The 112586-nt window shown below is 37.7% G+C and overlaps 2 protein-coding genes and 2 long non-coding RNA genes across 4 annotated transcripts; 3 read left to right on the forward strand and 1 right to left on the reverse strand.

Annotated features, from left to right (window-relative positions):
* Positions 1 to 20541: 20541 nt before the first annotated feature.
* On the forward strand, positions 20542 to 23778 carry LOC133516321 (uncharacterized). Its single transcript, XR_009799202.1, has 2 exons — positions 20542 to 20624; positions 21473 to 23778. It is a non-coding gene; the product is annotated as an uncharacterized LOC133516321 (long non-coding RNA).
* Positions 23779 to 31051: 7273 nt separating this feature from the next.
* Positions 31052 to 33465, forward strand: LOC133516316 (ras-related protein Rap-1b). The gene has a single exon (XM_061849193.1). The coding sequence runs from the start codon at positions 31237 to 31239 to the stop codon at positions 31795 to 31797; it is 561 nt and encodes a 186-aa protein (XP_061705177.1). The 5' UTR covers positions 31052 to 31236; the 3' UTR covers positions 31798 to 33465.
* A 145-nt stretch (positions 33466 to 33610) lies between these two features.
* LOC133516318 (rootletin) lies at positions 33611 to 102594 on the reverse strand. Its single transcript, XM_061849196.1, has 39 exons — positions 100455 to 102594; positions 70607 to 70702; positions 69741 to 69926; positions 68685 to 68896; positions 67867 to 68032; positions 66418 to 66624; positions 64853 to 65026; positions 64180 to 64316; positions 63442 to 63556; positions 62487 to 62592; positions 61197 to 61327; positions 60701 to 60852; positions 59932 to 60077; positions 57822 to 57952; positions 57336 to 57532; positions 56280 to 56445; positions 55309 to 55498; positions 53763 to 53932; positions 53479 to 53671; positions 53030 to 53213; positions 52093 to 52268; positions 51349 to 51534; positions 50862 to 51042; positions 50333 to 50498; positions 49759 to 49872; positions 49441 to 49648; positions 49128 to 49237; positions 48325 to 48501; positions 47726 to 47833; positions 46615 to 46699; positions 46265 to 46359; positions 44515 to 44743; positions 43574 to 43718; positions 43050 to 43167; positions 42113 to 42239; positions 41688 to 41845; positions 40572 to 40742; positions 38986 to 39120; positions 33611 to 38002 (listed from the first exon to the last, which is right to left on the reverse strand). Exons 1-39 carry the CDS (start codon positions 100458 to 100460, stop codon positions 37895 to 37897), a joined length of 5862 nt encoding a protein of 1953 aa, XP_061705180.1. The 5' UTR covers positions 100461 to 102594; the 3' UTR covers positions 33611 to 37894.
* On the forward strand, positions 71223 to 72937 carry LOC133516320 (uncharacterized). Its single transcript, XR_009799201.1, has 2 exons — positions 71223 to 72615; positions 72695 to 72937. It is a non-coding gene; the product is annotated as an uncharacterized LOC133516320 (long non-coding RNA).
* Positions 102595 to 112586: the final 9992 nt, after the last annotated feature.

The following is a 112586-nucleotide window of genomic DNA, read 5'->3' on the forward strand; positions in this document are numbered from 1 at the left end:
ATGTATAAACAAGCCCCAATGAAAAGCCACACTAACCCCTATGCCACACTTACCCGTATTGACCTTAATCGTTCGTCTTATTCTATGATTTCGACTTGGGTATTTGTAAGAAAGGGTAAATCATACATTAACTAATTGAGATTTTTTTTTTCAAATCATAGCCCATCGGTATGTACCTACTATTCGATCCAATAATGTTATTAATGTTACCTATTTTATTACACTCCACATAGGTACGGGTCACAACCTTTGTTGTTGGGTATGAGTTAGAAGAAACAAACAAACAGAATCAGGAGGCTGAAAGTTTTCCCCTCATCTCGAAAGACAAGTCAGGCGGAAACTGCCACCATTCGAAACTAATCCGCTTCTATGGCGCGCCCAACTTTTTTCAACAACGAAACATTTTAAAAAACTTCTCTCTGCGATAGGCCAAAATATTGCACACATTATGTAGGTATTTAAGTCACGTTTAGTTTACATTAGATATTTAGAAATGATTGTGGTTATTTCCTCACCTTAGCTCATACGTATTGTTAAAAGTGGAAAAATGTGTCTGGTCTCGTTTTTTTACATGTATCTTTCCACAACTTAAATTCGCTGTTGATACAACTGTAAATAATTCTATAGGAAACAACGCTATTGTGTTACCTCAACTTAAAAAAATACCTACTTTGTTTGCTAATTTTTGCCTGGAAAATGGACAAGGTAATATGAAATAGCCACTGGTTGTTAAACTCGATACTTTAAAATTTACCTTCCTAAACTCTTTTAGTCTTAAATACATGAAAAACCAATTATACGGTGCGGGGTTGAGGTGAGTTTACGTACCTCGCCGCGGAACTTTTAATGGCAAAGTTTGATTCAATTTGAAGAGCATATCTTGCACAGGACAATGGACGGCCCGCGATGAATAGGTTCGTTATACTGCGGGCGGCGAGGAGCACGCCCGTCGCGCCGCGGTCGCGGTGTATGGACGAGGTACACAGACACCGATGTTTCTTGATAATTGCAAATTTCAGCCACTCACTTGCTATTGGTCTTTACCAGCCGTGACCCTTATTATATATAAAGTTCACTGAATAATTCGCAAATAGATTTTGAAGAGTATGGAAAAGAAAAAGAATAGAAAAGAAAGACGTCAGACAGGACGCTGCACATTCTGACGCCATTGAATTGATAGAAGACGGACACGCAGTTTTTCTTTACATACTTCACGAAGAAGATGCTGCTCAATTCGTCGGAACCTTCGTTCTTTACTTATGTCATCTATGTTAAGTACCCTATTTGTCGAAGACTGCTTGTTATTTAGTCAGAACCCGATGATAGATTCCAAAAGCAATGGGAACAATGTGATCCGTTTTTATTGCTAGATACTTTACTATTTTATACATAATTAAACATTAAACTTTTGCCTGTAACTTGTCATTTCTATTGGTACTCGATGCCGCGTTTATTCTTTCTTATGCTTTGGCTCGAGTTCTTTCTCCCATCGGGCCAACTTAAATTGATCATTCAAAACTCATATAATAGCCACTAGAAATGTTTCCAGCAGACATTGGCTAAAAAGATCGATTTATTTTTTCCTTTCAAGCCTTTTTCATTTGAATTGCTGCTGCCCTGACAAAAAGGGTTAGGAATTCCGAAACCCCCATTTGGCTATAAAGTCATAATTCTTTTTAACCATTTTGAAGATGTTTGTATTGGTTGTGTATTATTAGTTAATTTTCGTAAAACTAATGGCCCGATTCGAACTTTAAGCGGTATCTTAATAACATGCTTGCCTCCTACTGCAACATAAAAGAAGTAGAACGAAGTTTTGCACTTCTATAGTGATTTTGTCAATGTCATGCAGCGAAAACCTATTTATCATAATAATGTTTCTTAGATGACTATCAACCCGATTGACGGTATTTTCCTTCCTTCTTATGCCTTTACGGTTTTTGGCCAAATCCCAACTACAAGCAAAGTTGGATTACTGACCACGCAGGTGCAATATCGTAGTCTCCTTTACTGCACATTGTATCTTACACAACTGCGCCTCTACGGGAGGTAGAAGGAATTATCGGAGGTCTCAATTCAATATTGTTTGAACGCTTTACTATTGTATCGGCGGAAATTTTACTGAATAATTAGAATTAATTATTAATTCACTAATAATTTATTTCACAATTAATTTCGGCGAGCCGTCAAATATATTTCACTAATTATTGTATGGTAGATAGTACTGCTTTGAAATACTGGACTGGATGTCGATCTCGATACCTCCCTCGCGGGAGGTATGAGTGGACGCTTCCGCCTTTCAGCTGTGGGGAGGTCTATTGTCCGTCATTTGGGGGACGGTGTGTGCTGCTGGTGTGTGGGCCAGCTCTTCGCTACCGATCATTACTCAACCCCACGACCCCTATCCTGGTGATACCGTTTGAGCGGAGCCAGGTTTCGGGGCCGCGGTGAAGGCGACCGGTAGCTTAGCTGGCGTGTGCGGTGTGCTGGTGACGCTGTGTCCGATGTGTTGTGCTTACTTTGATACTGGTGTAGGAGGGATCGGGGCAAGTCCCGAGCCCACTTCTCCGGTGATCTGGTCGTGTGATGCGACGCGATGTCCCGAAGATGGTCGTGGCCGGCTTTGTCCGCGCGGTCGAACATGGACCGCGCAAGACGCTCGACGAACTCTTCCAGGCCGCGCTGCTTTGAAATAAAATTTCAATTTCGTTAATAAAAGCTTTCAGTACAACAGTTACAATAACAATAGTAAATACCCAATACACTTACGCGGTAAAAATTAATGACAACAGTTACCTATAAAAAAAGGAACAAGTTTAATATATATTCAAATATTTTAAATATCATTATGAGCAACATGCGCAACCACATTTTGAAAACAATATATTTTTATGCCACTATTGTTAGTAGCACTACGTGAAATAAGCAAATATATTATATCAAACACTTTACAAATGAATCTCGATTGAATCAAATAATTTGAGAAGTTAAAAGTAATGCCGCTCCTGCTCTAGGTTGGGGTGCAGCGCAAAACTTGTATGGTATATTTGTATCCAGCAAGACGGCTTTACTGCTCTCACAGTTCCAAAACAATTACTGTCTTCTCTTCAATTGAAATACGTTGGTTTTGAGTTGTTAGAATCTAATTAATAAAATACATTTGGCTGTAGCCGTATTTCTATGCAAAATTAGCCTTTCTATCAAATGTTCTAGTTATTTTATTTTTAGATACTCCTTTTAGGCAAAGCTCTGTTCCCAAAAGAAGAACCATATACACTTGTCAGTTATCGTAATATGGCGGTTTGTTTTTTTTTCACTTTTTAATTATTTTCTTGAATTTGGTCTTTGCGATTTAGGTAGGCTACTACATATTAAAACTCATCACTACAAAAAATATTGTCTGAAACTTTAGTTCAAATATATGTCAAAATAATGGAAACTATAATTCGTCATTTTTTTTTTGTGTATTGGTATAGCGGCACCTACAGTTTTTATTTCATGAATTGCCTATCTATAGACCTACTACATAATATTAAATTCAAAATATTAGCTTTGGTACTTCATGTCAAAAACTAACTACAAATAAAATTATTCCTTTCTTGTTTCAATGTTTTTACAGGATTACTTTAATTACTTGTATGAACGAAATTAAATGTCCCCAAATAGCTAAAAAACATATTTATTTCATCACTCATTATAAATAATAAGGAATAATTTTATTTGTAGTTTTATTTTGGCATGAAGTACCAAAGCTAATATTTTGAATTTAATATATGTACAGTAGTAGGTCTAAAAAGTCTAGAAACACGGCTACAGCTTTTAAATGACGTAGTCACCTAATCGGTCGGGAGCCGACGGCCCACCACTTGAAGGTGCTCGTATGAACTTTCAATAAAAGCGGCGAAGTGCGAGTCGGACTCGCCCATGAAGGGTTCCGTACCATTTATGACGTATTAAAAAAAACTACTTACTAGATCTCGTTCAAACCAATTTTCGGTGGAAGTTTGCATGGTAATGTATATCATATATTTTTTTTAGTTTTATAATTCTGTTATTTTAGAAGTTACGGGGGGCGGACACACATTTTACCACTTTGGAAAAGTGTCTCTAGCGTAAACTATTCAGCTTAGAAAAAAGTGATATTAGAAACGTAAGGGTTTGATGAAAAAAAAATTTGAGTTTCAGTTCTAAATATGGGGAACCCCCAAAATTTATTGTTTTTTTTTTTCTATTTTTGTGTGAAAATCTTAATGCGGTTCATAGAATACATCTACTTACCAAGTTTGAACAGTATAGTTCTTATAGTTTCGGAAAAAAGTGGCTGTGACATAAACGGACAGACAGACGGACATGACGAATCTATAAGGGTTCCGTTTTTTAGGGTTCCGTTTTTACCATTTGGCTACGGAACCCTAAAAATTACCTATAACCTTTAATTCTTAAACAATTCAGTGCGTGCACGTAATACGTATCTTATTCGTTACTTTGAACGAAATTCAATAATTTAACAAAGCTTAGTTTTACAGCCCAATGAACGAAAAATCCAATCGAATGGCTTCAGTATAAAGTTTAACCAAAAACATAAACTGCGACTGAATTTCCTTTGATCGCCAATGTTTAATGTGAGTTAAAATCCAACGAGATTTGGAAATGCATCGTTTAATACCTACTATAAGAAATTTAATATAGACTAACCCAGTTTTTATAGTTCCATAGTTAATAGTACTTATAATTTGGCAATTTCTATGCTAGTCCGCTGTCCGTCTGTCTGTCGTCTTTCGAGGCTTAACTCAAGCTGGATATCCCGTCTAGGTCAAATAAATCAAATTATTTAAAAGCTGAAATCAAAAACACGTAATATTTTTGCAGTATGTGTGTCTTTAAGTAGATACATAATATGCATTTTTTTCCCTCGGACTTCGCACCGCTGACATGGGAAAAAAGTAGCTAACGTGGAACAGACCTGTAGATCCAGTGGGATCTAATAAACGGAAGCGAGCACAAGCTTCATTGTTTGTAGTAACTCCATGTGTGTGTGTTTATTCCTAACTGCCACTTTGTTGGTATTTTTCCGATAAAGTGGATCGAGCCCAAATGCATTTTTATTTATAAAAGTTGAACTATTTCAAAAGGTTGAAAGTTATTATTTATGAGTGTGCCAATAGGAGAAACAATAAATCTGCCTGCTCGTATAAAAGCCAAAAAAGGCAAAAAGTTCATTCGCGTCAACGTCGGATTTAAAAGTATGTACAGTTCGGCCCGCCATTTTATCTGTTACAAGCTCAACAAAGCTCTTATTATTTTTGTATTATTTTCCAGAATAACATTCTTTTGTAATTATAACTATACTTTCCAGATTTAGAAATCATATACAATTTAATATTTAATGATAAAAATATATTTTTGAAATTATTTATTTTTTAAATATATTTTAAAAATTTTTGAAAAAGCAATGATAAATAGAGTATATCGTTTTTTTGAAAAATTTAACGTACTGAACAAAAATCAATTCGGCTTCAGAAAACGCCGCTCTACTATACATGCAGTCTATAATTACGTCCAAGAAATCCTTGGTGCCATAGATCGAAAACAGTATGGCGTAGGTCTACTGCTCGATATGACAAAGGCTTACGATCGTGTTTCTCATAAAATCCTGTTGTCAAAGTTGAATGGCATGGGTATTCGCGGAAACGCCTATCTATGGTTTAAGTCGTACCTTGAAAACCGCAGTCAGTACGTACAAATTAACCACTATTGCAAAGACTCTAAGGAAATTAAGGACATAGTATCAGAAATGCGACACACTTCATACTCAATACCCCAAGGAAGCGTGGTCGGATGTTTATTATTTTTAGCATATGTTAACGACTTGCCTAAAATATTAGACACAACATGTATAATGTTTGCGGATGACGTTTCTTTATTATTTAGTTGTACGAGTAATGAAAATTGCAATGAACAATTACAAGGCATATTTACAACAACTCAGAAATGGCTCGATGACCATAACCTTGAAATCAATTTAACGAAAACTAAAATTATCCAGTTCAAACCGGTACAGAAGCAATCACTCCAAATGACACTAAAAATTGACAATGCGACTATAGAGGAAGTAACGGAATTTAATTTACTAGGAATAAATATAGATTCAAATTTAAATTGGAAATCCCATATCCAAAAAATTAACACAAAGCTGTCCCGATTTATATACGCTCTTAGTGTACTTAAAATAAATACAAACTTTGAAACGGCTCTGTCAGCATATTACTCGTACGCGAATTCCTGGCTTAGATACGGTATAATACTGTGGGGCGCCAGCACAGAGGTACACCAACTTTTCGTTTCACAGAAACAATGTATACGCATCCTTACCAACACGCGAATACCTAACAGCTGCCGTCCTCACTTTATAAGGCATAAAATTCTAACGTTAGCATGTATATACATTATGGAAGCGGCGATGTTTGTCAGGAATAATATAAACTTATTCCCCTTACAAAAAATCACCTCAACCAGACGGAACAAAATCCAGTACCATTTACCAATTTCAAGATTAGCTATGTACAGAAACGGCCCCTATTGTAGATGCGCAACCATAGCAAACAAGCTACCCCAACAACTTTTACAGGAAACAAATGACAAAGTATTTAAAAGTAATTTAAATAAACTGCTCCAAGAAAAATGTTATTATACCATTGAAGAATATTTGAATGATGACACTTTGCAAAACTAAAATCAAAAGAACATCACAATTATTTCATTTAATTTTAAATTATATTTTTTATCTTTTGTTCATTTTATTATTGACTATTATTAAGCTTTTATGATAATTAATTATACAAATCAATTAATTAAGACGTCTACTATTATAATGAATTTACAATGTATTTTAAAATTATGTAATGACAAGTTTAGTTTAGTTTATTATTTGTAAATAGTCACCACTAGTATTAAGATTATTGCCATGCCCTAACAGGGTGTCATGTACCGACTATGTTATGTTTTAATACCATCCTATGTACAAATGAACATGGACGCAATAAAATATATGAAATATATATTTCCAAAACTGAATAGTACACCTATACAACAAGTACCTAACCAGGAGTCAAACACAGTCATTTGATTTGTGGGGTAGGGTAAGCTGTTCTAAGAGCACGCATCCGATAATAGTACGCAACACCAAAAGCCAAGAAGCTGTTTATGTAACTCGACTAATTTATGTCGTATTTTGAAGTGAATTGAGGTTAGAGGTACTGTAAGTAATACAAATTTAAAACTCAATAAAAATACAGAATCTATGTAAGTTTAAGAAAAAATCATACAACTTTAATTATTTTTAGAAATTACGTATACTGTTAAATCTCCAAGGACGCTTATCACGTGCAGCGGAAGCAGTTCTGGTCAATGCACATAAAAGGTGTTGCTATCCGCACGTTTACGACATGGTCACTCTGTGCATGACTCCGGAGTGATGCATCGTGTAAGAGATCGCGCGTACTCTTACACGCTAGCTGCTGATCTATCACAGATTCTTCTTCCAAAGGTAGATATTTGGTAGAAGAATCTCTAATTTCTCATAAGGCGTCAATTCTCAATCGACCACAACCTGTAGCAAGATCTTGCAAAAAAATGCACAATCAGCTGACAACCTAGTAGAAAATCTGCATATAGTACCTATCTGGTACTTAATTAAGACATATCATATATATACTCAAAGCTTGATGTTATATATTATATTTCCAACATTTGATACAAAATATTGCCGGTGATAACAAAGCACTTGGCAATATTTCTTAGCCCGCATACTCAAAATCTGATCAGTTGCTGGCTTTGATAAACAGACCGCGTACATCACCTACTTGTCTCCACATTCGAAGCATTTAGTTACCTTTTGTACTGCTATGATATGTAGTCCCTCCACCAGGCACTGAATTTATTGTACAATTCAGGAGCTCGAGTCTTTCTTATGCCTCAAAGAAAGTGCCAATAAACTACCAAAAATTGTGTCCAAAGCTCCTTTTTGGAGTAATGCTGGCACTTAAATTAAGTGACTTAATGACGGGTACTATTGTGGAGGGGTATTCTGTGATCTTACCAAAGCATTTGATTGCGTTGATCACGAAATACTCCTCACAAAAGCACATGGTGTACGTGGTATGTACAGCTTGAAACCTGTTGAATTCCTACTTCACTAAACATTCCCAGTATGTTGAGATTAGAAAAGCCCAGCGTATATTTCAATCGGATAAAACTATCATAAGATACGGCGTTCCACAAGGATCTGGGTTAGGTCCTCTACTTTTTATTATTTTCATGAATGATGTACCTCAATGCATCACCACTGGAACACCGTATCTTTATGCTAACGATACCAGTATCATCATTAAAGCTCGTAGTAAGCATGAATTAAATATGAAAATGCAAAAATGCTGGTCAGAGTTGTTTAAATGGTTTTCGGCTAATTCTTTAAAAATGAATTGTGACAAATGCTTTTATATGATAAAAAGTTTCTAACCGGTTGTCTAGTGCTTCCTATCCAGTTTTGCATATCGACAGACTAAAAATGGTTCTTTATGCATATTTTGAAAGCATTACGAGGTACTGCACAGAAGTCTGGGTTAATGGCACAAACATACAAAATATGCTCTTAAAACAGAAAAAAGCTCTACGGTTTCTCGTAGGATATTCAGTTGTACCTGACACGCACCGATGTATATTTATAGCGCATATAATTTTAACAGCTGTTTCGCTTTATCTTTACTCTATATGCCTATATGTTTTTTAAAACAAAGACCAGTTCAAAACAGCCAGACAGAATGTACGCAGTGATTTTGGAAATAAGGATGACATGTTAGTAATTAAGAGTAATTTTAGGTATTTTGACAAGAGTTTAAACAACACCGCAGTAAGGGCCTTTAATAAATTCGATAAAGATATAAAGGAATGCCAGGATCTTAAGACATTTGAAACGAAACTTAAACAATGTTTTATTAGTAATTCCTATTATTCCATCAAAGAATACTTTGCTAGAACCTTATATTAAATCAATATTCGACATTTATATATGCACTCTGTTAACCTTTTTTTTTCTTGTATTTCTTCTGTCTTGACATTCTTTCTTAGTTTCATATCCAATCTCTAATTAATTAATATTTAAATACATACAATTTAATTTCTTTTATACTTCATTTTTTGATTGTAATGGATTTTTATTCTTAATTTATTATTCTTACTTATAGACTATAATTCTTAATTATTAATTTTGACATTACCAGTGGTTTAATGTTCGATAAAAATTATATTTGCATGCATTGTATAATGTTTTAATCTACAAATAAATATTTATTGATTGATTGACTGATTGAAAGGGTATGCGGCTTGTACACGCTATGAGGGTCGAGAAAAATTGATTTGTAAGTAAAATTATAAAGCGTCCGATCCGCGTACTCTTATCAACCTTGACGCTTACTTTTACTCAATAGGGTTTGTAAGAGTAAGCAATTCCCATTTTTGTTAATTTTTATTATTTTAAGAAAAGTATCTTAATATTGCTACTTTGTGTAAGTAACACAGAATAATGGCAAAGTTGTTTTCCTACTTATCATATTTATTTTTTAAGTAGTAGTTTTAGATGAAGTACCTAGACCGGCTTACCCTATTACAAACCCCAGGCTTTAGTTTAGATTCAAGATTGAAATATAAATAGCAATTTCTTACCAAAAATTCTTTTTTAAACAAACAAAAATAAGAAAACAATATTATAAAAACAAAATTATTACACATTAATATTGATTCACAATAATAGATTCATTTACAATAATATTTTCCACCCGGTATGCGGAGGGTTAAGTAGGTATTCAAGGTAGGTAAGGATTACTTCAAGAATGTATCTATTTGCAGATAAATTATTAATACTACTCGTACTCGTACTTTGCTTTCATATTTACAGAAAAGGGACCCGGGGCGCGGTAGCCGAAATATTTGCCTACAGCAGCTGTTGTCCATTTTTCCTGAATATGAGTTAGTTTTTCTTATCCCCGAAATCGGTATATCACGTATCCTTTAGAATAAATTCGGACTACTTACTATTAAGCGAGCCATTTGTTAGTAGGTAAGTAAATATTTTTTTTTATACTACGTCGGTGGTAAACAAGCATACGGCCCGCCTAATGGTAAGCAGTCTCCGTAACCTATGTAACCTATGTAACCTCCAGAGGAGTCACATGCGCGTTGCCGACACTAAACCCCTCCCGCCGCTCGTTGAGCTCTGACAACCTTACTCACCAGCAGGAACACAACACTATGAGTATATAAAGTGCTTGCCTGTGCAAATACATTTGACTAAAACTACACAAAATAACGTTCAAATAACTTTATTTTTGTGTAGTATTAGCCGTTGATTTTTACCCTACTATGGGAAGGGTTAATGGTTGTAGCAGTATATGTATATACTTTATGTGCATAAGGCGGCGTCCATCAATTACGCGAAGGGTTTCTGAGGATTTTTTTACCCTCCCCTCTTCCCTTGATGAGAAGTCGTGTGATTTGTCTTACCCAAAAATCTCAAGTGAGATCTTTAAAATTTTATATTTTGGGATTTTAACCTAAGTACGGTCGACGATATTATATTTCCAGCGGCAGTAGCATGGTCACGTTTTTATCGCTTGTAATGTCACACGTCATTTTCGCACTTACATATATGGAAGGTGGAGGTAAGGAATGAAATCTCCATATACCAAAAAGTGTCATCAAAAAACCTTAAATAGGTGGCGCTACAATACCTAGAATACTTGAAAAAAAAAATCAAATCATAGACAGCGCACTTCACTCCGTCAATAACACCTAGGTTCTTAGTTACTCGAGCACTACTCTGAAGAGATTTGGAACTATTATTTATAACTGACAACTGGACACTTGTGCATCAGTTCTGCCTATGGAGATTGCATACCTTACCTCTACCTTCCATACTTACATACTTGTCAGAACATGACAGGCATGGTGACAAATGATAAAATCGCGACCATGCTACCGCCGCAGGAAGTTTCGATTATCAAGCTAATCTCTAATCGTGTAGTCACCGCCATATGTAGGGATTTTAGATAAGCATGACGACTCCAATTTCAACTTTCGTGCGAAATACTTATACAATATCCTCTAACCAGTCCGGAAATAGTTTACAGTCAGGGGTATCAACACGGAATCTCTTTGATCCAACTCATATTTCCAAAGATAGGCGGATTTCACATTTCGGCGTTTTAACAAGAACAGAATGAATGAATGAACTGACTAATGGCGTACCTACTTATACACCTATTTACAATAGGATTTATAAAGAAAATGTCCGAATATAAAAATGCTGGCTCCTCACATGACATGTTTAATCCGTCAAAAAGAGCTGGAGGGCATGTCAATGTAATTTATATAGCTAGCCTAACCGACGGGCGTGGGCGGGGTAGACCCAGACAGAGACGGCGGAATGACCTAGACATCTTCCTTAAGACTAAAGTGGAGGACCCGCGCGAAATCGCATTTTCATACAAACGTAGTCCTCATTTTCCTCTGGACATTAACATTATTGCAAATATATTGACACAATTTGTTGTATATCGACTACAGCTATTTTGCTACAGCGTTTGATTTATATCGAATTTTTAATGAAAGATTTAAAACTTTGTATGAAAACTGTTGTTCGCTCTTAATTATTACAATAATAATAAAAATCTAAAAAAATCAAACGCAGCGGCGTAGTTTTTGTTAATATACATTAAATTATGTAAAAATATCCTCCAGATGGGAAAGTGGGGACTACGTTTGTATGGAGAAGCGACCGACTCCTTTCCTCTTAACAACTGGCAGGAGGAAGCACTAAACCGAGGGTCATGTTAATCAAGGATAGTGCCCTTCGCCTTGCCCCGCAGTGATATAGATAATTATAGATAATTTACCGTTACTTCATTAGATTCAAAAAGCTATTTACCCGCTTAACAAAGTTCTTATATTTCGTGAAACGGATAAAACGACACTTGCAAGAGTCATCAGGCCCGACGTCGGTTTCCACGGACCTTATTTTTGGATTTAAGATCAATTCCTTTCATGCGTTATTTAAAATATAACCTGCAGCTTCAGCAGACTCCAGAACTTGCTTACCTGAATCAAAGTAACGAAACTGCACAACGAGACGATGCTGGGTCACAATTCAATGTCATACAAACAATGAAATTGAAATTAGAAGGTTTTAATTAAAGTCTTGGCTAATGACATAACTTCGGAGGTGCGGTGTAAAATAAGCCCCATAAGCGAAGGCCTGGGAAAGTTGTGTTTTCTACAAGCCCGTGTAAGAAGCACTTGAGAAGTTTGCAGAGCCTTTCATTTTTACTTTGCGTTTTGAGTGATTGAGGAGCCGTTGAGAATTTCTATTGGCATTTTGTTTCATAATCAGAAATTCTTGAAGTACACACACATAGTAGTATTTATGTTTTTAATTAGGTAACGGCTAATGAGTATGAGAGCTGTTGTACGCAGGTTATGGAATGCATTAACTAGTTACATTTTACACCAGTACCTAAAGGATACCCACGTGAGGGAACGTAACTACTCACTGTGATTATGGTATCATATTTAACATTTCTAAATAGGCCCTCGAAATCATCAAATATTTCTTTACAGTTGCCTGAAAAGGCCCATAGATATACATAGATACCTTACATAATAAATATCCCAATATACAATATACCATATATTCGCGCAGACGATACCAAGAGTTATACGGTAGATATCTGGGGGCACTACCATGCCCCCGCCAAGACGAGCAAAGCGGTGCGTAAGGGCACTGGGTACCCACCTTTTCTCGAAGCGCTTCGTCGTTTTTTAGAAACCCTCATAACTTGGGTTTGGATTATACCACATAAATAAAATTCTCGGGATATTTCGTTACTACAAGAAGTATTGTATAACAAAACATAATGAATCCGCTATGTGCACGACTGTCACGCAACCTAACACCAGTAAATCTAGGGGATAACGTCAATTCACTACATCTTATAAAACTACTCCTAATCTAAAAACTACTAAACGGACTTTCATACAACTTTCATCTATCAATAGAGTGATTCTTGAGGAAGGGCTACCAGGCCAAATTTGCTGTTTTTACGTCGCTATAGCATGCTTGAACGTTGTAAAAACAATTAAATTATGTACACAATGTTTTAGCTTGATAATTGTTCTTTAATTATGTCTACTGAAATTTCATAAAACATACTGTTACACAAGTAAATATTTTTTACTTGTGATACGGTATGCTTTTCTCGTGTTAAAATCCGTATAAACTCCCTTATTATGCAACGTTTTGACATAAAACTTTAACCAATAGTGAATAATGATCTACACTTCAATTACGTCTACCGATTTTTCAAGTATATAAAAAGTTTTTGAAAAATCGATACTTTTCATCTTCGTGCATTGCCGCGGCACACGGGTGTCTGCGCGGGCGACAAGGGGCAGTCGCTGCTTGACCGTTGGACGGGACCAGTGTCCCTCGACGCGACGCGCGCGCAATTATTAGCTATGAATTTAAAAGTGAATGACGCAATAATTTGTTTGCTTGTGCAAATTCAAGTTGTCAAGGTGAAGAACGAGGAATGGGGTCGAGGGAGTTGGAATGCGCGAGGTCATTCGGATAGGGTTATGTGTAAATTAGTTGAAATATGACAATGTTGTCAACGCTACCTAATGCGTTTGAGCTAAACAACACAATGTATGGTGGGGTTGTCTTTGTTTCACAGGTCTACAAAAAAGCCAATATATTTGAAGGATAACTTACTATACCCGTTCTTAACTTCTAAAAAATATTACAATGTAGGTCATAATATGTGGCATTTGCAAAGCTATTTACGCGGATACAGTATTAATAATTATCAAATTAAATACGTTAGTTGTATTAAACATTTCATACAGAATAAAAAGGTCGCTACACCATACAGTTTAAATTAAGATTTCAGGAGTAATCGTAAATTATAGTTCCATTTCGAGCCGAGAGAGAAATGGTAAAGACGCTATCCATGGTTAGTTCCAATTTTCACCACCGCAAGCGCTGCGATCCCTTTACTTACTCCCACCATACACTTCGCACGTAGCCTGTAGCCAATACACTTTTTCACCTTACGGTCGTGTGGCGGTAGCAAAACGGTCAAGCCATATATTTTGACTTAAACATTAAGGTAACTAAGAGCATTTTATGATTCAGTGAATATTTTTTTTTAAATAAACGCGCCAAATTCATAAATATTCTGTCCCCCCGTTCCCCCTTACTTTTAAGACTAGGCATTCAAAATATTGGATTTAAAAAAAACAGTACTTAAATAAAGCTTAAGAAATTGTTTCCACGAACATTATTTTAAGTATGATCGGTTGAAAGAATTATGAGAAAACTCATCTTCTTATGAAAACGACGTAAGTGCCGCGAAGATACGCCCTTTTCTTCGTTTCGCTTTTTGAATTGTATGAAGGTACGAAACCCATTATGCGCGGTTCAGTTCAACACGCACTTGGACTATATAAATAACAATATCTGTCATATGGTTTTCTTTACCGAAGAGCAACTGGTAGATTGTCCCAAAACACAAATTGGTAGGAGCTGTGGTTTTCGCTAGAGTTGCGCCGAACATTCGGTATGCGGCATATTCGGTAAATGTTCCCTCTAGTTTACACCGACCACCCTGGGCTCTAAAACTGATTAACCCTTACAGCCACATCCATTATGTAGTATGTCTTTAATTAGACAGCAAATGTGATACTTGCGTGCCTCACGAACGGCGGTGACAAATAGGCGGGAAAATAGCAGGTCGTGGCTGTAACCGACACCACTGTTACTGCGCAAAGTCACACACGGTTTTTTTTAATCAAAGACCATTTTAGTGAGAAAGTTAAGAATGGAATGGCTTGGACGCAGACCTCTCCGGAAAATCCAATCCCAGCCTTCGTTTATTCGCAAAAACTTTGGAATGAGCCGCTCTGCAGAACCACTTTAAAAGCACTCATTTATAATGCCTAAAGCCCTGCAAAGCATGCTCGTCTCCTAGCCGTATCAGAGCCAGAGTCGGGGCTCTGGCTCCATGCATTGCCACCCCTCAATATACGCACCCTCCTAGATAGAACGACCCTCACACTTGCTACCAGTCTGCGACTGGGGGTTTAAACTAATGAGCCCCATTGCTGCCGCTGTGGCGCCAATGTTGACGAGCTGGGCCACCACGAACTCTTGTGCCGGCACGGCCGCATCTCGCACCACGCCTCCCTGAATTATGTCATCCGTAGGGCGCTTGCATCCGTTAATGTGCCGGCCATCCTTAAGCCGAACGGTATCGCACGCGACGACAGCAAGCGCCCCGGTACTCATTCCGTGGAAGCTGGGGAGGATGCTTGTGCAGGATAGCGCAAGCGTGTCAACGCAGGTGGCCTCCATCAAGGCGAGAGGTGCGGCTACAACCGCAGAACAGAAAAAGCGGCGCAAATATGCTCTCCTCGGCGAGGGCTATATATTTGCGCCGTTTGGCTTAGAAACTTAAGGACCGTTGGGGCCCAGAGACAGACGCACGAGTGATCCTAAGTATAAGGGTTTCGTAGCCACCTAGAAACCCTTATAGTTTCGCCATGTCCGTCTGCTCGTCCGTCCTCGGCTTTGCTCCGAGAGCGTTAGTGCTAGAAAGCTGCAATTTAGCATGGATACACAAATCTTGCATAAAGACAAAATGGTAAAATAAAAACTATAAACCAATAATTTTTTTGGATGGATTGGAGGTCCCATACAAAAAGGTTTTTTTTTTAATTTTCGCTTTAAACCAATGGTGTGGCGTATCGTTAGATATATCTTTCAAACGAATAAGGGTCTCCAAAAACCATTTTTTGATAAATATAATATTTTCCCGGAAATAATCGCTCCGAAAAAAATATGTGTAGCTGTAACATTTGATCCATGGTTCTAAAATAATGAAAATGAAACGTGAAACAAAAGCTTAATAAATACTTTCAATTAAAACTATAACGAACATGATCGGTCCAGCCGCTTTTGAATTATTGCAAGCGCTGCGAAGGTACTCCCTTAGTCCGTTATGCTTGTAATGTATGTACTTATACTTAATAATAGCTCCCGCTTGGCCTGTTCTGACAGAATGGTAACTACGAAGGCCTACACTGAGCATGGCCCGACATGCTCTTGGCTGATTTTTCCTTTTGAGGTATAGTCTGAAGGAAACAGACCTTATTTGAGAAAAGTCGTCAACATCTCTTCTAAATACCTAAGACTGACCTATATAATGTGTTCCTTCTTGTTTCCAGAATACGAATCGACCGATTTTAGTTTATGGAGGGGGGAGGGGGACATGATGAGAAAAAGAGGGGGAAAGATGGCCGCCGAATATCATTGATATTTATAGATATTTATTCACATCTTGAGTGCTATAGGACCGATCGGTTCGTATAGATGTCATTTGAAAGAATATTAAACGTACTATTTTTGTGTCTCAATACTCTCAATAACCGTAGTCATAACTGTAGTCGTTTACAAAATATATGATTTTACCGTGCATGGATGGCATAAGTACTGATAAAACATGATTCTAACTCAATAAATTATAACATTACCGCAAGTAATGTTATTACAAAATATACGGGACATTTTATTAGCTTTCCAAAAATATAAGTTTTGATGCTGTATGATATTATACAACCAAGTAATGACGAATTTTGTTCAGCATGGGTCACTACGCTAATTAAGAATTGCAATTACAAAATGTAACAAATAATTTCAATTTCACGTAGAAAGCAATTCAATTAACAATTACAATTTCAAAATGTAATTATAATTAAAAAAAAACCGTTTTGAAATTAATTACTTTACTCAATTACAATTACTTTTATTGAATGAAAGTTTTCGATCATCTTTATTTCCAAAATCATATGAAATTTTTTAATGTGTTACTTACAACTTTGTAAATGTTTTGACTATTTATATTTAAAAAAAATACAAATGTGTATCAAGATTTTGTACAAAGGAAAATAATGTAATGCGAAATCCAAGCATTAAAATGTTAGATTTATTGCCATGGTGTTTCAATGTATGAAAAAAATAACAGTAAAGGTGAATACAGTCATGATTATTCAAATACCTATTTCTTTCGCCTGTTGGTTGGAAGATAGATAAAGCGTTTATTTGTTTGCTGCAAATACACACGATTTAGAAACACATAGGCAAACAGAGGAATACACAATTAACAAAATACACAATCAATTAAAACAAAATACAGACTCTAATGAATATTTTTTGCATATTTGTAAAATATAATTTTTAAGAAAAAAAACCGACTTCAATGACGGAGACCGGTGAAAGAAAGATTATTGTTGATTTTGGATTTCATACAATGAAATTAAAAAGACTGGTAAAATATCCGCAATAGGGTATTCGACTATATTTAAAATAAATTATTTCACACCATGCATGAAATAATATTAAAAATGGCTATTAGCTTGCTTAAAAGAGTTGAGAAGTACCCTCAACTCAATTCCTCATGGAATCCATCATCAAAACTCAAGCTTGACAAAAATGTCAAACCTAACTGCTTCACAAACATGCGAAGAGAACAAATTGCCAAACATGAACTATGCGGCGTTGAAGAGTTCACGTTCCATTCTGTTCATCATCAGCAGTTCCGCTTCATTAAATGTCACTTCTACAAATGTAAATGCTTGATTTGATGATGAAAATACTAAGATCACTATATATATATATATATATATATTTATATATTTATATGCCTTTAACATTTGAGGAGTTCCCTCGATGCCTCATGGACCCCATCGTCAGAACTCAAACTTGAAAAAAAATTGTCTTAAAAATCTAATTTGCTTCACAAACACAGCGAAGAGGACAAATCGCCAAACGTGAAATATGCGTCGTTGAAGAGTTCCATTCTGATCATCATCAGCAGTTCCACTTCATCAAATGTCACTTTTTAAATGTGCCTTATGTGGTTCGGAACTCAAAACAAATAGCACAATCGGATTAGGACCAACCTCAAAATTTCAGAACAGTCATTAAATTTGTATGTATATAAATACTAAAGGCCCCTTTTTCATGCCCACGCTATTGGACATTTAGGGACCTCGAGGAATCGCAGCTAAGAAAAATTAAACCAACCGTCTTGAGAGGACTCCGAATATGAAATCATATTTTTTCTTCTGGCACCTAAACTATTAAGCGGATTTCAATAAAATAGAGATCAATAGAACCATAATTAGTACACAAGTGCTATGCAATACAAAGTTACTAAAATTAACGAAGGAATTTTTTTAGGGCTAAATAATGTGTTGACATAGTGTTGTTAATATTTTTTGTGTGGAATTTCATAAGCTTTCACTTCGCTTTACACAATATTCATATTTAATATGCTAGCTACAGAGATAAAAGAAAAAACAAAAACTCGCATACTTTTTCCTGTGCCATCTAATCCTCGTGGTCCCCAAAGCTCAAATTTTAAGACACGCAAACGGGGATGTCAGAAAGTGTAGGTGTCAAATGTGATTACTCTCACTATTGTTTGAATCCCATTTAATACTAATTGTGGATCTACTAATGTCTATTTTATTGACATCCGCTCAATAGTTTAGGTGTTAGAAAAAAAAAATTCGGAGTCTTCTCAAGGCGGCTGTATTGATGTTTCTTAAATAAAATAAGTGAAAATAGGTTTTGAAGGGCAAGAGGAATCTATCGATACGTCATTTTAAAAAATCGGTCCAGTATTCTAAGCTACAGGGTGTACTGAATCATCAGTACTTAAACTCATAACCCTACCTTCTGGTTAAGTCGCAGTCAAGTAAAATATTGATATTGGGGTAGATCATGTACAAATGTATAGTTAAAAGTGGAATTCATATTCTTCCAAGTTTCCTATTAAGAGAATATCCCCTGAAAGGGTATAAGCGCTAAATCTGGGTTCAGCAAGTAATTTTAATAGCAAGATATATGTTTCCGCAAAGATATCACGGACTTTTTAGTGTATAATTTAATAAGCTTGAATGTTGCCTTACACGATATTTTCGAAAAGGACGTAGATTTTGAGTAAAATGCGAATTTCTCCTGGATGGTACACATTTTCCAAGATGGCTGCGATTCCTCGAGGTCCCCAAATGTCAAATGGTGTGGGCATGAAAAAGGGGCCTTCAATTTATATACATACCAAATTTCATGACTGTTCCAGAGATTTCGAGGTTGATCCTAATCCGATTGTGCTAAAAACTGGATCAAAATAAGAAATTTCTAAGTTTAATTCAAATCTTAGCACTGTGTATTACCGAGCTAAGTATATAACAATGGGATGTCAAAAAAGGTACAATACTATTATTAGCGTGATGTAAAAAGAGGTATTTCTCTAAAGTTATAGTCATTCATAAACTAAAGTTCGTACCATTAAAGTACTACCGATTTTTTTATTTTTGAAGAAGGGCTAAGAATCTGGTAATTTGACGTTTTACGAGTATAAACATAGATGACTTGACTGCTTGTACTCTTGTACATCCACTTTATCAGTAGAAAAAGGTGCGAAATCCAAATGTTCTATGGAAAGCTAGCCCTTCACGCCTACATTTTTTTTAATTTGCCTCCTTTTTTATCGACAAAGTAATTGTGCCAGAATACAGTATACTATTCTTACCAACCCATTTCTTCACCAGCACACCAGCAGCCGTTTCAAAACAAGCAAACAATCACCATAACATTTAAGCCACCATAGCGATGCATACGGACGGAGCTCTGAACGCCATTGCATGACTCGCGCTTGGCCAATTTTTTTTATTACTATTAATTATTTTTGACATTCTATGATTTATATCGTCCTATTACTGCAAATACCTATTAAGTGACTTTATGACAAAAGTGGTTTTTTTAGACCTTTAGAATTAATTTTTTCAAGCTTTACAATCTAGTAAAACCCATTTTTTGATACGACCTTTCGTTCCAAAAATAACTCACAGCGTAAGGCAACATATTGATGATTTGGTAGCATTATGTACTGGAAGAAATTGAAATGTGTATAATAACACAATGATTCATGTGTTCACCTCCAAGTAAAAACTGTTTCCATGTTTTACCGTGTTTTTGCATACTCATTTTATGAAATTATACCCGCTGTATATTCTAACAGTAGCTTCTATGTATACATATTTGGTATTTGCGTAAATGATTATCCAGCAAATTATTTATTTTATCCCAAGCTAAATATACCAAACATCTTTATATGTTATTGTCTGAAGATCTACGTATTCATCAAACTGCAATATCTTTCTGCTAAAAAACTGTACAGTGACTTAGTAGGTTTTGCATGTAACTTTATTCCAATGTTAACATGTAGTTGTACAGGCAGAACCAACTAAGTGCGCTTACAAGCTTCGCACCGTAGCTAACTTCACTCAGTTGCGACTCACGTGCCGATGTAACATTTGATGTTCTTATAATTGTAGTGAATAATTTGTTTACAATCCTAAGTTTATAAGTTAATGACACTGTGTGATACAAATGAGTGCCAGGAGTAGAGGACTCGTTAGTGTGGTCACGGAAGACAAGGATGCAAATCGTAAGTAATATTATTTTGGCCTAAATTTAAATTGGACGTTCGTATGATTGTATTGTATTTTCAAGACGTTTATGGTCCGTAAATGAATATTTTAACTGTTTTATGTATATACTATAGATTTTAATAAAGAAAAGACTTGGATAGTTCTGCAAAGAGGATATACCTCGGATGTAGGCAGGTACAAGGCCAATTAAAATATCCATGGCGCCCGCTGTGTGCCGTGCCGGCCGGTTGACAATGTAAGTAGGTAGGTGCCTACTTCTGTGTTTATCTGCAAAGCCCGAGTGTCTTTACCTAATATTTATATACCCATTTATTTATTTAATTGGCCGTATCTGACTAATTTAATTTACGGTATTTCTTGAGTATTTGGGCATGCCGTACATATTTGTGAATATAAATTCTGTCTCTCACTTATCAGTTTCTCGGAACTTATGTGTTGAAGGAAACTTCGTGAGAAAATGTAAATATATTCTACGACAACACTCAAAATTAATAGTTTTATTGACAGTAGCGTTCGCGTATCTCCGTTTTGACTCGGAATTTTGCTTTCGTGGAGATACGTTCTCCTCTATATGTCGCAATTCTTAACCGATTCTCGTGAAATTTAGTGGCCAGATTTTATGATTCAATAGAATTTTTGAACGATCCAGTTGCTGGATTTTTTCTGAATGCGGAATTTGGCATAAAGGACTTAATCGCCAATAACCCCTTATGACTATTGTGAGTTCACTGTGATAACGACTCAATGAACCAAGTATTTTTTACTTTTACATTTTCTAAGCTTAACGCGCACAGATCCACTAGTACATTTATAATAATAAATTGTCAGGGTATTTTTTTTGCAGATGAACACGAGCAGGAGTGTGAACAACGCCAGGCTTCAGATCTCGGCGAGTCATAAGAACGTATCGCTGATCAGATGCAGCAGATATTTAATGATAATATTTTTCTTGATGATAGCACGTCAGAGTCGGAACAAGAGCTTCCACGGACTAAGATAACATTGCCTGCAAGGCGAATCTCGGAAACTACATCAGAGTCAGAGTAGTCGTTATTCGGCGGCGACTTTTCTGATAACGATCCTACCTACTATCCAGACGAAGAGGACCAGCAGCGAGCTCCTGGCAACGACGGCGATGATGATGGTGATTTAATTACATTGCAGGACTTATTAGGCGCCACTGCTAATGAAAGCATTAAATCTTTTACTATATCACCACAGCCTGGCACCAGTCACCAATATGAAGAGATAAATCGACACAGTCTCTGAGATTGCTACTCTAATATTATCAGATGTGTTAGAGTTGGTTTGGCCTGAAGTGAAAACATTAAGCCGTTGGCAAGCTGCTGATCCGAGCTTGGAAAAAAAAACGTCGCAAAAAAAAAGACGTGCGGAAGGGTTGTCGTATACAACTAATAACCACATAAGAGCCCCAAAAGTCCCTAAGACAGTTGATTGTACAAAATGCTAATTCAAATGTACAGATACATTCACCGAACAAGACCGAGCGAAAATATGTAGAATCTACTGGCATTTGGACTTTGTGAGCAAAAAAACTTTATACTGTCTCGTGTTACAGTCCAGCCACCAAAGAAAGTCCTGGTAGAGAGAAAACGTCCAGCTAGACCTTAGGTACACTACAAAGTGTTTTTTTTTTATTTAGGCGCAGAGGAGCGACAAGTTTGCCAGAAATTCTTTTGCTCTACTTTAGGCATCTCACAGGCAACTCTCGGTGACGCGGTTAAAAACCGAGATGAAATTGGATTTTACTCCGGTGCTGATGGACGAGGACATCATATTCCGCCACATAAAACTCCCCCAGAAAAAGTGCAAGAAGTAGTTGACCACATTTCTTCCATTCCTACAATCCCTCCATTGTAAAATAATTGATAAAATTTCAGTTTATTCATTTCAAATACCAACAAATTATTACTACGTGCTAACAACTAGTTTCTTTAGTGAAAACACTGTAATGAGTAAAATTATGGAGCCTTCAATAAGAAATTCCAATATTGTTTACAGGTAAAACCTCTTATACTTTGGTCGATTTTCAGTTAAATTGAAAAAACACGAAAACCTATAGGTATTTACTATTATCTTGGGGCTAGTAGATACATTCTATGTAAAGTAAAGCTGAATTAAATAGATATACAGGCATAAATGCTTTCCTGAGGGATTTATACCAAAGTATATTTCTACAGGCAAAACCTATTAAGTGCGCGACTATTTAATTTTAATCTTATTTTTATCGTCACTTAGACACAACCTGGATCTTTTGTATGATTAGGTAGTAAACTAGATAAAATTATGCTTAGAAATTTATAAATACAGTGTAAATTTGTTCATATTTTTACATAGAAAAGAACATCCAAACATTCAAATATAGACCAATAGTGGGACCGGATTTTTGCCCTATAAGTTTCGATAATTCTAAAGAGTGAAAAGTGATGTTTATCTGGTATGGGACATATTTTTAAGCATATTTGTAATATATGAAGAAAATTTAGAACGAGCGTTAGATATAAATAAGGTATTTATGTATTTTTATTGATGAATTTTGAATATTGAATTAAAGTACAAAATTTAAGCATCGTCTTTTATAATATGTATGAGGCTTTATGCTATCAAATTTTTAGAAAAAAAATCAACGTGCTACTTTGTCAAACTCAAATTAGCTTATTATTTTGTCAATATTGAATTAAAGTTTGAAAAATCCACAATATCATATCTAAATTCTTAAGTTAATAGGCAAGGCAAAAAATTAGAAGAATAGGATTAGTGCTTTACAATTAATATGCGTTTTTTGTCCTGTAAGATCTAATATTGAATTAAAGTCCGTAGAGATAAGTCTATTACTATAAAATAATATATGCAGCCATTTTATGGAAAGTAAGAATTATCTGTGTGTAGCTTGCATTGTAATAGTAAAATCAACTTAAAAAGGCGCGAAATTCATAACCACGCCGCGCTGGTCCGTCAACATGTCGGCTCGGCGCGCGGGAGTCTATCGTAGCCGACCTAGTGAGCGATAGATACCTCGCCCCGCCCGCGCCCCCCGCTCAGCTTCGCAAGTTTTGTCTTTTCTTTCAAATCATTCATTTGTTTGTTTATCGTGCACATAAATTAGATGCGGACATTACATGAATTTAATTATAGAATAAAAGTTATTATGACTTCAAAATGAGTGAAAAATGTTTGATGTGTGTACTGTACTGACTTAGTAACAGAGAAAAAATGAGGAATTGAGCAGCTAATAACTGCGAGCAAATAATCTTTCTTGGTGATGGGAAAGTTAAATATTTCTACGGGAAGGAGGAACTACGTTTCCATAAAGTGTAGATTATACATTGAGTCGAAGGCTATACCGGCGTACAAAAGACTAATGGAGGTGGCATCAGAGGGCTTACCGCGAACCACGTTCGACGTGTTGCCTCCCTGTCATACTTACGTACGAATTTACAAGTGCGACAGAGAGGTAACACGTCGAACGTGGTTCGCGATAGGCCCTCAAATGTACAGCCAAGTGACGATGATGAAAATTACATTTTCAAAACTTTTGTCTTTTGTTACCATTGTGTTAGCCGCCTGTACTTACTTTCAACATATATTAGTAGTTTATGTTACTGCTACATAATAAAAGGCATTAAAATACACGAGTGTGGGCTTAGGAAACGAACGAAGTGAGTTTCTTAAAAAGATCACACGAGTGTTTTAATGCCTAATTATCTTATACCTTTAAACGAGCAATTCTTGTATATATATATTTCCGGGATCTCGGAAACGGCTCTAACGATTTTGCTGAAATTTGGTTTATGGGGGTTTTTGGGGGGTAAACAATCGATCTAGATTAGTCGTGTTTTCGAGTTTTCATGCGTTTTTCTTTCGACGCAGAATATGGTCGCTAATTTCGTGTTGCCGGCCACTGTCCGTCTGGTCCAGCGGGTTAAGACGCGGACTGCTAAACGAGTGTTACGGGTTCGAATCTCGCCTGGTGACTAACTTTTGTTTTTTTTTTATATGTTCAATTTTATAAATAATTTTTAATTTTTATTGTTTTAGACAAGTTTAATTTAGTAAAAGAATGTAGTTAAGATTATCACCTATACACCACCATATTACAATAAATAGTTAGTTATAACCGAGCAAAGCTCGGTCGCCCAGGTACTGTATAGTTATTGCAGGTAGTTCGCAATCACATTTTTAGCACAGGCATTATAAGAGAGGTATGGGCATTGTAAATGTCATCTGGCTCTGTGTGGTAGGGCACAGCACAGCGGATGTCATTCCAGATCTAGAGCAGAACCCAACTGGGGAAGTACTTCCACCTTACAGAAAAACGCAGCCAAATAACACTAGACCCTACTCATAGTGTTGTGTTCCTGCCGGTGAGTAAGGTTGCCAGAGCTCAACGAGGGGTGGGAGGGTGTTAGGGTCGGCAACGCGCATGTAACTCCTCTGGAGTTGCAGGCGTACATAGGCTACGGATACTGCTTACCATCAGGCAGGCCGTATGCTTGTTTGCCACCGACGTAGTATAAAAAAAATTAAAAAAAACACAATTAAAATATTTCATACGACATGTGCTAATTATTTGTCTCAGTGTAAACAAAAATATATCATAATTATGATATCAATTTTCAAATTCAAAATGACGGACATGTTTTATAACTTATTTTAAGAAATTATGAGTAGTTTAAGACTTTAAAAAGCAAGAAATTGTTTCTTGCTTCTGTTTGTATATGTATCATGTAGTATTTGATGTTTTCATTATTTTTGAAAGTCCTCAGGGTGCCGATTACGAAAATGACATCCATTATGGAACCCAAGATGGCGGACATTCATTTTTCTTAAAAATCGGTATGGGTGTCATCTCCGAGGTTCTTCGAGGTTCCGATTACGAAAATGACGTCCATTTTGCAATCCAAGATGGCGAACATTATTTTTTCTTAAAAATCGATATGGGTGTCATCTCCGAGGTTCCTCGGGGATCCGATTACGAAAATGACGTTCATTTTGAAATCCAAGATGGCGGAAATTATTTTTTCTTAAGTCGATATGGGTGTCATATCCGAGGTTCCTCGGGATCCCGATTACGAAAATGACGTCTATTTTGAAATCCAAGATGGCGGACATTAATTTTTCTTAAAAATCGATATGGGTGTCATCTCCGAGGTTCCTCGGGGTTCCGATTACGAAAATGACGTCTATTTTGAAATCCAAGATGGCGGACATTAATTTTTCTTAAAAATCGATATGGTTGTCATCTCCGAGGTTCCTCGGGGTTCCAATTACAAAAATGACGTCAATTTTGGCGGTTCTTGTTGGTGCAGATTTCAAAAATAGACACCATTTTAGAATTAAAGGTGGTTGATATCACGGCTACACACATCGACACCCATTTCAAAAAGTAGCGTCCGCCATATTTATTTTCAAAATAGATGCCATTTTTGAAATCCACACCCCTAAAAACCCAGAAAACAACACCCATGACGACTTTTTCAAAAAAGTGACGTCCGCCATCTTTATTTCCAAAATGGACGTCATTTGTAAAATTAGTACACATACATCATACAACATGAAAACTAAAAACATTTCCATCCTCTTTTGGGCAGTTGTGTAAGTCTGTGATAACCCTAGGTAGGTACGGAGACCTTGAGCGGTGTCGGCATTTACGCAAACATCAAGGCGTCGGCCCACTGTTACTTTTTACACTGTGCTTTTAGTGTGTAAACGAAAACGTCACATGATATATAAAAAGAAAAATTATTTTATCTTATACCTTTAAACGAGCAATTCTTATATATATATATATATATATATATATATATATATATTTTTTTTTAAATACAATGAAAAAAAAAAACATTAAAATTGACTATAAACTAAACAGGAGTAAAAGTAAACAAAAAGAAAGACACAAATACAAAAATTAATCAAACAACCCGTCCCGAGCCCTCCCAGACGCAAAGGTGCCCATCACGCTCGCCGCGTTGCCACGCTGAATCGCGATAGACAGCCTCTGCATCAGGAATGACCCGGAACGAGGATCATGACCCCTCTCCCTCAACCGCCGCCCCAATTCGCCCAAGAAAATTTTTGGCCTCGGCACACCAACACCCGGACGTCTCTACCGCTAACGGGACAAACATATATCTCGACAGCAGCGCCGAGTACTTATCGCGCTTTCGGAGTGCCGCAAATTCAGCCGCCGCTCCTGCCGTCCGGACAGTCCGGCCAATGTGCGAGGCGGCAAAAGTGCTGACACAAGTGGCATCCCAGAGAAGACACTTACCCCTTTCCCATGGTACAAGAGTCAGCCCGTCAGGTCTTTTGCCATCGGACCGGCTCAGTCCTGGAGGCTCCATCAAGCACGGTACATTTGCTGACAAAAGTGCTCTCCTTACAATATCATTTAGGGCATGGTGCCGTGGAAACCTCCCCACGCCCCGACAACAACTCAACGCATGGTGACCATTACTCTCAACCATAGTGCCGCAGATGCATATGTGAGGTTCGCAAACATCGCAGCCCAGGCGAAGAGCGACAGCCACCCGCATTGAGTTGTTGTCGAGAAGGGTACCCACATGTGGAGAGGGAAGTGCATGTAACCATGCCCCCGCCTCAGGCCTAGAAACAGCCATAAGCCTAGCCTTGTCTGTACCCACAGCGTTTTCCAGCAGGCCATCGAAAATTCGCCTCACGCCTATATCATCCCACATGCGCTGACGGTCCGGTTTATCTGGCATCTCTGCATTCGGATTGAGAGCCCTCCAAGCCTCCAGAGCATCAGACGCAAAAGGGATTGTGGCCCTGTCACCATCCAAAGATAAAATTTTAGTGACAAGGTCCACAACTCCCCCCGACGACGCCAAGAAGGCCGGCAGACTGATATCACGAGCACGCCGTATGCCCAAACCTCCGTTCCGTATGGGCAAAGATGCCAGAGACCACTGATCCGGATTGAGGGAGACATTTAGTAAACGCTCAACCGACTCCTTCAACACACAGTCGAAGGAGTCGATATGAGCGGGGAGCAACCAGACTGGTACGGTGCGCAAAAAGTAAATTATTTTAGGCACGGCAAAACAGACCCGCAAAAGAACCAAAGCTACGTGCGCCGGGAGATCCCTCAATTTCTCTACAGCCAACAGGAGAAGCTGCCTTCTCTCTTCGAAAGCTTCCGGAAACGCTTCTGAACAAATTGGAGAGCCCAATAGAGCGAACGACTGAGCAGACACCTCCTTGAGACCGGGGAGCAAACTACTGAAAATAGAGAAAGAAGCACGGGTCTCAGCACTGCAGGGGAAAAACTCGCATTTTTCAGGATTGACCTCTAGACCTAGAACCTGAAAACGTGGCAGGAGAGTAAGCAGATCCTGTTGCACATCCTCTGGCCTACCCCCGAGGGTACCATCATCCAGGTACCAGATGTTTAACGGGGACTTTAGCTCAGAAATTGCTTTCTGTATAGCAAGGCTGAAAACCAGAGGACCCAGAGGATCCCCCTGCTGCGCGCCTACCTGGCAAAGGACAACGGAGCCGTTGTAAAAAAGATTAGAAGGGGAGGAATAAACTTGAAAAAGGAAGGGATAGAGCGAAGGCACCTTCTCCCTGACCTCCGAGAGCAAAACATCGCGCTCGACCGAGTTAAATGCGTTCTTGATATCGACCTTAACTATAACACATTCCTTATTCCTAGAATCCTGCGTAAAAGCTCGAGTTGCGTGTATAGCAGCCTCACAACCCAATCTAATACCAAACCCTAATTGGAAAGGTCGCAGATAGGCCGCCATCTCTTCACGCACCGCTCGACACCCAAGCTTAGCCACCAATCGGCGAAATGTGCTACCAATTGCGATTGGTCTTAACCCGCCGCCCTTCTTCGAAAGCGCGCACAATGACAATATATATATATATTTCTGTGATCTCGGAAACGGCTCTAACGATTTCGCTGAAATTTGGTATATAGGGGTTTTTGGGGGTATACAATCTATCTAGATTAGTCTTATGTTTGGGAAAACGCGTGTTTTGGAGTTTTCATGCGTTTTTCTTTCGACGCAGAATATGGTCACTAATTTCGTGTTGCCGGCCACTGTCCGTCTGGTCCAGCGGGTTAAGACGCGGACTGCTAAACGAGTGTTACGGGTTCGAATCTCGCCCGGTGACTAACTTTTTTTTTTTTTTATATGTTCAAGTTTATATATAATTTTTCAATTTTTATTGTTTTACACAAGTTTAATTTAGTAAAAAAAATGACCTATGTAATAAGAGAAATCGACAATAGATGGCGTTACTCTGTGACAAGTGCTGTAAGGTTAAAATCGATTGTAAATAATAATAATTGTCAGTTCACATTTTACTTTTTAAGTTTATGTTGATTATCACCACCATATTACAATAAATAGTTATAACCGAGCAAAGCTCGGTCGCCCAGGTACTATATTACTAACTGTACTAGGTTGCCTTTTTAACAAGTTGGTCCAGTCCATGGTTGCCTACATTTTATATAAAAATCGGTTAATCTAGGCGACCATTAACTGGACCAACTTTTTTAATACGGCAACTTTCAAATAAGCTTTCATTTGATATATCATACGATGAAATAACAAACAAAAAAACTATCCGTACGCAATCTTACAAGGCAACCTACTTGAAATGTATCACTGTGAATTTTGTCTTACATTTATTTCATATCAGAAATAAATAACATGAGGGTGCATATACCTTATAACGTATCTCTATATAACTATCGGTTATCAATATTAGCATTAGCGGTTAACAACAACATTCCCCTTAAAACAAGTAACTATCGCGAGGAAAATACCAAGTCCAAACATCTGAAAAAAATCGGGAAAGAAAAGCTGCAACTGGCTTTTAAAATGGTACAAGGAAGGGTGGTCATCTGTATGAGAATGTGTTTTTTTGTTTTATAGTAACAACAAAATAACAATTTTCTATTGCTATTAATTTAAAACACACTTTAGGAATTTTTTTGATGGACCGTAGACGCAGTCGAGGGCACCCCGCTCCCCACTACCGTTGTTCGCTGCCTCCTACCACAGCGCGCGGCGCGCACAAACTTGCCGCGCGTTTGAAACGTAACGTATTTATATACATAAGCAAGGAATGCATACATATCAGTAATGAGTGTCGCCGTGATTTTATATTTCTAAATTTTTGTTTAGTAACTGAGATCATTGTTAATCATCGATTATTATTAACTCTACAAACTTTAATTCAATATTAGCTATACTACTTAACCTGAAATCAATATCTAGACAAGCACATTGTCTACATGTCTAACTTTTTACTAGAATACTAAGTTGATCGATAATATCGTAATTTTGCAATATCAGCAACTCTAATTCTATATTTACAAAATAACTCGTGTTTTTACGTTTACCAGAAAGCAGCTGTTCCAGATTTCTAAAAACTGAAAATTGTACATAAATTGAAGTGTTATTCGATATGCTAAAGTTTTCTGTAACTTTAATTCTATATTTACTTAGTTATTAGCAAAAATTAAAATATTTAAATATAACCGAAAGCTCAACCTTAAAATTTCTAACTTTTACCAAAGTATTATTTAACATACTCCCAATGACATATCAAAAAAGAAAAAACTTTAATATTATCGAAACCCATTTTTGTTCAACCGCTGGTCTAATATCATTATCTGAACACACGATTTTTGCACTTAATAGGTATTTGCAGTAATAGGACGATATATGTATTTAATTATACTTTGACATGGCAAATATTTTATGATAGATTTATATACCATTGTTTAAAACTACCTCTATAACATTAAATTGTATTGTAAATTGAATAATTAGATTTGACATTGTATCCGACGATCACTATACGATAAGTAATTGCTTATGCATCCTTTTACATTAACTATGAAATGTATTGAGAGATAAATAAACTAAACTAAACTATATAAAAGGGATAGTAGACGGTTTTTCTTTTAATAATATTTTTGCTTAGAATCAGTAGGATAATGCCATCTAGGGGTGTAGCACTGAACTTTAATTTGTGAGAACATTACCAGCATAAAAAACACACGTCACATTATATCTCGTTTAAAATTGCTATACATTCTTAAAGATGAACAAAAACACTAATACATATGTTTCACTAATCAACATCGACAATTTAAAATAAGGCATGTACCAATCTAGTACATTGATTGATTAAATAATTTGATGCATCCCATGTAATTAATTGATCCTGCCCCACAAGCCCACGTCCTCTATTAGTTCATATTCAACTAAAGTGACCTGTGGACTGGTTGTTTAGTTAATAAATAATTTCAATTATAAAAAAGGTCAGTGTGAGAACATATAAAAATTATAAATTTCGGGTACTTCTAATAAATTTTGTTTGTAGTCGATGAATGTATGACATATAATTATTTATCTATGGTATACGTTTCGAAGTGGCAACATCGATATAGTGTGTGAGCCATCGCCCTGTTAACGGTGTCATGGCGGTTTGAGTTGTTGAAATCTTTTTTTTTTGCAATAACTTCCAAGTTTATGTGCTTTATAACGAACTGAATATTGATTACGATCAATAAAATCACGCGACCCAAAATAGAAAATAATGCGCGAATACAAAATAGTAGTGTTAGGTAGCGGAGGCGTGGGAAAGTCCGCCCTCACAGTACAGTTCGTACAAGGCATCTTCGTGGAGAAATACGATCCCACAATCGAGGACAGCTATCGGAAACAAGTGGAGGTCGATGGGCAACAGTGCATGCTCGAAATCCTTGACACGGCGGGAACGGAACAGTTCACGGCGATGCGGGATTTGTACATGAAGAACGGGCAGGGATTCGTGTTAGTATACTCTATCACGGCACAATCGACGTTCAACGACCTGCAGGACCTGCGGGAACAGATCCTCCGAGTGAAGGACAAGGACGACGTGCCCATGGTGCTGGTCGGCAACAAGTGCGACCTGGAGGCCGAACGAGTCGTGGGCAAGGAGCAAGGACACAACCTCTCGCGCCAGTTCCAATCATGCGCCTTTATGGAGACCTCCGCGAAAGCCAAGATCAACGTGAACGACGTGTTCTATGACCTAGTACGACAAATCAACAAGAAATCTCCTGGCCCACCGGGGAAGACCACTAAGAAATCTGTTAAGTGTACTCTCTTGTAAGGCTTGGGTCCCTGGAGCCTCCGACGCAACTAGGTATAAAACATTTAATAATTTGAAAGACTTCTCGAACCTAAATTTGGCTCTTGTGGTTCCGAAAGTTAACTAAGCTGGGTGGGTCGAGTGTTGTTACTTGGTTGCCTATAGCATTTTAAATGTGCATTTGTTGAGCTATAACATGACCAGTGCTATAGCGCGAGTGAAAAATGCACAGAATAACGCAAAATTAATACAAACTCCTATCCTGTAAATGTGTAGTTACACTTTTTGATCTATGTAAATTAGGACAAGTATTCAAATAGATTCTGTGTGTTTCACTCTAGAAAATTCCAATCGTAATGTGTGGATGCTGATAGGTTCAGAAGTTAACAAATTTAGTGCTGTTATTCCATTAACCAGTGCGCTGATCAAGCTGCTAGGGAGTGCAGGCTGGTGACAATCTGTTACAATAATATCCCACCACAATTTATACAAGGATTACTGTTAAGGAGGAAGAAGTTCTTAAGCATGATTCCTTTTCAGTAGGTTTATCCATTGAATATTTTGAGTCTTTGTTCTCCTGATTATACATTAATCTTACCATGTACATGGTTTTTATAAAATAATTATTTAACAATAGAATTCAACATGCACTCCTCAGCAATTTGAATGTATAATCTCAATTTGGTCAAGATTCTTTCATAGAATAGAATGAATTTTGTCAAATTTAGTATGCTTTAAACTTGTGAATCATGCTATGTGCAGACAGTCTAGTCTCGTCAATTACAATGAACAGGAAAAGCTACAAAGGCCTGTATTTGCCATAAGATAAACACTCAAGGGCATTCACATTGTAATATAGTACAGGCACATGTTTTGTTATTTAATTATGAGTTTGGTAGACTTGTGGGCATAAGTGTAAATGGATTAACATCTTAATAGCAATAATAAGTGCCACATATTAGTGAAAATTGGTCATAAGTATGCCTCACTGTCTGGACCTAGCATATAGTATAACATAATTTCTAGAATATTGTTCTAATAGTACTGAGTAAAATAACAAATGGAGCCTGACTTCTGAACGGCTAGGTGATGTGAGCCAGGCTATGAGGGGCTGGGACAGCCCACGGGCCTGAACCAGTGTGTAATGTTTAAATAATTAAGGATACATTAAATTTTTCAGATATATTATTGTCTTGTTATATAATTCAAATGTATCGAAGGAAAAGTTGAAGTGACCATGCAGAGTTGGTGACTGGAACAAATATTAGTGAGCCTTAGTGAGCATGTGGCCCCGCCATGCTGCCAGATCTATAACCCCTTGCTCTAGGAAATTGAACTCTAAAATTAATCGTTATGGAAGATGGGATAAAGTTTTATGATTACCAGCTCATTTAAATGTAATTACCGACCTATGTTTTGCTTCTATGGAACTTTGTTAAACATACTAATTATAGGTGTTCAAATATTGTTACGGAATTAGATGTTTCCTCCATTCTCATTTCTTTACATTTAAGGTTACTGCACAAGGATATTGGTAATGACTTCGATCTGAGTTGAATTATATTTTTTATATATATTGTGCAAATTAAGAACTTGTATATTTTTATCTTTTCAATCAATAATCAACTTGTACAATAACTATTAATTTCTTTTTTTGCAAATTTATCAATAAAACCAATTTTAAATTTATGCCTTGGCTTGTTCTCTGTCGGAGGCGAAATCCCCTCGCGCCCCCGCGCCCTCGCCGCGGTGACTCACGCCCGCAGCTCCCGTCACCAATCAAACGACACTTGGCTCGGAATTTTAATGGAATTTAATTGAATGAAACAACCAATTACCATCTACAACTATATTTATTAATCGGTGTAAATTTTTTATAAAACGTGTCCCACATTGTACAACGAAATCAAAATGTAGGTACAAATTGCTGATTAGTAAAAACAATGGCAGTGATGTGGCGGGCATATGTCGACATTCTAGTAACATAAGAATTGACACAGTCCAGTGGAAATGAACACAGTATGCTAACTTAATCTAGGTACCTACTCGATAACTATGCAATCTAATCTATTATGCAAATAAGTGTCAGATTACAAGTTACATTACATGACAGTTCTGTGTGGCGCGCCCCATGGAGTGAAACAAGGTCTAACGCTTAGACCGAGTGCACTCCGGGGCACGCGGCTCTTTCAAAACAAGGTCTTAAATGCAACATTTTGAAGAATAAAATTGGACATCAAAAGCTCGTGGATTCGCCTTAACCTACAATTGCGTTAGTAATATGTATTGCTTTATTTTAATCAAGGCACAGGAGCCGGGTCGCCGGCGTGTCGTGTTTATCTGTCGCTTAGCAGGCAATGGGGTCATCCACATCCTGGCGCGACGCTTTTATTTGTTATTGAAAGTTAACGAGTTCATTAACTGCATTGGTCAGCGAAAAACGGGGCGACGCATAATGGACGTGCGGTTATCAGTGCTGGTAATTTACTGCATGATAATGCTCGTGAATCGTGAAATTACAGAGATAGTGTTGCGCGCTGTGAGTAGGCAGGACGGGGACGTACCTACGGACGAGGAAATTTATTAATATCGCAAATATAATATCACCTATCATACTTGAAGTGAGTGAGATAAAATTTATGGATTCCCTATGTTTGTATGCTTAGATAATCGTAATTTTAATAGGGCGAAAATTTACAGGATTATTCGACTTGGAATCTTCTGACTTTCACAAAAAGTTGTTTTTTAAATGGACACGTCACAGTTACAACTTTCAATAATTTATTTAAATTCTAGGGTTTTTGGATTGGGAGAGGATAAACGTAATAAAAAATTGTAGAATGTGGACGAACCCATTGGTCACAACAAGTATTCAAGGAAAACCGCTACTTTGCCACGCCTACTAAACTGACGCAAAATATTAGTAATAATCAACAAGTATCGTCATTACTTAGTTTATAATAAATCACAAACACGACAAGCAATTTCTATGACCTAAGCCCTCGTCATTGTTCCCTTACAACGAAACATTTTTATTTTCAGATAAATTTATTTATGTTGCGTCTAGACATTTTATTGTGCAATTAGATTAAAACTGATTCCCTAGACACTACAAGTTGTTCACCAAGTCAGGGTGGAAAACATTTCAGGCATACATCATGACTAGATTTTTTTCTAATGTGCATAATAAATATATAGTCAAGATATACTGTAAAATACATAAGAAGGCACTTAGCCCAAGTATTTGGCAATCCTAGCGTAGATAGATGAAGATTAGGTAGGCAAGGAATAGGCTAATGTCCTGTAGCAACTAAAATAATTTCGTACCTAGCATATATTACAATACGCTAAAAAAACGTTTGGAATGCATAGCCCATTTTACAGTTAATCGTTTTGAAGATTCTAAAAATGTTTACTTCGTAATTATAACAGACCCGAACATTTCAAAAATGCGTACCAAATACCATGATTAAACGATGAGTCACTAAGCAAACAAAATGATTTCCGTCTACTTCCGGCTGACCTTCAATGAGTCAGGGGTTCAAGTCATCAGTCGGTCAAGAATTGAATCACACGTTTTATCGCACAATTCGACGTCACTTTACTAACCGTGCAAGTTTCCACTTACAATAGTTTTGTTTTGACCACACAATAAAAAACGAAAAAGGTATTTAAATAATTTTGAATTGAACTTCATATAAGCAATGTCACAAAAATCATATTCACAGAAATCGGCATTAGGTAGGTAGAACGAGGCCGAAGCCGGTCTACTTTATGCGGCAACTTCGTATCTAAAAATGGTCAGAACCACATCATTAAATAGATCGTTTTCCATCATCAGACTAAAGTATATTGAACTACATTAAATCTTTCTACAAGCAGTTTGGGTAGATTAATATACCCAAAGATATTGTCCTATGATATATTTTTAGGGAAACGAAAAATTCGGGCTTCAAATTTCACAGCTGACTAAGATGGCGCTGTACGACTCCGTGCATTATACAGTAACTCTGGCTGTCGAGCTCAATTTTAACAACACAGTTATTACAAACATATGGCGCCTTAAACAGCGCCATCATCTTCAGCTGTCAAATTCTAACTTTACACATCTTATAAAAATCAATAAAAATTTGATATAAAGTTTCTAAATTATACATATTATATACGAGCTTCCTTCTAGATAAAAAAAAATATTTCAGTATAATCTTAAGTACAATTTTAATAAACATTTAGTAAAATAAAATAGTTGTGAACTAAATAACCTTTTAACTTCTAATCACAAGCTAATATATATATATTAGTCATAATAAAGCACGCAGTGTCCAACTTTTGAATAGCTTCTACGTGTATCGATTTAGAATTTAGTTTTCATTTCAATTAGAGTCTTCGTAAGATTCAAAGTAAGTTTTGTACCAACCATAACTGCGAGGGTGAATCAAAGAATTAGAATTGCATATTTACCAATTCTCTACGCATATACTTTTATTTCTGTCCTATTATTTTTAATCTAATGACTCCCGCCATGTCACGCTCATAAACTATTTTGTGCAACAAAAAAAAACTTAGTAAAAAAAAATTGTTAGGTACGTGTCGTGATAAAGTATTATCTAATAAAAAAGTTTACCAGAGATTTATTTTGGGTACTCAGGAGACAGTTGGCACTAATGCTTTACTGTATTCCACGGCTGCTTACTGGATTGCTTAATTTAAGAGGCTGATCTAGCCGTAAAGACGACCCCCGCTCAAGCCGTCCTTCCACCTTGGTTAACGAACAAAACGTTGAAAAATTTTAAACAATGGTTTTAGAAGACAAGTGAATCAGTTTTAAATACTAGCAGACCTATTTCATTTAGTAGTGTGCAAAAAATCTTAACAGTTTTGTGTTTTAAAAGTGTCCGAATAAATAGGTTAAACGAATGTTAATTTTTAATCAAGGTCAACAATTACTTGCGTTTGGGGATTTCAAAGCGAAATCTCAAAATTGTCGATCTGGGCCCTTTTTATCGGCTATCCCTACTCGCCAGACTTAGCTCCGAGTACTTTCCAATTTTTTCCAAAATTATCGGAGCTCATTCATGTAACTAATTTTGATGCGGTCATGCATGTTGTGGAAGCATTTTGCGAGATTAACGAAAAAAAATTGATGAAGAAGACGGAATAATAAAATTATAATAACAGCACATGTAGAGCAAAAACAGGAAATATTTTAGAATAGTAAAAAAAATCCTTTTGATTATGACCCAATTTCGCAAAATTTTGTGATTCATCCTCGTAGGCGTGGAAATGCCGTTTAAGGTACGGCGCTGGCAAATATAGATAGTAAATTATTGGAATTACATCAGAGATTCCTCCAAAAAATTAGTTTATTTTTCTAGACTATTCTACTAGAGCAACAAACCCGTACGTTCGTTACGGTCTCTATATATTATGTGTTAATACTAATGGACCTAATACGCCTCTAGGTACCTATATCTTGGCATTGGCACCAATTTCTTGAGCCAGCAATTATCCCTTTTTCAATGAATCGGTGAGTTACACATCACTCTAATATTAACGTATGCGTCAACAACCTTATTGCACACTTTTATAATGACTAGATAAATCGCTTCATAATACTGTTATTTACTATCTCACTTTCTTATATTTTACATTTGTAAAATATTTGAGTAAATAATTGTTCTTAAATTAAAAGTAAAAACAACTTAATCGTAAACCATGATTATTAACAATGGAAAATATAGGTACGTTTCAATACCGTGTATACATTTTACAAATTAAATTCAAATATAGTAGTAAAGTTCATAATAATACATCCAGTACCACGGAGCATGCGTTATGAAATAAGTATTCGATCGACAGCGTGTCATGAAACTCATGAATCTAAAATCGAAATCGCGATATCGAAACATTTGTTTTCGTACTATAATTTTTTTAAAGGCTTTCTACTGAAAACTTTTATGTAAACTATGTAGTTATTTACCTTGGAACATTCGTCTGTTAGCATAGTGTGTGGACCCCTAGAATCGTTACAACAAATGTTAAGAGATCAGCGAGAGTTGTGGCCAACCTAGAGCAGGATCTCTTAGTGGAATAGGTTGGTGTTAGATTAGCAATGGTCTTATTTGGAGCTGTCGTAACTGTCGTTGAGCGGCGGGAGGCTGTGCGCGAGCGTGCTGTCGAGCTTGCGCGCCTCGTGCTCCAGCGTGTACGAGTCCAGCGCCGGGTCCTGCGGAACAAGTTACAATTGTACAACCCGACCAATGAATTCCTGATACGTAAAACAGTAAGAGTCAGAATGGCGGGTGTACCTAAATAAAAACAAATGAAAAGCATACCATATTTTTGTACCTAATTTGTACTATTTAGTACCTCGTTTAAAAAAATTTGTACCTCACGGTACGTAAAGTTATGATCAAAGAACAGGTCACCCGCCATTACAAATTAGGTACAAAAATATGGTATGGTTTTCATTTAATTTTATTTAGGTACACCCGCGATTCTGACTCTCACGTAAAACATGACCTAGACCTTCCACATATAGTCTGGCAAACCGGCTTTGTCAAAAGAAAAAGCGGTAAATTTGAAAAATGCGTGGAGGACCGATCTACCACACAAATTTCGCGCCTTTTTTTTTATTTACTACGACGGTGGCAATCAAGCATACGGTCCGCCTGATGGTAAGCAGTCTCCGTAGCCTATGTACGCCTGCAACTCCAGAGGAGTTATATGCGCGTTGCCGACCCTGAACCCGCCCCCCTTCGTTGAGTTCTGGCAACCATACTCACCGGCAGGAACACAACACTATGAGTAGGGACTAGTGTTATTTAGCTGCTGTTTTCTGTAAGGTGGAGGTACTTCCCCAGTTGGGCTCTGCTCTAGATCTGGAATGACATCCTCTGGCTGTGCCCTACCACACAAAGCGAGATGACATTCACAATGCCCATACCTCTCTTTTGGACGTAGTTTAAGGCCGTACCCGGGTCCAAAATTTTATTTTAAGGTTATTTCCACTAGTTATTACCAGCGGTAACTACTGGGAAATACATTCCCAGTTCCAGTAGTCTACTGCTAAAGGGTGGGATTTTTTTGTTACCACTAAATCAATACTAAAAATGTATACTTACGTTAATAACCCACAGGGAATACCTTGCCACCGGCTTTATATCCATGACAACAGGGTCGGCATCTGGATATTGGAAAGCAATTTACCTGCGAAACAGTCCGCAGCGAGTCTCCGAGCGCGGAGCGCAGGCGCTGCACGTCGCGCGCGGCGCGGCCGCTGCGCGCCACGTAGCTCTGCCGCCGCCGGATCTCCGCCGACAGCTGGCTGCGCAACTGAGATGCCTGACACAAATAGATTACTAACTTTATTATACAGTATCACTTGAAAGGTCAACGCTTTCACAAGAATTAGGAAGGAATATATTTAAGGTAGTCTTTGAAATTAGTGTGCAAATTAGTACATTACGATATAAATGCGAAAAATATGGAATTAGCGAGTGGGGATAAATTAAAACACGACCGAAGGGAGTGTTTTAAATCGACACGAGTTGCGAATTACCTTTTCGCACATCCCTCCCTTTAAAATTTCGAGATAGTTACGTAATGTGCTAATTATCGCATTTGTGCGGAAAAGCAGCGCGATATGTACTGTAAAGTTTATTATAATTGTTTTAGGCGTCAAACTTGACTGATACAAATTTAAACGTTTTAATTTTGATTAGCTGTGTAATGCATACTAGTATTTTCCTCATCACAGTTAAGCCGAAAACAATAAAATATAAAATTTGTTTGATTATCGGGCCCTGAAACCCTCACAACGCTCAAGATAATATTTTTAGAACATTGGTCAATTTAGAAATGTTTCGCAACCTTCGCTTTTAGTGCACACGCGTATCGAAAACGACGCACAGTATAAGTACCTACGTAACGCGTAGTTTATGGTAGGAAGTATTTAGAACCCTGTTTAAAGGTTTCAGATATTATTTCCTTATTCGAAACAAATATTTTATATTTGTATCGAAGTGTGGCCTATATATTTCCTTAAAATGATGGGCTCCCGTAGGTAACCATAATACGAATTCCTTCGTAAACGCGTCATAGATCAGAGGTGACGTACTTACCCAGTGCATCGGCACTGGGAATTCTATGCCTTATGGTTTTAATGACATAGGTCACGTTTGGATAACTATAAAATAGGCATTATGTTATTTATTAACGTAGCTAGTAGCGTGGTGTGTAAAATCGATAGTAGCTACTTAGGTAAGCTAAACTTCCCGTCGGATCTTCATCACCTCATGGCGTTGGGTATCACCGTTACCGCGAGTCAAACTTTCGTTACCTTATGGATCCATTGGTGCTTGTCTTTTCAAACGCCCGTGCGTTTCTTAATTTCATTTTGGGGCCCCCTTTAAACCAGTAATCCAACTTTAAATTAATTGCGGCGAGCCTCGGCGCTGCAATTGCCATGTTCGCGAAACATTGATTAGACACTCTGTTTCATTTCTGTCCAAAGCGCCCTGTATCTAAGTACAGATGAGAGGGCCTATTCTGGAATAGGACGTCCTTAGAACCAAAGGTCCGCTGCTTTCCAAGGTTTTATCCGCCATCCTCTTCGTAAGTATCTAACGTAAAGATTCCTCTAAATTTACCCCTTCGTCCAAACTTTTTTTTATGCGTTACAAATGACACAGGTTCTAAAGTTTTGCAGACTTTTTCGGAGTAGGACTACGAGTACTACGACGTATTTAAAAGGTAAAATACTCTGGGTGTTGTGCTGGGGTTAGTGAATGTACCTGGTTCTCGAGCCTGATGATCTGCTGCCGGTGACTGGCCTCTCTAGCTTCCAGTAGACGCTCGGCTTGTAGGGCAGCCTGGCGGTAGTGCTCGACATCTTCGCGCCGGCTTGGCGACGCCGTGGACAGGTCACTGAGGTAACGAGTTCGCGCCAGTTTGAGTTCTGCCTCCTAAAACATTATATAAAGTCAAGTAAGTAGTTAAAGCTCAAACCAAGCTCTCGTTTAAGCGCATGTTACGCAAGCACTTTTTCGATAAGCTCTCTGGTTAATTGTCCATCGTAGTCATAGTATTTTTTGCACTGGGTACATAAATTAATATATATGTATGTATATTTGATTATAGTATATTTATGTAAATTTATTACCGTTACTATATATTATTTATCGCTATTTTGCTTGTTTTATGAAGTTTAAATAAAGTCAAGGTTCAGTGGTAAATGTAACTATTAAGACAAGTTTGCAGACTAAAGATTTCTTTGTATTCGGTCACAATAGGTACTAATCATTCAAAGGTTTTTTTAATACTACGTCGGTGGCAATCAGGCATACGGCCCGCCTGATGGTAAGCAGTCTCCGTAGCCTATGTACGCCTGCAACTCCAGAGGAGTTACATGCGCGTTGCCGACCCTAACCCTCCCTCCGCCCCTCGTTAAGCTCTGGCAACCTTACTCAGCGGCAGGAACACAACACTATGAGTAGAGTCTAGTGTTATTTGGCTGCAGTTTTCTGTAAAGTGGAGGTACTTCCCCAGTTGGGCTCTGCTCTAGATCTGGAATGACATCCGCTGTGCTGTGCCCTACCACACAAAGCGAGATAACATTCACAATGCCTATACCTCTCTTTTGGACGTAGTTTAAGGACGTACCCGGGACCAGGATTTAAAACTTGATGGGTATATTACGGCCATCTCACGGCTCTCAGATCAATTCAGGTTTGTCCCATTGCATCATACATACATGTCATTTTGTTATTATTGTAAAATTAAAAGTCGGCTGTATTAAGAGCCGACAAATAGCGTTAAAATATCTAGCGCTTAGATTCGAGTTCTTGTAGCGCATCGAGTCAAGTTGAATCGGGACCTAATTGAAAATATTATTTCTAGCATGGACTCACCTTATCAGCGAGCTCCTTCTCCATGCGCCGAATCTTCATCTTAAGCTCCCTGTTCTCCAGCTCCAACAAGGTTAGGTCGGCACGGAAACTCTTCTCATTGCATCCCGCACTCAGGTTCGAGTCCTTGTAGCGCATCGAGTCTTTAGTAGAATCGGGACCTAAGGTCAGAAAAATATATGGATTTGACACATCCGAAGACTTCAGCTAACCCGTGGCGTACACACGTATGAAATTGTAACAAATATTCCCTTGAAGTTATACAGGAAATTCTCTAGGCTAAAACTCTAAATAAGGTGACAGTGATACGCTACCGTTTTATGGGTTAATCCGACCATGACCTCTAAAACCATTATTAAAACGTCAGAAATAAGGATAAAAATGTGTTTCAAACGCGTAAGTATGAAGTATATGGTACTTATCATTACCGGAGTCCAAATCCGAGTAGTAAACAGTCTTCTCTGTCCTGTCGTGGCTCTTGCTGCGAAGTGCCGAAGTCCTGTTCAGGCGGCGATCTACCTCCACCTTGCGCAGTGTCTCTTGGAGAGCATCGTTCTGAACAGCAAATGATAAGAATAAAGCTTTTTCTATTGCAAGACATTGTAAATGTATTAATAGATTGTAATTTTTATTTAACTACCTATATAAAGCTCAAGAAAAGTAATAAAACCAGGAGAAATAATACGTGTAGTTTTGAATATTGGTATAATTATACATTGTGGTTTCCAAATAAACATACCAAAAGTTCTCGAGGGTGGGGGTTGTGCTGAGGGTGTAGGGGGGGGGGGGGGGTGTTGAAGCCGTTGAAGGTACCTTTTTTCAGGGGATAAGGTATTAAACTACACGAATTATTTCCCCTGATTGCCCATATTCGGGTTAATTTTCTTGACCTAATATGAAAAAGGATATTTCTGAAATCCTATAATTATCATGCATGACGCTGTTATGTTTTACCCTATTAATTGGTTTTCCTGCTATTAAGTGCTAATTATTAGTCGTTTACCACTGCCTACTTTAATTTATGAAATTATTTTAGTTCCATATTCCAGCATATGGACATGATAGAAAAGACATAGCTACTAATGATCATGATGAAATGATCAATGTTTTGTATCTAAATGTAAATCTCGAATTTCAATCTGCCGTATCTCGAAAATTACGTCTTATATTATCTGTTGACAGCCCTGCACAGCCCCATTTGGATTTCTAATCGTGTGAGTGCGCTGCGACAATATCTCGCGCGGGAGACTGCCCTTCCTTTTCTATCCACATTAATTTGAAAGGAATGAGTAGTTTATCTCGCGCGCGGATACTGTCGCGACGCAATTGTGCTAAGCCCACAGTAAACATAAATGTAACGCTTGCCTTAGCCTTCAATTCGTTACGCTCGCGCTGCAGCGCGTGCAGTTCTCGCTCGAGCTCGCTGTCGGCGCTCTCCTTTCCGTCCCAAGTCGTCATACGGAGCTGCGACTCCAAGCCTGACCTGCTCACACAAAATTCACATCATTTTTATTTCGCTGGAGATTGTTAACAAGATTACATTCCCAAAAACTTAAACGACCTTACCTTATCTTAGCCTATGGCGCCTAAACTGCTAAGCGGTCTGGTGCCAACCATAAGGCTGTTGGCGTAGGTAGAATACCGATTAGGGCAGGCTGCGTTACTTCGCTGAATGCTGAGAATTGAGCGAGTCGGCCCTCTAATCACCGATGGTGCAGATGAGCAATTATTTACCATTTATCCTTGTTTATAATACATACCTAATATGGCTTTTATTATACTTGTTTGTAATAGTATACTTTGATGAAAACCAAATGCAAACAAAGCATTTTTAATCGAGAAATACCTGTAAACTCATTTTCTGATAATTTTTCTGATGTGAGTTATACCTTTGCACCTCTACGTTGGCTAGCTGCGTCGTAAGCCTGTGTACTTGATCCTCCAGTGTGCAGTTCAATCTCTTCAGCTCGCCGAGCGCTGACTTCGCGCTTTCCAACTTCTCGCTCAGCACACGTCGCTCGTTCTCGCAATTGGCTGGAACAAATTAAAAAATAAAGTCACGCTAGAATACTGTACTCAGACTGTTACCTGGGTGCTTAGCCAACGTGCCAATCGTTAACTTCACTCTTCCATATTAGTGCGACAGTGACAGTTGCATTTCATTCGCTACGGAGCGTTAACGATTAGCACGATGGCTACGCATCCTGGCTCTATCTTATTTTAAGTTCGGATCACGCTAAATTTTCATACCAAGTGCGACGTGAAGTATGGCGCTCCTATGGGATATATGCAATTTTACTGCCAATTCAGGGCAAACTTAGCGTGGTTGGGAGTCTAGTAGACCTTCAGGTATTTATCCTATTATCGTGTTATATAGAAAAAAATATTTAAGCGGTCTTCACATTGCATTTGGTACCAGAGCGGTGTTTGCATCAGTGTGATAACCGCGTTAAGAAGATGCTAAACCTTGCTCAGCTCGGGTATAACTTGCTTGACGACGTCAATTACCAGGTTATACCCGTAACAGACGCGCAGCAATCATATAAAGAAGCTATAGTACTGTACTGTACTTTAAACAGTGAGAAAAGGCACGAACTGTTTTTAAAATATATCTTACCAATGTTCTTTTTGAATCTGCCTCAATTTATCCAACTCATTTTGTTCGTTGTTCTTCGCCTGGTTGAGCATGCGCTGAGTCTTGCTCAGCTCAGCCCGGAGCTCGCTCTCAGCAGAGGCGGCCTTTTGAAGCGACGTCGACAGCTGCTCCACCGTGCCCTTGACTTACGTGCAGCGGTCTCATAACTAAAGCTAAAGAGAAAGGAAAACTTACCAATGTTCTTCTGAATCTGCCTCAATTTATCCAACGCATTTTGTTCGTTGTTCTTCGCCTCGTTGAGCATGCGCTGAGTCTTGCTCAGCTCAGCCCGGAGCTCGCTCTCGGCAGAGGCGGCCTTTTGAAGCGACGTCGACAGCTGTTCCACCGTGCCCTTCAGTGACGTGCATCGGTCTTCTAGTGAGGCTATGGTGCGAGCGTAACCCTCACAGCGCTCTTGGAGTTTCTAGAAAATGGAAGTCGCTGCAGATTTAAGAGGCCGTTATCGATTTTAGTCGCAGAAATGTCAAATTGATCGATTAAGTCGATGAAATTCTACACCTTTTGTTGACTATTAGAAATAACAAGTACTGGTTTCTATTAACACGTTTTGTTATCTTTCATTTTAATAAATCTTTTTTTTTTTAAACAGACTTTCTTAATTAGTAATGATGTTTTTTTTCTGGACGTTTAGGTAAACGCGCGTAAAGGACTGATTTTAAAGCTCTTATTTGTAAATTTCGTAAATTTTGGACTGCCAAACATGGTAATTTTGTATTACACATATCCTGTACTTCAACTTTAATAAACTACGTTTTTGTTATTATAAATTTGCAGAAGATTTACACTACTGCAAATTTATAATAACTTTCATTTGAAAGTTAGACGAAATCAAGTTTCTCCAGAAATTACTTCAAAACAAGTGACAATTACTCTGAAAATCGTCTTAATTTCAACGTAGTTTTGATACTTAAACAATCTACAACATTGGTTGAAACTGTTCTTATACATCATTTTGTATAATTTACCACCATAATTTTTTGATGAAGTTTTATAAATTGTCCCTTCTCGTTACATACTATGCGCTTGCGACCTCATTATTAAAATTTATTATTATTTGTATCTCCTTGGATTTCACGGGTCTATAAATCCCGGTCTTTTGATAGGCTTGCGTGGGGATATAGATCCAACACGTAGGGGCCCCTTGGAGAGCTTTAATGTCATGTAGGACGCCTGCTGGAACCCGTTCACAGGCCTAACAATAGACACCCATGAACCGGTTGTAAAAGTGAACAGTATAACGGTCTATGGATTGAAGTTTGGGAGGATAATGAGACTGGGTTATTGCAAAGAGGTCCGGACACCTGCCATAACAATGTTTTCACTAGTTATCGAGGTAGGCGGTGACTCGCCGCCCACTAGATGGGCCCCTGAAAATGCCGTCGTGAAGACGACCAGGAGCAACACCGGTGTGAGCGGCTCAGGGGTGTCGAGAGGTGTACGCCGCCTTCTACCCAGTGGCTGATAACAACCACTGTGCCACACATGAGAGGAGGCCTGTGCCCAGCAGTGGGACGTATATAGGCTGAATTATTATATATATATTATTATATACCTATTGCTAATAGAAACCAATACTTGTTATTTAGATATTACGTAACAAAAGGTGTACAATTACGACGACTAATTCTATCAATTTTAAATTTTTTCTCTAAAATCATTACCGGGCTCTTAAAATGCTTAATAATATTCAGTACGTTACTTACAACATAAGGTTCAGGTTATTTCTTAGACTGTGGTTCAGGCACTATTTTCAGTAAGGAATAACACGTTCGGAAATTAAATCTCGGGGCATTTTTATGTATTTGCCTGCGTAATTCGGACACGACGTCACTTATTTTTGCCCGCGAGCTATCTATTCATGGTCGAAATTTGAATTGTCGTTGTAAATAGATGTTTAGGGTTTTAGTGGTGAGAGGTGGTGTACCTTAAGCGCCTGGTCGCGGTCCCGGGCCGCCACGGCGGCGCGCTGCACGTCACCCTCCAGCTGCGCGCGCCGCACGTCCAGCCGCGCCGCGCGCCCTGACAACAGCCCCACCATTGTTGTTACAACCCTACATGTTCAGTACACCGGGGTCTCAAGACCACGACCCTAAAGGACGCGGGAGAGCCAAAAGATTTACGATCTGGCCCGTAAAAGAAAATCGGGAGAGCCGTATGGTTTACAAGTAACCTGGCCTGGAACCCTTCGTTTCTCGGCCTCAATAGTAATGTACTATTACTTTGACCGTACTATTAACTTTACTGGTACTATTAACAGTAGTCAATTAGTGATACCTTCAGCAGCTGCCAGCGCCTCCCTCAGTTGACCGACTTCTTGCACGCGCTCCGCTAACTGTACGCGCAAATTCTCGCCTTTATTCTGCAAAAACACTCCAATTATGAACTTCTACAACTACATATTCGAATTAAATGTACGTATGTAAATAACATACAGTTTTAGTGCTATCTCCAACAAAGTACTTTTACGTCGATACCTCCAAGTTTTTCACCAAAGATAGCCTCTTTAATAAGCTATAAAAGTAATGTATTTACTTAATTTTATCTGTGGTACAACAGGCTGTTTTTTTTTTTAAATTGAATACATCACTATACATTTTCTTTACCCGCTCGTTAAAACTAATCGATTAAAAACTTGTTAGAGAAAAGTGTATATTTATTATGAACACTGGCCACTTCCAATAATTAAAAAATAATAATAATTAAAAAGTATTAAATCTACGGAAGGTGGAGATAAGGAACGAAATCTCCATATACCAAAAAGTGTCATCAAAAAACTTTAAATAGGTGGCGCTACAATACCTAGAGTACTTGAACAAAAACATCAAATCATAGACAGCGCACTTCACTCCGTCAATAACGCCTAGGTTCTTAGCTACTCTAGCGCTACTCTGGAGAGATTTGGAACTATTATTTATAGCTGACAGCTGGACACATTTGCAACAGTTCTACCATAAGAGATGCCACTCCTCTTAATTACACACTCCATAATTAAATCCTTCGAGCGGCTTGCTTTTTTATATGCACAATATATGTGACGCACGACAAAATCGGCTCGCTAGAAAAAAAATATTGAAGAAAGATCATATTTTTTTTATAACATTTGGGGGACTGATATTTTGCATACTTGCTAATAATTATAAAGTCACATCATCAAAAAAAATTACAAGCCAAAACTCGCTGGGGGCATATTCACATAGCTTATCCTGGCATGGCCTTTCGAAAATAAAACTTACGAAATTCTTCCATATTGATAACTTCAAGTCTCTCTTCTTCTTGTAAGATCTTAACTTTAAGTTGGCATTACCAAAACGTCGGACGTTAGGTAGGTTTCTTAAGTCCTAAACTAATTAACTGCTACTTCGCAGGCCTAGTACTCAAGATTTACCTCGTTCTGAACCTTTTCTTCGGTAACGGAACTAAGCGTGGCTTCTAGGCTAGTAATCTTGTCCCTTAAGTTGCTGATCTCCACGGTCTTAGACTGAACTGATTCATTCTGAAAACAACATTTTAATTTACCATTTTTTGTAAAGTAAAATATCTTTACCATAGAAATCATTTAACGTGTTAAGAAATCAGAAACTAAAGTTCGGTCGAATTTAATTAAAAAACAAAATATAGTCAAGTTTAGTTGATCTTGACAGTTTTTCCGATTACATTTGTGATCACTCTTGGCTTACAACAAGCTTACAGTAACTTATGAAGATGACATCGTTTCGAGCGATGGCGCCATAACCTTTGGCCTATGCTCTATTAGATGGCGCCACTTTTTGATATTTAATACATAAAAAGGAAGGAAGAAAAAATAGGATAATAAGGATCAAAGTCAAATGGCGTTCTAAAAGTTTTAATCATGTATCAAAAGATGGCAGTAAATTTCTTTTCCTTCTCCTCCTGTACTGTGCCGAGGTCGGAAGTTATTGACTGCAGCTTGTCATCCCAGCCTCGCCACTTCTATAGTTAAATGAAGTAATTTTATCCGTTTACCAGTCCAGTAAGCTGCGCGTCTTTTTGCCCCAACAGGTTCTGCATGCGAGCCTTCTCTTCCTGCACTGTGCGGAGGTTGGAAGTGATCGACTGCAACTTGTTGTCGCCCTTGCCTTGCTGCTCGCTGGCGTCTTTGAGTTGCTTCTTCAAGGCGGCTACTTGAGTTTTGTAGTCATCCTGTTACAAAGTGACAAAACTTTTAAATTGTTAAAAAATTAAGTACGTTATCTTATCAAGAGGAAAGGAGACAGTCCTGATAGTCGCTTCTCTATACAAACATACGAGTAGTGCCTATTTTCCTTCATTGTCTTCGAAAATTGACATTTTGGAAAAGATTTTTACACAATCAGATGTATATTAACCACAACTTCGTTGGATTTTTATGTAAGATTTTTTTAAAGAGTTAGGTGCATTTAAAATTTTGAATGGAATTCGTTTTACGCTTCTAAATGTTATACCGATAATAACTAATATCTAGGAGACCGAGCTTTGCTCGGAAAACATATAAAAACTCAAAATGCGCGTTTTTCCACAAATAAGGTCTAGCTAGATCGATTTTTTACCCCCGAAAACCTCCATAGAGCAAATTTAATCGAAATCGTTAGAGCCGTTTCCGAGATCCCCGAAATATATAAATATATATACAAGATTGCTCGTTTAAAGGTATAAGATAAGACTAATTTAAGTAATTTTGTTTTTAATTTAGGTAATTGTAAAAGTTATCATATTATAAAAAGAGGTAGGTTAAAAAAAGAAGGAAGCAGGAAAGTAGTGTTTCAATAAACAAAGTCGGAACAACTTACCTTCTCTCGTTCAATCTGGCAGACTTCATGCATCAGATTGCGCACGCCCTTCTTGACGAGCTCGGGGTCCACGTCGATGATTTCGTTGCGGTCTTCGGAGTGGTCGCGACCTGTGAATCGTATGTTCAACATAAATGAACATTAGGGTAAAGGGTTGTGCCGCGTCAGGCATCGAACGTGTGGTGTCACTCAAACCGTCAGAAGCGTACACGCTCGACGCCGACGCCACAAATGTATGGCGGTCCGGTGGCGTGCACGCTCGGAGCGTGCGTTCCGTGGCCTCGGCGCCGCAGTGCGGGCAGGTGCAGCGTACCTCGGTGCGGGCTGTAGCGGCGCGCCGGGCTGGCGAGGCGGCGGCGCGCGGCGGCGTGCACGGAGCCGTCGGGCTGCACGCCGCACACGCGCCGCAGCGTGTGCGCGATGGACGACAGCTTGGCCTCGGCCTCGCGCTTGCCGTGCTCGCACTGCGCCAGCGACGCTTCCAGCGCGCGGCAGCGTCCTTCGCTACCGCCGAGGCGGGCCTGCACACGATTTCATATTCGATAAATGTTAACCAACATTACGGGTCTGAAAATTGAGCCAATAAAGTTATCTGTGTAAAATTCAAAGTGTATGATTCATGAAACATTACCTTCAACTCCTGGATCTGCTGTGTGGCGTCGGCGAGACAAACTTCAAGATTATGTTTAAGTTCCTCAAGACGACGCTCCTTGGACCGGCAGTCTTCCAAACGAAGAACAAGTTCCTAGAAAGAATAAATAAATTTGCGATAATTTCGACGCGCCATTAGATATAAGCAGTTACAGATAAGCAGAACGTTTAGAGATACAATTTATAGGCGGCAGCGCCGATGATTGCCGTCAGTTCCGCAATCCTCTACAAATATGTAAATACCCGCGCGCGTCCTCTACTACCGTGCAAGTACCTGGTCGCGCGCGCGGCGCCCAGCAGTGCTGGCGCCGCCGCCCCGTTGGCTGTCCTCTACTACCGTGCAAGTACCTGGTCGCGCGCGCGGCAGGCCTCCTCCAGCTCGGCGCCGCGCTGGCGGCTGGCGGCGAGGTCGGCGCGCGCGGCGCCCAGCAGTGCTGGCGCCGCCGCCCCGTTGGCTGTCCTCTACTACCGTGCAAGTACCTGGTCGCGCGCGCGGCGCCCAGCAGTGCTGGCGCCGCCGCCCCGTTGGCTGTCCTCTACTACCGTGCAAGTACCTGGTCGCGCGCGCGGCAGGCCTCCTCCAGCTCGGCGCCGCGCTGGCGGCTGGCGGCGAGGTCAGCGCGCGCGGCGCCCAGCAGCGTCTCGAGCTCGGCGCCGTGGCGGCGCGCCGCCGCCGCCTCGTTGCCCGTCCTCTCGCGCTCCTCGCACTCGTTCTGTAGTCTACGGAAATAAAAAAGAGATTACAAAAAGTCTATCGCGAAAGACACTACTACGGGCGTGTATTATTTTCGGACAGTAATCGCATTATCCAGAGGCTGATTACGGTACATCATAAATAAGATTCTTCAAGAACCAGTTTTAGAAAAAGTTGCAATCGTGATCGCAAAACACCCTCAAATCGTTTCTAGGCTACATATTGGCGCCCGTGATCAGCAGGATATAATGTGTACGTATGCGCATGTCCAGCGTATTTATCAAACAGTATTAACTTTCCCACGCGTTTTCCCACTAGAATAATAAATTTTCCTTGTCTCGCTTCCATAAGCCGCATCTGCAAAGTAAGAAAAAAACAATCGTATGTACCTGGACTGCAGCTCCTTTATGTCATGGTTAGCTTGCTCCAGAGCGGCGCGTTCTCTCTTCAACTGCGCTTCAGTAGCTCTTAACTCTCGTGTCACGTGTTCGCCGCCCGTTTCAGATTCCTTTAGCATATTCTGAAGGCGTGAGAGCTCCAACTCCAGGGATGATCGGTTTTCTTCCAGCGCTGGAAAATAAAGAATATGCGGTTAGTAAAGTCCAACGTCTCTAACGACTGAAGCCGCCTTTAAACATCCGAGAATGGTAAACATGGAAGCCTCGATATGAAGATAAGATTAACGACGCTGGATGGCGTATAAAAGACCAAGGACTAAGAAAGATAAACTATACTAAATCAAAAGACGGGACGAGCGATCCCTAGGTGAACATTATCAAAGGAATTAGAAAAACGTTCTGGAAGTAAATTACGGTAAAAAGACATATAAAAAGAGTGGAGAGGCTTATGTGAAATGCTGGAGAGGGCAACACTCACTGGCCACGTTGTGCACGGCCTCGTCGCGCGCGCGCGCCGCCTCGCGCCGCTCGTGCTCGGCGCGCTTCACGTGCTCGCGCAGCTCGCGGCAGCTGCTGTTGTACTTGTCGCGCTCGGCCGCGCAGTTGCTGAGCTGGCGGCGCACGTCGGTCAGCTCCTTGCGGAGACTTTCGGACTCGTTCTCCACTGAAATATAAAACACACGTATCTAACATTTGCAGAATTTCATCAACTATCTGGTTTGAACAGTAAGGATGGCAAAAAGTCACTTCTAATATTTTAGAAGCATTTCACGTACTTTCCTACCAGTGGAATATCAAATGTTATTGAACTGATTTGGAAAAGCAACTTCTCGATTAGCGACTTCTCTACTAAACAATTGAATCTCGTAATGGTAACGATTGACAAACGAGAAGTATCAACATTTTTTTTTTTTTTTTAAATAGATTCATTTATTAGAGCTCCGTACAAAACTTTGTTGACGGAGCTCTTATGAGAGTACCATTTTGAAGAAATTGAAACTGCTTAGATATTTCTTATTTTTAAATACATTTCTGTTTGTACGTATGATATACTCACTCGCCTATGATATACTTTCAACTCCTGCAACTGTACAACAATGCCTGCAACCACTGAGAGCCCCGCGCGAACCTCTGGCATTCGCGGTTGCTCTCCTCCTACTCTAAGTGCAGCAATAAATTTTGATACCAAATCAGTGAGAGACAGGTGAAAAGGACAACTCACGTTCTTTAAGCTTCCTAATAGTATCCTGTAGCTGTGTATACGCGTTGTCATACTTGTCCTCTGCCAGCGAGAGCTGCGCGCGAACCTCCTGGCACTCGCGATTGCTCGCTTCCTTCTCTAGGTGAAGTTCCTTGATGCGGTTCTCAAAGCGAGCGCAGTCATCTTCTGCTGCCGCCCTGAAGCAACAAAATGGGAAGTTGTTCGAGAAGGTTTTAGAAAACTTCTTATTGAAACCATGGTGAAGTGTATGGAGGAGTTAAAAATTATTGCGCATAAAAAAACTCAAAGAATATCTTAAATAAAGCGAGCTAGTGTTACAGCGATTGGACTATATGGATATGGATGTATATTTACTATGTAATTTGGTGTCTCGCTATATGAGCTCCACCTAGCTTCTTTAGGACCTATTGGAAGTTTTAAGCGTAGCGAGTCCGTTTTTCAACTGGTTGATATACTAGGTACATTAGCTATCTGTTATGACTGTGGGAACGCACTACGCATCTTCTAAGTATCAAACTCTACAACTTGGCCTCCTCAAGACAAGTCTAACGCAGGAATATTGTCTTTCAACCTATGTTTCCGCGGGGGACACGGATCTCTTACCTCCTGCGTCGACCTCTTAGTTCTGGGAGCAATCTAGGATACGCTTCTCTACCCCTACAATTTTTATCATACTTCACAATTTACGTGGCCTCCTCAAGGCGAGTCTTCAACGCCGCTGCGCTCGCTCGCTAGCTAGCTCGTCCTTCAACTGGTTGATGTATTCTGCGAACCTGGTCGGAGAGCGCGGCCTATCATACTCTAGAACTTACTTGGCCTCCTCAAGGCGAGTCTTCAACGCCGCTGCGCTCGCTCGCTAGCTAGCTCGTCCTTCAACTGGTTGATGTATTCTGCGAACCTGGTCGGAGAGCGCGGCCTATCATACTCTAGAACTTACTTGGCCTCCTCAAGGCGAGTCTTTAGCGCAGCCAGTTCATCTTTCAACTGGTTGATGTGTCCGCGATCCTGGTCCGAGCGCGCAGCGGCGTCTCGCTTGACACGTTCTAATTTGTTCTGGGAACAATCTAGAACACGCTTCGCTTCCTCCAGTCGTTCTAACAGCGCTTGTTGCTCTTGGTGAGCTGAAATTGCCGAAATTTATTAAGAAATCTATTAGGGATCTAAAAGAATCAAGTCATTAGAAATGTATAAAGCACTTTTATTTTTATGCAAAGAGAATCTTTTGAATAAAAGTCAAAATTTTACTGTCAAAATGGAAAAAAATACGGCGACCAGACCACGTGAAGGATAACAACTATAGCTGTATGTCGATAGTAACTTCTCACCAACCGCCTCACTTAAACAGTAGACCTATAGTTATAGGTCAGTTGACAACGTCATACTGACCCATGATCAAAGCCTGTTGTTTGTCGCTCTCGGCTCGCAGCATCGCTTCGTCGTGCTGCAGTATGAGCTGATCGCGTTGCGCCAGAAGTTTTTTCTCTCGCTCGCGCGCGCCGGCCTCGCAAGCTTCCTTCTCGCTCGTTAGCGCTGCTATCGTTTGGGATAGCTTTTGCTCGAGAGTTTGGCGAAGTTGCTCCTGTAAGGTAAGGTGTAATATAATAACGTTAGGGTAAGTGGACATATTCACCTCTCTGTAAAATAGAGCTATAATCTGGTTCAATCCTTACCTTCTCTTCTTTAAGCTTGGTGATGTTCTCGGCCGTGGTCCGGTTGATGTTGGTGATGATGCTCTGGTACTCGGCTTCTTTTTTGCCGGATGACTGCTGCATGGAGCTCTTTGTTTCGCGGAGTTTGCGCTCGCTGCTCTCCAGTTCTTTGGTGAGACGAGCTATTTGTCCTGGGGTATAAGATAAATTATTTAATTATATACCTTAAGAGGCACATATACATCAGTGCTAAAACAGAGTGAAGTTGGCTTCTATCCACTCACGTGCTTGATATTTTTCACTGACTTCTATTATTATTATAAATTAAGGGGGACAGCTAGCCACTACAGTTGCCAAAAGCACGTAAGTGGATATATACTATAACAGGTTGGATTATGAAATTAGGACTAAAAGCCGTAGTGGTATTCCACCTGTCCAATTTCTTGGTCCAATGTGCATTGCATCTCACTCCCTCATCAAGCAAATTGTGAGACGCAAATACACATTGGACCAAGAAATTGGACAGGTGGAATACCACCCGTAAATAGTTAACTTTAGCATTCTTATGCTAATGCATCAAGGAAAAGGCATCAATCTGAATCGTGAATAAATGCAGATGACAAACGTAACTCTAAATCTCGTGTTCAGTGAAAATCAGAGGGTATCATTGCATTCTCAGTGCTTCATTTAGCTTAATGTCCATATCAATAGACCGTTGTTCAAAAAATTAAAAGTCCTTCCGTTGCCAACGTTGTACATTTACGAAACATGTCTCTTTGTGAAAACTCATATTAGTCAGTACAAAATTATGAAATCTAACCCTAGGTCAACTTCTAAATTCCATGGACTCAATATCAATTACCCATGTCATAACTCTGCTCATTTTGAAAAATCTGTTCTTTTCATGTCTGTCAAAATCTTTAACCACTTGCCAAATGACCTAAAATCCCTGGATTGTCAAGGATTTAAAAGCAAATTATTTAAGTGGTGTTTACAAAAAATGTTCTACACAGTCAATGAACACTTTGTATCCACCAATGCTTAAACAAAATGCTATTCCATTTTATTACTATTGAGTGCTATTGACATTTAAATATTATGATTTATTTAAAAAAAAATTGTTTGATACTTTTCTATATGCATGACATTTGCCTATTATTATTATTATTCTTTTTTATAATTATTATTGACTTTTTTTATATAATACTTTTTTTTTTATTCTGACATTTTTATACTTTTATTCTTAATTGGTTTTAATGACATGCATATTGAGAGTCCAAGTATTGTACGCCAAATTCTGGCTGATTGTGATGTAACAAAATACTAACCCTACCACCATTTATAACCACTCACATTCAAACAATAAATAATTTGTATTGTATTGTATTGTATTGTAATAGGGAGATTAGGGAGGACCTTACAGCTAATAAATGAACCAACAAACCAAAATCGGTTTATATCGACATAATTTCAGTCTGCTAACCATCGCATCCGCAAATTTTGACTATAAATTGTCTTGCAACTTCCAAGTTTGGTACGTCAAAAAACTTAAAATGTATATACAAACCTTTGTGGTTCTCCTGCTGAACCATCGCGTCCTGCAGTTCGCGGTCGAGTTTAGCGCGACGCGCCTCCGCGTCGTCCAGCATATTCGCCGTGTCGAAAAGCACGGCCTCCAACGCGTCTTTCTCGGCGCGGACGCTGGCTAACTGCTCTTGGAGATGCTGCTTGTCCTTGTCTAGACTGTCTATTAGTATCTGCCAATTAAATGAAGAATAGTAATATGTTTTTTTTTATTCTTCATACCAAAAGGTTAAGGAGTTGGCAGAGGACCGGACGAGTTGGAGATTGCTCCACCGACAAGAGTTCATAAATATGAAGTAATATGATATACTTAATTAACTAACTCACTTTGAATTCCGCCCTTATAATATATCATAACATAAGCTTTTCTTCTTGCAATATAGCGGAATTGCCAACCGGTAAAAACCGCTATATTGGGAGCGATTTCTCAAGTCCTGTTTCTTCGTATAGTCTTCGGAAAGAGACTCGGCTAATTTCGGCTTCGTAGTGCGTTGTTGCACACAACCTATATGACGTAGTTTGTCATAAGATGTATATGTGTAATATATTATTAATGTAGGGCACTTAAGGTCTGTTAAAATGTTGCCTATTATTAGTATTATTACATTATTTATTATATAAGACTGTTATATAATAAAAAAATATAAGTGTCATATTGAAAGTTTACATGTCATCTATTTGACGTAATAGTTTGTGTCATCCACGATTACGAGCAGATTTGTCAAATCTAACCTTTAAAAACATGGCATTACAAGCCAAGGCACGCATCTCCGTAAATGACACGATCTATAAAACGCAATATTTATTTGATATGATACGATAAGTAATGAAGCCTTATGAATACGATGAATGGTCGCCAGTATTCAGAAATTCTCGTAAACAGCCTGCTCTTTCCAAAGACCGATGTGCAATACTTATCGCAGGGTACTGTAAGAATTTCCTTGTCCTCCTCACCTGTTTCTCCTCGGCGTCCTTGACGTGGTCCTCGAGGGCACGGTTCAGTCGGCCGACAGTCTCGCTGGCCTGTTCGAGTCGCTGTTGCAGCCGCATTATTTCTTCGTTAAGCGAGTCCTTCTTACGCACCATTGCCGTCAACTGTGAGCTTAACTCGCCGCGTTCTCTGCGTTAAGAAATGTTTTTTCAAGCCACTGTTTCAAAACTAAGCTGGAAAATAGGCAATAGCTGTAGCACCTGAACCACCGCTACTACAATGTTTCATTGTTATCATCATCTGTCATTGGTGATCATTGTTATCATCACCTGTCATTGGTGATGGTAAAAGGTCTTTTTGAGGCGCAACTTTTTCCTTCAATAATAAAATTAGGTTATTTATAGGGCCAATTACTTGTTTAAAAAAAAGAAATGTCAAAACCATTCAGTTCATGCTTAAGGCGTTTTTACTTTTGTAGCTGTTTGTGGTTTTTTTAGAAAACACGTTTCTAAGTTTAGAGTCGGTTTGAAGCAAACAACAGAAGATCGGAAAATACTTACTGAATTGGATAGTGTAAATTGTGATTGACAAAAAAAATAAGAAACACGTATCTACGCTATAAAAATGAGTTCTTCTAGTGAATAAATATAAATGTTCCTGGCAAAAATACATCGCTTTTTTTTAACAATTGTCCTCACGCCAATATATGAATTTCTGTTAATGTACTTGTAAAGTACTGTATAGGAGACCTCACGTGTATTTTTTCATAGTGAACGAAACTAAGAAAAAATATCTACCACATACTTTTTCTCCGTTTCGTTAAACATAAATCTTCATTTGGCACTTGAAAATAGCGAGTATAAACAAGATTTACTCTATACAATAGTATTTAACTTAAAATTAGGTCAAATGAAAAAATTAAATAAAAATACACGTGAGGTTATATGGGGGAGGGGGGATTAGCCAAGAAACTCACCAAATATCACCAAGGGGGAGGGAGGGTCAAAAAAGTAGCCGAAAAAACCTCGCGTGATTTGTGCACAAGCCCTTAGGTCTATGCCTTTGTAAAAATACCTTACCTGACCACTTGCCGCAGCTCCAGTTCGACCTTCTCCCTGTCCTGGTCCAAGAACTTGATCTTCTCGTGCAAGGACGACTTGTCAGCTTCGAGTTCCATACGCGTCTGCTCCGCCGCAAGAAGCTCTTTGCGCAGAGAGTTCAGGTCACCCAGTTGTTCCGAGGACTGATTCGATAAGGAGGATTTTTCGTCTTCGAGCTAATAAAATACAAGAAACACAGGATTAAATTCTATAGATCTTTAATCTCAATGGGCTATGTTCGTTAAATGATTGACTTATGAATTCATTGTATTTTTTATAATGTGAAAAAGACATTTTTTTTTTGATAAAATCTATGATGTTAAGATATTCCGGTTCTAAAATTGTTTTTAAAGATATGAAAAAGTTTGAAAGTCAAAGATCAAAGGGGGGTCTGTTTGGTAATTTTAGATTATGTTAAAAGAGACTAATGACAAAGATGTCACAATATTACTGGATTAAACTTACGTGTTTGACTTCTTCTTGCAATTTCTTCTTATCCGTTTCAAGATTTCTGATAGCCGCCTGCAACTTTTCTACCAGATCTTGCAGGTCACCTCTCTCCAATAGAGTTCTCTCAAGCTCTATTTCCAAGTCATCTGAAACAGACAGTTTACTTTAAAATTGTACAAAACAAATATTTTAATATTATGGTAATCGACATTTGAATTAGATGATCTGCTCATGCCTAGAGAACTCAATGTGCAAAGGGTTTAGCAGGATAGCCTAGGAAAAATTGCCCCCAGCGATTTTGGGCCGCAACTGTAATCAAACAATGCCTTTTGGGGAGGTTATACTCTACACAAAGTTTCATCCCTCTGTTACCCCCTGGGGGTGAAAAACACCCGATTAACCCCAAAACTGTTTTAATTATTTTTTCCTAAACTATGAAAGTGACGAATTTCAAATTTTGTACAAATATTAATAAGACTAAAAGCTATGTGCAAAAAAAATATTAACCCCCTAACCATTGAAATTCTTGTAAAAAAAACAAAAATAAAAAAAGAATCACCCTGTATATCAAGTTTGGCTCATGGTACACACACCATTTTTTTTTCAAATATGAAGCAATTTATATTCTACATTATACAAAAGTTTCATGGACCTACTCCAGAAGGAACATTGCGAAATTAAAATAAACGTACTATTTCGTAGCCACTAATCATTATACTCGTATCATGCTTAATACGCAACGTCTCGGTCCCGAAACCAAAATAATTTAAAAAAAACCGGCCAAGAGCATGTCGGGCCACGCTCAGTGTAGGGTTCCGTAGTTACTCTTCCGTCACAATAAGCTAAACTGGAGCTTAAAGTATAGTAAATTGTTAACCAAGGGATGAAACGGTACCTTTCACGCGAGTTAAATAAATAGGCAAATTTGCATATATAGTACCTAATTAAAGTAAGCTTTTTACTATGAAGGGGAAACTTTTTGCGATAACTCAAAAACAGCTATACTGATCATGTCCGCTATAGTTTTCATTTAATGTCTTTCTTAAGTTCTACTTCCACGATTTTTTTCATATTTTTTGGACCTATGGTTCAAAAGTTAGAGGGGGGGGGGGGGACTCATTTTTTTTTCTTTCGAAGCGATTATCTCCGAATATATTCACTTTATCAAAAAATGTTTGTTGAAGACCCCTATTAGTTTTGAAATACCTTTCCAACGGGTATCCCACACTGTAGGATTGAAGCTAAAAAAAATTCACCCCCATTACGTGTAGGGGAGGTACCCTAAAAAAAATTAAATTTTTAGATTTTATTGTACGACTTTGTCGGCTTTATTGATTTATATATCTATGCCGAATTTCAGCTTTCTAGCACTAACGACCACGGAGCAAAGCCTCGGACAGACAGACAGACAGACAGACGGACATGGCGAAACTATAAGGGTTCCTAGTTGACTACGGAACCCTAAAAATGTTTTTATAAATACAAATTAGTTTGATTCATACTTCTTTATCCCCACCTTTTTCAAATCGGGCACGAGCAGCGGTCCGATCGCAAGCCATTGTTTATTAATAATGCAAGGCTCTTAGTAGGAGTTCAATGAATAGTACGCACCAAAGAGCCAATACATATTAATTTCGCAATGTTCCTTCTGGAGTAGGTCCATGAAACTTTTGTATAATGTAGAATATAAAAAGGTTCATTTTTGAAAAAAAAATGGTGTGTGTACCATGAGGCAAACTTGACATACAGGGTGATTCTTTTTTTATTTTTGTTTTTTTTACAAGAATTTCAATGGTTAGGGGGTTAATATTTTTTTTGCACATACCTTTTAGTCTTATTAATATTTGTAGAAAATTTGAAATTCGTCACTTTTATAGTTTAGGAAAAAATAATTAAAACAGTTTTGGGGTTAATCGGGTGTTTTTCACCCCCAGGGGGTAACAGAGGGATGAAACTTTGTGCAGAGTATAACCTCCCCAAAAGGCATCGTTTGATTACAGTTTCGGCCCAAAATCGCTGGGGGCAATTTTTCCTAGGCTATCCTGCTACACCCTTTAAGATAAAAAAATGTTTTCACACAAATTGATATCGGCAGTTTTTAGGGCATTGAGCTTAGTTTCCTTACTCCTGTGTTTCTCCATCTGCGACATGATGGAGTCCGCCTCTATCTTCTGTTGCTCCAGCAGGTCGCGCGCCAGCGAGGTCTTGTTGAGCTCCTCACGGACGGTCACCAGTTCAGATCGCAGCCGAGATGAACGTTCCTCTTCGGCCCTATAAATAAATAATTACTTGGAGACAATCTTACACAGATCGACCAAGCCCAAAACAAAGCAAAGCTTGTACTATGGGTATTGGGGGATGATATAGATAGTTATACAGATAAATACATGCTTAGATACATAGATAACATCCATAAGTCAGGAAGAACCATTTATGATAAACACACAAGACAAATGCTCTGACCTACAGGGATTCAAACCTCAATATGGACTCTCGATTCGTATATTTGCGGTGTTTACAAAGTGTAATAAAAAAAGTGGAGATCCGTTTAAGGGCAATTTCGGTATCGTGTCAATATTCAGACTTTTGTATGGAAGGTTGGCCGACTTAGAAGACCTGCCACATTGGGAAATATTTTTTTCTCCCATTTTCAAGAGAAAGGTACGTTTGTCATAAGGACGCTTTGAGAGGTTTTTCATATAAAGATACAATCAAATTTCGTCCTTATGGAAAGCGATAAAGTGGTACTTGATTGAAAACGACACAAATGTTCCACGTATGAGCTAAAATTTTGCACGTCCGTCTCAAGCACGTTGATTCTTAGAAGCTTGTCATAGTCTAAAATGATCGATCTCACTTGCATATGTTAGAATTGATTGTAAGCATAAACTGACCTCAATATGGACTCTCGGTTGGTAGACTCGCGGTGCAGATGATCCACCTCCGAGTTCAGATTCCGCTTGTCTGTCTCTAGGGCTTCGATCGTCTTCTCTAAGCGCGCGTTGATCTTTTGAAGCTTTTCGTAGTCTGACGTCAATGACTCCACCTGTACAATACAAAAACAAAAAATGTAAGAACAATAAATGTACCAACCTAAGACAAATGAGTAATAAATATGCCAGTGTTTTTTTTTCTTTCTTTCCTCCTTTGTCATTAAAAAAAGAATACTAAACTTAGCTAATGTTTGCTTTGATGTAGGTTTAACTTCCATGTAATTCTATTATAGACGTACAGGATAGAGTATATGACCCATCCTGTGAGTAGGCAGTTTTTTTAATGATGATTTGGGAATTATATTCATATAGTTTTCATTCCCATTTGGCAAAATGCCAGGACAATGCTAGGAAAATGATGACGAATAATTGTTTTCAGTCCTTAATTAAAGCATACCATGGCATTTATCTCGACGCGGTTCCTCTCAAGGTTGTTTTTGTCAATGCGCAGTGACTCCACGGACTTCTGCAGCGACTCCTTGTCTTGTACCAGCTGGTTCAGGTCCGCGTTCGCCTGATCCAGTTTAGCTGCCGAAATACGATCCATAAATAAGGTAGATTACAAAATTTTTGGTACTAGAATGATTTTTATGTACATATTACATAATTAGTTTATTAGACAAACAGGCGCCAGGGTTTTGTTTAACTTATCGTTAAAATTGCAATATCCTTTATGATAATTTGTTTGAATGATAAATGTAAATTGATGTATTCAACATGAAAACAAACCCACTACGGACACTTAGTTCTTGTCGTATTTCTAATTATAAATTTTCGTCGTTTTGGTGATAGAATTGGAAATATTACGCGAAACTCTGCGTAGGGGTCGCCACTACCGCAATCCTTCACAATCTGAGGGTCTACCGCGAAACAAGAAAATCAAAATTTCGTTATCTCTCTCTATCACTTGCATATTCGAGCGATAACTAAATTTCGATTTTCGTATTTCCCTGTAGGCCAGTTGTAAACACACCGCCTTGATGCATCAATGTTATGACATTGCATCACGGCGGTATTATCAATGAACTTGTCAAAAAAACAGTTTAAGGCACAATATGTATAAGTTACTCTATGGTTTACGACAGGTGCTAGTGCTACACTTTGGCGGCAGAAAATTTCAGTAATACTTCTGTGTGTTCTGTGTGATAACGAGTTAATACAATACAAGACTCATTGCCATTTTTATCATTTCTTCACTTCACAATAACTTTGTTAGGATTGATCCGATCTCTTTTTAAGTATTATACAAAAGTATTGTGTATTCTGCCTGTCTTAACCTACGGTGCCCAAACATGCTCACCGAGAGTCAGAAGTCCAAATTGAGGTTTGCCAGCGAGCAATGGAGCGCAGCATTCTAGGTGTTACAACGATGGATCGCATGCGAAACACTACATTGCGCTCCAAAACACGCATAGCTGACGTAGGGGAAAAGACCGCAAGGCTGAAGTGGGACTGGGCGGGTCACGTCTGCCGCATGCATCCGGACAGGTGGGCTAGTATAGCCACCAAGTGGATGAAGCTAGTTAAGCGCGGACGTGGCAGGCGATGGCGGAACGACCTAGACACCTTCATCAGTAACTGACCAGAAATAGCACAACAACGGGACCTGTGGATATCACGGGGAGAGGCTTTCGCCCAGCAGTGGGACACTATATCGGGCTATTAAAAAAAAATATTACAAAAGTACCCTGCAGATCCTGCACTTTGTTCTCCAGAGTAAGTACGTTAGATTCGGCGGCCTCACAGTGCTTGCGGCTCGTCGACAGCTGCTCCCGCGTGTTCTGGAGTTTCACCTGGGAACAACATATTTTCGTTAATTTTCAAAAAAAATATATTGTTAATGTTATAACGTAGTATTTCACGTGTGTGAGAAGAATGATAATGCGAGAACGTAGGTATTCCGATGTTATGTTGGCGCGACCAGCGGAGATGAAAGAGCAAGTTCTTAATTTATCAAATTGAGTTGAGTTTGTAAGCCAGCTGCTTCAACGTGGCATACTAAAGTGGCACATATAGCGTCGTCCATTCACTTGTAACCGGTTCTCAGTCACATTCTAGTGGCATTCGATTCGAGTTAAAACAGCCACACGGCTACGCGACGACAGCGGATAGCATAACACAGACCACGCAGCCAAGCATTTAGTGGTTCCACAATAATTCTCACCAAATGGTAAACGTCCTCTTGATTGTTCAAAAACTAATGGGAAAGTCGCATTTTATCCACATGTGGGCAAAGTAATCAGCTGCAAATTTTGAGTTGTTTCCTTATGTTGGCTGGTAAAATTGACTTTTAAATGATGATATTGAATGGTAATTTTTTATTACGTTCGTATTTCATAGTTAGTATTTTCCTCGCGTTCTTGCCGCGTGACTTGAACCCTTCGCAACGCTCAAGATTCCACTTCAGGAACCACCCGCTACGCTCGTGGTTCAATTTGGAATCTTTCGCTTGCTCGTGTATCAATATTTGCACGAGCGGTTGAACAATAACTTTGCCACCTCGTAAAATAAATAACTATTAACTAGCGATAAACGTAAGGTCTCGGTCTCCCATTGGCGCCGAGCGTCATATTGTATGGAAAGACGGCAACCTAATAGAATCCTCAACCAGAAATCTAGGTTAAATAAAGTATAGTGTATACCTGCAGCTCGTGTATTTGTATCTGGTACTTGTGCAGCGCGGCCTGCACGGCCGAGATGGTGCTCTCCGCGAAAGCCGTCGCGTTAGCCGCCTGCGACACTCCTCGGCGAGGGGACCTGCTGCTATAATAACAAACATCGGCTTTACATATGAATTATGTATTTATTAGTATCATAATAATCAATACGTACGTATGCATTTGTTAGTAAAGGTCCGAATAAAGTAAGTTAAAAAAAACTGCACTTTATTCGGACCGTTTTAATCCACGCCCGTTTTTGCCTCGGTTCAAAAGCACGGGCAATTTGTTGGCATTATTTAGGCCTACTGACTGGCGGTCTACCCATTGGATGCATACCCGCACGCCGCTCCAGTGTCCCGTCGCTATGGGAGAATCAACTTTTTAGCGTCACTCGTTGCCATGGTTACGATTAGTTGTCCAGGGGACAAAAGTTCATTGAAATACTGATTTTATGGTACTTAAATGTATCAAACTTGCGTTTTTGTGGTCGTTATAACCAATGTCCATAATGGGCCCCCTACTAAGCATGTTAATAGAACGGCATACAACGTCTCTTCAAACAAACTGTGCCACTGTTGTCCCTTGGACAACGGGACAGGATAACAAAACAAAAAAAGTTGATTCATTATATACGTAAATAGTGCTGTCTTGCTCACATATCGGAGCGGCGTTCTCATGAGTGTGATAATCGTGTTAACTCTATAACTAGTATTTAAATACCTGTCAGCCATATGCAGATGTTGCGACGGCACATCAGCCTCGGAGTCCTGTATGAGCGCTCGGGCCACTTCTTCCAACGCGGATCGCATGGCGTTTGCCTCGGAGCACATCGCTTCCGCGACCTCGTAACGCTCCTCCTGGAAACAGGTTAAAATATGAGTCCCACAACATAAACTGGAATCGTACTATGTTTCGGTTCTCAAGGCACTCCAGAACTCTGAAAAGAATCTCAAGCAAAGAAAAAACCTCCAATCACAGATACTGATGTCAACAATCGAGAAATGAAGCCCCTGACTGCGGGATGTACAGACAGCAAAAAAAGTGCATATCCATTTTTTGAATGAATTCCATTCATACAGTGGTTATGCACCAACTTGCTTGCTTGCTTGCTTGCATTGCATCTATATGAGTTACTGTATATTTAACGCGGTTATCAAATGATGCGAATCCACAAGCCACTCGAGCGCGTGAGCAAGACAGCGTTATTCACGTATATATCGCTATAACGATGTCCAACTCGCACATCAGAGCGGCTTGCGTTTCCGCACCCAATGTGACCGCCTAACCACGTGGGTGACGTGTTTGTTTACTGGCACCTCAATCACCCGTGGATTTTTCGCCATCACTGTCTTGCACCGATCCGTTCCTTATCTTGAAAATCTAAGTCTCTTACCAATCCCTGCAGCTCTCCTAGCAGACGTTGTATGCGTGCATCTCGCTCGCGCAGCTCGGCTTGCGCCGCGTCGCGCTGTGACGTCACTTCGCGCAGATCTATTCGCAACGTCTCCACTGTTATGTTCGGGGTGGACGTCACGCCCGGCGTTGAGTGGTGGTGGTCTGTTTGAGGCTTTAAAGAAAATAATTAATTATGAATTATATTATGATTAAGTGCCATTTGTGTAATACACATAACTTTACGTAATGCAGGTAGAAATATTTTGGATTTTTAACAATTTGTGCGATCATAATATTAGTGTAGGCTGTACACATGAAAAAAAGGAAAACAAGCCCAACAATAAATTTACAGTCTCTATCGAGCACTCGCGTTACCATAAACGACATAAACGGTCAATCATTATGAGATTTAACAACAGTTATATGTAACCACGCAGAATTTCCAGTGCTTAGGTCAGGCACGGATAGAATTCACAAACAAGCTATCTTTGACAAAAGGTACAAAATACAGTTATATGAGGACGACAACCTTCAGGAGCTGAGAATCTTCACTGATGGGTCCAAAACAGACAGCGGGTCGGGCTCCGGAACCTTCTCAGAAGACCTGAACATGTCAATCACCACACCGCTAGGAGCCCATAACTCGGTATTCCAAGCTGAATGCATGGGCATCATAAACGCGGCGGCTGCCATCACTGCAAGGAAGCTAGTAGGAACCTCCATCTGCATACTCTCCAACAGTAAGGCAGTCTTAATGGCTCTAAAAAGCCATATAATCACATCCAAACTTATACACGAATGCCACGAACGACTAACGGAGGTATGTCATAATAATAATAATAATAAGATCAGTTTACAATGGATCAAGGGACATAGTGGATCCCGGGGTACCGATGCTGCGGACGAGCTCGCCAGGCAAGGATCGAGTGCGGGGGCGATTGGCCCAGAACCGATTCTCCCGATACCGTTTAGCAAGGTACGCTCAATGCTGCTGGCTCGCACAGGGAAACTACACACAGAACACTGGAGAAACCAGACTGGATGCAGACAGGCCAAACAAGCCATGCCTGGCATCAACGAAAAACTCACAAGGGCGCTCCTTCAACTAGGGAAGGTCCGACTGAGTATGGTAACCAGTGTCATAACAGGTCATGGACTATTTAACAAACATTTTTTCATAACAGGTGTCACAGACAGTCCCCTGTGCCGAGGATGCATGGAGACAGAAGAAACAGCCTCTCACGTGGTGCTGGAATGCACCGGAGTGGCCCCATACAGGGCAAACCATCTTGGATCCCCTAGCACTTGGGCGCGAGACAAATGAAGACTACTGCAGCTCAGAGATAGACAGCCTACACCTATACCAAAATAAATATAAGAGGGAAGAAATATTTACCCTCACTCTCTCACGCACATACGTATTTATATCGTACCCACTGAGCGTGCCCACAAGCTCGCGCGTGGCCGAATCGAAGCCGTTCTTCACTCGATACAGATCGCGCTTCGTGTTCAAGTGAAACATGGCGAAGAGACAAAGACATATAACAGGAAAGAGACATTTACCCTCACTCCCTGTGCATACGCATTAATAGCGTACCCACTGAGCGTGCCCACAAGCTCGCGCGTGGCCGACTCGAAGTCGTTCTTCACTCGATACAGGTCGCGCTCCGTGGTCGACTGCAGCTCGGAGAAGAAACGCTTCACAGAGACCACCTCGCGCCAGAGGCTCAACAGGCGGTTGTGCTCGCTGGTATAGTAGTCGTTGAATGCCTGAAACAGGTAAACAAAGTTACAATAACTGGCAACACTGCGAAAAAAAACATTTGTAAGGACCATGTAAGTTATATCAATCTTGCCATTTAAATTTGTGACTTGTCACTTTGTAAAACTGTAATGTGTAAACTTGTAAGTATAAGGAGTTCAACTATCTAATTGTGTTTACTACAATGAGAGGCATTATTAACATAACAAACTAATCCACAGAATAGAATATGTAGTACCAACTAGGGAGTGCTTCCGGAACTGACTTTGTACTTAGTACGTCTATAAGTTCTGTCACAAAGGTGAGGATACTGATAAAATGTAATACAAAGCTTATAATAAAAAAATGTTGCCCTCATTCGATAGTTTGTTGTTAATGAAAACGTAATATAATTAGTTTAAAAATTATACCGCGATTTTATTTACTACTTGTTTACTTTGGGATTGTCGTTAAAAGCGAGCATGCGGTTGGATTTAAAAAAAATATACTTTACAAAAGGGAGTAAAAATCAGTGTGACATTAATAAAATAGTCAAAATTGTATTTTTTTAATGAATCTACTTTATTAGAGCATATTTCATCACCAGCAATTAGTTGTCGGACAAGTCTATACTTCAGCTTATACCCTTCAAACTTCGGGTACTTTTCTGTAACACACTTAGAATTCACTGCCATACAAGAAGTAGATTTGGTGACAATCAATCAATCAATCAACAATCTTGTCAGTTTATTTCACATATATAAACTATATACTAAAATAAAGATAAAAGACACAGCTTTTAACCTATGTAAGTTTGAACCATGTTCAAAAAGAAAAAGAAATGAATAGGGATCAAAATCAGCTTGTTTTTTAACGTTTTTTTTATACTATTTTTCCTATATTACATAGAATTATGCAAAACTGCGGAAGCAAATTACGTAATAATTTGATTTCGTTTTTGTAATATTGTAAGTACCTAATTCAACATTAAATAAGCCTTTAAATCATATGTATGAATAATAACGAATATGTACCAATACCTTTTTTATCCGTAAAAACCTTTGTGACAGAATTTATAGACTGACTAAGTATAGTGAGATTACAGAAGATGATTTATAGTTGTCCAAATTTGTCAAGTTCGTGCTAATAAACTTAGAATAAACTTACACCCAGAAAGGCACTGGAAAACACTGGAGTGTGTTGAAATTTCGTAAGTACATTAATTTAAAATCAAAACAGGATTGATTAAATTGGACGTTTGGATGACTAACCTGTTCCTCATCTTTCCACTCGTCCTCTTTGACAGTCATCTCGTCCCGGAGAGCCTCCCAGTCATTGGTGAGCTTTTGCAAGTCATTAGTTAATGCCTCATTCAGCTGGTGGGACTCCTCAAGCTGGTCTCGGAGAAGGTTGTTCTGGTTCACCAGCTTTTCACACCTAAACAAGAATGCAAGTCTTCATTTCTGTGTAATGACATAATTTGGAAGTCACATGTATATATGCTGCCCATCAGTTCAATAAATGAGTGCAGCAGTAGCCAAATACAATCATCAGAGAATCACAACATGTCATTAGGCCAGTGTTCAGCCGAGGCGGCGTGCTCAGGCGAGGAAAACGCGCGCGCCGTGTCGGCCGAGGCACATCTACACTGGCCGGTTTGTGCGTGAGGAAATTGTCTCGCGCGTATGCTCGCTCCGTGTGGACACGCCTATTATCATACCCAGCCAAGTTCATGTCTTCCATTTATTGCAATTGCGTTTATTTTAGTGCATTATCTAGTATGGACAACCCCAAGGCCTCTTACATTACTATCAACTAATAAACATGTTGACGATTTATAAATGTGTTTGGATGAATTTATAACATGTGTACATAAGAAGTACTTTATATCATATCTGTATTAAAGGATAAAAGCTATACTTTACGGTGGTACAGTAGTTAATGGTGATTAGGTTACATCACATTAAATTAACTCCCTGACCTCTCCCAATCTGTGTTGCATGAGATTGATTTGTCACTAGTATTGGCAAGACTTCACTTGAGCAGATCTACCATCTCTATCCCCTCATTCAGACTTCAACAAACTTACTTGCGTTTCTCCTCATCCAACCGCCTTAAAGCCGTTTCCAAATCAGCGATGCGCTCGTCCCGGCGAGTGTCCGAGCTGGAGGCGGACGGCAGAGTGGCAGGCGCTGGCAGCGCGATGGTGGACGCAGGCTTCGCGCGGTAACTGTCGCTACGCGGCGTTGTCTCCTGCATCTGCTGCTCCAGCTCTGAGCAGCGCTGCTTGTATTGTAGCACCTGCAGACCAAATCACAAAAAATACTCTGGGTGGTTTTGAATATACCGATTCTCCATGGATTTTTTAACTATTTCGTACTTATTTGTACGCGCTATTTGCGAAATTATTATAACTATGGCTGCACTGCCGCGATTCTCTATAAAATAAGAAGCACAAATGAGTATTAGTAGTGTTAGTTTATAAAAATGTGGTAACTGAGTAAACTCAACACTTACTTGATTTTAACGTAAGTTTAATGTCGTTTATGAAGCATAGTTGTTAAATTAAAAATCACAATGTACCTACCTCATAGTGCTTCCAAAGCAAATTTTCGAAATAAATGAAATAATATGTTTTATTTTACCAAGATACAGAATCAAAACAAAACGTAACCCTGTAGAGTAAAATGTCACTGTCATTATCATTACTGTCAATGTGACCTTTTACGAACTGTCAAGAGTGTACGTTCGGAAATAAAATAAAATCCATAAAAAAATAAAATAAAGGCACATACACACACACACAAAAACTTCACTCCACGTGCCGTCGCGTCGGGTGTTCATAGTGTGACCCGTTAAAAAAATGTATTCGAGACGTGGAATGTATTGGGCCCCATACATTCCACGACTCTTCTCTTTCCGCACCGACTCTACGGGCTCAAATCTCGAAATTTTATTAGCCGTAATGTAATTAAGATTGACTTATTATTAATTCCAATTCCAATTCTTTATTTCATTAACAATACAGTATTGTGTTTGAGTATTTTTACATGCTAACTTATTAATTAGGTAATCATACAGTACAGTACAATATATTAGGAACATACACAAAAATAAAAAAAACAATACAAGCATCACTAATTACCTTTGCTTGGAGTCTTGATACCAATGCTGCCTGCCCTTGCTGCGCGCGGCGGTATGCATCAAGCCGACGCCTATGGTCCGCTGCTTCGCCAGCCAAACGAGCGCGAAGCTCATCATTCTGCCGCCGCAAGTCACTGCTTACGCTGCCGCCTGGGGAATCCATCTCCGGTGGACTCTCTAACGATTTCTGAACGAAACGTAATAACGCCTGCATTAAAATAGTAGCAATCTCTCTTGTATCATTTGTTATGTAGGCGTATATAACAGGGGATTAGGATGTTCAAACCGGGGGGGGTTAATCCTTCCTGAGGACTCGATCGAGTTATCAAACCCTAAACGACGCTTAACTGCAAAATGTACTATTGCCTATGGAAGGTAGAGGTACTATTGCCTATGGAAGGTAGAGGTACTATTTGCCTATTAAATTGCGTTATTTAATTGAAAATTTGTTCGCGTTCGCTACGCTCGCGTTTTCATTTAAAAAAAAATTTATACCACAGCGGTGGCAAACAAAAAAATAAACATTGTTTGAGTCATAAATTATGACCCATCCCCCCCCCCCCCCCTCCCCCTTAGACTTTCTATATTCACGCTACGTGCGTGCTTGATAGGCGCAATTATTTGTTTACCTATGCCTTATGAATGAGGCTAAAAAAATACTTTGAATTATTTTTGGGTAGTGATCAATAATTGCCCCTCATTTTGACCACTACGTGAAATGGCAAAACGGTTTTCCATTGCGAGCTTCAGTCGGCTAGATACCTATTTTTTATGTAGGTACATAAGCATGTATTTCATGTTTAGCATACTTATACCAAATCCAGATAAATATTTTTTACCTAATGTTAGTAAACATTTCTTTCTCACCTCCCTTTTCAATCGCTGATGTGGGAGAGTCCCAGTCCTCCTTGCCACAGGAGCCCGAGCGCTCCGCGGCGTTGTCAAACCTTCCCTCGCAGGCAACTGAAAAAGAAACAACACATTAGAAACCTTTATTACAATCGCGTGTCTAAACCTAGCTTTAACCCGAATTAAAAGGCGTTTAACTACCATAAACGTCACTTTCTTTTTTATCTTTCTTTTGTGTTTTACTTCGAAAAACAAATGCCGAGATTTATACTCGTAAGACATTTTGGGGCAAGAAACGTTTTTAGCCATCGTTTTTCATGGCGTTATGATGGCGCCGTGGTCTGTAAATGCGCTACCCCAGTAGTTAGCGGGGGTTTGTAAGGCGGTCGCTGCGGCTATCAAGCCAGGCATCTAATTACTGCCCGCCCACTGCAGTTACACCGTGGTAAACCCCATACTTCATACCGGCAGAAGGTGAATAAACCTGTCTCTCTTCAACACGGAATAAATCGCTACATTGGCAACTTTGACACATAGAGAAAGGAGAAGGGAAGGGTATGGTGCCTAATGCAATGTACCTAATAGTAACATGTGCAAAATCTACGTAGTACCTAGTACCTAAATATATTTTTCACGTCAGCAGATCGAACAAGGGTAATTTGCTGCTTAAAAACAGTGAGCAAAATCGCATTTTGCTCACCGAGTGAGACAAAATAACATTCAAGTGACCTTTAGAATCGAATGTCATTTCAACGTGCGGGGCCTAATACAAGTTCGAAATATTTGGATTCTATTGTCTTTATCCCTTTCACGTCATTAGCAAAAAGAAAGAGACAAAAAAAGTGCATACGTAATTCAACGGTATATTGACGGTTTATAATAGACCCCCGAAATAAGTCAGACCGCATCGTTCCAAAACACCCTACGAGTCTTCATTCGTAATAATTAATTAATGAAATAAAAGTTTAAAATTTAATAAAAACACCATATTTTACGTATTTTATTATACAATCAAAACAATGAACTTATACAAATTCACGCAATTGTTACGCAGTAAATAATTCTACTTAACTACTTTTAACGATCTCTACTATAGTTGACAAATAGTAGTATCCGCAATTCGGACCGGATCTTACAAAGTTTTTTTGTTTACAAAAAAAAGTTGTCGATTGAACTGTCAATTGATGTTCGTTAATTCATTATTTTCGTATTATTTTATTGAAATTTCTTTCGTTTTGTTTTATTGCGGTAATTAAAGTTAATTGTTAGAATACCTTCAGAAAACATGAGTGAAATAGTGATCCGTCCGTCTGGATTACATTTTTTCAGGTTGTATTTTTTCATGGCTGACTGACGTGAAAAATTTTGTGTACTACACGAGATCAAAGTTATTTACATCTCGTGCGCTTTTGAGTCCCTTACTACGCTCAACATTCTAAATTAGATTCACTCGCTACGCTCGTGAATCTATTATAGAATCTTTCGCTTGCACGGGACTCAAAACAAGCACTCGAAGAAATATCAAACTTTGCTCTCTTGTTGTACAAATAACTATTGTGAGGAATTAATAACCAAAGTAGATTATATTAAGTGGGTACAACCAACTGCAAAGATAGCCACTTTATCAATTTATCATGAATACATTCATAATGTCCATGTAATTTTGTAGCTCGCTGTAAGTAGGTACATAAAATTGTCATGATTTATTTATGTTTACATTTAAGATAGCAGTTAAATAATAATTCCACTGTGGCAACATTCATACGTTGCCCCGATTAATACGGCAGCACGGTAGTTTTAGCAAGTGGTGGGGACACGAAGTAATTTAGACACGTTGATTTAGACAGGCTCGTTCACTTGGGTTGAGGCCGTCAAAGAGGACGCATCGTATAGGATTGGTTCGGTCAAAGTATCTGCAAGTACCTCCGTTGTCGTAGTAGTAATAGTTTAGAGTAACCATGCGAGAAGAAGCACCCCAAAATACAGAAATGATAAAATTGAGGATTCCACCTAGTTTTTAACAACTTGTAGGTAACATTATTATTTTTATGAAGTGACTACCGTTAGGTAGGTACTTAATACTTACCATTATTTATTTGGTTTTAGCGGTAACATAATGATTGATCAAGAAGAGGACTTAATAAGCGACGAAGCGACCGGAGATGGGGTATAGCCCCATTTGGCGGCACATGAACGGAGCTCCAGCGGGAAATGAAGAGGCTTAGCGATTTTGGCGAATACCCACTCTACGCCACTGTACTTAATGTAAACTAAGAGTATCATTAAAAGAAATTAGGAGCAACTTAATCTTCTGATTGTAAACAACTGAAATGAGGGCACATTAGATGGCTTTTGACTTCGTAACGAACGTCATTTACGTAACAGGTCAATTACCCAGCAAAATACTATAAGACTCGGTAAATGCAATTGTCTTAACCTTGCTCGGCACGCTATGCTAATAGAGGTCAATACAACAGAACCTAACTGCATTGCATAGGTACTAAGACAAAGACAAGTATTAACGAGATAGGCATTAGCCAGATAACATTAGGTACTTTTTAGGGTTCCGTACCCAAAGGGTAAAACGGGACCCTATTACTAAGACTCCGCTGTCCGTCCGTCCGTCCGTCTGTCACCAGGCTGTTTCTCATGAACCGTGATAGCTAGACAGTTGAAATTTTCACATATGATGTATTTCTGTTGCCGATATAACAACAAATACTAAAAATTACGGAACCCTCGGTGGGCGAGTCCGACTCGCACTTGTCCGGTTTTTATTATAACAGTTGAAAATAAGTACCTACCTAAGCGTTAAATTAAGTGCAATAAAAATGGAAAAACTTTTTTAATCTGTTTTCTACAGAAAGCATCACGTGATCAGTGTGATCACCGATCACTAGTCATTCATAAACAAAACAAAAGTGTCTGATGCCTCGGCCCGGACCCAGATCGTTCTAACGTAAGTCATCCTGTAATCATTCATCAACAAACCTGGTTAACTGGGGGCACATACTCGTATACTAAAGTGACGTAGCAAAATATTTTATCGACTATTAAATATATCGATGTTACTGTCAACATCTAAATGTTCTACAAAATAAAAATATTTATACAAAATCGCTTTGTATAGTGCTTCTTAAATTCTATAAAGGTGTATTTTGGAAGAATCAATTTTATTTTTGAATCAGGTCAAATGTTTTATTCTAATCATTTTATATCGTTATTTATTATTTCTTAAACATGACTCCATCTTCATTTATTGCTAAAAGCACTTAAAAAGTGAAATTTACCTCAAGTCATAAAATACCATTAGGTACATAAACCATTTCGAGACAAACCTTATTTATTTTGCAAAATATGCTTGAAAGGAGTTCTTTATCCAAACTATTTCGAGAATTTTCAACGAGCACATGTATTATTATATATCGACATCTTTTTAATTGTATTAAATATGTTATATGATTTATCATTAAAATCTTTTTAATCAATCCCTAAAATGTGTCCCGAGTTATCACAGGTTTGTTCATCAGTGTGTTTTCCGTCAAATCACCGTATTTCATACCTAATATTAAATCGACATAAGGAATAGGTACCGTAGGTATGTACCTACGTGATTTATGCAAATAGATAGTTCATTACCTAAACTTATTCGTATTACATTAAAGAAATGCTACTGTTAATTTAAGACACTTTATTTATTTTGCTAGCTCACCTGTTTAGTGTCGTCCGCAATGATTCACCAGCACTACGCGGTTGCCTAGCAACGCAATCAGCGTAGCGTTGTCACTACCAACAAGCTAAGCCTAGATGCGCTTTGAACGTTCATCGCGCTGATCCCTAGCTGATCCAATGCAATATCAAATAATATTATAACACTTAACACTTAAATAATCTGATAGAGTTGCTTGAAACCACTGAAAGCTATATTAATTACGTAAGCCTAATAGCCACAGGTTAACTTAACATCATTTGACATTCACCACTTGCCTACATTATTCGACTTGTTTAACAGCAACTAATGACAACCATTATTTAACCACATTTGTTAAATATATATTTCTAATATTGCAGATGCGTTGAATCTTGTTAATTTCGATATATCACGACTATTAGGTACAAGATTTGAGTTCGTCGACTTTCAAATTTTTTTTTGTACCTTTAGAAGTTAAAACCATCACGTAGGTTACCTATTTACTACTGTGTACCTTAACTTGTTAATAAGACTATATGTTACATTTTTTTAAGTAACTGAACACCTTTCGTGTATGATACCAGCGGGGTAAAGAGCAGTACTGATTAAATATTTAGTCACCGTGTGATGAGGGGTGCCACCGTTTCGCTTCAGCGGTCACCCTTTAACGATTGCAGTGCTGATAACAATAAGTATCAGTAGTTTTTATTGATTCAACAAACCATCAGTCTCATGTAGATTGTTTTTTTTTTAACAAATATATAATGGCACCAACTACAGTCAAAATATTTTAGTGTAAGGAGACCTCATGTGTATTTTTCTACAGAAAATGAAACGAAGAAAAAATATCTATCACATTAGTAGACTATACTTTTTTTAGGGTTCCGTAGCCAAATGGCAAAAAACGGAACCCTTATAGATTCGTCATGTCCGTCTGTCTGTCCGATTCTGTCACAGCCACTTTTTTCCGAAACTATAAAAGCTATACTGTTCAAACTTGGTAAGTAGATGTATTCTATGAACCGCATTATGATGTTCACACAAAAATAGAAAAAAAACAATAAATTTTGGGGGTTCCCCATACTTAGAACTGAAACTCAAAAAATCTTTTTCATCAAACTCATACGTGTGGGGTATCTATGGATAGGTCTTTAAAAATGATATTGAGGTTTCTAATATCATTTTTTTCTAAACTGAAAAGTTTGCGCGAGAGACACTTCCAAAGTGGTAAAAAGTGTGTCCCCCCCCCCCGTAACTTCTAAAATAACAGAATGAAAAATCTAAAAAAAATATATGATATACATTGCCATGCAAACTTCCACCGAAAATTGGTTCGAACGAGATCTAGTAAGTAGTTTTTTTTTAATACGTCATAAAAATTAAAAAAAATTTTTTTTTTCATCAAACCCATACGTGTGGGGTATCTATGGATAGGTCTTCAAAAATGATATTTAGGTTTCTAATATCATTTTTTTCTAAACTGAATAGTTTGCGCGAGAGACACTTCCAAAGTGAAAAAATGTGTGTCCCCCCCCCCCTGTAACTTCTAAAATAACAGAATGAAAAATCTAAAAAAAATATATGATATACATTGCCATGCAAACTTCCACCGAAAATTGGTTCGAACGAGATCTAGTAAGTAGTTTTTTTTTAATACGTCATAAAAATTTAAAAAAATTTTTTTTTCATCAAACCCATACGTGTGGGGTATCTATGGATAGGTCTTCAAAAATGATATTTAGGTTTCTAATATAATTTTTTTCTAAACTGAATAGTTTGCGCGAGAGACACTTCCAAAGTGAAAAAATGTGTGTCCCCCCTCCTGTAACTTCTAAAATAACAGAATGAAAAATCTAAAAAAAATATATGATATACATTACCATGCAAACTTCCACCGAAAATTGGTTTGAACGAGATCTAGTGAATAGTTTTTTTTTAATACGTCAATAAATTAAAAAAAAATTTTTTTCATCAAACCCATACGTGTGGGGTATCTATGGATAGGTCTTCAAAAATGATATTTAGGTTCCTAACATCATTTTTTTCTAAACTGAATAGTTTGCGCGAGAGACAGTTCCAAAGTGGTAAAATGTGTGTCCAAAGTGGTAAAATGTTGAACAAGATCTAGCAAGTAGATTTTTTTTTAATACGTCTTAAATGGTACGGAACCCTTCATGCGCGAGTCCGACTCGCACTTGGCCGCTTTTCTCGGTTTCGTTAAACATAAATCTTCTCTTCGCACTTCAAATAGCGAGTCTATTTTACAAAATTTTGGAGCGCGTATAATAAATATACATCACATAATAACGCAAATAGAAAAATAAACAAGTTTTACTATATATATATTGTTTATCTTAAAATTAGGCCGAATGAAAAAAATACACGTGGGGGACGGGGGGACGGGGTAGCCAAAAACCTCACCAAATATCACCAAGGGGGAGGGGGGATCAAAAAGTAGCCGAAAAAACCTCGCGTGATTTGTGCACAAGCCCTAAGTACCTATATTATAAAAGATCAGACACGTGGATCTTATCATGTTTGTTCCATGAATTTCGTAAACTAGCCTACCCCTAACAGTTAGAGAAAAGTAAATCACCTAATTAAATCGTGCTACAAGTAATTCCCTGCTTCTACTGGTGGGTCGTCTACAAGCATTCCTAAACTATACATCACCCAAAACGTCAAAAATTATTAAGAGTCTGCGTCATCTCTAAGTGGCTCATTAAGTATAGGAACTTTCAGTATGGCTCATGTACGTGAGGTACGACCGTCACATCCGGTCGATATGCCTAACATATCGATTACATATACACCTTTTCTTTAAGTTTGAGTAACTCTTTTAACCGTCTATTTTGTTTCATAATACTTAACGTATTTTTGAGACAGATAACTGGTAGTTATGTGTTAACGGTTATCTGTTTCCTAATATACTTATAGCCCTAATCTACTTACTTATTTCCATTTACGTTATGTTCAAAGTACAATATCAACACAGTTGATAAAGGCATGTGTTTGTTACTCTTATTACATAAATATTTATCACACTAGCTGTTGCCCGCGACTTCGTACGCGTGGATTTGTTTGTTGGTGGTTATATACATGAACACAGAACATTATGCAGCAAAAGGTAGCAGTAGGGACGGTTAATCCCTTGTTAATGCAACGCATGAGATTTGTCTGACACAACCTACGAAAAAAATTGTTCTCAATATAATCCTTCTCAATCCCTTAAGAAGATTTTCAAGTCCACTATTCCAATCGAATGCAAACTTTAAACCCTTTTTTTACCAATTTAGGGGATTAATACAAACTTTCAATTAACGCCATTTTCATATCAGTTGGTATCGCATATACTTAAAAAATAATAATATTTTATATTACCCTTATTGAAGTCGGTTTACTTTTTTGTAAATAGTTTTTATTTTGCCATTTTTAGTTTTAAGATATTACTTAAGAGCTTATGAGTGATGCATGACGCATGAATGAAAATCACAATCATGTTTTACACTTAATTCGTTAACTTGATTAAGTAAATAATCAGGATTTTCCTCGAGTCCGTCTGGGAATTCATTCCTGTCACTCCCCTCCTCCTCCGCCCCGCTACTGATCACTGAAACCATTGACCCTTCAACCACCATTCCCCGACCCCTTAACCCCATACCATTTAACTCCTAATCCTAACCCCCTATTCCTCAACTTCCATTCCAACCCCTAATCTCCTACCTCCCGATACCTCAATTCCCAACACCTCAGTCCCCGACCCATCAAGTCACCGCCACCTCAACCCTCTAACTACTCAAACCCAGACTCAAGCCCCAACCCCTCAACCCCCAACCTCAGACCCCTGTGTACCTTCACTACCACCGTCTACCTCATAAACTTCTCACATCTACCCCTCACCTCTTATTTACAACACTACCTACATCAGAAATCATAATATTCATAATGCACTTATGCAATGCAATTATAAGAGGGAAGTTCCACATATCGCCCGTGGTCTTCGTAATCAGTAATTAGCCTTACCACGAGTTTGACACTGACATATTCGCATATTTATTACTTTCTATCTATCCATCGCGCTCGTACTGGCATCCTATAAGTGCGAGCGAGATGTATAGGAAAGTAAGTTACGAATATGTCAGCTAATATGTATTAGAGTCAAACTCGTGGTAAGGCTACAGTTGCACTACATCAAATTGGTAGTTTTCGAGAGGAAATGCTTGAGTCGCTTAAGAATACAGCCGGATCACCATACATGTGCCTTGAAAAATTGAGGAGTTCCTTCAATTCCTCGTGGATTCCATCATCAGAACCAAAAATATTATGGGACTACCTTAGAGGTAACTCCTTTGAAACAAAAAAGGATTACTCAAATCGGACCACGGGTGTCGGAATAATCGGTGAACATACTACTTTAAAAAAATCATTAACAAAAATCATCATCATCATATTGGTGGTTTTTTAGAGATAATGCTTGATTTGATTAAGAAAATATCCAAATCACCATACACGTGCCTTTAAAAAATGAGGAGTTTCTCATAGATCCCATCATCAGATCAGAACCTTATTAAAATGGGACCAACATGAAAGTAACTCCTTTCAAACAAAAAAAAATTACTGAAGTCGGACTACGGGTGTCGGAGTAATCGGTGAAAATACATTTAAAAAAAATGCCACAACCGAATACAGAACCTCCTCGTTCTATGAAATTGAAGTCGGTTTAAAAGTGAAACTCATTTATACCTACTTGATAATAATACATTATGCTCAATATGCCCATGGACGTAATGAAACTTTAAAAAAAATCTATTACGCCCGTGGGCATAATAGCTTTATTCCATTTCAGTATGCTGGCATACAATAACACAGTTTACGAGTAGGTGTGATGAAAAAAGTATTTACGTGAAACTCATCAGTTTTGTTTTTTACAATCAATGGAATCGGTTTAAAATTTAGCTGAAGCTTAACTTACGTAATGAATAACTCTCTAGTGATCTTCATGTGAAGGCATTTTTTTTAAATTTCATTGTATGAAATTTAAAGTCAACAATATCTTTCTTTCATCGGTCTATCATTGAAGTTGATTCTTTTATCTTAAAAATTATTTAGTATGTTATTGACACAATGTAAAACCAGTTTTAGTTTTTTCAAAATTTGTAAAACAATTTTTTTTTTTATATATATTTTTTAAAAGCGAAATTTATAAACATAGAATATATGTAGGTATTATGCGATCGACATAAAAATCAAAGTGATTTGTTAAGATTTAGTTAGCGGAAAACTTTTTTTGCCGTCAATTAAACCATAAAGAATATTGTAGCTTAATTAGTAATTACCTTATTTTACCAGAGTGTGTTAAATAGATATGGTTGACAGATACGCTTTCTATTCACTCCCACCACCCTAAATCTTTAATCGGTCTCTATACTCTCTATTGATACCTCAACAAAGTCGCTTGCGTCAAGCGAATCGAGTCGTTGACCGATTGCAGGATTTGTGATAAACACTTAGAAATTGATACTTAGTTCACAAAGCTAATCCCCAGCATAACTTGACCCTGACATTCGTAACTAGTTTGCGTAATCGTAAGTCAGACTTAGAATGGTGATTCGAAATGATGAGCCCTGTAAGTGTTGTACTGTAGGTACACAACAACGGTATTAATGACGACTGATAAGTTTTCGTTATCTTGCATAAGATTACTCGTATTCATTTTCTAAATAACATTTTGTAGCGTCTCGCGTTTGCCGGCTGCTAATTAATCAAACACTAATGGGATTGAGCGTAAAATGTACAATATATAGAATGTTTATTTAGTCACCTATACATGCACCAGACCTATATATTCACCCCGTAAATTATTACAGGTGACTAAATAAACAAGAAGACCGGGGCTAGAATGAACAGGGATAACATATAAACAAAAGTCTTTTTTTATCAAACACTGTATACGCTTGAGCTATTCCTCAAAAATTTCCCCGTAAATGTGCACTACAGGTTACAGTTAAAATATTTATTGTTGACCGGTAACTAACTTTTATCTTTTAGGTTTTATTTCTTAGCATTGTTATAGCTGCAAATTGGTTGTGGAACAAAGCGGGAGCATGATTTCTGTGTATCAACTAGGTACTTGCTTTATAATGTTTGAAGCATTGAGTTTTGAGTAAAATGTTGTAAACTTTTTGTTTCATTATACCATTAATACCTAATTACAAACCGATCTCATATATCTATTGAACATATCATATAATCCTACATTCTCAAAAATTCCAATAATAAAAACACCATATTATACGTATTTTATTATACAATCAAAACAATGAACTTATACAAATTTAAGCAATTGTTACGCAGTAAATAATTCCACTTAACTACTTTTAACGATCTTTACTATAGTCGACAACTATTTGTAGTATCCGCAATTCGGACCGGATCTTACAAAGTTTTTTTTTACAAAAAAAAAGTTGTCGATTGAACTGTCAATTGATGTTCGTTAATTCATTATTTTCGTATTATTTTATTGAAATTTCTTCCGTTTTGTTTTATTGCGGTAATTAAAGTTAATTGTTAGAATACCTTCAGAAAACATGAGTGAAATAGTGATCCGTCCGTCTGGATTAAATTTTTTCAGGTTGTATTTTTTGATGGCTGACTGATGTGAAATTTTTTGTGTACTACACGAGATTAAAGTTACTTCTTCGAGTGCTTGTTTTGAGTCCCGTGCAAGCGAATGATTCTATAATAGATTCACGAGCGTAGCGAGTGAATCTAATTTAGAATCTTGAGCGTAGTAAGGGACTCAAAAGCGCACGAGATGTAAATCAAATCAAACTTTGCTCTCTTGTTGTACAAATAACTATTGAATATAAAGGTCACTTGAATGTTATATTGTCTCACTCCGTGAGCAAAATCGCATTTTGCTCACTGGTTTTAAGCAACAAATTACTCTTATTCCAGCTACTGACGTGAGCAAAATCGCATTTTGCTCACTGGTTTTAAGCAACAAATTACTCTTATTCCAGCTACTGACGTGAAAAAATATTTTAAACTGCTGTTAAATGAATTAAATTAGATAATTTTAAACATAAACAAAAATATTAAATTATAAACGTCAGTATTTTAAAAGTAAAACTCATTTATGCTACTTGGTTTGTAAGATTAAGTGACATAATTAAATAAAAGCTATAACTCCCTAGATTCGGGAACAATATAGGTCTTTGTCCTTCATTACGAAAATAAATCTTTTTCGAGCAAGTGTGATAAAGTATGTTATTACCTACGAGTCCTGAGATATACGCCGTAGGCGGCGAATAAAAAACACAGGACAAGTACATAATGACCCTCGCACAATAAACTACGTTTTTTAATACATTTCGTAGAGTATAAATTAAATTAAATTAAATATCATTTATTTTCAGGCAACTATAGGTAGGTAGGTAGGTAGGCAGTATAGGTATTATGACTTGATTATAACCAACAGAATGGACATGGAAGCCAATTCATATCTAAATTCAATTCAAGAATGTACTCGTATCTCAAATGTACGTTAAAATTGCCTTCATGCTCTTGGCCGGTTTTTTTATTGTTCGGTTAAAGCTTGGGTTGGGTTGGGTTAGTTTATTTACTTCCCGTCATGTTAAATAAAAAGGGTGATCATAATGTTAACTTACGACAATAGAAGTATTTAAGTCAAACGTTTTTTGGCGCGTGGAAAAATAGATGGAAAGGAGGTACCTACTTATTCTTGTAGATAATGTTTTTTTTTTATTTATTTTTTTATGTAATAGGCTGCAAACGAGCAGACGAGCCGCCTGATGGGAAGCAGTCATCGCCGCCCATGGACATAAGCAACATCGGAGGAGCCACTTATGCGTTGCCAACCTTTGAGAACCCTAAAAACCTGCTTCTTGAAGAACCCCATGTCATAGCGCAAGGGAAACACCTCAGAAGGTAGCTCATTCCACAACTTGCACGTTCTGGGAAAAAACGAGCGAGATGCCCGCTTGTTCTTGGTTTGCCACGTGTCGAGAAAGTGAGGATGAACTTTGTTTCTTTGAATGTATATTGTTTATCTAGATAATCTATTAGTCTTAATCTTCGAGAAGGTTGTAATCAGCAGATACACTCAGGATAGACCTAAGCATAAGATTAGGTAGTTTTTATCAGCCCACACCGTTTATTCGAGAATCGTTATAACAAGGCTTGTTTTGTAGGTTCAAAATTCAAAATTTTATTTTCCGCAAGTAAGCTTCAAGGGATATTTTGCAAGCCAATAAAACATTTATAGTGATATGAAAAAAACAAAGCAATATTTATAAATGCAACAACCAATACCTGGGTAAAAATTACATCATTATTATAATCTTAAAAATAATTACTATAATACTTATATGAGAAATGGTTCTATGGTCTCTATGGTTAATAAAACATTAAATTTTGGAGATTGAAAAGGTTACCAATGTCAGAGTAAAGGATGACTCACGCTAGACCGGGCCGGGCCCGAGCCGAGGCGTCAGGCACGCCATTTTCTATGACGGCTGATCGCTGATCACTTGGTGCTTTCTATAGAAAATAGAAAACGAAGCGCCGATAGGTACTAATAAGATTTGGCGGAGTAAAGTCTCTCCAAGCGTCAAAATGACATTATATAATTATTGTATTACTGAGCCCTATTGTTTGGCTGCAATGCACACAGCAAACCTACCTTTTATTGAAGTTTTTTCTTGTTTATTTTATTTTTATTTTGGCGTTGCTATTGTTTGTATTATTTTTTGTTTATATGCGTGTATTGTGGCAAGCGAATTAATGGTTTATCTATCTATCTAAATTAAATAAATCGCGTCAAGGTCAAGACTACAGAATACATAACTAGTATTATGTATCCAGTAAGTCAAGTATTATTATTAACCACGCATCGCACGAAGTAGGTATATCGTCTAGTCTACCTTATCATCTTACGTGAATGTGTTTATCACTTGCACTTTAATCTTATTATTTTGGTTACCAATACCTACATATTTAATAATTCGACGTGAAGGTTACCTCACGGATAATGAAGTCTAAGGTTAAGTTGACAAATAATTTTAGTTAACTAAAAGGTATGGAAAGTGGTATCAATATTATGAGTTAAAATATCCAGATGCATTAAGGGGGACGTTTGTCCGCGTAATACCTACGCTTTTGACGGGTCCTCTTCTTCCATTCTTGACCGCATTAAGAGACTAAAATATCATACAAAGTTATTAAAAAACTTTCTTTCTTGTAATGTTTTTTTTTTTCGCTAATATGTAAAAATAAATAACGTGTCGTGTGCGGAAAACACACACTCACATTTTTATCCGAATTTGACCAAAAGTCCTCCTTATGATTTCAAAAATGCGGATTTAATTCAGTCGGATTACACATTCCCACGGTGTATATTAGTTATTTAAGACAAATGAACTTACGCACATAGACTAAGCAGCCGGATTACGATAGATAAAATACTAAAACATAACGTACCTACACATTTTATAGGCACGTGCTTGAAATTTGGTCATTGAACTCCATTATCGAAGTCATTGTTATGGTCATCTAATTCAAAATATTATTTATTATTCGCAATTTAAACATATTCCGGAATCACGATAATGTACGGTTAATGCCGTTTCTTTCCATGAAAACAGAGACTAGGCAGGAGATATTGTAGGCATCTATTTACTTAATGTTTCATTTCCCATTCAGCATTTCCCGTCCTAGATTAACTTATAAGTAATTAGAATTGGCAAAAATAATCACCTGGACAAACTTTGACTTTGTACTTTACCTATAGTTAAAACGACGTTTTTTTTTAAATGAAGTATTAAACATTAAGTAGGGAATATTTTAACTTAAAATAATGTAAATACACGCAAAGTTGATAAGGCCTTGTTTGTTCTTTCAAAGTGCATGATTATGGAAAAATTATTTTAGAAAAAAATTATAAATATAAATTGGTTTAAAGAAAACATATTCATAGTTTATTGAAACCTCATGTTAACAGCTATAATATTAAACATGGTATAGTGATTTTATATGATAACAACATATAGTAATCTCTGTTTGAAGAGATATGCAAGGTGTCCCGTTCAGTACGGATCAAACGAAGGCCAATGATCGAGGGCATTAAGAGCTACCGTAATCAATAGACTTCCATTTAAGTAATCGTACCAATTAAGAGGTTCGAAGAAATCGAATTATGTCTTCATATATAACCATTAGAAAAGGTTTCAGACAAACTTGTTTGACATGTAGAGGTATCTAGTAGGAAGATTCAGGTCCCCAGGTCATATTTACAAGCTTTTATTTAGTTTCACCTGTCCCGTTGTCTGTAATCAAATCTTGCAAGTTAAATTTGACCCACTTCCTTGAAGCTGGAAATTTGCATACATATGTAAGTCGGGTGACAATGCAATATTATGGTACCATCGAGCTGATCTGATGATGAAGACATGAGGTAGACACAGGAACTTTGTGTTAAGTTAGTTGCCTGTGGAAAGAAAGGTACAGTCAGCGATAAAAGCTTGTACCAAAAATGAAATTTTTGCCAAAAACTTATTTGTAAGGTTATATTCGATTTGCATTAATAACTTTTTGAAACTCGGCGTTGAAACTGTAGATCCATTAGGTCCCAGCCCGCACAAGTTATTTGCAGAAATCGCGTAGCGTCTGGTTGACGCTGGTGACCAAAGAGCTGGCGGCTTCCTCGCATAACGTACCAGTATTGCGATACAACGAGGAAATGCCGCCTGCATTCTGCCTCAAGGGCCAATTTTAGATTTAAGCTAGTTATACGAGTAGTAATCCTCCATATACTCGTATATCCATTATGTATATTGTCAATAAAATGTTAACTTTTAATACACAAAAAACCTTTTTGAAATAATCAAGTTACAAAAGTAAGGTTAGCGCGGTATGTATCGAGACAAAATTCAATGATTTCTCCGACACCATTAATATTCGCTGAACATGTAAATATACATGGGAGTCAAATCGGAAGTTCTTAATTTGATCCACTCTGAACGCGATACCGTGTATATACAGTAGAAATTTGCGATAGTGTCTTATCCTAAAAGCTAACGATTTAAAAGACGGCCCAAAGTCTCGCGAAAAAGTAACTATCTTTATGAGCTTCCTTGGCAAGTGCGTGTTCGGAACTGGGTCACTAGAACCTATGTCTTTAATGATGGGCAATTTTTGAAACGTTGGAAATAATAGTAACCTTCCATATAAAGGGTTCAGACTAATTCATAATTTCCATGTTGAGACACGTACGAGTACGAATATATGTACCTATTGTACTATTACGTTCTGTAGGTAGGTAGGTTTCTGACATATATTATGAGGTGTCGTTGAATTCGTCAGAATTGTGGTATTAGTCAAAGACCATATAATCACTACGTGTATTAGTGACTAGTGACATAGGCTATATAAATTTTGTAAATGGCGGCTGCAAATGAAAAATCTGACAGAAAACTATGCACTTCATTGAAACTCCAATCACGTGCATAGTTCTATATATTTTTTTAAATTGTCCTTTCACGACTTTTTATTTGAAACCCCCTAATGCTCAACTTCGACATTTATTCAGCAAATAGGGCACTATAACACGTCAACATGGTATTTACATACAAGCAAAAAAAGCACATCAATAATTACAAAATACAATTAACTGCAAACTAAAGTATTATTAATATTCTCTTTATTCATTCAATATCTTAGGTTAGGATTTTTTATAATATGGATATAAAAGTAAAATATAAAAACACTTACAAAACAATACAAAAGATATAAACACATTATAAAAAACCTAACCTAGGGTGCCGCCAGCAGTGGGGCAGGGCCCAAGCTGCCGGTGGTCACAGGGCCGCAGAGAGAGGAACCGACGTACTATACGCGCCGTGTCCAAAATTACTGCCTTCTGCATCTGACCCTTGATCCAGCCACCTAGCGATATTATTAATATTATTATTATTTAGAGATGTATACAATCTCTTAATGTCGAATTACAAAAAAACTAAAATACACTATCTATTCCGCTGCCTTCAACATACAGCCATATTTTTAGGGTTCCGTAGCCAAATGGCAAAAAACGGAACCCTTATGGATTCATCAAACCCATACGTGTGGTGTATCTATGGATAGGTCTTCAAAAATGATATTGAGGTTTCTAATTTTTTTTCTAAACTGAATAGTTTGCACGAGAGACACTTCCAAAGTGGTAAAATGTGTCCCCCCCTACAGGACTCGTAAAATACAGTTTCAGGACTTGTAAAATAACAGAATGATAAAACTAAAAAAAAAAATGATATACATTACCTTGCAAACTTCCACCGAAAATTGGTTTGAACGAGATCTAGTAAGTAGTTTTTTTTAATATGTCATAAATGGTACGGAACCCTTCATGGGCGAATCCGACTCGCACTTGGCCGCTTTTTTATTTCAGTAATAACCGTCAAATGGTAAGCTGGCGCTTAGAAGCTTTGGCAAGTTTCCAAGTGGCAAACTTGGGCTCATTAGTGTCTAACTTCCTGATTACTTAGGAGATAACCCCAATTTAAGACGATCGTTAATTTGTAAAGTGTTTTCACTCACCGATGCCACAACAAAACCCATTGCACTGAATTAGCATTTCTCATAAGTATATAAGTTTTAGAAAATAAACATTACTATACTTATATAAGTAAGGTCATATATAATACTAATATATATAATATATATACTATAATATATATTACTATTACATGAAAATATAATATTACAATTGCTATATAGATTTTTATTTTTTTGCTTCGTTATTAATTCGTATATTATATCAAATAATATGTTATTTTATATATAAACTAATTGTATTAGGTTGCCTTATTAAAAGTCGGTCTAGTACATTAGTCACCTAAATTTTATATAATAAAAACCGGCCAAGAGCATGTCGGGCCATGCTCAGTGTAGGGTTCCGTAGTTACTCTTCCGTCACAATAAGCTAAACTGGAGCTTAAAGTATAGTAAATTGTTGAACAAGGGATGAAACGGTACCTTTCACGCGAATTAAACAAATAGGCAAATTTGTATAATCACTATAATCAGTACCTAATTAAAGTCTTTTTACTATGAAGGGGAAACTTTTTGCGATAACTCAAAAACAGCTAAACTGATCATGTCCGCTATAGTTTTCATTTAAAGTCTTTCTTAAGCTCTACTTCCACGATTTTTTTTCATGTTTTTTGGACCTATGGTTCAAAAGTTAGAGGGGGGGGACACATTTTTTTTTCTTTCGGAGCGATTATCTCCGAATATATTCACTTTATCAAAAAATGTTTGTTGAAGACCCCTATTAGTTTTGAAAGTCTTTTCCAACGATACCCCACACTGTAGGGTTGAAGCAGAAACAAAATTTCACCCCCACTTTACGTGTAGGGGAGGTACCCTCAAAAAAATTAAATTTTTAGATTTTATTGTACGACTTTGTCGGCTTTATTGATTTATATATCCATGCCGAATTTCAGCTTTCTTTAACGACCACGGAGCAAAGCCTCGGACAGACAGACAGACAGACGGACATGGCGAAACTATAAGGGTTCCTAGTTGACTACGGAACCCTAAAAACCGGTTAATCTTTCAAAAAGTAAATATAATGTTTTCTGTCCGTACGCAATTTTACTAGGCAACCTATTTGAAATGTGTCTATGTAAATATTATCCATCATTATTTTCTATCACAAATAAATAACAAATGAGGATAGATATCCCTTATAACGTATCTCCTACTATGTAGCAGTCAAGGGCAACTATAAAATATTTAAATAAACAACTCAACAATCAAGTTTCTATTTATTATGAATTCGACCTCTTTGGCTTTTATCGATATGATAACGAGCTAAGTATGGTAGTAATACTTATCTCTAAAAACAAATAAAAAGGAAAGTACCTAGGTACGCACGCACATATATTAAGATAAAATGTTATGATACAATAACATTTCACGCAAACTTACCTACTTAGGAATTTGCTAAAAATAACGTGCATCATAGGATAGATTACAAATTGTGCTGTTTTAAGTAATGCTCGATAAGTCGAATCTTTTTAGGGTTCCGTAGCCAAATGGCAAAAAACGGAACCCTTATAGATTCGTCATGTCCGTCTGTCTGTCCGATTCTGTCACAGCCACTTTTTTCCGAAACTATAAGAGCTGTACTGTTCAAACTTGGTAAGTAGATGTATTCTATGAACCGCATTAGGATGTTTACACAAAAAAAGAAAAAAAAACAATAAATTTTGGGGGTTCCCCATACTTAGAACTGAAACTCAAAAAAACTTTTTTCATCAAACCCATACGTGTGGGGTATCTATGGATAGGTCTTTAAAAATGATATTGAGGTTTCTAATATCATTTTTTTCTAAAGTGAATAGTTTGCGCGAGAGACACTTCCAAAGTGGTAAAAAGTGTGTCCCCCCCCCCCCCCTTAACTTCTAAAATAACAGAATGAAAAATCTAAAAAAAAAATATGATATACATTCCCATGCAAACTTCCACCGAAAATTGGTTTGAACGCGATCTAGTAAGTAGTTTTTTTTTAATACGTCATAAAAATTTAAAAAAAAATTTTTTTTCATCAAACCCATACGTGTGGGGTATCTATGGATAGGTCTTCAAAAATGATATTAAGGTTTCTAATATCATTTTTTTCTAAGCTGAATAGTTTGCGCGAGAGAACCTTCCAAAGTGAAAAAAAAGTGTGTCCCCCCCCCCTGTAACTTCTAAAATAACAGAATGAAAAATCTAAAAAAAATATATGATATACATTACCATGCAAACTTCCACCGAAAATTGGTTTGAACGAGATCTAGTGAGTAGTTTTTTTTTAATACGTCATAAAAATTTAAAAAAAATTTTTTTTTCATCAAACCCATACGTGTGGGGTATCTATGGATAGGTCTTCAAAAATGATATTAAGGTTTCTAATATCATTTTTTTCTAAGCTGAATAGTTTGCGCGAGAGAACCTTCCAAAGTGAAAAAAAGTGTGTCCCCCCCCCCTGTAACTTCTAAAATAACAGAATGAAAAATCTAAAAAAAATATATGATATACATTACCATGCAAACTTCCACCGAAAATTGGTTTGAACGAGATCTAGTGAGTAGTTTTTTTTTAATACGTCATAAAATTTAAAAAAAAAATTTTTATCAAACATACGTGTAAGGTATATTGGATAGGTCTTCAAAAATGATATTTAGGTTCCTAATATAATTTTTTTCTAAACTGAATAGTTTGCGCGAGGAACACTTCTAAAGTGGTAAAATGTGTGTCCAAAGTGGTAAAATGTTGAACAAGATCTAGTAAGAAGATTTTTTTTAATACGTCTGAAATTGTACGGAACCCTTCATGCGCGAGTCCGACTCGCACTTGGCCGCTTTTAATACATTTCCATGAATCGAAATCGTTCGTTACAATGCCGTATTTCCGCGGTTCGTGACATTCTCGCATGTCATCCCGCGAACTTCTCGCTCGTAAATAACCGTTTTATGTCACGTGTCTAAACGGCCATCTTGGTTTACCGGTAAATTTTAACAAATATATGTTTGCCGTCACGACCGGCCATCCCAGGATCCGGCACGTTATCCTTCAAGACGCAAAGTTCAGAATCGCGTGACCATGTTTTTGGACTGGCAAAATTTCGTGTATAGGCTTTATAAAAATGGGAGTGCTTGTCTTCATATCGATTGTGCCAACTGGTGCTTACCTCCGATCTCGATTCGTCTGCAATCGGTACGAATCGAGTGATTGCTACTTGAATTGTATTGTGTTATTTTGTAACGCGAATTGAATTGAAACTTCAGCTGCTCCTGCAATAGGTTTTGTTCTTTATTAGCTTGAACAAACTACCGGTTACTAGAAATTGATGGCTTTAACCAACGGTACTGTATTATATTATTATATTATGCCGCAGGGGGATAGTTTTTAATTATTTATTTTAAGATTAGTTTTATTTATTTTTAGATTTAGATTTTAAGTTTTATATGTATTAAGTTCCTTATTCAATGTTATTTTATTAAAAGTTCTTTTCTACATATATATAAATAATATTGATACAAATACATATACTTACATATACACACATACATATTAAATCAGATGAACTTACATAACAGAAGCACTAAGATTTTCCAGTACTGCCAGCAAAGTGCTCACTTAAGGATTTTTTTTAAAGCAAACCTGTTCGGACACTGTCTAATTTTGACAGGGAGACTATTCCAAAGGCGAGCTGCCTGAATAGAGAAAGAATCGGACATGTAACCAGTTCGGTAAGATGGTATAGACCTCGTATAGACAGAGATAGATTGCCAGAAGAGTGAAGCTGACAGACACGAGAGGACACGAGAGACACCAGTGCTCCTAGTGAGTATTATATTCTTTGCACCAGTGGAAGAAAGATTTTAGATATTCGGGGGACAGAGGGTTGTTAAGAACAGAAAAGAGGGTGCAGAGCATGCGAATGTTGCACCGAATACGAATAGGAAATTAGCCAAGTTTTGAGCGGAATGAGGAGACATTGATCGTACTTACGGAGACGGAAAACAAAACGAATACAATTATTCATTAAACGATCTAATTTGTCCTCCTCTGTTTAAGAGCTCCTCATTTAAGTCCGTATAACACACATCACTATAGTCGATTGTTGGTAGGATTAAAGTTTGTACTAGTAATATTTTGGTTATAATAGGTAAAAAGTGTTTAAGTATGTTGAGAGCATGAAGGGAACCAGTAACTTTGCGGCTTATTTCAGCTACCTGTGTCCTCCAGCTCAGGGTACTATTTAGATTATATGTGTATAATACAGGGTGTTTAATTAGTCACCTGCAATAATTTACGGGGTGATTATATATTAGGTCATACTGAGCAACTTTTACTATGGGACCAAGCCCGTTATCGCAATAAAAAATATTACTCTCCCATAGAAAATGTCAAGGTCAGACAGACAAAATGTATGAAAGAGCAAATTTTTTTTTGTCGATTTCGAGGTTGGTCCTATAGTAAAATAAGTTGCTCAGTATGACCTATATATTCACCCCGTAAATTATTGCAGGTGACTAAATAAACATCCTGTATATATTAAAGTAAAAACCGGTTTTTAGTAAAAACGTGTTGTCCTTAAAACTAGTTATTTGGAACGCCTTAGTGGAAACGCGTTTTCACTAGTCAAAACTAGTTTTCACAAATTTCCTTGACGAAAACTCTGGAATTCCGTCTCCGTGAAACTCCGTCTCTGTGAAACTCCGTCTCTGGAATTCCCTCCCTCTCTTTATTCGACAAGCCCCAAGCAAACCCGTTTTCAAACGACTACTTCGCAAGCATCTTCTGTCAGAAGAACTTAAATAAGGTTCATCATCATGTATATGTATGTACATAATTATATGTATTAGTCTATCTTTTATACATTATATAAGTAGTAGTATTTAACTATTTATATATTTTTAATATTATTTGACTTCACGTTTAATTTTTTCCTTATTATTTGTTATTATTTTTTCCTGCACCAACATACACAAATGTCTCTGTTTGACCCAATGGTTGACTGGTAGAGAATGCCTTTTAGCATTAAGTTCGCCATTTGTACATTTTTCTTTATATGTGCAAAAAGTTTAAATAAATAAATAAATACATAAAACTAGTCTTCATAAGCATTCAAAATTTAATTTAGTTAAAACTAGTTTTCAGTAGGTACAACACGTTTTTACTGACGTACCAGGCCGCGTAGTCAACGTTACAATCATCGTTGAGCTTACTGTGGGACTTATTGTGTAATAATGTCCTATAATATTTATTTAATATTTATTTTATTTATTTATCTCCGTAGCGTATCGTAGCTATCTCTCTCTATCACTCTTCCATGGTGCGACTGTGACAGTTGCGTTTTGTTCGCCACGGAGCGTGAACGATATGCACGTTGGCTACGCGGCCAGAACCGATTTTACTTAATATAAATAATGATAATTAACAAAAAAAACTTTTTTTGTGTTATATGTATGGTAATAAATTTTTGAAGTCAAAAGTTCACCAACACACTTTGCGAAAACTAACTTATGGCTGAAAATCCCAGTCAAAACAGTAAACTAGGTTTCACTAATAAGTTTTTGGCTAAGTTAAAAAATACATTTACAGTACATATGGGGCTACTTTATAGCACTAGTGCGAGAAGTAGCATATTATGTTACTGTGTCGAACATTTAAAGGGCCATATGTACTGTAAAACGTTGTACGATACATGTGCGAATAGGTAATTCGCAACTCGTGTCGATTTAAAACACTCCCTTCGGTCGTGTTTTAATTTATCGCCACTCGTTTCGAATTTCCTATTTTTCGCACTTGTATCGTAATGTACTATTTTGGTACAAGCTTTTATCGCTGACTGCACTTTTTTCCACAGGCAACTAATACACATCGAGACAATTCTAAAAACCCAAAACACAATTAGGTTGCGTTGTTTTAACACAAACTTCCTATGGCTACCTCCTGTCTCCATCATCAGATCAGCTTGATGGTACCATAATATTGCATTGTCACCCGACTTACATATGTATGCAAATTTTCAGCTTCATCGGAAGCCGGGAAGTGGGTCAAATTTAACTTGCAAGATTTGTCCCATAAATACTAACAGGGCACGTTAAATAAAAGCTTGTAAAAATGGGTTTTGAGCTGCTGACGTGAAACAAATATTTAACTTGTTTATGATAAAAAATATATTTTTAACGAAGCTATGATATATTGATTTTTATCTTAGGCGGAGGTGCTACGCCGTAGAGCACTACGTAGCTCCCTCTACGAACGTCGGCAACATTCTACTCATCCGACGTAAAAGAGGTAGAGTCTGGCTAGCCAAATATTGTTGACAGATTTTTCCTTGTTGTATCACCAATTGTCTATGATTAGAAAAAAAACCTAAAGGCTGTTGTCAATTTATGTCACTCATTCAAATTGTTCGGGGTTTATAAGGGGTTTATTTTAAATAATATTAATAATGACTATACCGAGTGGGGTCCGCAAACTATTATTTAAGCTCCTAAATAATTATGACAATGTGCGAAGTCGACGTGAAGCGTTACAACGCTTACTATATCGAAAAACTGCTATGTTTACAAGTCGTAAACAATTTTGGAGGTTGGTGCTCTATTACTATTTTGATACTTTAAGTACGTACTGGAAAATATCAATAAAATCCAAACATTGGAACGTAACGAGTTACTGAAAACCAATATATATAAGAAATCTGTGGAGTGAAGTGACTGGTCAGTAGTAATTTGATTTAACAATATAAAATATATAAAAATATCTTGGCAAAACATGTCTATATATGTCTTTATATTTTACATAGTGGTAGAAATTATGTGAGCTGACTTTGAGTGCACGACAACGTATATTTAACTGATTTCCTTAGGTACCTTACGTGTGCACAGAAAATCAAAATATGTTCTAGTATCAACACTATAACTCCTACTACACAAAGTGCGACCAGCCCAAGATTTTTTTAATTTCCCGCCAAAAATTTGTGTAATATTTCGGTAGCCAGAATCTAGTTTCTTGTAGCATTGTAGCACCTTAATTAATGAACTAATGTAGCCTTACCATGACAGCCTTAGCATTGTCAAAATGACATATTCGCTAACGACTGTAGCGAGTGCGAGCGAGATGCATAGAAAGTAAGTTAAGCACACGCTACCGAATATATCAGTGTCAAACTGGTGGAAGTGGGGTGGTCAAAAACAATAAATAAAGCCCTCCTATCTCTTGAAATAGTTGTGGATTTGATTCGGCTGTATATCGATATAGCAACCAATCGTGGTTACGCTGAGTTCATGAGGAAAACCTCAGTGAAAGGTTCCGTAATTACCCATCCGCCACAATCTGAAAGTATTTAGAATAAAAAAGCAGTTATGAATGGACTGATTTCTACTTTTCTCATCTCTTTTTGGCCACGCGTGATATATTTTTCCACCTATTTGATAATCTTATGGCTCATTATCTAGGCTGTTTTTATATAGCAGATTGTGAGGTATCCATCAAGATTAGCTAGAGTTAGACCAATCTAAGTTGACAGCGATTTTGATAGCAATGTGCAAGTGTTATTTATACGTCATAATTTAATAGAAGATGTTTAAAATACCACTTGCAAGTCTGTCGTGCTATCAAATCGCTGCCAATTAAGCTTGGTCTAACTCTAAAGTGCCTCACGCATATATATTCATGTAGATTTATTACTGTGTTAAATAAATACCTACGAGACGACTAATCTAACCTAACTTAAGCCTTTTTCATTAACCGTACAAATTTGATATCAACTTAGGACGTGTTGTCATCCCAAGTACCTACGAAAGCGATTAAATTTGTAATACCAGTTAGGCACAAAGATTTGTGAAAGTTGTAAAACACAAGGAAAAGTGACCTCCTGTGCATAGAAGTTTATATTCAAAGGTGCTAAGTGAATAGTAATGCTGACCTTACAGTCTCTAATTTGTCATTCTACTTATAAAAACATTAAGAGCGAACTTTGTGGTTAGATATGAAGTTCCCGAAAGGTAACGGGCATTTATGATGCATTTATAATTTCTAAAACTGGGTCACTATTAGTAATAAGATAATTATAATCCTTCTTCATAAAATTACTCTATGTTATTCTGCAAACTTATTTCTGTTCGGGCGCTAGGTTATTTGCCCCGAAACGCACGGCTGGCTCAAGCGTGCTGCTCATTTGAAAAGTTGTGAGTTTGATAATAACTTTATTACTTTTGCCTTTCCCGAAATATGAAACATTTAGTATACCTATAAATTCAATTAAAGTAACGTATGTCCCCTTGACAACAGCATTTGTAAACTCGTCAGGGTCATCGTAACATTATTGAATACTATACTAACCACCAACAATCATTCTTTTGATAGGTGAAACCCGTATGAAAATCTATTCAGCAGTTTTTGAGTTTATCGCTAAAATACAGGCATACAGACAGACAGACTCAACGGGGGACTATGTTTTACAAAGTGTTAGTGATACCTACTTGTTAAAAGCCCCAACGTACCTATACGTATCCTACCTAAGAATATCGTCTGCTCTATTGTCTAATAAACCCCGACTAATTGCCGAAACTGTCCCAGGTAATAAGCCACCAACTGTTAGAACACTTTCCATGCATCACTGACAATATTCGGACTTTTTTATATATTTTGGTAAAGCCTTTTAGTTTTGATTTCATTTTATAAATAATCGACCCTTATAGTTTCAAAAAGACAGATTTACCCACCGCAGTAGGCAATAAATCAAGTTGTGTAATTGTTCTTATCAAAAACTTGTCTGAATGCCTACAGTTTAAATCCGGGATCTCCAATCGCACGTTATCACGCAGCATCCCCGTGCCACTGTCTCGTATCAAAGTCGCGTTATATCAACCGGCTATCACTAACGCTAGTTAAGCACTTTGTGCCGGCTTATCACTGGATTTAATTAGGGAATAGATCACTGTGTCATAAATAAATACCTACGTCTCATAGTACAACCTCGACATCCCCGAAGCAGGGTTTTTAGCAAAAATGCTAGGAGTTACTTTTTTCATAATTATTACCAAAACCAAAAGGCAAAGTAGATACAATAACGTCAATTAGGTACATACCTACAACTTTCATACAATTAATTAGTTTTAATTCAAGCCACTCGTTGCCGCGATCAAATATTAAAATCACGAGAGCTCTCTGTTGCCAGGTTGCCACGCCACAGGTGAAAAGATGAATAACGCAGAGTTTAAAATGGGTTGCTAGTAACTTTATACCTAACTCGAGTATTAGGTACGTACGGTCAACCAATTTAATTCCTAGGCCACTATAGAACCATGGCATAATGACTTCTACGATAGTGCTTATTGAGTGATGCATGTCATGTATAGAGTAGTTAAAGCGACAAGGTTCTATAGTGGCCTAGGATTCAAATTGGTTGACTGTACATTAATTATTACAATATTACAAATGCAAGATAATGAATCACATTATTCATGTTATGATTCCTAGTGTTTGTGGCACGAAGATAGTGTTTCATTCATCATTATTTCAGGGCTTAATAGTTACAATTATTAATTGTTATCGTATAAAAAAATATTCCGTTCTAAATAGTATTATCTAACCGTTGACCCGGTTCTTATTATTTCTCCCTTACTGGCCTTATATTCGGTGCAATGTCCCTGATTGTGTTCTAAAAATATTTCTCCACATCCGTCGATAACTGCATTAAAAGGGAAATCGCATGCAATGTTATCTTAAATTTATTTACGGTTTTCGCGACTGTTATTACAAGCGAATAGGGTATAATTTGTTTTGAATTGTGTTTCAGATGGTGGTCACTAGACTGTATCTATATAGTAAACACCCCTATAATGGAACAGGCACACGGCAATGGAATGGTATAGACAAATGCTGTAAAACAAATATTTACCTTCAGTTTTTAATCGCTTGCAATATTTTACCATAAACAAGAGCCAAAGAGCTTAAGTTTAATTTTTAATTGATATTTGTTATTTTGAAAATGAATGACTGGAGCAATAAACAATAGTTTTAATTGGTTAATAATATTGAAACCAATTGCAGTAGCTTTCATTAAATACATTATAGAAAACATTAAGGACGAATTGGACATTCAACTTCAGCGTAAAGCGGTAGAAATTTTACAGCTGTCGGTGAAATATCAAAAACACTCCAAATTTTATCTGAAATGGTCCATGATTGGTGCCGTTAACATACATAATAATTATAAGCTTAATGTATAGATAATTTAGGAGTAATGACCAGAATGTCCTGTTATTATATGAACTTAAAACTATTTGGATGTCCGTCATATAGCGCCTACTTTGTGCTCAGTTTATGGAACCTTTACATATATTTAAAGTTGGAAGCACATGTTTTTATTACAGTATTTTATGTCAGTAATTACTTGAAATCTTAATTGGATTACACCCTTAATATTACATTAGTTGGCAAAATACATGTACCAAAAGCTTCACCATCCTCTGAAATGCCTTAAGGCAGCAAAACTAAATCGGATTTAACTAAGTCTTTAACTTATTATAGAATTATATAGAATTCAAAATGCACTAAAAACCTAAATATATTTATAACTAGAACTTTTGTATCAGTCATCTTGTAAACATATGTAATGTCCTAATATGATATCAAGGTTACGACTTGCGACCCGGATGCGATGTCTGTTTCGTTTATTTCCCTGTCTAATAATTTTAATACACTAAGTAATTATTTATATGTACTTAATAATTTGAAATTTATACGAAAAAATTTTCCTGCAAAAGGTAGGTAATATATTTTTTGAAAGAAACTCGACACATTAGTTACTTATAAAATAAAAATAAAAAGAGAACTAAGAATTTTATGAATTAATGTTTTAGCTTCAGAGAGCGGAGTTTTTGAAACATCGTGCCGCTGTTTTGAATCATAATTACGGCTGTCAAACATTTAATGAGCAATCCTGAGGATTTTTTCGAGGGACTTAAGCGATTCGAATTATGATTTTATGACTTTTGCTCGATAAAAAAAAATCACAAACATAGGTCTAAACGCACTTTAAAAATTTGTAACAAATTTATGCACAAAACCTAAAAATATGAAAATTTCTCTTTCTTTTCTAAAATTACAAGAAATTAAAATTCAAAAACATGATATCCGCGGTTCCTAGCACGCACATCCATCTCGCTCACTTTCGCTCAGTGAGAGTGAGAGAAGAACACGACCCTGCGGGGCCTTAAAGAACAAGGAAAGATTATTATTAAATAACCTAATTACAGCCAGAGGACACACGGCTTCGGTCACGTAGACAACACATATCTGTTTACTCCAGACATAGTCAATGTCTGAGATTACTTATCTGTTTTATAATATTAAACATTCCTTACTAGGTAGTAGGCGTATAATAATATAATTCAACACTAATACTTATGATTGTATTTAATCAATTTAATCATCATAGATCAACATGATACCTGAAGGTCGGATGAAATCGGAACCGCTACTACGACATTTTGTATAATATAAGTATACCACGCGAAATTGCCTAGTAGACGCAGGTACTCGTTTCTTGGTCCTCGCCCTCGTTCCGTACCCAAAGGGTAAAACGGGACTCTATTACTAAGACTTAGCTGTCCGTCCGTCTGTCTGTCTGTCCATCTGTTACCAAGCTGTATCCCATAAACCGTGATAGCTAGACAGTTGACATTTTCACAGATGATGTATTTCTGTTGCCGCTATAACTTACTAAAAAGTACGGAACCCTCGGTGGGCGAGTCCGACTCGCACTTTTCAAGTTTTTATTTTATTACCCTTTAAGTTTGGGTACATTGGTACATTTTGATTTTATGCGAGTGACGAAGGAGGAAGAATTCCTTTTAACAGCGGTTTTAAACAGCAGAGAAATGGTACAAAAAGTTCCATAACCTGCCCATGAGCCCCAATGCGAAAATATAAGAGTCGTGGAATATAAGTCCGTATATACTCTACCTCTTAACCTAGTAAGATACCTATAGATAAAAAAATATATTATTTTTACATCCTAGTTGCGGTGTGCTGCGGCTGCGAAATGTTGATATAAAACGTGAAAGCCTAAAAGCGTCGGGCTTCTATTGACTCTCATGTTTTCCTATTATTGTTTTTTGTAAGTTCTTTTTTTTTAAATACTACGTCGGTGGCAAACAAGCATACGGCCCGCCTGGTGGTAAGCAGTCTCCGTGGCCTATGTACGCCTGCAACTCCAGAGAAGTTACATGCGCGTTGCCGACCGTAACCCCGCCCCCCCTCGTTGAGCTCTACCTTACTCACCGACAGGAACACAACACTATGAGTAGGGTCTAGTGTTATTTGGCTGCTGTTTTCTGTAAGGTGGAGGTACTTCCCCAGTTGGGCTCTGCTCTAGATCTGGAATGACATCCACTGGCTGTGCCCTACCACACAAAGCGAGATGAAATTCACAATGCCCATACCTCTCTTTTGGACGTAGTTTAAGGACGTACCCGGGTCCAAGGACGTACCCGGGTCCAATGGTCCGGGTTTATGAAAGCATACGAGAAATCTGCAAAAATCCGGTCTTCTGTGTCTGTTGCCTCATTGCTTTCACAGGCCGGCGTGATGGGCTTTAATCCAGCAAAAATGGATTTCTCCTGCTTGGTCTGTTATTGTTGCTAATTTGACGAATTAATTTATGGATGCTATTTATCATTGTTTGTGCTGCTGCGTTTTGCAACTTCTTGCAGCCATTCATGATTTATGTATCCATGCCAAATTACAGCTAGCATTAACGATGACGGAGCAAAGCCGCGGACGGATAGACGGAAATGGCAAAACTAATATAAGGGTTCCTAGTTGACTACGGAACCCTAAAAACGGGGATACGACAGTTAAGATGATTATCAAAGGAATAACGGTTAAAGGAATAATGTTATAGCAAAATAATAAGACTACCGGTTGTTCACTTCCCAGCACTGCCGTGTCAAGCTAACATTAGATGCGATGCCAAACGCAACGCACCGTTTCGCCTATCCATCTCGGCTCAAATACCTATCACAACTTTAATTACCTTTAAAACTTTAGGAAATAGGTCAATACTGTCACAACGAAAATGAAACATTGTATTAAATAAACAAAATTCCGGATTCTCTTAAAATATAATGAGCCTCTATATCTATGGTAATTAATACCATTAATTAATAGTTAGCTTCAAAGTGATCTGCGTCCGATGTGGCACTTAAGTAAAACTTAAGAATAACGTTTCTATTGGTCTTTGGACAAATTAAAATTTTAATAAATAAAGAAACGCTGCCTAATAAAGAGCCAAGGTATAAAAATGAAGCGTGTGTTGAGAGTTAAAACTTCAACACACGTTTAATTTTTAAAAGTAATATTTTAACATTAGCAAATGACATAGCCTAGGTTAGGACATCGTAACAGAAAAGATAGTGAAGAAGTCAAGTGAGTCGCGCTAAGTAGTCAGTGATCATTCTTAGTAATTGTGAAGTTCAATGACATGTACATTCCAAAACACATTTATGTCAGACGAATGCCATTCCTGAAAATCTATCGTCAGTTTCATCATTAATCTTCATTAGATAAAGTATAAGCTAAACTTACCGGCATGTCTTTCGAAGCCCGCGTAGTGTGCCCTCCGCGCCCGCCGCCCTACTGCCAGCGTGCCCGAGCCTCCACTGTGCCAGCTCACCACCTGGTCCGAAGCCTCCTCGCGTGACTTCAACCCTCACTTGCCTTCCAAACCCAAAAATCTACCATTGATTCATACTCACAAGTCTCAAAGTCGTCTGCGTCGCGTTATCACGATTTACATTCAGATTTGATGTTTCAGCATTGTCTTCGGTAATAATTGTAGGGATTACTTTGACATTAGTGTTAGTTTCTGTGCCGAATTTGGTTTTCAGGGAATCGATGATGGCGGCTCGGGCGGCCTCGAATTTAGCCCGCGACTGTGCTTCACGCCATTTTTTGAGAATCTTGTCCTTGGGGAGTTGGATTTCTGTAATATTTTATCAGAAAATTAATTAATCCTATTATTTATAAGTTCATGATATTAACGGCGCTTCATAAGGCCGCATGACAGGCAGGTATATCAGATAACCCGAGTTACAAATTTTCAAAACCACAAAGGTACAACCAAATGACATCAACACGCACCATAGTAGATTTGTTAACCAAGGGATTAAATCATGAAAGACACTTATTTCAGCTGAGGTTTGGCGCTCGAACGCAGATGAGAGCGCCAATAGCCCGAGGCTGACATGATGCCTTTCACCCGAGTTAAACACTCTAATTTTCATTTCGAATATGAGGAAAGTAAAATATATGTGTTATTAAAAAAATTGCCTAAGTATAAACTTTCATAGTATTTCTTACTTAACAATTTAGATACAAATATCGTTTTCGTAGAATGGAAATTGTTTAACAAACCAGTTAAAACCAAATTTGAATTGCTAAAACGAAAAATAAATTAAAAATCGTACTTGGGAAGTAAAATGCTCTAGTTCAGAAACGTATCACTTTCTGTTCACCACATAGAACAACAATGACTCTCTTTCAGAGCATGAGAAATGAAAAATACTCGTACGTTTAAATGCATGTAAAAGTACCTGGACGTGGCTCAAACATTCGTCTTCCAACAACCTACATACCTTTCACAGCAGTCCCATCGGTAACAGTAGATTTATCAGTAAGGAACTTTTCCTTGTTACTTTCACTTTCATTTTTCTCCAAACGCTGATGTTGTTTGAATAAAACAGATTCCTGGTCTGTGCTTCCATAACGATCCCACCACTTTACTCCCGCTGTGTCAATGGGAGCCCTCGACCTGGCTGAATGCGGACTCTTTGGTACTTGCATCTTGATTATTTAAGAAGAAAAACGTTCTCATGTTTTCGATTTTGAAGCAGTCCTCTCCCTATAGCGCGTTATGTACAACTAATTTTAGCTTTGCTGAAGCTACACTGGAATGCAAGTCATATACCTACCAAATAGAGGCCACTCTCAAATTTTCTTCATAGTGATAAATATTTTACCCTCCCTTTTTTACCTTCATAAAAGTGAGAGACAGAATGAATAATTCCTATTCAACAAATCTGTCTTACAATTTGAAAATAGGTTTACACTGATGAAAATAGAAGGTATGCGTACAAAGGCTTTTGTATCTATTTTCTGTCAGTAGGGCAGTGTAACCAGCAAGTCATTTAGGCATGTATTCATGATTCTCCATTCAACAACATTGTAATATGACTTGCGAAATTGTATCCCTATAAGGTGCCTAAATTAACAAATATTTTTTTGAGACACCGATGCCAACTTATTACGCCGGTGTGGTGTGGCGTTGTCACAGACGCTTCGGAAACCGATGCTCTATACATTTATTGCCATCTCTAATGACCAGAAATACACGTAGGTATATTTATTTAAAAGGAATTCGCAAAAAAAAAACATGTGAGTCGTACTACAAAAAAGACGTTAGTATCATACCTACTACAGCTGCCCGCGTAGCCAACGCAACTGTCACAGTCGCACTAATTTGGAAGAGTGATAGAGAGAGATGACTACGCTACGCTACGGAGCATTAACGATTGTAACGTTGGCTACGCGGTCTGTTCTCGTTCAATTAAAAAAAAACAGGCAGTACCATTTCGAAAACCAAACTCTTAATTTGTTCAAAAGACCGAAATAGTACCTATCCCATTCTCCATAACCGCATGTTTTTAACACTACGTCATTGGCGAACAAGCACACGGCCCGCCTGATATTAGTTTACCCTAAGATAGCGTTACGTTCTTACCTATTTTTAGTTAAACCTTTTAGAAGTCAGTACCCTTTTTATTTTGTCTTTATTTTTCTTGAATCTTAGGTTAGGCATTTTATAATATGAATATAAAAGTTAAATAGAAAATTCATACAAAAAGAATACAAAATACATATAAACACATTATAAAAAACCTAACCTAGGGTGCCGCCAGCAGCGGGGCAGGGCCCAAGCTGCCGGTGGTCAGGGCCGCAGAGAATGGAACCGCCGGACTATTCGCGCCGTGTCCAAGATCACCTTCTGCATTCATTTATTATTATTATCAAAACAATCTTCATTTACTTATGTAAGTAGTAGGTATTTAGACGTGAAGCGCCACAACATAATTACGTATATTATGCACTCTTAATTATCCTATCAATGCACTCATTTAATTTAAGACACCTCAGGTCACCACCTTGTCTGCACTGAATAAGTAAACCTAATTAACCCGTATGTTATCAATGTCTGATTTATAGCTTACGACCTAAATAATGATGCAATAATATGGATTTAAGTTCCGTGAGCAGGGGTTATCGAAAACATGGATTACTTTAATGCACGAAGCGGGTTTCGGATAGATTAAGTTATTTTATAAATCCTTATACATATAATACTATCTTATTATTAAAGTTAAAACAGATATTTTATAGATTGTAAAGATTGAGAAACTTGGGAAAATGCTACAGCTTTAGCCGTGTCACGAGTTGACACTTGACGTATACGTTAGTGATTGCATAAACTCGATCGCAGTACATCTCGTTCGCACTGATGTACCTATTGGTGCGATAGAGAGGTAATGCGATCGAGTTCACTCAGACATTAACGTTAATGTCATATGCCAACCCGTGCTGTAAGAAAGTGTTACAATCGGAATAACTACCAATAAGCCACCAAATTCTTAGCTAGCGGTTCTACGCTTGATTAGACAACGCAACACCATAAAAAATGTCGCCAAAACTACTTTTTTATCTGTACTGTAACCTTGTAAGTACCTATGGGGTGATTGGAGTCCATCTGCAAGCTCAATAAAATGCTCATCATGCTAACTTTCAGTTGTAGTCGACACAACCATTGACGTTTATAACCAAAATTATGTAGTGCTCACTTTGTATGTACAACTATTACTTTATTGATTTATTAATACATGAATATAAACGTATATATATATATATATATATATATATATATACGTATATTAAATGCATGCAGTATTAAGAAAAATGTAATCTAAGGGAATTTATCATAACGAAATATTGCATGATGACGTACGAAATCACCATCGGCTGTTGATCTTTATAAATCTTAACCTGATTTGATAACGTCTTAACTTACATTGCTCTTCGCTTATTCGCCTGCACTTATGTATTGATACGAAACGAGAAAGATATACTTACTGTGAATAATGTCAAATCGCTTCTATATTAAATATACACTAAGATCTGAAGCGTATTCTGATTGTAATAACAGGTTATGAATTTAACCTGGATTTGTTATGTATATTAAAACTTACATTTGCAACATAAAACGTCATTTTTGTCACTGACATATCCATAACAAATTCAGATCTAATTCATAACCTTTTAGTACTATAGATATGCCTCTAGATACGAATAAGTAGCCACATCTCGCTTTCTCTACGTCGTAGCTGCTATGGAACCTACACCTACACAACTATGTACCTATACCTAAAGCATCGTGTATGCGTGCTTATATTAAAACTTAACGTATTTTTAAGAGCGTATTCCCGTCTCAAAGGCCAGCAACGCACTTACAACCTTTCTGGTGTTGCAGGTGTCCATGGGCGGCGATAATCGCTTACCATCAGGCGGTTCGTCTGAGACTTATATTTAGTGTAATTAACGAGATAAAATGAGTACTAATCCTGTTCTAAATATCTACTTGGCCGTTTTTGGGTGATCGAGTAACTAGCATCCAAAATATACACACTTTTACATATTATTCAAATAATATACACTTAGATACATCATTGTAAAGCTGAAGCTGATTGTGATTGGAAAGTTAAACATTTTGGTGACTTATGTATTAATTCTCGATCCTTGGATAGTCACATGATTGTCGAGTGTAATTTATTTATTATATGCCAACTAGTATCGGTCCGCGATTTTGTTCGGATTGGTTTTGTGGACCCAAAGATGCCGGGCTTGAGCGGCATCTTTGGGTACGCAGATGACAGCACAGTTACGGAGAGATACCTCTCTGACGCGAGGGCCAGTGAAGGTGACACCAAGATCCTCAGGGAGACCATGGTGGAACATTTGAATCTGTCCTTGAACGCTGTGGCCGAATGGGGCAAAGCCAACTTGGTCGGATTCAACGCCACCAAAACACAGGCGTGTCTTTTCACCGCAAAACGGAGCCAGTTCACCTTGGCTCTCACTTTCCGAAATGTGTCCCTTCCCGTGACTAACACTTTAGAGCTTCTTGGTCTAAGTTTAAAATCGAACTTAAACTTCGGGTTGACTATTGAGTCCAGGGCTAAAACTGCTGCCAAAAAACTTGGTGTCCTATTTAAGGTGAGGCGGTATTTCACGCCGAATCAGCTTCTCTCCCTATACCAAGCACAGGTCCGCTCGAGCATGGAATACTGCTGCCACCTATGGGACGGTTCCGCCAAATATCAGCTGGCGGCCCTGGACTCGATAGAGCGCCGGGCTCATAGACTTTTTGGCGATGACCCATCTATCAAGTCAAAATTACAGAGCTTTGAGCATCGCCGTCGAGTCGCTAGCCTATCGGTGTTCTATCGGATACATTTCGGGGAGTGTGCACAGGAACTGCACGATCTGATCCCACCTTCCCCTTTCCATCATCGGACATCCAGGCGTGGGGAGCGAATGCACCCGTTCGTGGTACACATTCCATTTGTTCGCACTAAACGGTTTGCCTCCTCTTTTTTGTTACGGACGGCTAAAGAATGGAATGCGCTCCCGCCCTCTGTATTCCCTGATAAATATGACCTCGGTCTCTTTAAAGCAAGAGTGAATAGGCTACTACTGAACCGGTGAGCTCCATCTTAGGCCCTGTCTTCACATTCTATCAGGTGTGACTAAGGCCAATCGCCGATCAGTTATTAATAAAAAAAAAAAAAAACACCTTATAAAAGAAAGTCCCCCGCCGCGTCTGTCCGTTTGTATGTGTCTTCGCGATAAACTCAAAAAATACTGAACGGATTTTCATGCAGTTTACAGCTATCAATAAAGGGAAGGTTTAGATGTAAGTATAATTTATTAAGGTTTTATGTAACATGTGCGAAGCCAAAGCGGGTCGCTAGTCCTTTATGAGAACTGTAGATCGAAATGGTGGTGGTGTAGTGTATATCATGTATTCTAGACAAAGCTCTCAAACCAACATTCAGTAACAACCTTAATCTAACCTAACAAACATACAAACTGTCGCGTAAATTTAAATTAACACACACTGTTAAGTCTAAACTTCATAAAAAGTACATAAATTTCACGTGAACTCTCATTAACTATCCCTCTCTATTATCCTGTTTACTCTTTAGTGAAACGTTAATTGTTAATGTTTATTGGTGTGCAATCAATAATGTAGGTCGCTCTGTCTGCGCCCAGAACTTTGAACGTCTGGTGGCATTGACTCCGTCCACGCACCTACAGTCTGGTATAATAGCAACTTCGTATTTGTAATTACGTAGAATACGAGCGGTATATTCCAGTTAGATAACAGGAGCAAGGGAGTGGCGAACTTAGGAGGAAAGGAGACGGCCGTTTCTGCATGCAAAGGTAGTCCCCATTTTCCTCTCTGGATATTGACATTATGGAAAATATATTTACATAATTTGATGTATTAACGATGCCTCCACGTTTGACTTTTTGTATTTTTTAATTATTGTAAAAAAATTGAGCGAAAAACAGTTTTCATACCTGCTCATTTGAAAATGCTCCGAACTCTTATAATAATTAAAAAATCGAAAAAGTCAAACGTAAGGGCACAGCTGTGGTTGACCCACAAAAAGCTGTTTCAAACTATTTTCAATAATATTAATATGCAGAGAGGAAAATGAGGACTGCGTTTGTATGAAAATGCGTCCTCCACTTTCGTCTTAATTAGACTCGATTCAACGAAACTTGGCGCCTATTTGATTCACCAGAATGACGCACAACGCATCTCGTCGTCGTTTTCATGCCGCCAGAGGACCTACCGTGTAACACGAAAATCGAAATTTCGTTATCTGCCTGTCTGTCACTCTTGCATATTCGAGCGACAAAGAGGCAGATAATGAAATTTCGATTTTCGTATTTCCCGGCAGGCCCTATAAATATAGATATGTATAAAGTGACTAATACAGTCGAAATTAAACTTTCGTGAACCATTTTAAAATATTAAAAAGTACGGTTAACTCACTTAAATATTCGTCATTATTGGCGACATGTGTTTCGAAGTCCTCGCTCAGGCTTGCAGTGCAGGGAGTGCAGCGCTCGTGAGCACTTAAGTCTGAGGAAGGGCCCCCGATGGGTTCGAAACATGTGAATACCTAGTTAACCGTTTTATTAATATTTTGAGGCCACAGCCATTATTTGAAGGTCCTGTTTATTTATATAAATAATACGGGACTTTTATAATTATGTATTTTAAAGACCTGTGCCTAATTGTGGCATTTCTGCTCCTCTGATGGTGATGTAAATGAGTAATGAGTCATTACTCATTTACATCACCAAATTTTAAACATAGGTAACTATATTCTTCAAATGTTGTAGAGCTAAAGGCGTCGCGAAAGAAGGCGCTATTGCAGATTACTTTCAAATAAGTACTTAAATAAGAACTAAATAAGTATATATATAATATTTGTAGATTTTGGGTTGCCTTGACACAGACCCAAATTTAGTCGTATCAGGTCTTATCTGTTGTTTTTCCGAGACTCCACATAGACCCACCTGCCACGAAATAACTGCGTGCTTTTATTATCTGTTGTATTTAATTGATGTGAAGAGAGTATGTCTGTACCTATAGTTATTTTCGTCAGATAATTTGTTGCCTATCTACATAAGAAAACCAAATATGTACTTATCATTACCGTCAAAGAATTGAGCAAAAGGCTAGACCCCAAGAATTACTATCGGATTTTCTTTACTTGCATACTTCCTCGACTCAGAGACCCAAAATGAGACGGCCTCAGCGATATTAGGGGAGTCTGGCAGGACATTGACCTGCGGGGCGGCCCAGGTATGCTCCTGTTTATTTCCGATCTTTTCTTGGAGTCTGTAAGCTTTATATCCCGTATGAAACGATGTTCAGCAATTTACAGGTTTCATGATCCTTAAGGGCCCTACAGTTTCCGTTTAGTAGTTTTTTGCTTAGTACACCTGCCAAGAAGTTTTATTTAGTTTTCCTATTTTTTTTTCTTTTGTATGTTATTTTTACAATACCAATTTTTTTATAAAATATTACCTAGTACATAATATGTAGATATCATGTGAATCACATGTAGTACTTAAACTTTTAGTAAACTATCCCCTACAATGAAAAAAAAACATCTTTGAATTGACCCTATCAGGGCTCGGAATTTTTCTTATTTGATAAGGAATAAACTTTGAAAACTACCCATCAACCCAATACCTACTTACCTAGCAAGTGCTTATATAAGTTAAGCATTTCGAGGCTACTGTGAAAACTACATAATTATGAATTACCGCAAACTTGTAAACCGATTCTACTGAGTACTTAATCAGTACCGAGTTAGCGTTATTCATAACTATTCCAAATTTCAAATCGATAGCTTAGTGGTCCTTTTAGCAATATGACAGACAGAGAGACTGACGGACAGAGTCCCACCATAAGGGTTGTTCAGCGGAGATATAGTGGCTGGTTTAGTTGATGGGCGAAGAACACAAAGCCGTCTTGATGGTCACATTATATTTAATAATTAAGAGCCCGGTAACGATTTAAGAGCAAAAATGTAAAATTGATAGATTTAGTCGTTGAAATTATACACCTTTTGTTACGTAATATCTAAATAGCAAGTATTGGTTTCTATTAGCACGTATTCTCTTCTTGCCTTTTAATAATGAGGTCGCAAGCGTGCGTCCTCAGTAATATGTGACGAGAAGGGGCAGTTTTTAAAAATTCGCCAAAAATTATGGTGGTAAATTATACATAATGATGCATAAGAATATTTTCAGCGAATGTTGTAGATTGTTTAAGTATCAAAGTTAAGTTGAAATTAAATTAAGTATATTTTCAGAGAATTTTTTACTTGTTTTGAAGTAATTTCTGGAGAAAATTTATTTCGTCTAACTTTCATTTACACTACTTCAAATTTATAATAACAAAAATGTAGTTTATTAAAGTTTAAGTACAGGATATGTGTACTTTAAAATCAGTGCTTTACGTGCGTTTACCTAAGCGTCCATCAGAAAAACAATCATTACTAATTCAGTGAGTCTGTTGAAAAAAAAAAAATCATTAAAATGAAAGGGTTATTCCCACCAGTTACCACCAAGTTGTTACCAGTAGTAACTACTGGGATTTTTTTCCCACCTTTTACCACTGGTAACTACTGGAAAAAAACCCACTAGTTACCATCAACTCGGTTTGGTGGTAACTACTGGGTTTTTTTGTTCCCAGTAGTTACCACCAAAATTTGGTTAGCGTTCAATACTAATAAAAACAGTATAAATAGACAGGGCTTTAATCAATAGTTAAATAAAAGTCCAATTAATTATTAGTTTAATATAAGTCCATTAGTGTTTCACTAAACTGCCTTAAAAGTGATCAAAAATATTAAAACCGGTGCAAGTGCAAAAAAAAAAAACAAAAAAAAATATTTAGAGAGAAATTGACATTTGGAAAAAATTATAATTATATATTAGATTAGAATTAATTTCTCCAAAAGAATAATACAATTCACTTACATAGAGAAATACAAGCAATCATAATGTACATTATTAATGCACATCAAAAATGTGCCAAATAAGTTGGTAACTACTGGGAAAAAAATCCCACCTTTTACCAGTAGTAACTACTGGGAAAAAAATCCCAGTAGTTACTACCAAACCGAGTTGGTGGTAACTAGTGGGATTTTTTTTTCCAGTAGTTACCAGTGGTAAAAGGTGGGAAAAAAATTCCCAGTAGTTGCCACTGGTAACAACTTGGTCGTAACTAGTGGGAATAACCCAAATGAAAGATAACAAGACGTGCTAATAGAAACCAGTACTTTTTGTTTCTAATAGTTAACAAAACGTGTACAATTTCATTGACTAAATCTATCAATTTGACATTTTTGCGACTAAAATCGATAACGGCCTCTTAAAGCACAGTAATACATGTACCTACTTAACGTGGCAACAGATTGCTCGACCGTCGAGAACGTAGAAAGCGTTAGATTAGAACGAATGCATGAATGAATGATTATATTACTGTTGCCAACAAGGGTTCTTTTTGTACTTTTTTGGTACGGAACCCTAAAAAAGCTACACCGTGTGAGTAGTATCATTAATGCAATTGTATCATGCGATTTAAAATAATAGTAGATATTGTATGATATTATTTGTTTGGGTAGTTTTTTTTAACAAATTATGTATCAGATAATGTAATTTCCGGTTTTTATCCTCATTCACCCCGGTTGTCGGTATCTTTTGGCTTAGGCCCAAAAAGTATTACATACTTAGTTAAACTACATAGATACATACCTACATTTACTAAAGCACCTAACCTATCTGGCAACACGTGAAGGGACGTCGGAAATCGGAATATTACCTATTAGATATCGAAATTATCACGTTTATCGCGACCTTCGAAGGGCCGCCCGTCTGGACTGAAACTGCGCCGTGGCCTTATCATCGATTAGAAGAAATTATATAGTATTGTTTCCTGTAAAGCTAATACGATAAGTCGAAGTATGTTTATAGAATCTTATTATCTTAATCGTTTTGCTATACCAAAAGGACACGGGATTTCTAAGTGTTCATTAGGAAAACTGGTGATTCGGGAAACGCTACGCTTACCTAATTAAGACTTATTTATTAAATATATATATATATATATTAGAGAATTCCTTATGTTGCCCCAATAAGCAAAGCATATGTACATTGTATTGTATATTTCCAAGCAGTTAACTAAATATTTGGAGTCGCAATCAAGAGCATAATGGAGCATTCCACGCTAAGGCATATTTTTCTATAGGGACTATTACTGCAATATTCTGCCGCCAGAGAGGAGCACTGGCATATATTATAAACGATATAGTAACGTATACGAGGGTCATGCCAAAAGAAATTAGATACTCAAAAGTTACCGACTTTATTCTTTATTACAGCTATCTATTTTTTCGAAGTAGTCACCGTGAACACGTATACACTTTTCCATCCGTCTAAACCACTTAGAAAATACCGATGACCACTCTTCTTTAGATACCTCAGAAATTTCATAATTATACGCAGCCAGGGCATCTTCTTTGTTCTCAAATCGCCTTCCTTTTAATTTTTCTTTAATTTTGGGAAATAAGTAAAAATCGCAAGGGGCTAGGTCGGGGGAATATGGCGGGTGGGGCAAGATAGTCACGTTTTTTGAGCTGAAATAGTCAAGTGTTCTAGCAGAAGTGTGAGGGGCAGCGTTGTCATGGTGCCAGAGCAGGTGCTGAGTTCCCGATTTCGGCCGCTTGTCACACCAAGCTGACAGTACTCTGGGGGCACAAACTGTCACATACCATTCAGAGTTGACTGTCCTTTGATCTTCTAGCACTATCGTAGCAATATGTCCCGTCTTGCAGAAAAATGAGGCAATCATTTGTTTTTGTGTACTTCGGGTTCGGCGACATTTTGTTGGCGTCGGCTCATCTTCAAAACACCATACTGTGGACTGCCGCTTTGTTTCGGGGTCGTAGTTATATAGCCATGTTTCGTCACCTGTAAGTATATCATATACATTTTTTTTCTCGCCAGCGTCGAATTTATCTATCATAAATTTGCACCAATCTACGCGGCGGTCTTTTTGCAAATCGGTGAGTTTGTGCGGCACCCATCTTGAACAACGCTTATGAAGGGCCAGATGATAATGAATTATAGTTTGCAATGCTGCTGATCCAATACCCAGCTCACGCTCGAGCTCTGCATATGTAATTCGTCGGTTCGCACGAACATTTTTTTCCACAGCCTGTACGTTTTCTTGAGTGACTGCGGTTGGCGGCCGTCCGGTCTTCGCCTCATCTTCAAAGGTCTCTCGTCCCCTTTTAAATTCAGCAAACCAATTAAAAACAGTTGCACGTGAACAAGCAGACTCGCCAAAAGTTGAAACTAAAAGTTCAAAACACTCTTGAGGTTTTAAACCTTTTTTAAAATCATAATAAATCATAACACGAAAATCACGTCGAGTGAGCTCCATTGTTGCGAAAATTTCCCTCCAAAATTACCCAGAAAAAAAATAATTAAAAAAGGAATCCTAACATTTTCCGAGTGTTCCATATTTGAATTTATTAGCAAATAACCTACCTTTACAATGGTGTATAACTGGCCAGTATCGATCAAATGACCATAGAGTATCTAACTTCTTTTGGCATGACCCTCGTACATAGTATGCCTTAAACAGTTTTTTGAGAGAAGTTTTCATTATGACATTGATGAATCAAGGCGGTTTGTTTACAGAGGCCTACCGCGAAACTCGAAAATCGAAATTTCGTTATATGCTTCTTTATCGCTCGAGAGTAGAGATGGGTACCGCACCCAAAAAACATACCCAAACCTAAAGCACCCGATAAATATTCGTATTTACTCATTTAGGTGAGTAAAAATGATTGCTAATAAAATATTAAAAAAGTGAGATTTAAGAACTAAATAAATTGTAATCGTATATTAACAATATTTACATAATAAAAAACCGGTCAAGTGCGAGTGCGTTTTACTCGCGCACCGAGGATTCCGTACAAACTTTGAATTATCTAGTGTAACTATAAAGGC

This window comes from Cydia pomonella, chromosome 3, assembly GCF_033807575.1.
Source record: "Cydia pomonella isolate Wapato2018A chromosome 3, ilCydPomo1, whole genome shotgun sequence".
In the NCBI taxonomy this organism is placed as follows: domain Eukaryota; kingdom Metazoa; phylum Arthropoda; class Insecta; order Lepidoptera; family Tortricidae; genus Cydia; species Cydia pomonella.

Bases quoted from the DNA above. Each gene is read 5' to 3' on its own strand.
- LOC133516316 (XM_061849193.1), top strand. From the start codon at position 31,237: ATGCGCGAATACAAAATAGTAGTGTTAGGTAGCGGAGGCGTGGGAAAG.
- LOC133516318 (XM_061849196.1), bottom strand. The intron at 66,625-67,866 runs GTTAGTCATCCA...TACCTGTTTCAG, and splicing joins AGTGGAAAGATGAGGAACAG to GCATTCAACGACTACTATAC. The intron at 50,499-50,861 runs GTACATACGATT...TTATTTCCGTAG, and splicing joins ATAAAGGAGCTGCAGTCCAG to ACTACAGAACGAGTGCGAGG.